The following is a 121,896-nucleotide window of genomic DNA, read 5'->3' as shown; positions in this document are numbered from 1 at the left end:
TGCGGGCTTTGCAGAAGGGGAGGAAGAAGCCAGCGGAGGACCAGGCTGGGGAGGCGTCGCGCGTGTCCAGGACTCACCCCGTGAGCCTTGCAGGAGTGGCCACCCCATTTCACAGATGGGAACGCCGAGGCCCACTCGCGGCTCCCGCGCCCCCTCCCCGGCCTTTCGGCGTCCGGGCGCCGCCTTCTCCCGCCCCAACCGCCTCGGGGGGCCTGGGGAACCCGTTCGCCCAAGGCTCGGGGCTACCAGGCCCCCCGCCCGCGCGCGTGGCCGGCCAGGGGACCCGCGCAGCGTTGAGTGCGCCTCGGCGGCAGGGCGGTGAGCGGCCCCCGCTTCCACCGCTGGGGAAATTCCCGGAAAACACGCGGGAAAGCAAAGCCATCAGCTCCGGCTCGCGGCCCCGCAGTCGCCCCGAACCCACACAGCAAACCCCGGCGCCTACAACGCGCCCGCAGCCCCCGCGCATGTGTCCTGCTCTGGCCACGCCCCCTCCGTCGGCGGGAAAGGGAGGTGGGGCGGAGGACGGTTGGTGCGCAGGCGCGTGCTCGGAGCGCGGCCCGGCCGGGAACGCGATCAGGTGGAGCGCGACTCGGCGCGGGGCTCAACGCGCAGGCGCGAGCTGGCCGCCGCGCACCGAGTCGGCTCGCCGAGTGCGCACGCGCAGGAGTTTCTGGCAGAAAGCTGGCGAGCCCGGGCCGGCGCGGGGCCTTGTGGGAGGGCTTAAGGAAGTAAAATGGCGGACCTGGCGAACGAAGGTAGGGGAGGCGCCGTCGGGGGCCAGCTGGCTGCCGGGGAACGGGCGGCGGGAGGCCCGGGGCCCACAGGCCCGAGGGGTGAGCGCCCCGGAGTGCGGGGGTCCCGTGTGCCCCGCCGTAGCGACCCAGCGGGCCCCGCTGCCGCCCCCCATTGCGTCCCCTCAGGCCGGGCTCCCTGGCTCGGCCCGTCGCTCCCGGCAGCCCCGTCCCCTGGCACCGTCCGGCCGGGAGGGTCGGGGGGCCGCCGGGGCCGCCGCTCCGAGGCCCCTCCGCCTCGCCGGGCCGGCCCGGGGCTGGGGGCGCGGCCTCGGATGTAAATAGACCTCGGGGCCTGGTCGTGGGCCCGAGCGCGCCACGCTCGCCCGCGGCGGCGGCCGGGCGTCCCCCTTCCCCCCGGGTGCGGGGGGGCGTCCCGCGGGGTCCTCGTCCTGCCGGGGCCGCGGACGAAGCCGCGGCTGCTGCTCCCCCCGCCCCCGCCCGGGCCCGGCTCCCCGCTTCCCGCCAGTCGCCCCCGGATCCTCCCCGTCTCCCTCCCGGGGGTCCCGAGCGCAGGGCCTGGGCCGCCGTGCCGTCCTGGTTTGGGTTGCATTTGCTTTCTGGCTGCACCCCCCGGGAGGGCCCGTGCGCGTCCCTGCGCCTGGAGCGCTGACAGCCGCCGGGGCGTCCCCGACCGGGGCGCGCTCGCGGACCCCTCCCCGCCCCCACCCCGGGCCGCGGCGCGAGCCTGGTGCAGGCAGAGCCGCCCGCCCGGCCGGCTTGCAAGTTCCGCGTCCTGCGGGGCCGGGGAGGGGCCGGGGGCACTTTCCACGCCCCGCGCTCACGCCGCGAGACCCACGCGTCCCTCAGCGCGCTGCTTGGTGACTGGCGGGGCGGCCGAATGAGACCTGATCCTCCACCCCCGCCCCAGACCTGGGAGGCGCCCTGACCCCCGCTCCGTTCCCCTCCGTCCCTCTCTGCCCCCCTCTCACTCCACTGCACGTCCCGTCCGTTGTACCTGGGAGCTGTGCCGGGCTGACCGCTTGTCGCCACCGCCGCCGCCCGGGCCCGCTGCCCCCTCGCTCACCCATCGGACCCCCGCTGCCCCCTCGCTCACCCATCGGAACCCCCGCTGCCCCCCACCCCCTCGCTCACCCATCGACCCCCGCTGCACCCCGGCCCCCTCGCTCACCCATCGACCCCCGCTGCCCCCTCGCTCACCCATCGGAACCCCCCGCTGCCCTCCGCCCCCTTGCTCACCCATCGACCCCCCCGCCCCCTCGCTCACCCATCGGACCCCCGCTGCCCCCCGCCCCCCTCGCTCACCCATCGGACCCCCGCTGCCCCCTCGCTCACCCATCGGACCCCCGCTGTCCCCCCGCCCCCTTGCTCACCCATCGACCCCCCCGCCCCCTCGCTCACCCATCGGACCCCCGCTGCCCCCCGCCCCCCTCGCTCACCCATCGGACCCCCGCTGCCCCCCGCCCCCCTCGCTCACCCATCGGACCCCCGCTGCCCCCCGTCCTCCTCGCTCACCCATCGACCCCCGCTGCCTCCCTGTCCCCCTCACTCACCCATCGACCCTCGCTGCACCCCTGCCCCCCTCGATCACCCATCGACCCCCGCTGCCCCCCACCCCCCTCGATCACCCATCGACCCCCACCGCCCCCCTCGCTCACCCATCGACCCCCGCTGCCCCCCAGCCCCCTCGATCACCCATCGACCCCCACCGCCCCCCTTGCTCACCCATCGGACCCCCGCTGTCCCCCCGCCCCCTTGCTCACCCATCGACCCCCCCGCCCCCTCGCTCACCCATCGACCCCCCCCGCCCCCTCGCTCACCCATCGACCCCCCCGCCCCCTCGCTCACCCATCGACCCCCCCCGCCCCCTCGATCACCCATCGACCCCCCCGCCCCCTCGATCACCCATCGGACCCCCCCGCCCCCCTCGCTCACCCATCGGGCCCCGCTGCCCCCCACCCCCTCGCTCACCCATCGGACCCCCGCTGCCCCCTCGCTCACCCATCGACCCCCGCTGCCTCCCTGTCCCCCTCACTCACCCATCGACCCCCGCTGCACCCCTGCCCCCCTTGCTCACCCATCGACCCCCGCTGCCCCCCGACCCCCTCGATCACCCATCGACCCCCGCTGCCCCCCGCCCCCCTCGATCACCCATTGACCCCCACCGCCCCCCTCGCTCACCCATCGACCCCCGCTGTCCCCCGGCCCCCTCGCTCACCCATCGACCCCCGCTGCCCCCCAGCCCCCTCGATCACCCATCGACCCCCACCGCCCCCCTCGCTCACCCATCGGAACCCCGCTGCACCCCTGCCCCCCTCGCTCACCCATCGACCCCCGCTGCCCCCCGCCCCCCTCGCTCACCCATCGACCCCCGCTGCCTCCTCGCTCACCCATCGACCCCTGCTGCCTCCTCGCTCACCCATCGACCCCTGCTGCCCCCCTACCATCTCTTCGCCGCCCTGGCCGCCGCTCCGTGAACGTCCGTCCTCGCCTGTTACTTAGCCTCCTCCTGGTTCCTGCACTGAGACGGCGGCCCCCAGGGAGGCCCCCACGCAGCCCCGGCTGCAGGGTTTTCTCGAGGCGGCCCCTTTGCCCTGCTCGGTCTCCCAGCGCCTGCCCCGTCTAGCACGTTGCATGCTGTCGCTTTGGCCCTGTCGCGGTCACTGACGGACCCCTGGGCCAGACGGCGCCTGGCGCAGGGAGCGGGGAGCCCGCGTGGGGAGCGCCTTGGCACAGACTGGATTCCGGTACATTCAGTGGTACATGGCTGGGCTGCGTGGCAGAGGGGAAGATGAGAGTCCACGGCCCCGGGCCTGCCCGTCCTCTGGCAGCCGCCCATCTGTCCGTCTGTCCGTCTGTCCGTGGCCTTCCCGGCCCGCCGGGACGCTTGCTTCACGCACTGTGGGACGTGGGATCGCCTCCCCGCGCCCTGGGCCACGGAGTCCGCCCATCCTCGGCCCGCCCCCTGCCTGGCAGCGCCCCCAGCGGCTGCAGGTCCCGAGGTGTGGGTGGGCCTGGCTGTCTGCGCAGTTGGAGCGCGCACGGGGCTTCTGCGGGCAGCGGGGGTGGCCCTGCTTGCTGTGCCGGTGTCGAAAGGGGCGGCGCCCACGGCCTTCCTGGGCAGCCCCGAGCCGGGCCTGCGGGAGTCGGGAGTCTGCCTGTGGCGCTGCGCTGAGATGCCGCAGGTGTGTCTGGAGCTGCGCTCTCGGACAAGCAGGAGCACTTACAGGCAGGTCGGAGAGTGGGGACAGGGTGAGCAAGGGCGCTTGAACACTGGGGAGTGGGTTCCCGCCTTGAGACAGCAAGGGACACGGCCTCCTGCTGCGGCGGGGCACAGGGTCCCCGTGTGGGGCTCCCTGGTGCGTGGTGTGGGGCGTGGGTTTGTCCTGGGGGGAGCTTGGTTTGTGTTTTGGCGCTGCCGTGGACTCCGGCCGTTTCGGACAGAGTTCTGACGTCCCCGAGCCGTGGAGTGGGCCTGTCCCGTGGGTGCTCGGAGCCGCGCAGGCGGATTCCGCGGCGCAGCCCGCACACGGCGCCTGTGTCGCTGCGCAGAGCCGCAGCACAGACAGGAAGTAGTGCGGGCGGCCCGAGCCGCGCTGTGCTCAAGGCGGCCGGCATCAGAGGTGCTGGGGAGCCGCTGATGCCGGGTGGGGGCCGCCCCGGGCGTGGGCCGCTGGAGAGCACAGCTGCCCCGCTAATTCAGCCTGAGCAAGCCCGAGTCTGGAGTTCCTTTTTAAAGAGTTCTCGTTTCTTTGCGGGAGTTGGGTAAGGTGTGCTGCATGGGCTTGAGGTGGCACTTGGACTTGAGACAGTGCTGGGGGTGGGTAGGGGAGCACTTTAGGTACAGGTTGAGAGAGAGACGGAGAGGGATGTCCTGGCCATTGGTTCACTCCGCACATGTCCACAGGAGTCGGGCGGGGCCCGTCTGCGTCTCCCGTGTGAGTGGCAGGGACTCTAGTACTCGCTCTGTCCCCTGCGGCCTCCCTGGGTGCGGGGCAGCAGGAAGCTGGGGTCAGAGCCCACCTGAGGTGCTTGAATCCCAGCCTCGAGAGGGAGCTGGGCGAGAGCTGGGGTGCGCCTGGGGACCTGAGAGCGCCAGGTGACGTGGCCACGCCGCGGCCGGCTGTGCGGCCAGGGCAGCTTTCCTGTGCTGCGCTCACCGGGTGGACGGGCCTGCGCCGCCCTGCGCCCAGGGGCCCGCGGTGAGAGCGGCGGCGGCTCTGGGCTGGGTGTGGCCTTAGCAGACGCTGCACTGGGTGCACTGGGTGGCCGAGTGCCTCCATGCAGAGCCCCAGGCCCACCTGTTCCGGCTGCTTCCTTTGGTGGGCGTGGCAGTTGGAGCAGTGCCTCTCAGCCCTGGGTGTGCGTCACCCTTGTTTGAAGGGAGTCGTGGAGGAGAATGAAACCTTCCTGGGCCGCGCTGCCGAGACGAGACGGTGCGGGAGCCCTTGGCTCTGTAGCTTTGACAAGCCCCACAGGCCAGCTGCAGGAGCCGCAGGCGTTGGATTGGGCCCATTTAGGGTTTTGTTGGTTTGTTTTTATTTAGCAGCCTGCACTTTAATTTCAGGGCTGGGGGGCGGTCCAGGTTTCGATTGCTCTTGCAAACCACTCCGGCCTGGGTTCCTGCACAGGAGCGATTTGCTGGCACCCTCAGCGCACCCCCCTCCCCCCGCCGGCCGTGTTGCCTGGCCCCAGCCCACTCCTCGGGTCGTGGTGCCACCTGACCTTGGTCAGCATCTGGGGTTCAGCCCTGTCATGCAGCCTCGCAGCCTTGGCATCCCCTGCCTGCCCTCAGAGTGGCCGCAGAGCAGAGCTGCGTGCCGGCACCCCGTAGTGCTCACCTCAGCCTTTCTCAGAGATGCCCGAGGCCCGGGCAGCCCCGGCACCTGTGTGGGGACGGCAGGTGGGCGCAGCTCTCACGGGAGCTCAGAGACAGTGTCGCCTCTCCTGCTCTTTCCCTTGCCCCGTGGTGGGGTTTTCGGAGAGCTGCGGAGCCGCGGGAGAATTCAGCTGTCTCCTGTCAAAATGGGAAGGAATGCCGTTCTTCTCACGGATTTGTTTTCAAACGAGTTACCTTCTTTTTTTTTTTTTAAGGTTTATTTATTTATTTGAAAGGTGGAGTTACAGAGAGGCAGAGAGAGTGACAGGTCTTGCATCTGCGGGCTCACTCCCCATATGGCTGCAGCGGGTGGAGCTGCGCAGATCTGAAGCCAGGAGCCAGGAGCGTCCTCTGGGTCTCCCACGTGGGTGCAGGGGCCCAAGGACTTGGGCCATCCTCACTGCTTTCCCAGGCCACAGCAGAGAGCTGGATCGGAAGTGAAGCAGCCGGGTCTCGAACTGGCACCCATCTGGGATGCGGGCACTGCAGACGTCGGCTTTACCCATAGTTACTTTCTGCTAGAGTACAGTGTCAGGTAAACTTCCCAGAGTTCATGATTCTAAATAAATAGCAAGTATTTTGGTGTTTTCTCGGCGTTAGTGTCTGCCGTGGTAAATGTCAGTGTTCACCATAACCCGCTTTTTCAGAGGCTCTTGGGGATCCTCAGTCATTCACAAGCCCGGGAAGCGGCCCTGAGACCAGAGCATGAGAACCACCGTGGCCCACGCCAGTGGCGTCTCGGCGCCCGGGGCCTGGCTGGGGCCTGCGGGGAGCTCCCTGCCGCTCTCTCCAGCCGCCGGAGAGTTGAAGCCAGGGCCGATCGGCAGGCTCCAGGGGACACCTTGGGTGCAGTTGCGACCTCTGGATTGACTGCCCTCGGTCGGTGTCGCCTCTGCCGCCTCTTTGCCCTGGAACCCTGAGCAAGTTGCCCGACTTCTGGTTCCTGCAGGTGTGGGATGGGAAGGACCTTGAGTAGATGGAGGATCACAGGGGGCTCGTGCCAGCCCCTCGGCGGGGAGTCTGCTGGCTGGAGGAACAGCTCCAGCGAGCGTTCTCCACGCTGCGGCACTGCAGGGCGTTTCGCAGCAGGAGCGGCTGTGGCCGCCACTCACAGGGCGCCAGCAGCGGCCAGCCGTGACAGGCGGGTCCCAGAGTCCTCCAGGGACTGCTGGCACCCCGCCGGAACTGTCATGCTCCCTAATCGTGTGTCCTAGTGAGGTCCTGGGTGCTGGAGCGGAGAGGGAGAGAGGAGGCCAGTCCCAGAGGCAGAGCGTCCCCTCCCCCAGTCCACGTTCACCTGCCTAGAAGGCAGAGCCAGACAGCTTCCATCCTCTGGTTCACTCCTCAAGTGCCAGAGCCAGGGAGCCAGCACCGTGCCGGGTCCCCACTCTGGTAGCAAGGCCCCACGTCCTTGAGCCATCATCCTCTGCTCCCCAGGTTGCACCAGCAGGAGCTGGTGGGAAGTCGTGAGCCGGCGCTCCTGTGTAGGCAGCGGCGTAACCCCGTGCCACAGCGCCTGCCCGCGGTCGGGGTCGTTTTGTGTGAGATGTGGTTTAAGGCTCTGGCTCGGATGTTTGGTTTTTGTTTCCCCAGATGACACATGCAGGGTTCTTGTGCCTCATTGCAGGTGTCATTGGGCTTAGATCGTGCTTGTGCTGGAGGACTGTCGTGTGTATTATGGGATACTGATCTGCCAATTGAGACAGACGAAAATGTCTCTTCATGCCCATAGGGGGCGCAGTAACTCTTGGGTGGGGACTGTGGGCTCTAGGATTGAAAAAAATTATCCAGGAATAAATCAGTTTGCTTGGGGCTCCTCCTGCGTTTTGCACTGTGGCCTTTTGGCAGACAAGCACACATCATGCACGTCCTGCCCAGAGGAACAGTGTTTTTCTCAACCGTCAGCCCCAGGGCGGGTCCTGGGTGAGAATGCCTGAACCCGTGAGGGCCCCCAGACATGCTCTGAGTCCAGGCCAGGCCGTGTCAGGGGAACTGAAGACCAAGGCCCTGTCAGCAGCGGGGCTGGCTGGGACCGTGTGGTATGCCCGGCCAGTGAGGCTCGGAGCCTGTGCCCATCCTTTCCAGTGGTCAGTAGCGTCAAATTCATGGGCACTTGTTCTCCTGAGAACTGACCTGTGTAGAGTGTTGCCTTCACCTCACTATGGTGCTCGAAGAAAAATAGGAAATTATTTCAGTTACTCCATGCACATGTGTAGATGGCATTTCTTGCCTTTTAGAATAAGTTTTTTTAAAGGATTTATTTATGAGGCCTGTGCTGTGGCATAGTAGGTAAAGCCGCTAGCCATAGTGCCATGTACCACATGGGCGCTGGTTTGAGTCCCAGCTGCTCCGCTTTTGATCCAGCTCTCTGCTGTGGCCTGGGAGAGCAGTGGGAGATGGCCCAAGTCCTTGGGCCCCTGCACCTGCGTGGGAGACCCAGAAGAAGCTCCTGGATTTGGATCAGCCCAGTTCTGTTCATTGTGGCCATTTGGGGAGTGAACCCACAGATGGAAGACCTCTCTCTCTCTCTCTGTGCCTCTCTGTGACTCTGCCTTTCAAATAAATAAATAAATCTTTGAAAAGAAAAAAGATTTATTTATCTATCTGTAAGGCATTGTGACAGAGACAAAGAGATCTTCCGTCTTCTCATTCACTCTCCAAGTGGCTGCAACAGCCAGATCTGGGCCAGACTGAAGCCGGGAACCAGGTACTCCCCCCGGGTCTCCCACGTAGGTGGCAGGGGCCCCAGCACTTGGCCCGTCGTCCACTGCCTTCCCAGGCATATTTGCAGGGAGCTGTGTTGGGAGTGGTGCATCCCGGACTCAGACTGGCACTGCGATACGGGAAGGTGGCAGTGTCACAAGTGGCATTGTGATTCGCTGTGCCACAGCCCCTGTCCCTAGGGTGCACTTTAAATGTCCTGGCTAAATCAAACCCCCCAGGTTTGCCGCACTGCACTTAAGAACACTGTCCACTCAGAATTAGTCCCGCATTTCATCTGTCAGGGCAGAGGGCGGAGCTTGAGTGGGAAGTTGGCCCTGAGCATCTGGCCTTCCTGAGGGGTGAGAGTGAGAGAGCAAGCTGCCCGTAGCTCAGCGGAGGATGGGTGGGGACCTGGAGCCCCGGGCTGGGCCCGGCTCGAGTCACCGGCCGTGAGCACTGTTGAGTGGGTGAGCCCTGCCCGTGGCTTCTTCCTGTTGGAGCAGTGAGACTGGTGTAGCTAACAGCACCGAGCAGGATGGACCCTCAGAGCCACGTGTGGTCATCTCAGGCTTCCCACGACCAGGCCACTGACAGGTTCTGTCTGTCTCTGGGGGACCTGGACCCTGTCCACTGCTCCATCTCCAAGGAGCCACATGGTCACCTCTGTCCTTGCCGGAATGACTCCTGGAGTTTCCTTGCCGAGTCCCTTAAATCTGCTCCCGCCTCCTGAGCCCTGCTGTCCTCGCCGCTCCCAGGTGGTCTTCCTCAACTCTGCAGGCTGAGCATCCCTGGCCCAAAACGGCCAGGGCTGGGCTGGGCCGGGCCAGAGAGGAGGAAAGGAGCCCAGAGCTCAGTACAGATCTCCCCGGGGGGCGGCGACCCAGCTGGGGGAAGCATCCCCTGCTGCCCCCGCACACACGTTAGCAGGAAGCTGGATTCAGAAGCAGAGCCCGGGCTGGATGCCGGTGTCCCAGGTGGCCTAGGAAGATGCTGTGACAGCTGAGATGGGGACCAGATCCCGTCACTCCCCGCCTTGGCCTTCCCCGCGGGCTCCCTCGTGTAACCTGGGTGAATCCTTGCCCACCCACCCTCCCCACAGCCTCCCCTGGAAGCATGCAGCCACGCGGGCTGCACACTGACTCCTTGTGTGCTCAGGCCCTGTTCACTTGGGTTTCCTCTGCCTTCCCCTGGCCTGTCCCTTCTTGTCCCTTGTGTTAAATTCCAGATGACATCTCAGGCCTTCTCGTCCCTCCGTGTTTTTCTGTAGCTCCAGAATTTTCCGGTTCTCTCGGCACGCGCTGGTTGCTGATTTGTTTTCTCCTCTGGAGAGAGCTGTGGCCTCACCTGCCTTTTTACTCTCATCTCCGGGAATGAAGCTGACGTCAGGGCTGGGCCAGTCTCGCCGACGGGAGAAGGCGTTGCTGTCGGCCTGCCTTCCCACCTGCTTCCCAGGCAGCTCCTGGGCCACGCAGGCCGTGGAGGGCACTGGCAGTCCCTCGTCCTTGAATCTAATCTGTGCTTTCAGGTGCCATCAGTGTGCTCCCCGCAGTCCTCTGAGTATAAGCGGCGTGGAATTCGAGCTGGGCACCGGCCACGTCCCACACTGTGTGGACGTCGCTGGCAGACAGACCAGGACATGTCCAGGAAGGTCGGTTAGCGTGCCCAGGGTCCCAGCCTAGAGCAGTTGGGGCTGGTTGGAGCCCACGTGACCCAGAGCCCAGCTCCCCCGTGTTAGCCTGTCTGCCGCCTTGGCAGGGGCCCCGTATTCCCTAGGTTTCCTGGAGAGAGGGGATTTCCATTGCTTTTACTGGAGCTTGTCCCCCAGTGCTCAGCCAGTTTCGCTTCACCTCAGCTGTGTTGGTGTCTCGCCACCTAGCGGCAGGACAGAAAGTCCCAGCAAAGCTGGGTCATCGATCCCACCCTGTAGTTTGAGACAATTGCCAGCTTTGGACGCTTTATTTTAATGCACTTGAAGTTCAAGGCACCGCAGTGCCCAGAGGACAGCTTCTGCCCCCAGGGCCTTACAGTTTGGGTGGAGGGTTTGCCTGCAGGACTGATACCCCGGAAATAGAGAGACAGAGGAAATAAAGAGGCTTCGCCCTCCTGGGGGTCGTGTGGACGGAAGGCATCCAGCTTGGAAGGCAGATCAGGGTCTGGCCTGCCTCTGCCACTTCCCAGCTTGGTGACTGTGGGCAAGGCCCCGCCTCTTCAGGCCTTTCAGCCTTGTTTCATGGTTTTCAAAGCAGAGAGAATAAATAATAGTCCCCTCTGTGACGACGTGGCCCCCTTGGATGAGGCTGGGCGTGTCCGTGCCCTGGGTGCTGGCAGAGGCCACTTAGCAGGCAGGAGTCATTTGTCGCTCCTTCCGTTGGTGTTGGGAGCACAGGAGGCCGACGGTCAGATGGGCCCGTTGGGTCTCAGTAGGCGAAGGTAACAGAAGGTGAGGAGGAGGACAGTCCTGAAGGAAAGACGCCGAACTGTAAGGTGCCACCCCGCGGGCCCCAAAGCCCTGCCCATTGTAACCTCCTTGAGGCCAGTTGAGAATTGTTGGAGGAGAGGGCTGGAATGAGAACTGAGTTACCAGGGCGGTGCTCTGGCGCAGTGGGCAAAGCTGCCGTCTGTGGCTCTGGCATCCCGTGTGGGTGCCGGTTCGAGTCCCAGCTGCTCCACTTCTGAGCCAGCTCCCTGGTCATGTGCCTGGGAAAGCAGCAGAGGAGGACCCAAGTGCCTGGGTCCATTTCTGGGAACCCCACTCCCCTCCAAAAGCTGGGCTGGCGAGCGCAGGGGCCAGACACCAGGACTCAGAGGTGTCCCTGCAGTGGCGTGGCTGAGGTTCCTGTCTCCCCAGAGAACTAGTTGGTGAGTGGAGGGGACGCGTCGGTGACGAATCTGCCGGCGCGTTGCCATGGATCACTGTTGATCCCTCCTGAGAAACGGAGTGGCTTGGGGGGCAAGAGAAGTGTCGTGCTCGTGGTACGTGCCGGTGTTCGTAGCCTCGTTTGTGTTGGCAAGATGCTCTCCATGTTTTTTCCCAGATAAGAAGATTAAGACACATCAGCCAGGATCAAAGCTAATTTTACATAAGTACCTTGCTGACATTCGGTCCAGAATTCTAAGCGGCTTTCCAGATGGGGCCGTTTCCTGGCAGGTGTGGGAGTCGCCAGTTAGGAAGGGAATAAACAAGGCAGAGGCTTCCTGGGGCCGTGCGGCCTTTGCTGTTGAGTTTTGCGGGAGGACCGTCTTAAGGAAGCCTGGAGGCGGCCCCGGGGAGGCGGGGCCGGAGCTGGTTGTGGGGCCCGTGGGACCCCGTGGGTGAAGGAGGCAGTTGGGGGGAGGGTGGGGAGCGCGCGTGTTGTCAGCACAGATTCTGAATGTTAGGCAAAGCATTCCTTGGTTACACATCTGACAGACAAGACAGAGTGCAACTTGTTTCGCCGTTCAGTGTGTTCCTTGGAACGTCTCTGGTGCTTTTCTTGACGACCTGAAAGGATTTTGGTCTCCGCAGGGACGTGCCGTTGGCATAATCGCACAGTGTTCTCAAGGTGAGCAGGAAGCCTCGGGCCAACCCGGAACTCCTCGTCAGCTCCTTGGTCTTGTTTTGAGCGCGTCAGCTGACAGCTGCTTTATTTCTGATGTCATTTCTCAGAAGAAAGGAGTGCCTGTTTCAGTCCTAGGCCCACCTGAGCAGGAAAGGTGGGCAGGAGCATGCGGGGGCTGGGGCCCTTCCCACCTGTGGCAGGGCACTCAGGAGCGTGGGCTGCAGACCCGGCCCCACCTCGGACACGTCCCTTAACCTCTGAGCCCCCGCCTCCTTCCCTGTATAAAAGGGCATCGGTCCACGTACCTCCTAAAGCGGCCGCGGAGAGCCAGTGGAATGGTGCAGTAGAACCCTGGCACCGGAGGACGTGCTCGGTGAGGGAGGCCCTGTGCGGGATGTCTTTGCTGCGCAAGGCTGCCTTAGGCCCGGAGGAACCTGCAGTCTCCTGTTAGCCTGTGAACCCTGGGCGGGGAGGTGCTCCTTACTGTCCCCTCCTTGCTCGCCGTGGGCAGCAGGGACCCCAGCCTTCCTCCTGTTGGGTGGCTGTTGCCGCACACCCTACCCAAGGGGCTCTTCCTCTTCCTCAGGCTGCACGGTCCCCCCCCCCCCCCCCAGCGTCTGGTGCAGATAGATAGAGAAGGCATTTTGTTCTAAGGGTTTGCCGCCATCCGCGCTTGGCTGAGTGGACACAGCCAAGGCCTTTGAGTCCTGACCCCTGGGGGCCTCTCGTCGGGGCGGCACCAGGAAGCCCGTTGTTTTAGTTGAATCGGTTGTGGTTGTTGGAAACTGTCTGCTCTGGGCCTTCTCACTCACGCTGCAGGCGGACTTCAGGAAACCTCAGGGAATGGGGCCGGCGTTGTGATGCACCTGCCATGCCAGCATCACCTATCCGAGTGCCAGGTTGAGTCCCGCTTTGATCCAGCTCCCTGTTAATGTGCCTGGGAGACAGCAGGTGATGACCCAAGTCCTTGGGTCCCTGCTACTGGTCTGGGAGACCCAGGTGGACTTCCTGAGTCCTGGCTTCAGCCTGGACCCCCTGAAGGCCATTTGGAGAGGGCGTGAGCAGACAGATCTGTCCCCGTCTCATCTCCCTTCTGTCACCTGCCTTTCAGGTCAGTCAGTCAGTCAGCCTTTTAGGTTCGTGGAATAAAGGAGTTTATTATTTTGGTGCTGAAAATTCTAAAGTCTATGCATGATATTTTTGTAATACGTGTGCATTTCCCATGAACTTCCTGAAGGCCCTCACATGAGGAAGCAGCTCTGGCCCTCTCCCTACCTTGGCCCCTGCAAAACTGCGACATGGTGGGAGGTTGGAGGTCCACTCTGCTCACCTCCCGTCACCCTGGGCTGCGCGGGGCTGTCCCCCGGGGCCTGGAGTTCATGGTGTGCTCCAGGTGCCAGCAAACGCCCAGGCATACAGCAGGTGCCACCTTGACCTCCTGGTTCTCCCTGTGTCCTGTCACCTGGCCACACGCTGCTCGTCCTCCTGCTCAGACGGGACTTCCTCCCGGAAGCCCCTCTCGATGAGGTGCCCCAGCTCTGCAGTCCCAGGCCGCCTCTGCCTCCCTGGTTACCGTGTTCAAAGTCTGATGTCGGCTCCAGCAGGCAGGAGGTGAGGCATTCCCCAGAGGCCAGCATGGCGTCGGCACACAGCGGGCGTCAGGCGCAGAGCTGCGGAGGGCTGCCAAGTGAGTGCTAGGCGGGATCTTGGGTCCTGCTTGAGGTTTGGGGAGTGGGTCCCAGGCTCCAGTGAGTGGGACGGAGCACCCTGCTAGTCTCTGCCCCATGAGGAAGGTGAGGGGTGCAGAAGGGACCCTGCCACCTGGCAGAGGTTGAGAGCAAGTGTAGAGATCGCGAAGCTTTCCCTAACCTGTCTGGCTCGTGGCCAGGACTATAGAGACGACAGCCAGGACACAGGCCCTGTGCTGAGACTGCAGCCGGGCTGGCCAGCTTTGCATCTGAGCCTCACAGTTGGGTGGAGAGTGGCCGAGGACAGGAGGCAGAGCAGTGCTGTGGGCCGCGTGCCGTCAGGGCTCACTCCGCTCACCTCCTGGAAGGGCTTCGGTGGCTGTTTTCTGGGGAGGCCAGGGACTCTCCTGTGGTCATCACAGGGCATCATCGCAGCCAGGCTTGGCTGGATGCTGGGGGGAGGCGAGGCGGATGGGATTGGGCAGCCACTGTCTGGGCCCTGGCGTGCAGCTCCCTGGGAAGTTGCGCTGAGGCGTGTGTGGGTGGCCTCAACCCTCCCATGTTCTGGATGGTAGAGCCCGTGCCACCCCAAGGTGGGCGTTACTTGAAGTGATGTGGAAGACCGGAGGTCTGCGAGTGCCACCCCACTGCCCACGTCATGCTGACCCCTGGGCGGTCACTCTGGGAAGGGCCCTTCCCAGCGTTGATGAGCTGTCTTGCCATCTGCAGGCAGGCTGCTTTTTACAGACTAACGGGCACAGAGCAGTTCACAGAACCAAAACCGAGGCAAAGCAGAAGCGCTTGGTTGGCAGGACCTGAGTGCAGAGTGCGTGCTGATTCGTGTTTGGGTCTTCATGCTGGCCCAGGTCCCTAGAAGTCTGTGTGGCGGTGGCGTTGGGAAAACTGAGCCTGGCCGTGCCCGCTCTGGGGCCGCAGGCGAGGACGTATGCTGCCACTCCCTCCCCTCCCCACCAGCAGTCTGGGGCTGGGGGCCGTGTGGAGTGGTCCTCCTTGAGCAGAGCTCATGGTGCGGTCATTGGGCAGCGCTGCTGACGTGCAGTCTGTACAGACTGTGGCCTCCGCTGTGCGCAGGGTGTGACTGAAGTCCCTTTCTGTGTCCACAGTTGCTAGACTCCTTGTGAACCTCGCGCCTGCTGCCAGCAGGGGTCCCAGCATGCCCTGGCAGGGGCCCTCACGCCTGGGTTCCCCTGGAGAACCCTAACGGCGCCTCTCCAGGTTCCGCGCTTTGTGGAGTGCAGACACATTTCATAATCACTCCCTAACTGCTCCTGAGCGCCTGTGTGTCTGAGGCTGGGGTGGGGGCTGCCAGCCGCGACGTGCGCACCCGCCCCCAGCCCGTGTCATCCTGCCCCCCGAAGTCTGCCCTTCGCTTCCTGTTCTCTGCTGCCTTGCAGAGACTGTAAGGGCCTAGTAAATGTTTATGGGGCCACATGACAGCTCTCGGGCTGTGAAGAGGTAGAGGGATTTAGGTCCAGCGTTAACTGGATGAATTTTATGTGACCGGCTCCACGTGATGCACTGGGGGACAGGGCTGTTTCGCAGACCATGTGGAGACCATGTCTGGCCTCCAGGCCCCTTAGCATGTGACCTCAGATGACACGTGACAGGGTCTAAACCAAAAGCAGGCTTGAGAGCTCACGGCGCGGCAGGTTTGTGATTTAGACCAGGAACTTCCTGTCCGTGGTGGCCGAGGACAAGAAAGTGATGGTGTTCCAGGCAGAGGCAAAGCCCAGCAGGGGTCGCAGTGAGCCAGCACGCAGGGCACTCTGTGGGAGGACGTTATGGTTTAAGCCCACGTTTCACCTGGTGGTTCTGTCTGCTCATGGAGCCCGACGTGAGGCAGTGAGAGGGAGGCAGAGATGTGGCCGGTGGCAGGAATAGATGCCGGGAAGAGGAACCTGCACCAGCCAGGGCCGAGCTGATTGCCCGTCGCCCGACTTCCTGTGCTCCAAGACGTCGCCTCTGCAGTCTCCCTCCGGCCCCAGCGGAGCTCTGTGCCCAGGCACGGCTCAGGGTGGTGCCGAAAGCTCTGGGCAGGTTCCACCCTGTGTCCGCACCCTCCCTGGGGCTCCTCCTGGGTGCCTGCAGGTCAGCCCTCAGCCCGGAGCCCCTCCCCGCCGCCCTCACCCACCAGCCTGCGCCTCGCGTTCGCTGTCTCTGCTCCTCCTTGCCCACCCCTTCATCAGGTGTTTGTTGAATCCTGTCTGCCGAGGACTGCTCTCAGCCCAGAGCAGAGAGTGCGACCTTGTGGGCTGTTGGTGTCCTCGCGGGCGTGCATCGGGTGGTGAGCACTTGCTCTGGAGGGAAGGCAAGTGTTGGGTTTGCTTTGAGGCAAGTCCAAGTTTCTTCCACAGAGTGCCCGAGGGCAGCGTGTGTTTAATGAAGTCTGCGCTGGCCCCCCGCCCCCCTCCCCCTGGGCTGTCTGTCAGTGATGAGGGGAAGTCAGATTTATTAACTTGCCCGAGAAGTCTGGGGTAGGCGTTTTTATTGGGTCGAACCTGACTTAGGGCCTCCGTCAGGACTCAGTCTGCTCTGCTCTGTTCTGTCTGAGGCCCCTGGTGCATGTGTAGCTGCTGGCAGCCCCCGTGGTCACCTCCCCCAGCTCAGAGAGCACGTCTTCTCCAGTGGCACTGGCACAAGGCCTGGCTTAGTCAGGTGCCACAGCATTCCCAGGGCTGTGGCGTGCAGGGACTGCTCCGGGCAGGCCTGGGGCCGGGGCTGCGTGTGGCTCCACCTGAACCAAGGCAGGGGTGGGAAGCTTGTTCCCTAAGGAGGAGAGGATTCTGAGCTGGCCGAAACCCTGACTCCGTCCTGTGTGTCTTGGAACAGGCAGTCCAGTGCAGAAGTGAAGGGCGGCCCAGACCTCCGGGGCACAGCAGGTGTCTGGGGTCCCTGACCGCAGACAGGAGTGTGGCTGAGCTGTTCGTGTGACCCGAAGGTCCTCCAGGGAGCCTTTGGCGTCACTTAGGTTTGCAGATGGCAACAGTGCACTGTCTGGGGGAAACGGCTGCTGGGATGTGTGACAGCCTGGGTGGGGACCCCTCAGCCCCCGCCTGCGACCCTGAGACGTGGTACTTGCTATGGACTGTCTGTGCCGGGAGCTACAGGGGGTGGGGGTGCCTGCCTGTGGAGCGTTGCCCCAAGATCAAGACTGCTGTCTGTCTAGCTTCTCCAGGAGCGGGTCTGGGGGCTTGGGAGTGAGTGGGGTCCTTTCAGTCACCTTCGTGCCATCCCTTTCTCTCCCTGAACTTATTCGCAGCCCCATATCCTCTGTCATGGGCCCGTGCCCACGCCACCCGCCGGACCTCCCCTGGCCCCCACCTCTTTCGATATCCCCAGACAGAGAGCTCTGTTACCCCACGGCCCGGCCTTTGAGCCTGAAGCTCTCCCTTCCTGCTCTTGGAGACCTCTGTGTGGCTCCCTTCCCCCGGGGGCCTCCCCCAATTCCTGAGCCCACCCAGCCGGAGCCAGCTAAGCCAGCCCCCTCATGAAGTACGCTCATAGTCATGCCGTGCCAGTGCCCGGGTCTTAGTTGGCCTCTAGTGCCCATGGCTGGGCTCCCGGAGAGCGGGGGAGGGGGGGCCAGTTCTGCTTGCAGCAGGCACTCCCCACACTAGCAGCCCCTCCCGCCAGCCCTCCTTTCTTGAATGGAGAAGGAGCCCCCAAGAGCCCTCTGCTGGGCCCACCCAGGGCACCCAGGCCCAAGGCCATGAGGCAGGCACTGGACCTCCTTTGTGAGGTTTGGGCAGTCCCCATCTGCTGTCACCCATGCCAGGGCCAAGTGGCAAAAGGCTGTGGACCCGGCTGGCCCTGCGGGTGAGACAGATGGCTTTGGTGGGAACTACAGGCTGCCTTGCCCTTGTCCCCTAGGGACAGTACTCCCCAGAGGGTTTCTTCCTTCAGCACTGGCTGTCCAGGACTTGCAGCCACTCCACAGGCACTTCTCTACTCACTCAGAGTTGCAATGGGATGGTGATGTTGTCCTCTCGAGAATGTTCCAGAGGGCCTGGGCGGACTGGTCGCCCTCTGGCCTGCAGATTAAAAACAGAAAATGAGAGCTGGAGTAGTCTCCAGCATTGGAATTTAGGAGGTGCGACGTAACGACATGGCATCTGCAAGCCGTGTCAATGCCAGGCCCCAGTGGACGGCGGTGGCCCCCTCCCCTTGGCCAGCGCACCCTCGTGAGTCCCGCAGGCTTCCTGCTGGTTGCACGGTGAGCGCACAGAAAGGAGGGCGGGTCACTGCTGGGTGTGGAGTCTTCCCCACTTGGACCCCCGCATCCACATGGCCTGTTGGGGGCTGCTCCCGGCCGTTTGATATCACTTGTGTTCTGTGTATTTATATCTGTGTATTTTTTCAGCTTATACAGACAAATGTACCTTTGTTTACTATGTGAATATAGTGTTGGGGGGAAAAAAACCAATTTTTCTTTTTGCAGAGAAGCCCGCCCTTGCTCCGCCCGTCTTTGTGTTTCAAAAGGATAAAGGACAAAAGGTAAGGGGCCGGTACGTGGTACGTGCTCTCCTCACATCGTTTCTCCGATCGGTTCTCTCTGGCAGCAGCCTGTCGCCAGGTTGCAGCTGGGGAGACCTGAGCAGGGTCTCCACTTTGAGCCTGGAGGGAAAAGGCCCAGTGGCTTCCGGTTACCACGGAGAGAGGTGAAGGTGGGTCTGCCTCGGCAGGGGCTCAGAGCAGGGCCTGTCGGAGCATCTGTTTCCTGCAGGAAGACGCTGTTCGCTAGGGCAGCCGCGGCAGAATGGGGGCGGGGGTGTGAGCAGAAAGCAGGGCCTTTGAGGGCTCGAGGGGGCTGCTGGCCCTAGCCAGCGTGGCATGGATGCATGTGGAGCGATGACGAGCTGCTGGCACTGTGTTTGCCGTCTGTCCCTGTGAGGCTGCCTCCCTGTCCTGGGCTGTGTGTCTGGACTGCACCGTGCCCACAGACACCTGGTCTCAGATGGGAGCCAGCAGCCTGGGGGCGGCAGCCGCAGGTGCTGCTGTTTACCTGGGGGACATTGCTTGTGTGCCCCCCTGAGCGGGTGGGGTGGATCAGTTGATGCGTTCCTGCTCGCGTGAGGATGCTGTGTGAACACGCCCTGAGAGGCACCTGGCCTTTTTCTTCTGCCAGCAGGTGCAACATGCTGCATGACAAGCCTGTGCAGAATTTGGGACGTTCGGTAGATTTTCCTCTTGTTGGTAGTGACAGCACTTGATGATCTCACTGACTGGGGGATTCCCCGTCCTCGCGCAGGTTGATGGGCACTGGGTCAGGAGCGGCTCGTGTCACCTGGGGCTCGTGGCAGGCCAGCTTCTGCACTGGGATCCTGTGCCTTGCTAGGGGAGAAGTGGGTGCTCTGCTTGTCCGCTGGACTTGTAACTTGGTCTCCTCGTCTCGAGGCAGTGCCTACCAGCCCGGCCTGGTCACATCTGTTCTTGTTTGTCCTTCGGAGATTGGGTCAGCATGGCACAGGTGATGCGTTTCCTCTTCAGAAACAGGACATTAAAGCGCAGGATTTGGATTATTCAGTGTTCAAAATGCTAGGGTGACTTCTCTAGTGTTCAGTAAAATCAGGGTTCGCTAAAAGAATTTCGAATTTTCTTATCATCATTGAGCCACTTTCCGTTTAAGCTGGAGGTCGACACACGGAGGCCCACTGCCGCCACTGCCTGTTTCTGTAATGAAGTTTTATTGGAACGCAGCCACGCTGGCGCCTCGACGGTGGTTGGTGGCTGCTCCAGCTGCAGAGTGTCTGACCCTTCGCCCAGGAAGTTTGCCAGCGCTTGATTTAAAACAAATAACAGGAATGAGCAATTCCTCAAACCTGACCACTCCAGGACCCCAGCGAGAGGAAGCACGCTGACGCTGACGTGGTATTTATGCAGACGAATGTGTGATTTGCATGTATGGCCTTCACGACAGAACCAGGATGGAGCTAGGGTTGAACCTGAACCCAGAGACTAGCTGGGAAGGCCTTCAAGGCCATTTAAGAAATGCGCAAGTATAGTTCTTATCAAACTACTGACTCCAAGCCAGCTCTAAATGGGCTTCTAAAAATAGCTGCCATCCAGCTCCTGGGAGTTAGCGCCCCACTCTGCCGCGCTTCTGAGGCAGGATCGCGACAGGGCACATGGGAAATGTCTCTGCTGAAGGGCAGAAGGCTGTCGGGTGGACAGTGTCCAGATGGGTGCAGAGTCTGTATTTCTGTGCTGCTCATGAGTTACCGGCCAGAGAAGGTGGCAGGGAACAGCAGGGCAGCTGTCTGGCCTTGAGCCCTGCTCAGGGGAGATGGGGAGGTGGGTCTCCCGGGGCGTTCAGAGAGCAGCCTTTGCGGCCCGCTCCGCGTTCGTTCTCACCCCATCCCCGCCTCGGGCTGAGGCACCCGGCTGGGAAAGCGCTATCCAGTCTACCCCTTCTCTTTCTGAAGTCCCCACCCCTGCCCCGAGCAGAGAGAGAACTCTTGTCCACGGGTTCACTCCTTGAACGTCCTCAACGGGCTGAGTCGAGGCTAAAGCCGGGAGCCTGGGACACAATCTCGGTTTCCTGTGTGGGTGGCAAGAGCCAGGACTCGAGCCTTCAGCACTGCCCCTGGAGAGCTAGTTAATGCCGCAAGCTGGAGTCAGGCGCAGTCAGGAGCTGAACCCAGCACTCCGCTGGGATGTGGGTGCCCTGCTGTGTCAAAACCACTGTGCCTGGGGCCTGCCCCTCCCCTCAGCTGTTTGCCTCAGCTTTTTCTTTTCTTTTCTTTTTTTTTTTTTTTTTTTTGACAGGCAGAGTGGACAGTGAGAGAAAGAGAGAGAGAAAGGTCTTCTTTTGCCGTTGGTTCACCCTCCAATGGCTGCCGTGGCCGGCGCACCGCGCTGATCCAAAGCCAGGAGCCAGGTGCTTCTCCTGGTCTCCCATGGGGTGCAGGGTCCAAGCACCTGGACCATCCTCCACTGCACTCCCTGGCCACAGCAGAGAGCTGGCCTGGAAGAGGGGCAACCAGGACAGAATCCGGCGCCCCAACCGGGACTAGAACCTGGTGTGCCTGCGCCACAAGGCGGAGGATTAGCCTAGTGAGCCGCGGCGCCGGCCGCCTCAGCTTTTTATTTTGAACATTTTCAACTCAGAACGGCCCTGTGAGTGCCTGCTCCTCCGTTGCCCCTGCACCGTTAACACTGAAGCACCAGGTTCTGGGCTGTGAGTTGCATCCTTGTGCCACTGCCCACCAGATACTCACACAGAGCCGTTCTCCTCCATGGCCCCAGTGTCGTGCCACTCCTGAGAAAATGACCATTCGTTCCATAATTTCTCGATATTTAGTCCATACTTTAAAAAAAAAAAAAGATTTATTTATTTATTTGAAAGTCAGAGTTAGGCAGAGAGAGAGAGGTCTTCCATCCGCTGGTTCACTTCCCAATTGGCTGCAACGGCCAGAGCTGCGCCGATCCGAAGCCAGGGCCCTTTTTTGGGTCTCCCATGCAGGTGCAGGGGCCCAAGGACCCTGCTTTCCCAGGCCATAACAGAGAGCTGGGTCGGAAGTGGAGCAGCCAGGTCTCGAACCAGTGCCCATATGGGATGCTGGCACCTCAGGCCTGGGCATTAATCCACTGCGCCACAGTGCCAGCCCCTAGTCCATAGTTTTAATTGTCTTCATTGTCCCTCAGATGTCTCTTATAGTGGTGTTGTTGTGTTGTTTTGTTTTTATTTGAGAGGTAGAGTTACAGACAGTGAGAGGGAGAGACAGAGAGAAAGGTCTTCTGCCCGTTGGTTCACTCCCCAAAAGGCCACAACGGCCAGACCTGCACCGATCCAAAGCCAGGAGCCAGGAGCTGCTTCCGGTCTCCCGCAGGGGTGCAGGGGCCTAAGGGCTTCTTTCCCAGGCCATAGCAGAGAGCTGGATTGGAAGAGGAGCAGGCGGGACTAGAATCAGTGCCCATATGGGATGCTGGCGCTGCCGGCGGAGGATTAACCTGTGCTACCGCGCCAGCCCCTTGTTTTGTTGTTAAGATTTACTTATTTACTTGAAACATGGAGTTGCAGAGAGAGAGATCGTCCATCTGCCAGTTTACTCCCTAAATGTCCACAACAGCCATGGTTGGACCAGACGGAAGTCAGGAGCTAGGAACTTCTTCCATGTCTCCCATGTGGGTGCGGGGGCTCACGCACCTAGGCCATCTTCTGCTGCTTTCCCGGGCCTATTAGCAGGGAACTGGTTCGGAAGAGGAGCAGCCAGGACTCGTCCCACATGGGATGCCGGCGTTGCAGCCGGTGGTTGAACCTGCCGTGCTGCAAAGCCGGACCCCTGATGGTGATATTTCTGAACAGCTGCTTCTTTCCCAAAGGTCAGAAAGCCCTGTGGTCCACCCCGTAGTCCCCTCTTTCAAAGGAGAGCAACCTCGTGTGCCTAGGAATTATTGCTGAGTCATGACTGAGTTATTGCTGAGTCTTGGTTACAATAAAGGATTTGATTGGAAAAAAGAAAATCGAAGCTGCCAGCTCGGGAGCTGCTGTTCGGCAGCAGGGGCTGGGCCTTTTCTGTGGCCGGGCTGACCCTGGTGCTGAAGTGCGTGCGCAGCACATCATGGGGTAGTGGCGGCTGCGCCCAGCCTTGGGACGAGTCGCCAAATCCCGCTAGTGGCGTATGTCAGAGAAAGCCATCGGCGTGTCTACCAGTCCGTGACCGCGTCGATGGCACAGGGGTTTTCATGTCCTCCCTCCCTGTGCCTCTGCTACCTGGGGACGGGTCTCTGCAAAACGTGTGTGCTGAGCTGAATTTGTGTCTCGGACAGAATGAAACTTCCCGCCCAGCCTTGAATGGAGACAGAGGTCGTTTGTTTAATGCGCGGAGCGCTGCGCCGTCTGCATGTGGCTGCTCTGTGGTTTCTTGTCCTGTCCCTTCAGAGCGGGCACCAGCGGGACGGTGCTGGTTTGCTAAAAGGTGGAGGCAGTGGGCAAGTGCGGTGCCGCTGACGCGCTGGCAGGGTGTGCTCAGACTCGGCCGGGGAGCCCCTCAGGGCGACAGGCCTACCCCCGTGCCTCAGCCACGTTTGTGAGGGGACTGCACGACGTTTTTGGAAAGATGTAATTAAGAGATCAAGATATGTTTATTTTGGTGCAAAAAGTTTTTTAAAGCATGCACAGGTTTTTCTTAATGCACACTTCCCATGAACTTTATGGAGCCCCGTGTATCTTAGGATGACGTCAGAAGCTGGTTGAAACCTGCTGATGGACTGCAGGCCTTGTCGTGGTCTGCAGAGCTTAACTCCCTTTGTCCAGGGGAGCACCAGGACCCACGTGGAGACTGGGGGATGACATTTGCTGGTGCTCCCAAGGCATTGCCTGGATCTGAGAGGACGGCTGTGCTGTTTCAGCACTTGTGAGAGACACTCATTCTAACCAGCAACGAAGAATTTGGTCTTGTTTTGGGCCCTGGATTTTCATCTTTATGCATTTCTTTGGGGGCCCCTTTGGACTTGCATTTTTGAGTCCCCCCAGAGGGCATTCCAAGGTAGGGGTTAAAGTAACCCAGTGCTTCTGGGTAAGAAGAGCCACAGGGGCTGAGGGGGCAGCAGTGCCATTCGGGTGGGAAGGCCTGGGCGTCGCTGCACGGCCCCCGGACACAAAGAACTCATGGTGTCCCGTTGCTGACTCTTGGGACACATGGATGGGTTAACATGGTTTTGCTTTCCTGAGAACTTTTGATGGGAAGTTCTCTTCACGTAGTGCTTTTGTCCCTCACGATCACACAGTACGAAGCAGCGCTCGGCCCTGTAAGCGCTCAAGGCACTTAACCCAGAGTACACAGCGCCAGCCGTGTCTGCCCGCAGCCTTAGGTCACGGGGTGAGACGTGGCTCTGTGCTGTCGCATGCTGCCACGTGGGAGGCTCCGGGACTCCACGGGTACGACCGTTTCTCAGGAAGGCGGCGTAGAGTGGTGGCCACCGAGCTTCCAGCCCATGGAAGCCCAGGTGGCATCCAGGACACCGGGGACGCCGGGGGGCGAGGTTTCTGGAAGCAGCTTCCACTTGCTGTGACTGACTTCCAAAGAAGCCTTTGGTCTCTTTGGGGTGAGCCTGGGAGAATGCTGGCCGCGCTCCTGCGCAGTGGTAGAGAACCAGCTCTCAGTGCCTCAGCCCACACCTGCACGCACAGAGCAAGGAGCCCTCCCCACCTCGACGCACCTCGAGTCGGCCGCGAGGTAAGAGGTGCTGGAGGACCCCCAGGAGACGCGGAACTGCCCCTGGACTCCCCCTTTTATGCCCGACTGTGGTATTCCAGGCTCACCTCCCGCCTCTCCTGCTGGCTGACAACCTCAGCCCGACGTCTGTGAGGAGCCCGTCAGCCCCTCAGGGCTCAGCAGGTCTGCAGCTCGGTCATCCTGCTCCCAGGCCGAGCCGGGCCTCTCCTCGCTGGACGCTCCCAGCAGAATCGGCCTGTGCCGGGCCTCCCTGTGGTTTCCAGAACTGGGGCTGCTCTCCCACACACGTCCACACTCCTTGCAAAGTCTCACAGCCCAGGTCCATGTTCACGGTCCCTCCTGGACGCCAGGAGGGCCGGGTTTTGTGGGGCAACACACGGTAGCACGCCCTTGCTTTTTGGCCTGTTCCCAGGCAGTGGGGAAGCCCCCTGCCCCTGCCCCTGCCTGCCCCTGTCCCTCGGTGCAGCCTTTATTCACATTGAAGGAAAATTGTCTTTTTTGCTCCCAGTCCTCTGCAGAGCAAAAAGACTTGTCGGATTCGGGAGAGGAGCCTCGGGGGGAGGCTGAGGCCCCCCCCCATGGCACGGGTCACCCCGCGTCAGCTGGTGAGCGTGCCCTAGAGCCTCCTGCCCCCGCTAGCACTTCCGCCAGCACTCCTCCGCCTCCCGCTCCTGAAGCCCGGCTTCCTCCTTTGCCGCGAGAACTGGCAGGGGTAAGTCCACACCACCCAGCACTCCCGCTGCCCAGGGATCCCGCCCAGACGGCCCCTTCCCTTTCGGCCCCTCAGATCCAGACCCCAGACCATCGTAAGCAGCTGATGGTAACTTAAAAGCAGCAGGAATTCCTCCAGCTCCCTTTGAGTCACGCTGCGGCCGCACTGGGAGAGGAGCCCCTCTGTTAGGCGTTTCTCACGGGACTCTGTGCCCCATAGCAAGACGCTGATCTGTTTCCTGAAAGAGACGCGAGGGGCCGCAGGGAAGCTGCGGGGAGTCGGGGAGAACCTTCCACGCCAAATTTGACCCCCGTCTCCCCACTTGCATTTTTCTTTCTCCTTTCCCTGACTTCGGGCATTCGTGTGCAGGGTCCCAGGAACCCGACAGCCCGGGCTCCCCGTGTCCGTGGGAAGAGGAGGTGTCTGGCACAGGTTGCTTGGCCAGACTGATTGTGTGCGGAGCGTGGTTAGGCGGTGAACTGCCTGTCTCCAACCAAAGCAGGAAGAAGAAAAGACTCTCCCTTTGAATCCAGAAGGAGCCCTTGAGCCCTTTCTCTTTGTATTGAGAAGCTTTGGAAGACCCTAGGTGGAGAAGACGGTGAACTTGAAGAACAAGAGATGTCTGGGGTTTTGGAAGTTTGAGGAGTTGGGCCAGGTAAACACCGTCCTGCACTCAGGACTGACCGCTCCGTCCTGTAGGTAGCTGCTGACCGAAGACAGGGAGCAAGGACTTTCCAAGAAGACCCCAGGCCCTGCCCCAGCCAGACCTTAGCGCTTCCTCCTGTCACACACCAGTCCCCCGTTCTTGAGAAAACCATGACAATTCAGTTTCAGCCAGAAAACCCTAGGATACGCAGGAAGAAGTGGTGTTCAGCCCAAGTGCGGTCGGAGCTCTGTTTTCACATCTTGGAGGAAGCAGTGTGAGATGGAAGAAGAAACAGTCCATGTGCCGGGGTTGGGGGCATCCTTCATGGCACACAGGGGTCTGGGCAGTGGGGCAGACTCGGAAGCCACAAGAAAGCTGGCGCCACAGCACGACCCTCACGCGAGCGAGCGCCAGGGCCACAGCACAAGGTTTAGGAGGGGTTTGCGCTTTTTGCTTATTTGTTGGCAGAGCAGCTCCTGGAGACCTCTCGTGAGTTGAGTGTGCACTCTTGGGGGCACAGGAGACGGTTCTGAGCGTGGATGAGCTTCGGTGGGGATTCCGCTCAGGCCCTGCGTCCCTAAAGCCCAGCTCGCCTGGGACCCTCTTCCCAGCAGGGTTCAGAGAGAGAAGCAGATGGGACAGCTGCCCTTCTCCCAGAGGCCCACCAGGAAGCGTCCTGAGAGGGCCTCGGCTTCTTGATCCCCTTGGACTTTGGGTCAGAAGCACTCGTGCTGAGAGATGCGAGCAGAGCCTTGGGCTGAGCCAGGACCGGGACTGGGGGCAGTGCACACGTGTACCAGTGTCATGCTGAGGGCCCGGAGCACCATGGTCACAAGGCTTGGTGACAGCTCTGAGCCAGCTGGGGCTTGCTGCCTGGCTCTCGGCAGAGTAAACCCTGCCAGGTCGCTAGCGGCATCCCTAACCGGCCTTCTCTACTGCTTGGGTTGTTGAAGGCAGGGTAGACTTGACTTAGGTCAGTCAGGCCGTGAGCCAAGCCGGGTGGAGCCTGACGGCGCTGCCTTGTGGCCAAGGCCCTTTTCCTTCAACACCACACGTGTGGGATCTTGCTGTGTCCCACTGTGGGGTCCAGGAAACCAGCCACGCTTACCCCAGGCCTCCCCGTCGTGCTGGCCTGCCCTCTCGACTCCAGGCCCCTGGCGACAAGGTAAAGCGGAGAGCTCCTTGCCCCTGCCATTGTTCCGTCTCATCAGAGCCCTGGCCCCGGAGGAGCGAGTGCCAGGACACCTGCCGGCCTGCAGAGCGCTTGGACAGAGGCCAGACTGCGTGCCGACGAAGCTCTGGGTCCTACGGAATCGCACCGGACTGACGTTCCTGCTGGGGCCCGGCTGAGCTTCACGCGTGGTTCTTAGAGCCCCTGGGGAGTTTCACAGGCGTCTGGTTGGACCCCTGTGGCCAGACAGCTCCCCTTCACCTTGCAGGGGCCTTGACCCTCACCGCCGGCAGCAGCCAAGCCTTTGGAGGTGGCTTCTCACCTGCGACTTCACTGGCCGCCTGCTTGATAAGGATTCTGAGCTGGTGGCCTCTCCCACCGGCCCGTGTCTTGGTCTGCGTCCCACACAGCCGCTTTGGTGCAGTGGGAATGCTTCTTGGGTTGGGGGGGGGTGGGGCCTGGAGCCACCGTGCGTTGTCACTGCTGCGCCCGGGCAGGGATTCCCTGGGGCGACGCAGGCCAGGCGGTGGCCGCTGTCTGGGGAAGCTTGCTCTCCGGTCTGTCCGGGCGTGCATTGCTGCTCATGCGCCGTCTGCCTCTGCAGGGCAGCCTCTGGCGCCGCCCCTCTGCCTGCTCCTTGCGAGCGCACGCCGGGCAGCCTCGCCAGGGCTGTTTGTGAGTGAGTGTCGCGGTTGTGGCATTGCTGTCGTCTTCTGCACCAAGAGCCTTCGGGGGTCTGGTGTGGCACTGGAGTGAGCCCTCGTCAGGCTCCCGTCCTGTCGTGCCCGAGAGAAGCGGGAGGGTTGTGTGCTCTGCCGCCTGCTTCCCTGTGTACTCTGGGCCATCTGCATCCTGCTGCGCCTCGCAGCAGTGGGGTCTGCTGAGGGAAAGTAGAGGACCACACACCCCCACGGGGGTCCCTGGTGCAGTGACTGGGCGTGGGGTCTGCTGAGGGCAAGTAGAGGACCACACACCCTCACGGGGGTCCCTGGTGCAGTGACTGGGCGTGGAGTCTGCTGAGGGCAAGTAGAGGACCACACACCCTCACGGGGGTCCCTGGTGCAGTGACTGGGCGTGGGGTCTGCTGAGGGCAAGTAGAGGACCACACACCCCCACGGGCCCTGGTGCAGTGACTGGGCGTGGGGTCTGCTGAGGGCAAGTAGAGGACCACACACCCTCACGGGGGTCCCTGGTGCAGTGACTGGGCGTGGGGTCTGCTGAGGGCAAGTAGAGGACCACACACCCTCACGGGGGTCCTGGTACAGTGACTGGGCGTGGGGTCTGCTGAGGGAAAGCAGAGGACCACACACCCCCACGGGGGTCCCTGGTGCAGTGACTGGGCGTGGGGTCTGCTGAGGGCAAGTAGAGGACCACACACCCTCACGGGGGTCCCTGGTGCAGTGACTGGGCGTGGGGTCTGCTGAGGGCAAGTAGAGGACCACACACCCTCACGGGGGTCCCTGGTGCAGTGACTGGGCGTGGGGTCTGCTGAGGGCAAGTAGAGGACCACACACCCCCACGGGGGTCCCTGGTGCAGTGACTGGGCGTGGGGTCTGCTGAGGGCAAGTAGAGGACCACACACCCTCACGGGGGTCCCTGGTGCAGTGACTGGGCGTGGGGTCTGCTGAGGGCAAGTAGAGGACCACACACCCTCACGGGGGTCCTGGTGCAGTGACTGGGCGTGGGGTCTGCTGAGGGCAAGTAGAGGACCACACACCCTCACGGGGGTCCCTGGTGCAGTGACTGGGCGTGGGGTCTGCTGAGGGCAAGTAGAGGACCACACACCCTCACGGGCCCTGGTGCAGTGACTGGGCGTGGGGTCTGCTGAGGGCAAGCAGAGGACCACACACCCTCACGGGGGTCCCTGGTGCAGTGACTGGGCGTGGGGTCTGCTGAGGGCAAGTAGAGGACCACACACCCTCACGGGCCCTGGTGCAGTGACTGGGCGTGGGGTCTGCTGAGGGCAAGTAGAGGACCACACACCCTCACGGGGGTCCCTGGTGCAGTGACTGGACGTGGAGTCTGTTGAGGGAAAGCAGAGGACCACACACCCTCACGGGCCCTGGTGCAGTGACTGGGCCTTGGGCTGTCAGCGTGTGTGAGTGCCGCAAGAGCTCGGACCCGGCAGCCGTGGCAGGAATTTGGCAAGTGCTGGTGAAACTCGTGCGGGCCAGCGCGGCCGGAGGGGTCTTCCTGCCCCCAGCTTTCCCCACTGTGGGGTGCGCGGCGGGAGGCAGCCGTCAGCGAGCTCAGCCCTCTCCTGAGAAGGCCTTCCACGTAGCAGGGTGCTGGACAGGGAGGCCCCGCTGGGGGCCCCCGGAGGCAGCTGCTGAGGACGTCTGGGAGAGCCGACGTGTCCACCGAAGGTGACCACGGTGGCGGCCGTTGCAGCCCCACTGGGGGTCCCAGCCGCATTTGCCCCTGTACTGTCCTTACTGGGCCTTGGCTGCGTACCACACAGCAGTTTGAGCCATGGGTTGAGGTTCTCCTGAGGTTAGGGCCCTAGGGGCGTCTGCATGTTGTCTGGCTGAGCTACGTGAGGGACGGGCTCCCTCCGCACAGCATCCTAGGTGTTGCATATGTGCACTGCGTCGCAGCGAGACATGAGAGGCAGTGGCGTGGACGTGTTGACCCTAGAGGTGACGGGGGTGTGCCCAAACGTGATGAGCTTGACGAAAGGGCCTGTGCAGTGAGCAGTGGTGGATGGGGCTGAGTGTGCCGTGGCGGGGGAGCTGCACTGCTGCCCCAGGCATGGGGGAGGGAGAAGGCAGGCTCCAGCGTCACCCAGCGTGGTCGTGTTCTCCGGCCACAGCCAGCACCGCACAGACGGCGAGAGGCCAGGAGGGAGCCCAGCGTCGGGCACCCTACTCAGGGGAGGTGATCTCCAGCACCCACCACGTTCTTACGGAGACCTGAGGCCCTGCGAGGTGTGGCTTGTCGTGAGGAGGCCTCGGATACGCAGAGCTCAGCCCGCAGCACTGGAGCTGGCTGGTCCCGCCCAGCAGTCAGCGGCGTCAGGAAGCAGGAGAACGTCTGAGCAATGAGGCGGGACTCGTGGAGCACGGAGCCCATGGGGACACCGCCGGCAGGGTGTGTCCAGTGCACGCGGCCCGGGCGGCAGAACTCACCTCAGCTGTGAAAGGGTCGAAGTCAGAGTGCCTTCTCCCATCGCACTGGAGCCAGAGTGGAAGTCGGAAACTCCCGTGGGTCACTGCAGGCTAAGGGCGGGTATGGAGGCCTCCTGGGGTCGTGACAGTGGGACGTCTCCACAGAGCCATGGAGCAGGAGGAGACTCAGGGCCCTGGCCGTGGCCACGATTGTATTGGTGCCTCCCACTGTGAGGTTGGCATTGGTGCCTGGCGTGTAGGTCCTGTCACTGACCGCGGGCCCGTGAGCACCTGTGTGCCAAGAACCATTTCTCTCCTGGAACTCGGGGTCTGGTGAGCTTGCCAGCCCAGTCATGGAATCAGAATCAGCGCCACGGAGGAAACGTGTGCGGCACGTGAAGACCCCGCAGCCCAGGGCGTCGCTGGACAAGGTGGCACAGAGGCCTGAGAGAGGATGGCCAGCCTGGGTCCCAGCAGTCAGCCCGGAGGCCCCCGTGGAAGGGCTTTGTACAGTGGGCATGCTTGTTGGGTTAGGAGAGAAGGGCTAGGGCCGCAGGACGTAGCCTGCCCTCAGCATGAGGTGGGAGGAGAGGTGGCACCTACGCAAGGCTGGGGCGCCCCTCTGAGGTGAGGCTGTGAAGAGGGGTGGGCCTGGGGGAGGGCCCAGGATGGGGGGACTGAGGCCCCAGGAGTTCTAGGCCACGGCGTCAGCAGCCGGGTGTGCAGACGCTGCCTCCCTGGGCCGAACGTGAGGTGAACTGGTACCTGGAGCCTGCACCCCACTGGCATCCCCCAAGGAGAGAGGGCATTCCCGGAGAGGGGGCTGAGGCCGGCCTGGTGACTCCTCCCTGGGCTTTCAGATGCGGGTCTGGGCGCAGCAGGAGGGGTCTCTCAGCCCTGCTCTGGTCCTGGTCTTGGGACCCCTCTTCGTAACTCTTTGAGGAGAGGCTCATGTCACAGCCTCGTCTGTCCTGTCACGTCTGTCCCAGCATCTAGTGGAAGCCAGCTTGCCTTGAGAGCATGGCCACAGCCAGCGTGAGGCGTGAGCGGTCAGAAGGTACCAGGAGCTTGGCCTGGCTGTTGGCAGGGCCCTGGGCATGGGCACACGTGCTGCCTGTGTTAGCCCAGGGAACCTCAGCACCGTCCCTGGAGAGGAGGCACTAGGCTCGACCAGCCGAGGCCTGCCTGGGCGCAGTAAGCTTCCCCGCTGGCCCGGTGGGCTGCAGGTCTCGAGAAACGGGGGGTGGTTTTCTTTCCATGCTCATGGCCCGGCCCTGAAGCGGTGAACGTGGTGCTAGCCTGCGGGCTTGCCTGTGACCAGGTGGTTTGTTCAGCCTGGGACTCTGGTGTTTGCAGTTGCCCAGGGACTGATGGCACCCCTGTGTGTCCTCAGGCTCACGGTCCCCCTGCCTGGCGGTCACCCAGGTTGGGGTCCAGTCCTCGTGTCGTGAACTGACTGTGCAGCTGCCCTCTGGACAGTCACTGCTGCACGTTCCAGTCCACAGCCTGCGAGCGCAGACGGTGTTTACATTCTTAAAGGATTATAAAAACAAAAGCAAGGAGTATACGGCAGAGAGCAAATGTGGCCCTTACAAAGCCAAAAGTACAGGCTGCCTGTCCCTTTATGGGAAGACGGGCCGCCCCCGCCCCGAGGGAGGAGCTTTTGGCTCCTGGCGGCTCCTGCTTTATTTATTGCAGTTGGCAGAGCGCGTCCAGCACATCAGCTCTTAATCTCTCGCAGCTCGCAGCTCTGGGGGCAGGCAGTCCTCATCTGGCTCGACTTGACCCCTGGGGAGCCTTCTGGAAAATAAGAAACTTGACTCTTCTGCTTGCTCTTAAACCGAGTGTTGGGTGGGCCAGGAGGTGGCCCGGCCCGGCCCTGGAGAGCGACACGTCCCGAATCCAGCACGTGCGGGGCGGGCGGGGGCGGGGGGGGGCTTTCTGTAACCAAGTCTGTTTGCCAGTTACTCACGTCCTGCAGTGAGAGCTTGGTACTGGAGGGCGCTCTCCCGCGCCTCCCTCCTAGCCTGTGGCTGTCCTGTGAGCTGTAGGATTGCATCTGGGGATTGTGGGCTTTGGCCCGGAGCATTCCAGCTCTGCCCGCCTTTCCCTGCTCTGTAAATGAAAGCCTGTGGAGGCAGGAGTGCGTGCCCTAGAACGTTCCAGAAACTGCCCGGAGGGGTGTTCCGTGTCCACTGTCAACAGCCCGCCGCCCTCGTGGTAAAGAGGCTGGCCTGGGCACTGGGCAGGTGGAGTCTGGCAGCGCTGGCGCGGGGCCCTGGTACTGTCAGTGCTTTCCCGCCTGCTGGGCAGGTTCCTTGGCACGTGTTTCTGTGGGCCAGGCGCAGAGTTTCTTCAGCGGCTGGTTGAGGTTCTGTGGACGCGTGGCAGGCCCAGCTCGGGGACTTGGCCCTCGGCTCTGGGTCGCCAGGCGCCGTCTCACCGCCCTCCTGTGTGCTCTCGTTTCAGAGGTCAGCTGGCGGCTCCAGTCCCGAAGGGGGAGAAGGTAAGGACGTCTCCGGAGCCCTTGGCCCTTCCGTGGTTGGGAAGGAAGCAGCCTGACGGTCCTCGTCCCCTTTGTTTTCTGTAGATTCTGACCGGGAAGATGGCAACTACTGCCCTCCTGTCAAGCGAGAACGAACGTCCTCACTGACCCAGCTCCCCCTCTCACAGCCAGGTGAGCTCACCTCGCGTGCCGGGCAGCCCACCTTCTCCGGCACTTCCGTCCGTCGTCTGTCCCCTGCCCGGCTCCTGGAGAGTGCGTCCGAGTCTCGGCCTCCGTCAGGAGGAGGGCTCGCGTCTCGTGAAGCCGTCTGTCGGGGTGGAGGCAGGCCGGGCTGTGGAGCCTGGCGGAGGCTCTGGCTGCTGTAGTCCTCTGTGCAAGCTGCTCCACCGCTGTGGACGGAAGGGGGAAGGGGCACAGGGACCTTGCTGCATGCCAGTGGAGGAGCCACACCCACAGTCACGCGTGCACACGCATGTGCACACAGGAACCAAGCCCAGAGGCCCCAGCAGACGCACAGTCAGCATGCACACACACACAGTAACCGTGTACACACATGTGTGCACACAGAGTAACCAGCAGGGCCTGGGGAGGCCAGGAAGGAGGGGCTGGCTGGGCTCAGACAGGTGGGCTGAGGGTGAGGAGGCCCTGGGTGGGTGGTGCACTCTGAGCACCTGCGGGCTCAAAGGCTAGTGCAGGAGAGGGGCAGGCTCCAGGCACCAGACGGGTCTTGTGGCTGCTACCTGGGCGGCGTGGAGAACCTGAGCTTCAGCCCCCAGCCACGGGGACGGCCCGGCAGCGACGGCTGCATCACGGTGTGTTGTCTCACGGTCTCGGTCTCGGACGTCTGCAGTGCCGACTTGGAGACGTGTGTCTCGGGACAGGTTCTCCAGCTGCGCAGTCCAAGTCATTGTTCCTGCAGTTGAGCCTTAAGGAAGCCCCCGTAAGGGGGAACATTCGGCAGTTGTCTGTGTGTGCAGAAGTAGTGCAGGTGTTACCGGAGGGTGTGACATAGGTGACGACCCTGCAGGTCATTCCTGTGGCACAGTGGACCCTGATCGGGACGTGCCCACCTGCCCTCCGCCACTGCCTGTGGTCCCTCGGGCACCGGTGCTGAGGGGCTCTGCAGACGGTCTGCACGCCAGGATGCGGAGTGCTGTGCGCTTGCCTGGTGTTCCCACAGGACTGGCAGCGTCTGCTTCCTCCCCCTTACGGCTGCTGCTGGCACCACGCAGGAGAGCGAGGCGCCGTGTGTTGTGGCCGTGGGCTGACGGCAGAGGAGCACTGCAGTGTCCCTCTTCCCCTCTGGCCCACGTAAAACCCCCTCTCCCCCAGCGCACCGGCCCTTAGGAGGGCCTCGGCTCTCGCTGAGCAGGGACGTGGACAACAGACGTGGTACCAGCAAGTTGGGAGTCTGCCCTGCCTGCGCTCTGTGCGGCCGCCTGTCCTCACGGCACTGTTAGATCCTCAGTGAATTCCGCTTCACCTGTGGCAGCCTGTAGGCTGGCCGGCAGCTCAGGAAGCAGGCAGTCATGTAAACCAAGAGCTTAGACACTGACAAGTGAGGGTGGAGCCTCCGATGCCCTCCACTCCCATAGCTGCTGCCCCTGCCGGGCCTGCGGCAAGGTGGGCAGCCAGGAGTCGGCCAGGACACAGTGAGCCCTCAGGTCGAGGGGGCCTGGCCGGAGTCGGCCAGGACGCAGTGAGCCCTCGGGTCGAGGGGGCCTGGTTGGAGTGGGCCAGGACACGGTGAGCCCTCGGGTCAAGGGGGCCTGGCCGGAGTGGGCCAGGACGCAGTGAGCCCTCTGGTCGAGGGGGCCTGGCCGGAGTGGGCCAGGACGCGGTGAGCCCTCAGGTCGAGGGGGCCTGGCCGGAGTGGGCCAGGACGCGGTGAGCCCTCAGGTCGAGGGTCCTGGCCGGAGTGGGCCAGGACGCGGTGAGCCCTCAGGTTGAGGGGGCCTGGCCGGAGTGGGCCAGGACGCGGTGAGCCCTCGGGTCGAGGGGGCCTGGCCGGAGGCGCCTGTTGGCTGCCAGAAGAGGCAAATTTCCTCCCCCCTGTTGGTACGCGGACCCTCAAGCCATGGGCTCGACACCCGGCCTCCGGGGCAGGCTGCCCGCATGTGCACCCTGCCTGTTGGCTCTTTGTCCTCTTGTTCTCTCTCCTGCCTGCGCCTCCTTGCCAACAGCATAAAGCACAATGGCTGTCTTCCTGCCATCAGCCGTCAGTCCTCCGCGGGCACCTGGGCCTCAGCCCTTGCCCCCGCCAGTCCCGGGGCGCACTGAAAGGCAGGTGGTTGCTCTTGGGTGAGGGTAGGCATGTGGGCCAGGTCCCGGGCCGCTCCTGGGAGGGGGTGGGGCTTGTTCATCTTTCTAAGGTTCACACAAGCCGTGTAACCACATTGATTTTCAAAGATCAAATCAAACAATCCAGTGAAAAGACCCCCCGGCACCCGCCTCCTCCCTGTCCCGGCACACAGGGCACTGCCGGGCAGGGTGTGCTGTCCTGGGCCCTGGCTCTGTGTGTAAAGTTCTCGCATTCATTAACACCGCCTTGATCTGCTCAGATAAATAGATTTTAATCACGGCTTCAGCTTGATCCCTCGACGGGAAGACAGAGCCTGCCTTTTTTGGGCTTTCACTAGAGAACTTCAGGATTTCCTGAAAGTTTCTCCCACATGACTGAAATTCCCCATAAAAGATTTAATGAGCGAGGTTAACAACGCGAGTCCTGTTACTCGACCTGCCTGACGTAGATTTATGGCTGACTTCAAAGGCAGGCTGTCGGCGGCCCGGGCAGGAGGCAGCCGGCAGGGCCCAGGTAAACCGGCAGGGCCTACGGCAGGAGCATTTATGACTGTGGATTGACTGATGGCACCGTTCCAGCCATCAGACTCCTGCTGAGTCTCGATGCGGACCATTGGAGCTGAGCCCCTGCCCGCACCCTGAAGCAGGCCCCGAGGCCCATGTGGCCTGTAGGTGATGCCAGGTGGTCCCCCACCACCGCTACCACCGGTGGCCTGCCTTCCGGCCGAGGCCGTCAGGAGCACTGCCGTGCTGGGTTACACATCCCTCGTGGCCTCGGGTTCTGGAGTCACAGATCACCTGCCCTCTCCCCCAAACCCTTGTCCGCAGGAAGCGGCTCAGCCGTCTTGTGGGCTTGAACACAGCCGTGGCCTCTAGTCCCCGCTGCCCGGATCCACGTCCCTTCCACACAGCAAATTCCTGTCCTTTGCTGCCTGCCCACCGCCTCGCCATCTTCTGCTCCTTAGCTCTGAGACTTGGAGGGGTGCTCGCACCTCCCCTACCTCGAGGCCCCGCCCCTGGGCCACAGCCGTCCCTCACAGCAGGGTCGAGTCCCTGTCTCCCTGCGTCTGGAGTACTTCCTCAGTCTGCTTACCCTCATGACCTTGGAGTTCACCCACTGCGTCCCTGGATGCTCTGAAGCCATGCGGGGGCTTCCCCTTGCACATCCCCGCCTCGCCTGTCTGGTGGGGCGGGGTGGGAACCTGATCTGCCCTCTGGGTTTCCTCGTTCTCCGTCCTCAGCCGGGCCGAGCGCCCGTCCTGCCAGGCTGCCTGCTCTTGGGTCCTCTCCAACATCTGCTGCACACCAGGTCTAACTCCTGGATGTTTTCCTGCTGCCCCTCAGACGTCGCACGGGCCTGTCTCAGCGTGCAGGAGGCACCCTTGGACGGCAGCCTGCTGGGAGGATGTAGGCTGCCCACGGAGGACTTTGTCCACCGCGGTGCTGGCCTGCGGGCTGGGGCCTGGGCTGTGTGCTGAGCCTCAGGCACCCGCGCGGGAAGCACTGCTTCGCCTGCATCGCACCCTGGCCGTGCTGCCAGGAAAGCACGTTTCTGGAAGGAGGGGAAAGATCACCTCCGATTCCGTGGCTTGAGACCTGCGGGGTTGGCCACCCTCTGAACGCTGCCCTGGGCCCCTGTGTCCCCCGAGTCCGCAGTGCCAGGACAAGGGCGGCCTGGGGTGTAGGCGTGGAGCAGCAGGTGCCAGCATCCCGTGTTGGAGTGCCAGTTCAAATCCTTGCTGCTCCAGTTCCCAAGTACTTGGGGGAGACCTGGGTGGACGTCACGGCTCCTGGGTATGGCCTCTCCCAGCCCTGGCATTTGGGGAATGAGCCAGCAGGGGAAAACCATTTCTGTCCATCTTTCCCGCTCTGCCTTCCAAGTGGGTGAAAATGAATCAGTGAACCTCAGAATGAGAATAGTGGGAGCTCGGAGGGAAGGAGGGGAGGTGTGAGGTGTGCGGCACCTGCGTGCCCAGGTGCTGCTGTGTTGGCGCGGGTTTCCTGCGTATGTGCACAGGGCCAGGCTCTGGGCTCAACCTCGTGTCTGGCCTGTGGCGGCAGTGGCCAGGCCTGCCACCCGCACTGTGCAGCCTGGCCTGGGCTCAAGGCTCAGTCATGGACGCCAGCACCAGGAGCTTCCTGTGCATTCTCCGAATCAGGAGCTGGGAACACAACTCCATACTCGGCTCCTGAAAAAGACCACGGGGCCACCATTCCTCCCACCCAGGGTGCCCGCTTCTCGGGTAGCTTATGTGACCGCTCTGTCGGGGCGGACACCGCGGCCACAGCTGTGGACGCCTTCAGGCTTGGCTCCTTCACTCTGGCTGGTGTTGCTGCCCAGGGAGGGAAGTTGGGGTAAGCACACAGCCGGCAGGAAGTGGGCCTTCTAGTTCTGGTTTGTTTTCAAGATCTCATTTGAGGGGCTGACGCCGTGGCGCAGCAGGTTAATCCTCCGCCTGCGGCGCCAGCATCCCACGTGGGTGCCGGTTCGAGCCCCGTTTGCTCCTTTTCCAATCCAGCTCTCTGCTATGGCCTGGGAGAGCAGTAGAAGATGGCCCAAGTCCTTGGGCCCCTGCACCCACGTGGGAGTGCAGGAAGAAGCGCCTGGCTCCTGGCTTCAGATTGGCACATTCCGGCTGTTGCGGCCATTTGGAGAGTGAACCAACGAAAAGAAGACCTTTCTCTGTCTTTCCCTCTCACTGTCTGTAATTCTACCTCTCAAATAAAATAAATAAAATCTTTAAAAACACTTTAAAAAAATAAGATATCCTTATTTGAAAGGTGGAGTTGTATAGAGAGGGAGAGACAGATTTCCGCTGCTGGTTTATTCTCTGAATGGTTGCAACAGCTAGGACTGGTCCAGGTTGAAGCTGGAGCCTGGACCTCCATCCAGGCTTCCCACGTGGCCATCATCTGCTGCCTCCCCAGGCCTGTTAGCAGGGAACTGGGTCAGAAGTTAATACAGGCTGTGGCATGTCAGCCTGCCGCACAGTAGTGCCAGTCCCCACGCCGCGCTGTTCCCCAGCACCGCAGCAAGGCCAGCTCTGGTGACCTGTGACTCCCTGCCCTGGGCACACCTGGCTGTTAGGATGACCCGCACCCCAGGTGGGCGCAGTTGCTGGGACACCCGAGAGAAGCCCCTGGGGTCTGACCCCCTCGGGCTCTGGGTGTTGGTCGTAGGCCTGGCAGCGCGCCATGAGCACATCTGGAATGAGAGCAGGCCCCTCAGATGTCGCCTGTGCTGTCCTGCGGGACACATCCTCCCTCCCAGACATCTGCTCGTGGGGCCACAGCCAGCCTCTGGTGGGTGAGAGCCCTGGGAGAGGATCTTGGCTCTGTGGCTCCGCGACACCGCAGGCCTGCAGACCTGCACTTTGCGAGCGGCTCAGCTCCTGGGCAGGCAGCAGAGGGCAGCCTTGCTTCCCCGCCCAGCCCTGGAGAGCTCCAGTCCTCCCTGAGGTCACCGTCCTGGCCTGCAGTCTCTCAGAGCCAGCACTTCCTGTCCTCCCTGAGCTCTCTTACCACCCAGCTCCTGCGTTTCTGTTGTGATTCAGAACCGTGTGCCTCGGGCCGCCTGGGCCGCGGGAGCCCTCTTGTCCTGCCCTTGCTCCCTCCCGGCCTGGCGCCCCAGGGACGCTTGCCGACCTTACCTTGTGGCTTGTCTTGCAGAGGAAAAGACCAGCGGGTTCCGGTTGAAGCCACCGACGCTGATCCACGGCCAGGCGCCCAGTGCAGGTGGGTGGCCACTGTGGAGGACGAGGGGACGGCTTTCCCACACCTTTCAGGCCGCCCTGGGAGCCCTGGAGAGCTGCTCTGCAGGGAGCCTGTTTGGCCAGGGAGGCCCGGGCCAGCCAGTGGGAACCCTGTGCCCAGGAGAGGCAGGCCATCTTGGCATGAGCTGTTGGCCCCCCTGCCCAGCTCTCTACCCGCCGACCCCTGCTGAGCAGTGCGGTCATGCCCAGGGGCACTGCTTACCAGGGCAGCCACGGTGGTCTCTGAGCAGACACAGTCCGCAGTTACTGGGGAGTCACCCGTGAGCTTGCCGCCTCCCCCTCTGTCTCCTTGGCTCAGGAGTCCAGCACCAGGACAGCCGCTGTGCCTTGCTCCCCCTGTGGCTCCCCTGTCCCTGCAGTAGCCCACAGACCTGGCCCGTGTCACCTGGTCAGTCACACGTGAAAGCGGCAGTAGCCGCACTCGGCCAGTGTGGCCGTGGAGATGAGGTCGCCTGCCCCCTGCCCCCCTGCCCCGTCCTGCCTGCAGGGGCGTGGAACGGGCCCCTGGGCGGGGCTACTGTGCCTCCTGCAGGGGTGCAGGCCCTGGGAAAGCCACTTGTGTTGCAGGTCTTCCCAGCCAGAAGCCCAAGGAGCAGCAGCGGAGCGTGCTGCGCCCGGCAGTCCTCCAGGCCCCACAGCCGAAGGCCCTGCCGCAGACTGGTAAGAAGCCGCCGCCCGGGCACCCCACTTGGCACTGGGGACGAGGGATGAGGGACGGTTCTCCTTCAGCCCCGCCCCCACCCCAGCATGTTCCGCGGTGAGCCACTGCATGGCCTCCTGGAGCCCTCGGCTGAGAGCGGTGCTGGGGGCAGAAGCGCTTTGTTCATTCACCGCCTTCCTAACAGCCGGGCTGCCCCTGTGACAGTGGCGTGAGGCTTCTCCCTCTGAGACCCGCGGGGCCTTTGGATCAGCCGCCCGTACCCATGGCGAGGTTGGGGCCGCTCCTCCACCGTGGCTGCCAGGTCTCCGTGAATTCGCTCCCCCTCTCCGGGCGCCTGCCTGTGGCTGAAGGAGGGAGGCAGCACGAGGAAAGGGGGAAGCCCCGGGCGGCTTGAGCACGGGGAGACGGCTGGACTCTGCAGCGCCCTGCTCCGGAGGGGCTGTGCCCTCGCGTGCTCCCTTGTTCCTTTCCCTCAATTAGCAGTAATGCTTTCAAGCACGCTGAAAATACACGCAGCTCTTTCTGGAATAAAGATAGGCTATCCCTGCCTCCCTGAGGTTTTAGTTTCAGGGTTTTTTCCTAACAATCTGTGACTTGTCAAGATACCGCCTCCTTTCCTAAAAAAGGAGACAGCAGGGCAGCGTTCGGCCTAGCGCCTGAGATAGTGGTGAAGCACCCGGGTCCCAAGTCCGAGTGCCTGGGTTTGAGTCTCAGCCCCCCTCCCGATTCCGGTCGCCGCCTCCTGCAGACCCTGGGAGGCAGCACGTGGTGCCTGAAGTGTTTGGGTCCCTGCCACCCTCGTGGGAGACCTGGATGGCGCTCCTGTTTCCCAACTTCAGCCTGGCCCAGTCCCTGCTGCTGGAAACATCTGGGAGCGAACAAGCAGATAGAAGATGTCCCTGTGTGTGTGGGCAGGGGTGGGGGTCGGGGCCCTCAGTGGGCGCCCTCACTGCCCTGCTCTGCTTTTGCCCCGCAGTCCCAAGTAGCGGCACCAACGGGGTCAGCATCCTAGCAGACTGCGCCGGAGCGGCAGCAGCCTCCCCCGACAGCCCCGCCCGGAGGAGCCCCTCGGAACGTGCTGAGGAGGCACGCGCACTGGAGGTCGGTGGGAGCTGGGGCGGGGAGCCCTGCGTGGGGGCCGCGGGGGGAGTGGGGGGTTCTGCCACGTCACAGGCTGCCCCGAGCCTCAAGCGGGGGCCTGCCGCGAGGCTTCCTGCATCAGCGCAGTGGTCTCCGTGAACAGCCGAGCCGGGCTGGCCTGGTCCCGTTCCCACTGGCGTAACCGTACCCGAGGCTGCGTGCAGGCTGAGCACTCAGCCCCGCTGAGGCCCTCGGCAGCCACGGTCAGGGCACGTGCAAGGGGGAGAGGGCGTGGGGAGGCGGCCGGCGGAGGGACTTGCAGCCAGGTTTGCTCTCACTCCCTGAGACCTGTGTTCAGCCCTCTGAGGGCCAGTGCCCCCAGGAACCTGCTGGCCCCATAGTCCCCACCCCCTAGAGGGTCCCCTCCCCCTCAGTTCACCACCCGGAAGGAAGCTTCTAGCCTGGAAAGCCGGGAGGCCCTGGTGCCACGGCAGAGCCGTAGCGGTGCCGGTCACCAGCCTGCCCTCCGCTGGGTGCCCGAGCTCCACGCGTCCAGGGGAGCATCCTTGGCCCTGGCCCAGAGGCACAGCCTTTGCCTGGGAGATGTCTGGTTTCCGCCCCCAGATGCCCCTGGGGAGTCCAGTCTACACTGGCGAGTGAGCCAGCTGCGGTTCATTTAAGGAGCCTGGGACCCAAAGGGGTGTGCTTCAGTAGCTGCAGAGCCCGACGCCGGTCAAGAGCCGGTGACTGAGGCTGGCAGGAGTAGGGGGGAGGCAGCGGCACCGCAGTGTGGCGTCCCCCATTTGGAAAGCCCAGTGGTTGGGGCAGTTCTGGACCCCACCCATCCCCAGGGACGAGCTGCTGCCTGTGTTCCGTGCCCTCCGCCTCCTGGTAGGTAGGTGCCCAGGCTGCAGTAGTGCCAGTGTTGTCTCCAGTTAAGTGTGGCACGTCCCCGAGCCCCCCACCCTCGAGCTGCCGTTTGCTCAGCTGGGAAGATGGGAACGTGAGTGTGAGGGGTACGGCTTGCAGTCGGGGGAGCCCAGCATGTGACTCCTCCAGGGTCCTGACGGGCACCGAGAGCTCACAGCTCTCTGGAGAGGTCCTGCTCCGTCCTGTCCCTGGGGTCTGCCAGCATCCCGTGTCCTTCCTGGGCCTCGCAAACAAGGACACTAGGGCAGCTGGGGTAGGGCAGGTGCAGGTCTGTTCCCTGGGCCTCCCTGGTGACTGAGGGCGGCTCTCAGGCAGCGTCTCCCAGGCCCTACTCCCTTCTTGGCCTCATGGCTCTCTGGCCCGTCCCACTTGGTGCCCCGTGCCTGACTGGCTGTGGGCCTGGGGGGAGCCACAAGGGCCACAGCATCTTGCCCCATCCCTGGCGGTGCCAGACACATTGTCCTTGCCTCTCGTGGTCAGGGGGCCGGAGCGTGGCGAGTGAGGCTTGGGCGGCCCTCGGGGGAGCTCCTGAGGCGGGGCTTCGCTGGGTCCTGTGTGCCGAGGTTAGACACTGGGGGGTGGGGAAGCGGTTCCTGGACCATCTGAGGTTGTGGTTGGGGCCTCAGGGTTCTCGTTGGTCTGATTGCAGCCCTGCCTGCTGTGTGTCCACTCAAGCACCGTGACCCTGCAGGCTCTGCCCGCCTGGGACGAGCACGTCGGGTGGGCAGACGGTGCCCAGAAGCCCACCCTGGAAGTGCATTCCCTGAGGCCTGCAGCCGGGCTGCGCAGAGCTTCCTGGCCGGCCAGGGCCCCTGAGCCCCCCCACCCCCCGGGAAAGCGGTGTGTGCTCTAGGCGGTGCGAGGTGTGGGGCTGCCGCAGTCAGCGGGAGCGCAGTGGCCAGCGCGGGAACTCTGGCGAGCAGTGCAGGTGTTGTCGCGGCTGTGTGGCCGGCCGGCCCCTGGGTATGGGTGACCCCAGCCACCGGCCTTTCTCCCCTGATCCACTCTTCTCTGTCCTGGGCAAACCCTGCCTCACGTTTGTGTCGTGTACGCGGCCCCAGTTGTACAGCGAGCTGTGTCCTGTGGCATGTGGCGTGTGTGGCCAGCAGCTCAGATAGGCGAGCAAGCTCTGGGGACGTTTAGAGAAGTCTTCCTGTGTGGCCAGCGTTGCAGCAGCTTGGAGACGTAGAAGTAAAACGTGGCGGGCGCCCTCCGGCCGACCTCGGTGCCTGCAGCAGGCTATTCCCAGGCATTTCTAAGCTCCCGCACTGGAGGACTGCATTCGCGGGTCCCTGTGGCGGGCGGCGTGGTGTCCCCAGGGAGCGTGCTGTGGCTCTCACCGTGCGGTCCGGCCGGCCTTCGGACCCCCGAGGAGACCCAAATCTGCGGGTGATCCAGTCCCTCAGTAAGGCCTCCACGCGACCTCACACAGACAGGGCCTCGCGTGACGTAGGCGCGGTGCTGCCGGGGGGGGGGGGGGGGTGGCGCCAGCCTGCGTGGTCAGTACCGCTGCGGCACCGCAGGCCTACCCTTACGAGCGAGTTGCAGCCTTCCCGCAGTGAGGCGCACAGCGGGTGCAGGGCGCTGGTTCAAGTTGTGCTTTTTGGAACTTTCTGGAATTCTCTCTTTCCTAAATATTTTCATTCCATAGTCAGATGCTGAGGCACGAAGAGCCCGCTGTACTTCCTCCGTCGTGTCTTCTGTCTTAAATTGCTGAGTGCCGCAGCCAACAGTGCGCGGCCCCCGGCCCCCGGCCCCCAGCTCCCGGTTCTCACACGCGCTCTGCATTGTCTGTGTCCCAGGGCAGGTGTTTCTCGGGAGTACAGTTGGACAGTGATGTGCCCTTTGACAGCGTGTCCACCTTGACACAGACACGTGCTCTCTGGGGGCTGAACAGACCTGACACCCGGACAGGCTGGCAGCCACTAGGAGGCCTGCTGCCACCGGAGAACCCAGGGTGCCGTTGCTCCCCACCCTCTCCTGGTATTGCCTGCCCAGGCTGCCCCATAGTGCTCCCTACTGAGAAGCCACCCCAGCTGAAGACAGGAAGGAAGGCGGCTGGCCCACCGCGCCACCAGTGCCCGCCCCTGCTGGCCCCTGGTCAGGATCAGGGCCACATATCTGGTCAGGAGCCAGTGACATCAGGGCCTTCCTCCCGCAGCCCCCGGGAGGCTTGCCGCGCCGGCTGCAGGCTGCGCAGTGCCCCAAGGACTCGTGCTCCTTGGCCAGGAACCCGCACGAGGGAGCGGCGTGGCGTGAGCAGCGTGGCGTGGGTCGCTCCTGTTTCTCAGATTTGCTGGTTCCCTAGGAGAAGGAGTGCCAGAGAAATGAGGCCGGCAGGACTCTGGACGAGGAGGGCTGTGAGAAGCGAGAGCAGGCCGCTCAGCAAGCGTTCGTGTTTGGGCAGAACCTAAGGGACAGAGTGAAGGTGCGTGGCAGGGCGGGGCGCACTGCGGGGCGCAGGCGCGGGCCGGGCCCCGCTCCGGGTGACGGCTTCCTGTCTTCCCCAGCTGGTGAACGAGAGCATCGACATAGCCGACGTGGACAGTGCCGGGCAGCCCAGCGCAGACACGCCGGCCGCAACCAACTACTTCCTTCAGTACATCAGCTCCAGGTGCGCCCCGTGCCGCGGGCCGGCAGGAGTCAGGTGGTGGGAAGAGCTTCAGGCCCGGGGGGCCACTGTCTCTGTCTGCGTCCCTGTCGGGCCCGGGGAAGTCACAGCTGTCGGATCCAGGTCTCCTCAAGCCTCTCGTCCTGCGTTCTGGGCACAGCTGTGTGTGGGGCTGTCCCTACGGTGACCTGTGTGTGGCCCTCACCCCTAAGCAGAGTGGGATGCAGCTGCATCCTGTTAGCTGCGAGTTTCCGACCCCTGGGTGAAGCCCTGGCTGGCCCTGAGTTGGTGCTGCAGGTGGTGGCACTGGGCAGCAGCCAGCCGCGGAGCTGGTGGAATGTGCCTTTCCCGTCCGTAGGACAGGCGAAGGGTCTTTGTGTCTGACTGCTCGTGCGTGCACGCGTGTGCTCCGTGCATCCGTGCACGTGTGCCTGGCCCCACGCTCACTGCACGTCTTCTTTTCAGTGTAGAGAACTCGACCAACAGTGCCGACTGCTCCAGCAACAAATTTGTGTTTGGCCAGAACATGAGCGAACGTGTCTTGGTGAGTGGCCGCACTTGGAGGCCGGGAGGCTTTTAGCCGCAGGCCCAGGTTGAGGGGTGCGCGGGGCGGCCACCATGCCCCTGGGAGGTGACAGTGCTGTCGGTCGTTGGAGATTCAGCCTAAAGGTAGGGCAGCGCTGTGTTGCTGAGCCGGGCTGGTGGTCAGGGTTCTGCATGCTCCCGAGAGGCCAGCCGAGGTGCTCGTCCTCGGCCGTGTGCTGCTGGGCCACCAGAGTCCAGGGTGCTCCCTGCCCAAGTCTGGGAACGCGGCTGCCAGCACCAGCGATGACTGCCGGCCCCCAGCCCCCCAGGGGACAGGACCTGGGTGCTCCCTGCCCAAGTCTGGGAACGCAGCTGCCAGCACCAGCGACGACTGCCGGCCCCCAGCCCCCCAAGCACGCTGCGGGCAGAGCCCACCCAACCCAGGAGAGGGTTCTGGGCGCGGCCTGCTCCCTGTGTCCCTGTCCCTTCCCCGGGCGAGCGCACAGCCCCGCAGTGCACATGGGATTGCGCCGAGGCTGCGTCCCTGGCCCTCCGAGTGTTCCCGTCGTCGTCTGGGTTCACGTGAAGCGCGTGCGCCTCCTGCTTCTCTCCCACAGCAGCGCGCTCTCTCCTTTTTTTTATTTTCTCTGAGGTTTTTGTTTGTTTGAAAGAGTTACAGAGAGAGAGAGACATTTTCCATCCTCTGGTTCACTTCCCAAAAGACTGAAAGGACCAGGGCTGAACAGGCCAAAGCCAGGAGCGAGGAGCTTCCTCCAGGCCTCCCACGTGGGTGCAGGGCCATCACCTGGGCCGTCTCCCACTGCTTTCCCAGGCCATTACAAGGAGCTGGATCAGAAGTGGAGCAGCCGGGACTCGAACCCGCACTTAACCCGCTGCGCCACACCACCAGCTCCGCTCGTTCTCCTCTTTCTGTCACGAGGACGTGTTCAGGGAGTTGCCTCACGCAGGCCGCCACACAGGTGGCTCCAGATGACAAGGCCCAGCAGAGCCAGGAGGGGGCGTGTTTGGGGCTCCAAGCGCACTGCGGCGTGCTCCCCTGGAACGTGGAGGAGCCCTGTAGGGATGGGGCTCGTGAGGCACAGGGACCAGGCGGACGGCTGCTGAGGGCCGCTGCCGCGGGCCGGGGCCAGGCGTTGGCAGCAGTAGCACACAGCACGCCCTCCCCCGCCTGCTTTGCTTCCCCGCAGAGTCCCCCAAAACTCAGCGAGGGCAGCTCCGAGGCCAGCAGGGAGCACGCTGCTGCCGAGTCTGGGTCCGAGCCCTCGTCCCAGGAGGCCACCCCCGAGAAAGGTGCGTGGGGGCCCTGGCTGCCCACGGGGGTCGGGTTGGTGTGGGCTGATGTGTGACCGGGGCACAGGGCTCTGGGGCTCAGCACAGACAGGAGCTGTCCCTTCAGTGCCAGGGAGGGCTGTGCAGCAGCCAGCACCCTCCTCCTGCCTGTCCCTCGGGAGAGTCTCCCGCTGTCCTCTCCCAGCGGGGACCTGGAGACACAGCGCCGCCCTGCAGAGGCTCCGGCTGGGTGGCGGGGGTGTGGGGGCCTGTCCAGACAGCTCGTCCGGTGTCCTCAGGCCAGAGCCAGCCTCCTGGCCCCTGCGTGGCCTGCCCTCACGAATAAGGAGTGGCTCTTGTTTAGTCGGTAACGTTTCAGAGTCCCTGGCCGAGTCAGCGGCGGCCTACACCAAGGCCACGGCGCGCAAGTGTTTGTTGGAAAAAGTGGAAGTCATCACCGGGGAGGAGGCGGAGAGCAACGTGCTACAGGTGAGGGCTGCGCGGGCCGGCCCCTGGCCCCCAGCCGTGGCCCGGGACGGGAGCTGTGTTCTGAGGCCTGCTCGGGGCAGGGCGGGGATAACACTGCCATAGGAACAGGACCAGCACTTCCGCTTGCCCCAGCATTCACAGCTGTCCCCGGGAAGGGTCCTGCCGCCCGCCCCCATCTCCCCTCTGCATGCACATGTCTGTGTTTTAAAGTATCCATTTCTGTGGAAGGTTGTATTCTGGAGATTCGTGTGTGTGTGTGTGTGTGTGTGTGTGTGACAGAGAGCTCCCACCCACTGGTTACTCCCCAAATGCCCACACGGCCAGGGCTGGGCCAGGCCTGGTCTCCCACGTGGGTGCAGGGGCCCATCCCCTCTGCCCCGCAGGGTACACCCAGCAGGAAGTCAGCTCAGAAGCGGAGACTTGGCCCGCCGTGCACGCCTTCCGCCCCATCCGCCCCAGTGCAGTGGGTCCCACTGTGCTCACGGATTGTGCGGCCCTCGGCACATTCTCGTCACCCAGAAGCCCCAGCAGTCCCCGTAGCAGTCACTCCTCAGCCCCTGCTCACCACAAACCCTCCTGTCGGTGCCTGGCCCTACTGTGACGTTCCTCCAGTGGAGCCCCGCACCGTCTCCCCGAGACGTCCTCCGGTGTCTGCACGGTGCTCCGCGTGGCCGAGCGGGGTCTGCCACGCGGGCGGACCACTGCCGCTTTGCCCTCAGCAGCCGGTGCCTGCCTCGTGTGTGCTGTCTGCTGTTTCGAATGCTGTGGCTGTGCCCGTGGCGTCTGCCTCTTCTGCGGAAGTGCTTTTCGTGTCTGTGGGGTGGGCTTTCTGAGCCGGGCGGTGACTCCCTGTCCCCTTGCTGTGCCCCGTGGCCCCCAGCCCTTCCTCCCTCAGTGTCCGGTGGCTGTGATGTGGTCTTGCTGTGATTGTACCTTGTGTCTCTTTCGTGGCTGTCGTTTACCGTGGCAGGATAGAGAAACCAGCCCAGAGCGAGGGGCTGCCCCTGGTGGTGCAGGTGGCTTAGGAGGAGAGCCGCCGGGCCCCTCCTCAGCAGGGCCCCACCGGGGCCCCCGCTCACCCCGAGGGCCCCGTGTGTGTTGCAGATCCAGTGTAAGCTGTTTGTCTTCGACAAGACCTCGCAGTCGTGGGTGGAGAGAGGCCGGGGACTGCTCAGGCTCAACGACATGGCGTCGGCTGATGACGGGACGCTCCAGTCCCGACTGGGTGAGCTGCGGCGGCTGGGCTGCTCCCGCCTCCTGGAGGTGGGCAGCAGGGTTGGGGGGGCTTGGGGGAGGCGTGCTGCCCCCGCCCTTCCAGGACTCTCCGTGCCGAGGGAAGTCTGTCAACTTGGAGGCTCACTTTGCTGAGACGAGTGGCAGCTCCGCGGTGGAAGGAAGAGGCAGCAGTCCCTGGTCCAGGGCGGCCCCTTCACAGGAGACCTCGCTCGCGCAGGGGGGCGTCCTTTCACTGAGGCCAGAGAGCAACTGTGCGTCCCACTGTGTGTCTCACGCTGGCTGGCCGTGAGCCTGGCCTCGTGCCCTAAGGTTTTCCTTTACAGTGAGGGCTGTTTTTCTAGAGCTTCTGCCCGAGTACTGCGCTGCAGCTGGTGCACGCACCCTCCTCCCTGTGCGGGCGTTGAGGCCGGTCCCGGTGCCTTCGTTACCGCTGTGGGGCACGCTCCTGGGGCCGCGGGAGCGAGCCTTGCGGCGCCCGGCAGGAGGAAACAGGCGAGGGGCCTGCGCCCGGCGGGTGCCCACACTCGTCTTTGTCTCCGTCCGAGTCAAGGCGTCCTCAGGCCTTCAAGGCAGCAGGGGGTTTGCCCGGCCGCGGCAGCGGCTCGCCCCGACCCGACCCCCGCTGGCATGCTGTTCTTACACACTCAGGCCCTGCGGTGCCCGAGACCGGAGCAGGGCTGGGGACCGTCCCTCCACGCTGTCCACAGTCGCCCCACCCAGGACATCCTCTCCCTTTGTTTCTCCTCTTTTCAGAAAAAAATTGTACTGATTTTTAAATATTTTTTGAAAGAGTTCAGAGAGGGAAAAGGAGGGAGGGAAGGAGGGCGTGAGACAGAGCTGCTGTCCCCTGCTCCGCTCCCCGAATGGCCACGATCGCTGGAGCTAGCCCAGTCTGAGGCCAGGAGCCACGAGCTTCCTCTGGGTCTCCCACGGAGTGCAGGGGCCCCAGCGCTTGGGCACATTAGCAGGGAGCTGGATCTGAAGTGGAGCAGCCAGGACTCGAACCAGCGCCGTATGCAATGCTGGCATCTCAGGCAGCGGCTTGTGTGCTGCGCCACCGTGCTGACCCGTGTTTCTCCTTCCTGCGTGTGAAGGGAGGGTGTGGGGAGCCTCGAGCCTCCAGCCTAGCCCTGCCCTCGCGGGCCCTCACAGGCCTTGGAGGTGGGCATCAGGAGCCGTGGCCGTTAGGCCCGGCCAGGCCGGCAGGAAGCTGCACTGAGCCAGCTCCAGAGAGGCAGCTGCTCCAAGCTGCGGGAGCCCCCTGGAGCTTTCCTGTCTTTTCCCAAGAAAACCGGAAAGCAGGGCGGGGCTTGGCTCACAGTGGGGCAGTCAGGAGGCGGTCCGCTGCCATGGTGGCATTCTTGTCACACACCCAGAGTGCTGTGTCCACATCGAGTGTCCGCCTGCCTGTGGGGACCGGAGGGCCTGTGCAGCTTCGGGGCCGCCAGGGACCTCGGGGAGAAAGGCCTTGCCCGGCCGAGCTCTGCCCGGAGGCCGCGGCGGCCCGCGCTGAGCAGCCCGTCCATTGCAGTGATGCGGACCCAGGGCAGCCTGCGGCTGATCCTCAACACCAAGCTGTGGGCGCAGATGCAGATCGACAAGGCCAGCGAGAAGAGCATCCGCATCACGGCCATGGACACCGAGGACCAGGGCGTCAAGGTCTTCCTGATCTCGGTGCGCCTGGGGCCCTGGGCCGGGGGGCGGGACCCAGTCCTTCGGCTCTTCCCCGGGGCCGGGGCCCTCACCAGGGCACACAGACCTGTCGTCAGTGGCCCTCGCTGACCCAGAGACGTGGCTGGGACCCGGCGCTGTGTCTCGTGTCCCTCGGTCGTGTGAGCTGTGTGGACCCCTCTTCCTAAGCCCTGGCCCCGGCTGCAGCCCCAGGACCCTCCCAGCTGCCTGGGGTGGGCGGCGTCCATTCGCGGAGACAGCAGCCGCTCGTGCTGAGGAGCGCGCGCGGGCCGCGGGGGCTCACGGCGCCCTGCCTCCCCAGGCCAGCTCCAAGGACACAGGCCAGCTGTACGCGGCCCTGCACCACCGCATCCTGGCCCTGCGCAGCCGAGTGGAGCAGGAGCAGGAGGCCAAGACGCCTGCCCCCGAGCCTGGGGCCGCCCCGTCCCACGAGGAGGACGACAGTGATGACGACGTGCTGGCTCCCTCGGGAGCCGCCGCGGCTGGTGAGCCGGGCGGGCGGGGCTGTGGGGCGCGGGCGGCCTGGGCGTGGGCTCCGTGCCGGGGCCCTGAGCTGAGGACGCTGCCTCCACAGGCGCCGGAGACGAAGGCGAGGGGCAGACGACCGGGAGCACATAGCGGCCGGGATGCTCCGCGCGCGAGGCTGCTGCTTTGTCCGTCTGTCCGCCGCCCGCCCTCCCCGCAAGCAGCACCCAGGCGGGCCGGGCGCACACCTGGCGGGCGGCCTCGGCGGAGCTGCGCGTCCCGGTCCAAGCAGACTCGGGAGCTGCCTGACTGTGGTTGGGGACATGAGCCCTCATCATATTGATGAGCAAACAAAAGAGCCTCCCTGAATTGAAACGGCACATTAGACTCGTACGGCTTCTCTCTGGGCGGGGCCGCCTCCTTTCTCCCCCGCCGCCGCCGGGGGCCGGGCCTGGGGAGCGGCCGCGCGCCCTGTGCACAGGCGCGTCCACACTGGGCCTGGCGGACGTTTCGTTACTACTATCTTTATTTCCCGTTCCCATCTTCTGATTTGGGGTTTATATTTTACAGATCTTACGTTTTTTTATTTTCAAAGGCTTTGTTTTTGGTGTTTTGGATGAAGATGTTCTCGTGCGTGGGGCACACCCAGCTCCCTGACGACCCTGTCCTCCATGTGGGCGGGGCTCTGTGGGGCTCACGCGGGCCCCACCCCAGGCTTCTCCAGGCTGCGTCACGGGGTGCTGAGGGCTTGGGCGCGCATCTGGCCTTGGCCTAGACAGTGCCCACGGGGCCCCGCCCCCTCCCCCACCCCCGGTGTCAGGCAGCGGGGCCCTGCCCGGCCCTGGACGTCACGGCTCCCAAGCCTTTCTGGTGCTGGGGGCCTCTCGAGAGGCAGAGGACCCCAGCCAGGCCTTCCGGGGGGGGGGGGGCCTGGCCGCAGACAACAGGCCACCCCACGGACACAGCACACTGTGGGGGCAGGAAATCTCCCACCCTCACTGCTGGGGCCCGCCCTGCCCAGCCCCCAGCAAGCCTGAGCCAGGGCCACGGCAGCCGCCCCTCCCCCCCACCGAAATCAGCCCCGTTTCTCTGCTAGTGACAAAAGCAGACGGTGCCCATGTTTCTGAAACATTTATGTAAGGTTGCAGGTGCGATGTGTTTGGGAACTGCATTCAACTCGGCACTGCACCCTGCCCTCCTGGGTGCCCCAGGGGCCCCCAGGCTGCCTCCAGGCAGAGGGCACGCAGGGGCGCCCCTCCCCCTGGGGTCCTGTTCCAGCTCCCCTAGTGGCCCAGCAGGAGGCCTGGTCCTGCCGGTTCTGCAGCCTCAGCACCCCCACCCCACCCCACCCCCCGTGTCGGGCCCTGCCTCGGCCCAGTGAGGCATGGGGACGGGAGGCCCTGGGCTGGCAACAGCCAAGCCAGCGCGCTGCTCACAGCTGCCAGGCGCTGCTCATCATGGCCACGAACTCCTCGTCTGTGTCCACGGACGCGCTCAGGCCGCTGTAGTAATCCTGGAACTCGGCCAGCGTGACCTGGTGGCAGACAGGCTGTGAGGGGCACCCGAGCCCCGGCGACTGCCTGGGGGAAGGGGCCCCTGCGGCTGCCCACCTGCCCGTCCTTCTCCGAGGAGTCAAAGTTGTCCAGGAAGCGGCGGAGCACCTCGTCCTCTGTCCACTCCCCGCTGCGCACCTTGGGGTGGTTGCGGCCACTGTACACCCCGCGGAGGTCACCCAAGGTCACCACGCCGTCCCCACTGCGGTCCAGCTTGGCAAAGGCGGCGGCAATGACTGCCTCCCGGGCCTGGGACATGGGCGGCTGGGGGGTGGGAAAGGCAGTGAGCTGGTCAGGAGGTGGCGGAGTCCCCGCCCCTCCAGCCTGTGCGGGGGCCCTTGGGGACAGGAGGTGTGCTCACCCGCAGCGCCCGCAAGAACTCCTCCAGGTCCAGCGTCCCGCTGCCGTTGCGGTCCCAGCGTCTGCACACACTCTGGGCCTCAGCCTCGTCCAGGGCCAGCCCCAGCTTGGCCAGGCCCTGCCGGAGCTCCCCAGCGTCCAGGGATCGGCTCCCATCCCGGTCCAGGCGGCGGAAAAACCTGGGGGTCAGGAGACATGGTCGGACGGTGGTCACTGGGGTGGGGGCGGGGGCTGGGGGGTGCGACAGGGCCGCTCACCTGGCCAGGCCCTGGATGCCTGCTGCCCCTCGGGCCAGGCACTGTGCCCGGAGCTTCTCCACAATGGCGTCCGCAGTGTCCATGCCGGGTCAGGGCTTTGTGGGCAGCTGGAGGGGGAGGGGTCTGGTTGGGGCCAGGCCAGGGGCTGGGTGCCTCCCCACCCCCAGCTGACCAGCCGCTGCCTGCTCACCTGGCCTGTGTGTGTCCCGCAGTCCTGCCTGCTCTGCCCGGCGCTCACTGCGTCCTCTGTCTGCTGTGACCGTTGCTAAGGGATGTTGCTCTGGGGACAGGGTGGGGCCCCGGCTGTAAGTCTGTGCCTGAGCGGAGGGCGGGGCCGAGAGCAACAGGGCTGTGCTGTCCCCTGGGCTCCTGCCCACTCGGCGCTGCGGCGCCTACGCCTGGGCCAGAGCTGGGCACAGGCAGTGGGGCACCCCTTCTCAGCCACGGCCCTGCGGGGACTCGGGAGGCTCAAGACCTGATTCCTGCGTGACCCAGAGCAAGCTGAGGGCTGGGGATGGCCCAGGCCCGGGGCCCTGCTCTGGTTTGAATGTGGTTTGTCCCCTGGGGAACAGGCTGCGCTGGCAGCCCGTTAGGACCAGAGGCCTCCGGGGTGCTGTCCTGGCGTGTACTCAGTGCATCCGGTCTTGCGGCCCGTGGGCCTGTAGATTGTCTGAAGTGGGGTCTCTTGCACGCTCCCCGCCTATGGCCGTGGATGCCCGGCACCGCCTCTCCGCCGCCAGCAAGAAGCCTTGGCCAGAGGCAGCCCTGCGACCTTGGACCAGAACGTGAGCGAAAATAAAGGTTTCTCTGGAAGCCCTCCAGCCGCAGTCCTGTGTTCCTAGCAGCAGACCAGGCCCAGGCAGGGTCCTCACCTGGCCCCTGACACAAGCTGAGAGGGACCGAGGCCACCAGCGGCTGTGACCAGTGGGTGCCCGCACTGTGGGACCCTGCGCCTTGGACATGGTGCGGCCACATTGCCAGAAATGACCGTTGGCCAGTACAGACCGACCCGTAGCAGCCACAGGGCCCGGTGCGCCGCCAAAGCACAGCTGACGTAGCCGCACTGACTTTCCCCCTGGAGACACCTGACCGACGGCGGCCTCAGAGAAGCGCTGAGTGTGTGCGGGGTGGGCTTATCCGCACGGTGCACCCTGGTCCCACGGCGCGAGGTGTGGTGTTCTAGACCGCTCTGTGGGCCGCAGCCTTGGTGACTGCCGTTTGAATTGTTGGTTTGAGAGCCAGGCCGCACGTGGGTCTGTGCTGCAGTCCGGAGCCAAGGCCAGGTGCTCCGACCTGGTACGTGGGTGGCGAAAGCCCCACCCCACTGTGGTCTCTGTCACCAGCATGGGGGCGGGGCGGGGTAGGAATTGCCCCAGGAACCCCCCCAGAGTGGGAGGTGGCCGCACGCCTGGGCCTCCCCTTTCGTCGCTGTGACGCTGTGTCCGCAGTGTGCCTGGCCACCTCCCCAGCCCCCGGGCAGGGAAGAAAGGCCGAGGACCCAGGCTGAGAAGGCATCGGTTTATTTCTGAGCACGGACAGGCGCCAGCCGGCCTGGCCTTCGCACGCACAGCCCCCGCCGCATTCATCACGAGGGGAGAACGGGCCATTGTTCCTGCACTGAGGGTTGGCTGCCGGATGCCAGGCGCGAGGCCGGGGGTGGCCACTGCCCTTCCCTGGGGCAGTTCCTGGTGTGACTTCTCCCTGAGTGACAAGGCCTTCCCCCAGGGGGACACAGAGCAAGGCCAGGAGGGACGGTTGTAGAAACAGGAATGAAAAAATAGACTCTCCAGGGGATACCCGAGGGGGCTGGGTGCTGGCTGCAACGCTAGGCTGGCCCAGGGCGCCTCGTGGGATGTCCTGGGGGGCTCTGGCTCCCTCCAGGGACCCCCACCCCCGGGCCTGCCCGGGTTCCCGGGCTGTGACAGGCACTGGTGACGAGCAGGACGAGACAAAAACTGTCCATGTGGAGCTCACGCTCCGACCCTGAAAGAGGCCCACAGGGAATGCAGCGGGGAGTGCAACGGGCTCCAGGTGAGGCGCGGGAGAAGGCAGCAGCCAGCGAGGCTTCAGGGACAAGGCCCCGTGCAAAAGCCCTGGGGCCGGCACCAGCGGGGAGAGGTAACGCGTGGCTGCCCGCTCTTCCGTCGGGGTTGGAGACGGGAGGAAAAGGAACCAGTCAAACGGCAGAGCTTTGAGGCTCCCAGTTCCGGTCTGGGATGAAGAGGTAAGATCAAACCTGGCGGTGAGCCCCTGCGCCCCGCTTGGAAGCCGCCTGTCAGCCGTCGGCCCTGGCGCGCGCCTGGGCTCCTCCCCGCGCTCCGGAACCTGCGCCCGCCCGGAGCTCACACCGTGGTCCCTAACGCCGCAGGCTGCAGGTGCCCGCCGGCCGGCTCCTCCCCGGCGCTGTTGGCAAGGGGCGGGCCGGGCCCAGCAGGGCCGCCGGCCGGCAGGGGCCCCAGGCGCTCGGCCTCAGCCAGGGCGGCCAGCAGCGCGGCCAGCGGCGGCCGGCGCCGACAGATGTCCTGCAGCAGCTCGGCCCGGGGCTGCAGCTGGCCGATGAGCTCGTCTCTCCGGCGCACGGCGGCCTGCAGGCTGTGCACGGCGGCCTCGGCGGTCAGCAGCTGCTCCCGCAGAGCGGCGATCTCGCTGGCGGGCAGACCAGAGGGCGGGGTCAGGGGGCCTGCCCAGCCCTGCAGCGGCGTCAGGGACTGCACGTTGAGCCCCTGACCGCGTACCCCAACCCCGGACTTCAGCCTCCAGAGCCACGAGTCAATCTCATCGGTTCAGCCGCCCAGGTGCTCTGTCGGGGCTGCCCAGGCTGAGCGGCCCTCAGCACTGCCCCCTCTTCTCTGGTTGCCCGGAGCCGCCGCCTCCAGGAAGCCTTCCCGGTGCACCCCTACCACAGCCTGCTTCCCAGCTGGAGGGCGGAGCGCTCTGCGCCCCGTGCTGCCCCGTACCGGTTCCAGGACGGCCTTGTCTGCAGTTAGCCACACACACCTGTGCACGTCCACCTTCCACAGCGGTGGCTGACCCGAGGCTCCTGGTGCGGGCATGCGACCCCACCGGCAGTCGGGCCGCCACGAAAATGCGCACGGTTGCCCCTGTCCTTCCTCCCTTCCCAGCCTCCGCCCACCTCCTCCAAGAAGTCCACCTGGCCGCGCCCGGGCCTCACCGGTCTTTGGCGCTGCCCAGTTCCTCCAGGGCGGCGCGCAGCTGCTGGTCGTGGCGGGCCAGGCGCTCGGCCTGGGCGCGCACCGTGCGCTCCGCCGCGTCCAGCCGCGCCTCCAGCTCCGCCGCGCGCCGGTGCACGGCCGCCAGGTGCGCGTTCGCCTCGCGGATCTGCAGCGCGGGCGGCGCCGACATGGTCCCGGCCGCGGTCCGGGCCCGGCCACGCCCCCGGGCGTCCCGGAACCGGCACAAGGCCCGCCCGCTCGAGAGCTACGCCCCTCGGGGTCGCGGCGCTATTGGCTGCGGCCCCCGCCAGGGCCGGTCCTCGAGACCGCCCTTGAAACCCCGCCCCCGAGGCCGCTCGGGCCCTGATTGGTCAAGGCCCTGAAGGGCAACGCCTCCTCGTGGGCCTCGTCCTCCCATTGCTCGCTCAGCTCAGGCTCCGACGATCGGATAGGTCCGCCCCTTCGCGCCGGGCCCCGCCCTACTACGCCCGGATTGGTCTGACCGCGCTCACTTTCCATGCTCGGCCACGCCTCCTACGACCCGTACTGGATTGACCTAGGCCCTATCGGGTTACCCCTCCAGTTCTGACCACGCCCCAGGGCCTGCGCAAACTTCATCCAGCCCAGAGCTGACACAGGCAACAGGTTGGGCACAGGCCACGTCCTGCTCACATCCTCGCTCTGGGATTGGTCAGTTTCCCATTAAGCCCCACCTCTGATGCTGGCCCCGCCCCCAAATAGTGGCACGCGGTTGATTTCGGCGTAGGGGCAGGCTAAGCGGTGTGACCACGCCCCATGCAGGTTCTGGCGCTGCGATTGGACACATCGCCGCCGTGCCCCACCCCTTGATTACGTCTCCAGCCTATCAGGAGGAAGCGGGCCTCGTCGGCGCACGGGGATAGGCGTACAGCTGTCTCAGTTCCGCCCCCAGCTTAGGCCCCGCCTCTGTTAGTACCTAGGATCCGCTGAAGAGCGACGGCGAAACCTGTCTTCACTAAACCTGTCTTCACTAATCGCCGTCCACCTTGGGGCATCAGTCCGGCGGTGCGCGCGCAGCTCCCTCACGCCCAGCCTCTGCCGCGTGGGCGCGCGACTTGTGTTGGTGTCCACGGCTCTCAATAAAGTTGCGCGCTTGTTGCCGTGCCAGCCTCCCGGAAGCCTGCGCGCGCCGCCCAGGAAGTCTCGCGAGAGCCGGCGGCCGCTGTCCTTGGGCGTGCGGGGAGCCCTGGGAGTCCGCTGTGCGGGGCAGGCAGCGCGCGGGACCATGGCGCGGAGGCTCCTGAGTCAGTACACGGACATCCCCGATGGCACCGACTGCCACCGCAAGGCCTACGCCAGCACCAGCATCGGCGGCGCCGCGGGTGAGCGCGGGCGGGGGCTGTGGACGGGGTCCCGGCCGGGGGGGGGCGGGGGTCCTGCACGGAGACACGTGGTCGTCTGGGGGGCTCCTGGGCGGCCGTGGGGGCTCCCGAGGGAGAGACGCGGGGGTCCTGGCGGGGTCGGAGGGCGCAGGCTGGTCACTGGGCGGTGAGTGCGGCCGCTGGGGCCGGGGCCTGGGGGAGGCCTGAAGGGGTCGTGGCGCGGGTGTGGGGTCGTCCCCCGTGAGGCTGTGAAGGTCGCGGGTGGCTGAGGGCTTTGAGGGACAGAGGCGTTGCGTGCTTTCCGTGAGACCTCCAGGGAGGGCCTGAGCAAGCCGGAGGGGACCCACGACCCTGCCTCGGGGGTCCGGTCCGTGGGTTGGGGTCCGCCGTCTCCTGTGCGCCTTGAAGACTGGCCCCGTTCTCCGTGGAAACTCGAGGCCCCGGAAAACCTTGAACTTGCCCCAGGGGTCTCCCGGGGGAGGGCTGAGGCGGGGGAGGGGGCCTCAGCGCGGGGGTCATTGCTGAGGGCTCTGGTGGGGGAGGGACCCCGGAGGTCTCCCCCGTGGCTGCAGGGGCCTCAGCAGGGAGCCGGACCGGAAGTGGAGCAGCGGGGTGGGGGGCAGACTTGGGGGTGGTCCCTGGCTTCCCTGAATCCTGCCAGGGCAAAGCCTGGGTCTGTGCCGCTCGCTTTCCCCGGATCCCTCGGGGGTCCTCCCTGACCACCGCCCACCCCCCACACTCGGGGTCCTCCCCTGACCACCCCCCCACCCCTCGGGGTCCTCCCTGACCACTGCCCACCCCCCCACACTCGGGGTTCTCCCCTGACCACCCCCCACACACAGGGTCCTCCCCTGACCACCGCATACCCCCCACACTCGGGGTCCTCCCCTGACCACCCCCCCACACTCGGGGTCCTCCCCTGACCACCGCAAACTCCCCATACAGGGGTCCTCCCCTGACCACCACCCACCCACCCCCCACACAGGGGTCCTCCCCCGACCACCACCCACCCACCCCCACTCAGGGTCCTCCCCCGACCACTGCCCACCCCCCACACAGGGGTCCTCCCCTGACCACCGCAAACTCCCCACACAGGGGTCCTCCCCTGACCACCACCCACCCACCCCCCACACAGGGGTCCTCCCCTGACCACCGCAAACTCCCCACACAGGGGTCCTCCCCCGACCACTGCCCACCCCCCACTCAGGGTCCTCCCCTGACCACCGCCCACCCCCCACATTCTCCTGGGGGCAGTGATTTGGTTCCTGTCGGGCTTCCCCAAGCTCGGGGGCCCCTGGGTGGCAGGGAGCCTGAGCCGCCAGCTTTCCAGGATCTGAGGGCGCAGGGCCTGCGAGGGGGTGGGTGAGTGGACGGGTGGACGGGCAGCTGTGGGTGCGGAGGGGGTGGGTGAGTGGACGGGTGGACGGGGCAGCTGTGGGTGCGGAGGGCCTGGGAGGGGGTGGGTGGGTGGGTGGACGGGCAGCTGTGGGTGCACAGGGCCTGGGAGGGGGTAGGTGGGTGGACGGGCAGCTGTGGGTGCACAGGGCCTGCGAGGGGGTGGGTGGGTGGACGGGCAACTGTGTATGCACAGGGCCTGGGAGGGGGTGGGTGGGTGGACGGGCAGCTGTGGGTGCACAGGGCCTGGGAGGGGGTGGGTGGGTGGACGGGCAGCTGTGGGTGCACAGGGCCTGGGAGGGGGTGGGTGGGTGGACGGGCAGCTGTGGGTGCACAGGGCCTGGGAGGGGGTGGGTGGGTGGACGGGCAGCTGTGGGTGCACAGGGCCTGGGAGGGGGTGGGTGGGTGGACGGGCAGCTGTGGGTGCACAGGGCCTGGGAGGGGGTGGGTGGGTGGACGGGCAGCTGTGGGTGCACAGGGCCTGGGAGGGGGTGGGTGAGTGGACGGGCAGCTGTGGGTGCACAGGGCCTGGGAGGGGGTGGGTGGGTGGACGGGTGGACGGGGCAGCTGTGGGTGCACAGGGCCTGGGAGGGGGTGGGTGAGTGGACGGGTGGACGGGGCAGCTGTGGGTGCACAGGGCCTGGGAGGGGGTGGGTGGGTGGACGGGCAGCTGTGGGTGCACAGGGCCTGGGAGGGGGTGGGTGAGTGGACGGGCAGCTGTGGGTGCACAGGGCCTGGGAGGGGGTGGGTGGGTGGACGGGCAGCTGTGGGTGCACAGGGCCTGGGAGGGGGTGGGTGGGTGGACGGGCAGCTGTGGGTGCACAGGGCCTGGGAGGGGGTGGGTGGGTGGACGGGCAGCTGTGGGTGCACAGGGCCTGGGAGGGGGTGGGTGGGTGGACGGGCAGCTGTGGGTGCACAGGGCCTGGGAGGGGGTGGGTGAGTGGACGGGCAGCTGTGGGTGCACAGGGCCTGGGAGGGGGTGGGTGGGTGGACGGGTGGACGGGGCAGCTGTGGGTGCACAGGGCCTGGGAGGGGGTGGGTGAGTGGACGGGTGGACGGGGCAGCTGTGGGTGCACAGGGCCTGGGAGGGGGTGGGTGGGTGGACGGGCAGCTGTGGGTGCACAGGGCCTGGGAGGGGGTGGGTGGGTGGACGGGCAGCTGTGGGTGCACAGGGCCTGCGAGGGGGTGGGTGGGTGGACGGGCAGCTGTGGGTGCACAGGGCCTGGGAGGGGGTGGGTGGGTGGGTGGACGGGCAGCTGTGGGTGCACAGGGCCTGGGAGGGGGTGGGTGGGTGGGTGGACGGGCAGCTGTGGGTGCACAGGGCCTGGGAGGGGGTGGGTGGGTGGGTGGACGGGCAGCTGTGGGTGCACAGGGCCTGGGAGGGGGTGGGTGGGTGGACGGGCAGCTGTGGGTGCACAGGGCCTGCGAGGGGGTGGGTGGGTGGACGGGCAGCTGTGGGTGCACAGGGCCTGGGAGGGGGTGGGTGGGTGGACGGGCAGCTGTGGGTGCACAGGGCCTGCGAGGGGGTGGGTGGGTGGACGGGCAGCTGTGGGTGCACAGGGCCTGGGAGGGGGTGGGTGGGTGGACGGGCAGCTGTGGGTGCACAGGGCCTGCGAGGGGGTGGATGGGTGGACAGGGCAGCTGTGGGTGCACAGGGCCTGGGAGGGGGTGGGTGGGTGGACGGGCAGCTGTGGACGTGCAGGACCTGTGACAGGTGGACAAATGAAGGGGGCCCCTCTGGGCACACAGTGGCTTTCTGAATGAATGAATGAATGAATGGGCAGCTGTGGGCCCGCAGGGCCTGACCCCCAGGGGGTGAGTGAGTGGGTGAGTGGATGTGTCGAGGTCCTGTGCTGGAGGCAGCAGGAGAGGGGGCGGGGCCGCGAAAGCTCTGACCAGTGGAGACCTGGTGGTGTGGGGACTCCTGGGCAGGCCTGGGGTCTCCGTGGGGGCGATGCCAGGTCGTCCGTTCCCAGTCCAGGGCTTTGGAGGTGAGCGGGGGTGTGGTCGGTAAGGGCCCCCACTCAGGATCCTTCCAGGCTGGGGCATGTGCGTGTGTGCATGTGTGCCCACATGTGTGTGAGCTGGGGTGGGACTGAGCTTGGGGTGGGACTGAGCTTGGGGAGCCCTGGGTGGGACTGAGGGTGGAGAGGGCCTGGGTGGGACTGAGGGTGGAGAGGGCCTGGGGGAGCCCTGGGTGGGACTTGGGGCAGAGGCCTGGGGGAGCCCTGGGTGGGACTGAGGGCGGGGGGGCCTGGGGGAGCCCTGGGTGGAACTGAGGGCGGGGGGGCCTGGGGGAGCCCTGGGTGGGACTGAGGGCGGGGGGGCCTGGGGGAGCCCTGGGTGGGACTGAGGGCGGGGGGGCCTGGGGGAGCCCTGGGTGGGACTGAGGGTGGAGAGGGCCTGGGAGAGCCCTGGGTGGGACTGGGGGCAGAGGCCTGGGGGAGCCCTGGGTGGGACTGAGGGTGGGGGGGAGGCCTGGGGAGCCCTGGGGTGGGACTGGGGGGGGACCTGGGGGAGTCCTGGGTGGGACTGAGGACGGGGGGGGGCCTGGGGGAGTCCTGGGTGGGACTGAGGGGGGGGCCTGGGGGAGCCCTGGGTGGGACTGAGGGCAGGGGGGCCTGGGGGAGCCCTGGGTGGGACTGAGGGCAGGGGGGGGTCTGGGGGAGCCCTGGGGTAGGACTGAGGATGGGGGGGGGCCTGGGGGAGCCCTGGGTGGGACTGAGGGTGGGGGGGGCCTGGGGGAGCCCTGGGTGGGACTGAGGGCGGGGGGGGGGTCTGGGGGAGCCCTGGGGTAGGACTGAGGGCGGGGGGGGTCTGGGGGAGCCCTGGACACGCAGGCCTGGCTCTGTCCACCTCCCTGAGGTCAGCAAGCTGCGGAGCACTGTCCCCGTGGCTCCCGCGTCCCCTCTGGGCAGTGGGGAGCAGTCCAGCCCTCTGCGGGGTCTGAAGCTGCTTGCCCTCCTGATGAGTGGACGTCGGACCCAGCGGTGAGGCCGCCGTTTGGAGAGCCGCGCCTGAGTGCCCGGTTTCAAGTCTCAGCTCCAGTTCTGACCCCGCCTCCTGCTAGTGCCCAGCTTGGGGGGCCACAGGGGGCAGCTGGGAACCTGGAGCGCCCCCCGCCACCCTCAGGAGACCCTCCTGATGGCTTATGACCCCGCCCTGACTGTGGCCTGAGGGCATTTGTGGAGCGACCCAGCAGGTGGCAGATTCTCTCTGTCTCTCTCTCTTTCTGCTTCTTAAATAAATAAAGATTTGTATTAAATCTTCCATCAGCTGGGTCACTCCCCAGATGGCCCGAGGCTGGGCCAGGCCGAAGCCAGGAGCTCCATCCGGGTCTCCCACGTGGGTGCCGGGGCCACTGCTCTCCCAGGCCATACCGGGAGCTGGATCGAAGTGGAGCAGCTGGGACTCGAACCGGCGCCCAAATGGGATGCCAACATTGCAGGCAGCGGCTTTACCCACTACACCACGGCACCGGCCCCCTATTTGTTTTTAAATAAAAATTAATCTCCCGGCACCGACGGCCCCCCCAGTCCTGTGTGTTCCGGGAAGCGGGGTGGCGCCGGCGCTGAGTCAGACCCTCCTGGCTTCCAGGGCGCCCACCGGGCGACCTCGGGCAGCTCCGGGGGCCCTGGGGAGGATGAGGGGACGACGGCCACCCCGTCGCGCAGTGGCGCCTGGGATGTGCGGGTCTGCCCGACGGGTCCCCAGCAGTGGGGGCTGCACCAGGGCTGGGACATGGCCCTCACCGCCCACCCCCGCTGGGTGCCGCACACGCGCAGGGCACGGCAGGGGCAGGTGGCACGCTGGCCGGGCGGCAAGGCCAGGCGGGCATGGGCTGCAGCCAAGGCAGCCAGGTGCGAGGGACGGGCCCAGGCCCGAGCCGCCAGCGGGGAGGGGGCCGGGAGGGGCAGGAGGAGGCGTTGGCAGCCCCAGGAATGCCGCCGGGGAAGGGCAGGGGAGCGCTGCCAAGCAGGATTAGGCCGGGAGCCCTGGGCCCACGGGAGAATGCAGCCTTTGATGGGAGCCGGGAGCCTGCGTGGAGCTGCCTCCCCGTGTCCAGCGCCCTGCTTGGGCCGGGCTGGGCCCCCAGGGGAGCCGCGGGCCTGTGGGTGAGAGGAGTCCAGCTCACGGATGCCGCCTGGGCAGGGGACGGGTGAGGACCCAGGGAGGGAGGCGCCGGGCCCCCACCCGGCCACTCCGCAGCACTGGGCCCAGGGCTGAGCAGCTTCCGTCCGTCTCCATCTCCCCGCAGGCCTGACCTTCTCCGCCTATAGCCTCGCGCTCAAGCCCCCAGGCTCCATCCTCGAGGGCGTGGCCAGGGCCGGACGCCACACGTTCACTGCAGGTGCGCGGGTGGGCGGGGCTCCTCCGGGGGCACTTCCGGCCCAGTCCCTCCGTCCCCCTCAGCACACAACCAGGGCCTGCGCTGTGTCCCGCAGCTGGGGCGGGGGTGCTCAGGAGGACGGGGGTGGGTGGTGGGGCGTCCGGGCCCCTGACCCAGTGCCCGCCCTCTGCTCCCCCCAGCGGCCATCGGAGCCGTGTTCAGCCTCGCCTCCTGCGTCAGCGCCCAAGTCCGCGAGAAGCCCGACGACCCCCTGAACTACTTCATCGGAGGCTGCGCCGGAGGCCTGACCCTGGGAGCACGCAGTGAGTGCCTGTCCATCCCCCAGCCCGGCGGGAGGACCCCTGACCCTGCTGACCCCGCCTCTGTCCCAGCTGCGACAGCTCTGCTGCCAGAGCACCCACCGCCAGCCAGGGCCCAGCACGGCCCACCCGCTCCCCTCCCTCGCTCGCCCCGCGCCAGCCCCACAGGCCTCTCCCCGCCCTCGGTTCTGCCTCAGGGCCTTTGCGCCTGCTCTGCTTCTGCCTGGAATGCGCCCCCCACCCCACCATGTCCGCTGTCCCCTCGCTGTTCCAGCCCCCTTGTGCACAGTGTGGCTCCCGCCGTCTGCCGGCCACAGGCCCCTGGTTGGTAAACAGACAGGAAGTGGAGGTCCTGGCACTCCCTCCCTCTCCCCGCACCCACGACGGGGCCAGGAACGTGGCTCGAAGTCACCCATGGACAGTAGCCCTGGGGAGGCAAGAGGTGACCGGAGGAGCAGGGCCCGCCGCTGTCCTGCCGGGGCCTGTCGGGGACAGACGGGCACAGAGGGAACACCTGGCCGAGCCTGGCCCCTGTGCCACCCCGTCAGGCTGTGCGCCGGCGTGTGTCCCTGCAAGCCCCGGCCTTCACAGCAGGAGAGCTCGTGGGCACAGACCCCGGGGACGCTGTGGCGCTGCCTGGCTCCCTGCCTTTCCCCAGCCCTGGCTGGTGTGGGTGGGACGAGGCAGCCCAGGTTCCTGCCGCAGGATGGGGCCCCGTGCATGCCCCGCCCCCCGCCCCGGGACTCTCCCGCACCTGCTGGAAGATTGATTGAATCCCCAAGCCTGCCACACCTTGGGCGAGGGTCCTCCCGTGGCTGGGAGAGGCCTGACCTCGCCCCCCTCTCGCAGCTCACAGCTATGGGGTTGGCGCCGCCGGCTGCGTGTACCTGGGCACCATGGCCGCCCTGGTCAAGATGGGCCAGCTGGAGGGCTGGGAGCTGTTGGCAAGACCCAAGGTGTGAACCCTCTGCCGCGGCGCTTCTAGAAATAAACCTGCGTGTACCTGCGTGCGCCTGCGTGTGCGTGTCCGTCCATGGGGAGGCAGGCACACACCGCGGCCGCCGCCCCGGCGCTGGATCAGGAGGAACCAAAGGAGAAAGCCCCGTGCACGCGGCCGCCAGCCCAGCCCTGGATCTGCTCCCAGCAAGGCCAAGGGCGCCGCCGTGGCCCTGCAGAAGTGGGAGGGCGCCAGGAGGGGAGGCCTGGCCCTGGGGCGGTGCACAGCCGGCTCGCGGGCAGGGCGGGAGCGTGCGCTGGCCCACCCGTGCATGGAAGCGGCCTGCCTGCAGTCACGGGCATTGCCCACTCCAGGCCTGTCCCCAAAGCCAACAGCGTGCAGGAAACAGCCAGGCCCCACGCACGGCCCCAGCTCCAGATGCCTGGGCGTTGGAGCGGAGAGCCCGGATGGCCTGGCTCGGAGCCTCGTCCTCTGCTGGACTGGGGGGGAGGGGGGTCACAGGGTTGGCCAGGTGAGGGGAGCGCCCCGCCGTCCTCGCCCGCTGCCTGTCAGCCGAGTGATTTAGGTGGCCCCGGAATGCTGGCGCGGCCCCGGGCTGCTTCTCTGCTTTCTCCAGAACTGGTGCGGCGCTGCTGGCAGCCGGGAAGGGGAGCCAGCAGGCTGCGGCACGCCCCGTGGGCTGTAAATTAGGGCTGTCCGGGCCCTGCCCCGCCCGGCGGCCTGGTCAGCAGGAGCGGGCGGCCCTGCTCCGTGCGCCCGGGGCCCAGGCACTACTGCAGGGCACAGCCTGCTGTCTGCGGAGCAGCTGGACTCTCGGCCCCTGTGTCGGCTGAGGACGCCAGCACCGCGCCTCAGCTTTTCCACCTGTGGAGTGGGTAGCTTGTTCCACGAAGGGGATTCCCTGGGGAGAGGCACGCACCGGCCCAGGCCCCCCACGCCCCCCACAGCTCCTGCACAGCCCAGTCTGTGTCCCCGACAGCCAGCAGGGGGCAGCAGCAGGAGCGGCCCCATCCCTCCTCACTCCCACCTCCTCTCACCTGTCCTGCCCGAGGCCGCCAGGGACGCCAGGGTCGCGGTCCCCAGGCCAGGGCACTGAGCTGCCCCTCCTCCCTGCCTGGGCCTGGGTCTGCCTCCTACAGACCCTGTCCCGGGCGCAGGGGAGCCAGCGGTCCCGCCCCTCTTGCCAGCCCCTGCGTCCACGGAAGCCGGCGGCCCAGATCGGCCTGCACTCACCGCCCACCCAGTCCTTTCTGGGCTGGCCGCCAGCACCGAGCAGGCGGCCGCGGCTCCTCGTCGGGCCCCAGGGAGCCCCAAACCCAGGCCTCCTCTCCCATAAACATTGACGGGATATGAGGGGCTGCCTCGGGGAGGGCTGTTCCTGGAGCCCCCACCCCCAGCAGCCCAGTGGAGGACCCGCCGGGATCGGCTCTGAGGAAGACTTAGCCCTTCCCGGCCCACGCTGTGCAGAGGCCCGGGGGCCTCCCTGGAGGAGGAGGGGAGTGGAAGAAAGGGCCCCAAGGGTGAGGAGCTTTCTCCAGGTGTGCAGACCTGGGGGGCCTGTCTCCGTGGGGCGCACGTCTGTCTGGGCCCCTCTGGGGTCTCCGGCGTCTGATGGTTCATTCGTCAGAAACTGCGGGGGGGGGGGTGCCCATCTGGTCTTGCATCAGCCCCACGTGAGGTCCCAGGGCCCAACCACGTGTGACCGCAGAGTTCAGTCGTGTCCCCACCTTGTCCAGAGAGGTGTGGCCTGGGGTACCTGCGGCCAGGGTAGGACCCACCAGGCCCCAGGGGGCTGATGCCGGGCGAATTCCAAGTGGCGAGGGGCGGGCGTTGGCGCAGCGGGTAAGCCGCCGCCCGCCGTGCTGGCATCTCGCGTTGGAGTGCGGTTCCGGTCCAGCTCCCTGCTGAACTCCTGGGCAGGCAGGGAGGATGGCCCCAGCGCTCGGGGCCCCAGGCCCAGCGGTGGCAGGCATCCGGCGAGGGACCCAGCCGGTAGATGGTGGCTTCAGACAAGTCAGTCAAGCTGTAAAGAGGAGAAAGTTGTGGGGAATGGGGTTAAAGAGTTGATTTTTGGTCCAGAGAAAACTGGAATCCATGCACTTTTTTCGTCCTACGCACATTCATGAATGACTGCAAGGCACCCCCCCCCCGTGTGCACTGAAGGGAAATTATCTTTCAGTCCCCTTTCCCGTGCACAAGTTGCCGTGGCCTCGGGGCTGCCGACCGGGGCCCCTGACGTCTCACCCCGGCAGGCCCTGACCGGCCCCATGCGTCCTGGCTCACGGTGCCTGCATCCCCCTGCCGGCAGGGCCCCCCGCCCCGGGTCCTCTCTGGACCTGCCCAGCACCCAGCCTGGGGACGCACGCGGCAGCTCCGTCTGGGGGGCATGAATGGAGGAGCAAAGGACGAGAGGCGGTGAGGTGAGGGCCCCGGCCTGCCCAGCCCAGCCCCGTGTCCTCGGGGAGCTGTGGGCGGAGTCTGGGGTCCCATCACAGCATGGCGACAGCGGGGGTGGGGGCTGGGGGGCATCTCAGAGCCAAGGCCCCGGCGACCGTAACTAGCACGGCCTGAGGCTGTCTGGGCCGGGGGTCTCCGCAGAGGCCCCCTTCTGCCCAGTGAATCAAGACCTAAGCCACAAAAACTGGGAAGTGATTAGAGTAGTGGGTGGGAGCAGGCACTGGCCTGTGTCATGCAGAAGCCAGAGAAAAAGGGGGAGGGGGACCCCAGAGGCCAGCCCCAGGGCGCTGCAACTGGCAGGCCAGTGGGGTGGGGCGGGCGCTGGGGGGGGCGCCAGCCCCCAGGGCATGCTCACAGCGCTGGGGGGGGCAGCCCCTCACTCACCACCAGGCCATCCTGTTTCCACCATGGTGAGCACACCTTGTCCTGGCTGAGACCCCCCCAGAGGGTGCCTGTGGCTGGGGGGGCGTCCCTGCACCCCAGAGCCACCCCTGGAGCAGAGGGGCGCGTCCAGGAAGCGGGCTGGAGGGCGAGGCTCCCAGGGGAGCGCCTGAAGTGGTTCCCTGTTCCTTGTTCCCCGCCAGGGTCAGAGCCCAAAGCTGGGGTCTGGCCTGATACCCAAGAGTCAGAACAGAGCAAAGCCCCCAGCCCCTCACTCAGGTCAAGGCCATGCAGCCAGAGGGGGGCATCACCCCTGGGGAAATCGAGGCACAGGGCCCCCCCCACGCCCGCTCACTGCGGCCTCCTCCAGGTCTGGGACCCCCCAGGCCCACTGTCCGCACAGAGCCAGCCACGACCCTCCAGGGGCCTCCCAGGGTGCTGGGTGGTCCCGGCAGCCAGGGGCGGGCCCCAGCTCCGGAGAGGTCCGGTCACCAGGCTGTCCACAGTTGCAGACGAGGTGCGAACCAGGTCAAGGGCCAGGCGGGGGGGGGGCGGGGCCGCCGGCCTGGCTGAGAGCCCGCTCCCCTCCCCCCTTGCAAAACCCACCCAGACTTCTGCCCTTCTGGTTTGGGTTTGTTTTTCTTTCTTTTTTTTTCTTTTCTTCACAGCCGTCTTTGTAAAACGGAGTTCACAGTTTGTTATTTTTCAATAGGTAAAACAGACTTGGGGGGGCGGCCTTCAGTAGATCCCAAAGTCCAGAGGAAGGACCAGGACCCTGTCCCCGACGTCTCATTTCCCCTTCCAGAGTCGTGTCTGGTTTCCTGCCCTCGCCGTCTCCGGCTCAGGCCCTCCCGCCGCCTGGGTCTCCCAGCCAGCACAGAACCCACCACCTCCCTCCCGCCTTGTTCCGGGCAGCGTACTCTGCCCTCCGTGGCGCTGGGCCGGCCGCACGCCGCCCGTGCCCTGGCTCCTGTGCCGTGAGCAGCAGCGGCGTGGCAGCCAGCGTGGCCCTCCCGCTGGCAGGAACCGAGACGGTGCCCACCACCCACACGCTTGCCAGCACGCAGCCTTGGCGCCGTCTCTGAGACGCGTGTGGTGGTATCTTGCTTTAAGTGGCACAAAAGTCGAAGTCGTCACCTGTGGGGCCGCCTCCTGGTTGCCCAGCAAGGGTTCCAGAATGTTCTGCCGTCTCAGGGTGATCAGGGCTGGGGAGAGCGGGGTTACATGGCTGAGTGGAGAGAGGACAGGCCAGGCCAGGCGGGCGGCTCGGCAGAGGGCTGAGGGCTGAGCGTGCTGTCCCGGTGAACCCCGGGGGTTTTAAGGGGATGGGTCCTGTCTTCCCCTGGAACAAAGGACTTTTTGGATGTAAATAGGAAAAATTCCTATCTGAGTTTCCCCCTGAAGTTATCAGACAGGGAAGCCTCGCTGGCATTCCCCCCCCCCCCCCCCCCCGCCCTTAGAGGAAGGATGGTTATGGGGTAGAGGGGCAGGCCTTTGAGCGCAGGTACTGGGCTGCACCTGCAAGGTTATCTGATGACTGAGATGCAGAGCTGGACCTGGGTGTCAGTGCCTCAGGCCTTTGTCACACACACAAGCTCATTTCTGACTTCCTACCTAACACTGGGATCCCATTTTACAGATGGGAAAAGAGAGAGGGCCACTTGCCCGGGGCTGCACAGCCAAGGGGTCAGGGGCCAGATGTCTGTTGACCCAGATGGCACCAGTCCCTCCTCCCCAGAGGGTTCCAGGCTGGGCAGCGCAGAGCTGAGAGACACAGGGGCAGAGGGGCCCAGAGGAAGCACCCGGCCTGGGCACCAGGGGCGCGTCCGTCCCAGGAAGGGGTGCGGAAGCAGGAGGACCTTGAGGAGGGGCAGGGAGTGGCTGGGCTGCAGGGACAGTGTGGATGCGCAGGGCTCAGAGCAGAGAGGGGCGTGTGCCTGGACGCCTGCACACACAGCGCAGGTCCCTCAAGTCCCCGCTGCTCCCACCCAGCCCCGGCTAAACACAGCCCTGGGGGCAGCACTGTTGGGTAGGAAGTCAGGAATTGAGCCCCTGCGTGAGAAAGGCCTGAAGCCCAGCATCTGCACTTCCAAGTCCTGCCGGCCCTGAGACCTCCCAGGGGGTCCCAGCCCTCCCCGCCCGCCCCCAAGCTCCCAGGAGAATTCTCTGTCCTCGGGACCAAAGGGGCTACCTGACAACGGGGAGTAACACCTTCTCAGACACGCGCTAAGGGAAGCCCCTCTGTGCTGCCCCCTGTGCCAGCAGATTTTCACCCAACAAACCCTTCCCCCAGGACTCCCCACGCTTTGTCCTGGAGGAGAGGGGGAGGGGTAAACAGACTCTCTCACTAACTCTGCCTGTCAAATAAATAAATAAATAAATAAAGATTAATTGATTTGAAAGGCAGAGTGACAATGCCACAACGCTGACCCCGAGTAAATAATACAATAAAACAAAATAAACAAGTGAATTTCTAAAAAGGAAGTGGAGTGGCTGGGGAGTGGGGGGGGGAGTCCTGGGTTGCCGTCCTGGCTCTGCCCCGGGAGCCAGGCAGCCCAGGGTCTGGGCCTCAGTCCCCCACCCCCCACCCCGCCACGGCGCAGATTCCAGAACCCACGTGTGTCACCCACTGGGCCAGGCCTGGGGGCAGTGCCAGAACAGCCCCCCCCCCCAGCCACACACACCTGGGCTCCAGGGCCTGGGGGCCCCCAGCCAGCCTGCGGTGGGGGTGGGGGTGGGGGTGGTCTCTCACCTCATTATGCTAGGAAATGGCTGGTGAGGTGGGGACGTTGGCCCCCAGTTGGACGCTTCCTGCCCCAGGGCAGCCCTCCCCCCCACCTCTCCCCGTGGACCCCCATTAGCGTGGCCGCCTGCTGCCTGCGCCCCAGGTGTCCCGGCCTGCTCTGCCTGGCCGCCTCCCTTACAGATAAATAATGAGCCGAGCTGGCAGGGGCGGGACCTCGTGGGGGCGGGCAGGGGCAGGGGTCAGGGAGGCCTGGCGGCCCCCAGGGCACCTGCGAAGTCCATCAGGAGGCACAGGGTGGGGGAGGTCACGCGAGAGTGCCCCCACCCCGCATTTGCTCCCAGCACCTGCACCCCCAGGGTCCCCGGGCTGAGGTCATCAGATGTAGTGAGGACCGGGCCGGGAGGCCGGGGGCGGCTGGGTGGCGGGAAACCTGGGGTGGGCTCTCGCTGTAGCCAGCGCTGTGGGCTACTTGTCTGAAGTTCAGGGTCACCCCTCCCTGATCCCACCTGGCTAGCTGCCAGGCCTCAGTGCCCCTCACTGTGTTGTGGGGGAAGCCAGGACAGGGAACCCTCGGGGCCGGGCAGGAACCCAGTGTGACAGAGGGAGGTTGAGGCTGGGGGCGGGGCACAGGGCGCCTGCATTCAAGTCCCAGCTCCTCCGACCCCCACCCAGCTCCCTGCTACAGTGTGCGCCCTGCCCGGGAGGTGGCAGTGGTGGCCCCGGTGCTGGGGTCCCGGCCACTCCCAGGGCAGAGACCCCGATGGAGCTCCCGGCCCTGCTCCTCTGGGCGTTTGCAGAGGGAGCCAGGAAACAGACGATCTCTTTCCCTCTGCCTTCCAAATCAAAATGAAGTTTTGGGGGGCTGGCTGGCGCTGTGGCATAGCAAGTTGAACCTCCGCCTGCAATGCCATCATCCCCTGTGGGCACCGGTTCAAGACCCGGCTGCTCCAGTTCCCTGCTAGTGGCCTGGGAAAGCAGCAGAAGATGGCTGAAGGGCTTGGGTCTCTGCACCCTCGTGGCAGACCCGGAAGAAGCTCCAGGCTCCAGGCCTGGCCATTGCGGCCATTTAGGGAGTGAACCAGTGGATGGAAGACCTCTCTCTCTCCCTCTCTCTCTCCCTCCCTCTCTCTCTCCCTCCCTCTCTCTCTCTCTCTCTCCCTCTCTCTCTCCTCTCTCTGTAACTCTGCCTTTCAAGTAAATAAAAAATAAATCTTAAAAAAGGGAAAGGAAAAAACCTTCCAGAGTTCCTTTTAAATTAAAAAAAAGTTTTAAATTTATGGAAAATGGAATTATAAATTTATTTTGGCCCAAAAAATGTTGAAATCCAGACACAGTTGTCTTTTTCAGAACACACATTTTCCATGGCTTGCGGAGGCCCCCAGCGTTCCCGGGGACGTCCATTCTGTCCCTGTGTCACCTTGACCCGGCCGTGGCACAGAGGAAGGAGCTGGGGTCTCAGGGCGGTCACAGGAGCAGCAGGGACCCGGCCCAGAGAAGCCCCAAGCTGCCCGGGCTCGGGACGGGCTCAGGGCCCCCAAGGACGCATCCCCCGGGCGTGCGCACACACACACACGCACAGCCCCGAGTCCCAGCCCCGTCATTCCTGTCAGGTGCGATGCTGAGCCCATTGCGATCTGCACCTCGGTTTCCTAATCTGTGAAATGGGGGCGACAGTGCAGCCATAGTAATAATAACGCGGCCGTCGGGGTTGTTGAGAGGATTAATGCGTGCACCTACCTAAGACGCTCGTGGTTAACGCTCACTGCAGGGAGGGCCAGCGGCAGCCTCCCCGCAGGCCCAGAGGGAGGGGCTGAGCGGGAAACACAGGCTAATTTTAGCCCGATGACACCCCCTGGCCGCCTGCCTTGTCCAAACATCCCCAGCCAAGTGTGAGGTTCAGCCCCCCCCCCACCATCACCGACATCCAAGGGGCCTGTTTATCCGTCCTCCCCGGCCCGGCCAGAGCATTCCACGCCTGCCTGCGTCCGCCCGCCCGCCACCGGCTCCCCCAGCACTGCACAGCGCCCTGGGCAGGGGCCGCCTCACCTGCGGCGCCCGAGACGAGACGGGCAGCGGCTGGGGGCAGGACAGCGGAGGGCCAGGCAGGGGCCACTGCTGCCTCGGAGCCCAGCGTCTTTGCCGCCCAGCATCTGCTGGGGGCCAGGCCGCGTGGGGACCCCTGGGCCCTGCCCCCTCCCTCCCAGGGCTCCAGACCTTGAAGGAAACGAACGGGAGAGCTTTGAAGCGTGCCCAGAACTGTCCGTCCGTCCATCCATCCAAGCTGTGTTTACTGAGCCGTGTGCGCTCCGGGCTCAGCATGAGCTGACAGGGGGTGGGGGTGAGAGACCCAGCTAAATGGTAGGAACTGCCATGGGGAGGGGCATCTGAGGGAGCCGCGAGGGTTCCAGGTGGAGGGGGGGCAGTGTGTGCAAAGGTCCTGGGGTGCCCAGCCTGGAGGCTGCTGGGGCAAGGCCCCGTGGCCCTGGGAGAGTGTCGAGCGGGGAGGCTGTGTGAGACGGGCCGAAAGGCACACATCTGAAGCCAAGTCCCGAGCACCATCATGGAGGGGGGGTGGGGGGCTGCAGCTGGGCCGGCAGCTCGAGTGGCTGCAGGTGGACCTTGAACTGAGCCTGAGGGCTCCCGGAACACTGTGCGAGGGCGGGGCGGGAAATTGCCACTCTCCCAGGAACGCTGATGGGGACCGGGCAGGGGCGAGTCGGAGTGGGGCAGCCCCGTTCCTGGCTGCAGGGACGGGGTCCTGGCATGGAAGCGCACACAAACCGGCAGCCTGTGTGTGGTTCCCCGCCTTGCCCCGACACATCTCCTGACTCCTCTCTCTTGCAAAACCCCTCGAGCGGCTCCCGGCTCCGGGACTCCGGACGGCCACCCGCACGCGCCCCCAGCCCGCTCCGCTCCCGACCCAGAGAAAGGCCCTTTGTTCGCGCACCTACACGCCATTGTCTTCTTTCAGGCGGCTTTGGCAATGGCTTCTTTCTCCATCCACAATAGGTGGCCCTGGAGCTGTTGTTGCCAGAAATCGGAAAATGAAGCGTGGCCAGCCCCCGCCTCCTCACCCACCGCGGGCTGAAACCGAAGCCGCCTGCCCCTGGCTGGGCCGCGGAGCCGGGGCCGGGCAGACCCCGACGTGCCAGGGGGCCCAGGTGAGGAAAGGGGCGGCGGGTGCCCCCACCCCCTCGCCCTCGCCCTCGCCCTCAGGCGGCAGCAGGGAGAGGCTGGGTCCTTTGGGGTATTACAGGAGGGGGAACGGAGGCCCCGCCCCCAGGTATGGCCAGCAGAGGGGACGGACAGACACCCAGAGGCCTATGGAAGGACACTGAGGGTCCCCTCGGCCTCCTCCGGCGCTGGCTCCATTTCACAGACAGGATGACTGAGGCCCTGAGAAACCGTGTCACTCGCACAGCTGCTGGGGGGCGGATCTGATCCCCAGAGCGCCGAGGCCCCAGCGGCCCAGGCTCCAGCCCAGCTCTGCCCCCTGGCCCATGCAGGTGCCTCTGGACTGTAGTGGAGGGCTTCTGGAACATTCTGGAATATTCCGGGCTATCTAGAGAATGCCCAGGGAGACTGGGTTGGTGAATTCCAGGCCTGTTTCCCACTCAAGGATGCCTGGGGCTGGGCCCAGGGTGGGCAGATGGAGGGCACCCCCAGTGGGTGAGGGCGTGGGGGGCCCAGGCCTGTGCCTGCCTCCCAGCGCCCATCACTCAGCCGCCACCCACACCATGCACCTGGGCCCCGCACCCCCCACCTGGCTGTGAGGACGGGGGAGGCACCCAGACGCCAGGCCAGGCTCGCCCCAGTCCCGCCTCAGCCACCGGTGTCCCAGCCCTGCCCCCTCTCTCTCCGCCTTCCCCACCTCTGCCTGGGCCTGGAGGGGGCTGGGGGGCCTGAACCTGAACCCTGGGGCCCCCAGGAACGCCAGCCCGGGACAGGCGCTCAGCCTGGGCTGACTCGGCCTAGGATTAGGGCCCAGCCCAGCCAGCACAGCTGACCCCAGGGTCACCCTCCCTGCGCCCGCTGCCCTGGGGGGCCGAGCCTGGGTCTCTGCGGGCCCGCGGGAGGCTCGGGCATGGCTGGGGGGTTGCTGTGTGGAAAATCTCCCTCCGCCCCAGCCCACAGCCCACAGCCCACCTGGAAGCCGGTGACAGATGCTGTTGCTCTGGGACCCCGGGGGTCTTGGTGTTGACATGTGGGGGGGGGGGCGGGGGTGGTACCACCCCCACACCTGTCTGGCCACCCAGTGAGAGGAGGTGGGGGCTCCCTGGGGCTCTACTCCCTGCCCCCATCAGGGGCTGCTGGGCAGAGCCCCTCCTGGCTCCCTGGGCCCGCTGGGGGTGGCGTCGGGCAGAGGCTCCTCCCACAGCACGGCCGCCCTGCTTGGATCCGGCCTCTGATGGGGAGCTCATCCCCAGTGGCGGCCGCCCAAGCGCTTGGTGAGGAAGCAGCGGGCAGGGCGGGGGTCCCACCCCGCACACTTGCGCACGCAGACCCTGTCAGCACCGTGGGTGGACAGAGCCCGGGGCCCCACGAAGAGAGCTCCCTCCGCTCGGCTGTGGCTGTGCGGGGGTCTCTGTTCCCACGGAGGGTGGCGGAGGGCCCCAGGGGGGTCTGCACTGGGCACTGAAGGGCGGGCCGGGGGCCACTGTGTCCGACCTGCAGGGAAGACCGCGCCCTGGGCCCGGACACAGCGTCGCCAGGCCGGCCGGGCTGCGGGTGTGGAGCTGTGATCAGTCACTGGGTGACCGGGTAACCTCCCCGGCGCAGGAGCCGGTGACCTGTGTGCACACTGCAGCCCTGCCCGAGGCCCTGCGGTGCTGTCCTGGAACAGGAAGTGGACGGCACCGCCCGTGCCCACGGTGGCCTCGGCAGAGGGGAGGCCCTCTCAGAACCTTCCCCGTGTCCTTATCAGGACACCGTGAGGGTGGAAAGATGGAGGTCCTGCTTGCTGGCCCCTTAGGGACTTAGGGTTCCACCTCCCCACCCTGTGAACTCTGATGTCAATTACACATGAATTACCAGGAGCCGCACCCAGGCGGCCTCAGTTCCCACTTCCCTGGACACCAACGGCTGGGTTTGGAGGTGCCCCACGGTCCACTACGGCATCATGACGCCCGCCCAAACAGGACATCCCGGGTCAGCCGCCAGCAGGTGTGAGAGGCCGAATTGAGTCGGTTTGGCTATAGATCCACTTCCTTCTTCCTTCTTGGAGAACCATCGCCGAGGAATCCACCTGTGCCTGGTCCTCAGGCTCCCAGGGAGCCGCTCAGCGCCCCCCACCCCCCAGGTAAGGGCTCTGGGGGCGCGGGGCTCCGCACCCGGCCACTGCTTTGCCCCAAGTGGCAGCCGGGGCCGGCCCAGAGCCCACGGAGGAGAAGCAGCCGAGACTTGGCCATTGGCCCCAACGGGCGTCTTCCTGGGTGCTGGGGAGGGCGGGAGTGCTGGGGGGGGGGTGTTCCGGGAGGGGATGGAGGGTTCTGGTGGCTTTGCCTCGCCGGGAGGCGCTGGGCGTGGGTCTGTGTCCTGGGTGGGTGGTGGTGAGACCCTCCTTCCCTGTGGCGAGGGGACTTGAATGCTCTTGTGTTGTGGCTGCAGACCTGGGACCTCACCCCGCACCGGGCGGTTGTTTTTTGTTGTTGTTTTTTTTTCTTTTTGTCTTTTTTTCCCCTGGGGCAAAGCCTCTGGGGTGATCTCAGCCCTGGTGCCCTGTCCCCCTTGTCACAGGCTTGGGGATGTCCTGGGAGGTGGGACCATAAACCGGGCCCTAATGCCTGCCAGATGGCTGTTAACAATATTTGGAGACATTGGCCTCCCGCACGCGGCCCCGCGGTGGGTGGGGGGCGGGCATGGGCATAGTTCACCGCGCCCCCCAGCCCTGGCCCGCCTCCCTCAAGGCCTCATTTGGGGCTCTGTGCAGAACCCTTCTCCCAGCATGGAAAAGCCACCAGGCAGGAGGACCCGCAGCCAGCCCGAGCCCAGGGCGAGCGCGCAGTTCAAGTGCACACCGCTCTCCCCACCCCACCCCGCCATGGCCGTCAGATCTGAACGTGGCCTTCTCTGGGGCAAAGCATACTCAAACCTCAGTCACCTTATTTCTGTTGGCTTGGAGGAAAGACACACACAGAGAAGCAGATCTTCCATCCGCTGGTTCCCAGATGCCCTGAACAGCCAGAGCGGAGCCAGGGCCCAGAGCCGGGGCCCCATCCGGGTCTCCCGCCTTCCCTAGAATGCACCTTAGCAGGGAGTGGATCGGAAGCAGAGCCGGGACTTGAACCCTGGCACTCCGTCCGATATAGGACGCAGCTGTCCCAACTGGCGTTTAAACAATTTTTTTTCTGGGGCTGGCACTATGGCATAGTGGGTAAAACTGCCACCTGCAGTGGCGGCATCCCATACGGTGCCGGTTCTAGTCCTGGCTGCTCCACTTCCCATCCAGCTCCCTGCTGTAGCCTGGGGAAGCAGCAGGAGATGGGCCAAGTCCTTGGGCCCCTGCACGCACGGGGGAGAGCCAGTAATGAACCATCAGTGAGCGTTTTACATTCTTGCCATCACGCCGGGGGTTGGCCGCTGCTTCCTCCCCGAACAGCTCAGTTGGGTTTAATGGAAAAGAAAAACTGTCCTGGAAGAAGAGAGGGGCGGGAGAGGCCCCTCCCACCCGCTGGTTTGGTCCCCAGAAGCCTGGGAGCCGGGAGCTGCACCCGGGTCTCCCAGGTGGGCGGCAGGGACCCAGGCACTGGAGCCGTCGCCGCCACCTCCCGGGCGGCGCGTGACCAGGGAGCCGCGGCCAGGTGCTGGGCTGTGGGCACAGACGCCTTCAGCCCAGGCCACACTGCCCGTCGCCCGGCCTTCAGAAGCGGCCTCGGGTCGTGTTCCTGGTGACTCTGGATCGGATCGCCCGCCTTCCAGCTCCTGGCTCACAGCGCGGTGTTAAAGGGTCGCAGTCCACAGCGCCTGGCGGACAGGCGGGAGGCGCACCTGCATCCCGCATCCGGGGGCCTGGGTTCCAGTCCAGCTCTGCCTCCAACCCCAGCTCCCTGCACACCCCGGGAAGTGGCAGCGAGGGCTCCAGTGCCTGGGCCCCTGCCGCCCCCGTGGGAGCCCCAGATGGAGCTCCCGGCTCCCTAGGCAACCTGGCCCAGCCCCGGCTGTGTGGGCATTTGGGACCTGACCCAGCAGAAGGGATCCCCCCCTCCCCCTCCCCCTCTCCCTCCCCATATACATTTGAACCTGCAAGGGCGAGAGGTTGGGGTGACTCCAGCTGTGTGTTCTGCACGGCTCCTGGCTCGGGGGCCGCGGGGAGCTCGGAGGTGCAGCACTGGGATCCAGGAGGAGCTGGGCACGGAGGGAAACTGAGGCCAGACTGCCTCAGGGTCCTGGCCACGGGTGGCTGACCGGCAGGGCTCGGGGCAGCGTGCCCCCTAGTGGCTGGGTTGTGCAGTGCTACCTGCACCCTGCCAGAGGCTCCCAGCAGGCATCTGTGTCATGACCCCGCTGTCCCCCCAGCCTCTGTCCTGGGCTCCCAGATGGCCCAGCATGGGACCAGGGGACCCCAGTGCCTGCTGAGTGCGCCACCAAGTGAATGAGTTCAGTGGGCAGCACCTGGCCTCTGCTGTGCTGTCCCTTGGCCCCTGGCTTCCCTTCTGTAAAACTGGAATGGTAACCGTTAGGACGTGGCCTCCGCAGATGAGCTCCGGTCGCTCGTGACTGTCCAGTGCCTGGGTCCCAGTCATCGACGACACCGAGGCCACCCCCCTTCCTCCCGGCTACACCGACCCATGGAGCCACTCCGCCAGACCCAGCGGCCGCGTCCCTGGCGCCAGTGTGTCGCTGGGCTGCTGTTCCAGCTGCTGCTGGCCCTGTGTGTCTTCTCCTACCTACGAGTGTCTCGCGACAACCCCAGCGGCTCCTGGCTCTCAGGCCCCAACACCACGGTGGCACGTGCCGCCGCAGCTCCCGCCTGCCAGGCCACGCCTGGGCCCCCGGCCCGCCGGCCCCTGGTGGTCCTGCTGTGGACCTGGCCCTTCCACGTGCCCGTGGAGCTGCGCCGCTGCTCAGACCTGCGGCCCGGCACGGCCGACTGCGAGCTAACCGCCGACCGCAGCAAGTACCCCTGGGCGGATGCGGTCATTGTGCACCACCAGGAGGTGAGTGCGCAGCCGCGGACACAGCTTCCCCAGGCCCCGCGGCCGCCCGGGCAGCGCTGGGTGTGGTTCAGCCTGGAGTCCCCCAGCTACTGCCGGCAACTGCGCGCGCTGGACGGCTACTTCAACCTCACCATGTCCTACCGCAGCGACTCGGACATCTTCACGCCCTACGGCTGGCTCGAGCCCTGGTCCGGGGGGCCCACCGCCGCGCAGCTCAACCTCTCGGCCAAGACCGAGCTGGTGGCCTGGGTGGTGTCCAACTGGCAGACCGCGTCGGCGAGGGTGCAGTATTACCATCAGCTGCGGGGGCACCTGCCGGTCCACGTGTTCGGGGCCTCGCACCAGCCGCTGCCCCGCGCCTCCATGATGGAGGTTCTGAGCCGCTACAAGTTCTACCTGGCCTTCGAGAACTCCCAGCACCCCGACTACATCACGGAGAAGCTGTGGAGGAACGCGCTGGGGGCCTGGGCCGTGCCCGTGGTGCTGGGCCCCCCCAGGAGCAGCTACGAGCGCTTCCTGCCGCCCGACGCCTTCATCCACGTGGACGACTTCCCGAGCCCCCGGGCGCTGGCCCAGCACCTGCAGGCGCTGGCCCGAGACCCCGCCCGCTACCTGGGCTACTTCCGCTGGCGGGAGACGCTGCGGCCCCGCAGCTGGAGCTGGGCCCTGGACTACTGCAAGGCCTGCTGGCACCTGCAGGAGGAGCACCGGTACCAGGTGGTGCCCAGCATTGCCTCTTGGTTCACGTGAGGTGGCCGCGTGGGGCCCCGGGCAGTGTCTGGGCCCTGGGAGGTGCCACCCCGGCGTGCCTGTGGGGGGCTGGTGGTGCACCCTGTTCTCTCCATGGAAACGCTACAAAGCAAAACCGGCCCGAAGATGTGGTTCCGGGGCCTGCGCTGTGGCCCAGCGGATAAAGCCGCCGCCTGCAGTGCCGGCATCCCACTGGGTGCCAGTTCGAGCCCCGGCTGCTCCACTTCCCATCCGGCTCTCTGCTATGGCCTGGGAGAGCAGTGGAGGACGGCCCAAGTCCTTGGGCCCCTGCACCCACGTGGGAGACCCGGAAGAAGCTCCAGGCTCCTGGCACAGCTCTGTCCGTTGAGGCCATGTGGGGAGAGAACCCGCAGATGCAAGACCTCTCTCTCTAACTTTCAAATAAATAAATCTTCAAATAAAAAATAATAAAATACGGCTCCTACCCCCAGGGTGGTGCTGCACCCCAGGGGCTGTCACAGCTGGGGGAGGGGTGGCCGTCCCCAGCCGGCGGGGGAGGACCCACGCAGAGCAGCCCCAGTCAAGAGGGTGGAAAACTGCTCCGGGCGTTGTGGCTTGCTTTTATTTTTATGTATTTTTAATGATTTTATTTATTTGAGAGGCGGAAAGAAAGGTCTTCCATCGCTGGTTCACTCCCCAAATGGCCACAGAGGCCGGAGCTGGGCTGATCCCAAGCCAGGAGCTCCTTCCAGGTCTCCCACGCGGGTGCAGGGGCCCAAGCACTTGGGCCATCTCCCACTGCTCTCCCAGGCCACAGCAGAGAGCCGGATGGGAAGTGGAGCAGCTGGGACTCGAACCGCGGCCCATACAGGATGCCGGCGCTGCAGAGACTTTGCCCACAGCACCGGCCCCCCATCCTGTAGCTTTCCTGAGGAGGCCCCCCGGGAGTGTCTGGAGCCCCGCAGAGCTCCCAGGGTGGTGGGAGGGGCAGAGCTGGGACAAGGGGCACCTTCTCCGCCCCCCCCCCCCAACACACAGGGCAAGGCCGAGGCGTCCCCTCCCCCGGTGTGTGTGGTGGGGAGGGCGTGGCCTCGGCCTGTGGGTGGCTGTGATGGTCAGGCCGCCGGTGGATCCTTGCCACGCACACTCATCGAGTGACCACGTGTGGCCCCGCGCGGGTGCATGTGCGGGCTGTGAGGTCCTCGGTGCGCGCGCATGGACCCTGAGCGCGCATGGGCCCTCGCTGTCGCCGCAGGACGCAGCGTCTGAGCCCCTGTTGGGTGTGGCTACTGCACCCGAAGGCGGGGCCCTGGTGCCGGGTGCCGTGGGGTGTGGGTGGTCTCACCCGAGGGGGTGGTATCGGGAACTGTGGGTTTGCACGTGCACCTGTCTGCCGAGCCCCTGCAGGGGTGGGGGGCAGCCCCAGCCCCCTCCCCTCCCCACCCCGCCCTCCTGAGAAGCCAGCCTGCCTGTAGTCCTGGGTCTGGGGTGGGGAGCCAGGGACCCTGGGGACGGCGTGCGCTCTCAGTAGCTCTCCGGGGAGTGCAGGGGCCATGTCTCCTGAGGCTCCCGCACCCACCAGGCCCAGGTGCACATGACCCTCTGAGCCCGAGGGAGGAGCCCCCAGGCCCCCGCTATGGGCTCAGGACCTAACCCTGTTCCAGGAAGCCCCTCCTGCGAGGCTTGCCCAGAGAGGGTCAGGCAGGGGCTCTGGTCACACAGCAAGTTCCGGTGAGTACCCACTGCCAAGGGGTCGTCCCCAGACCTCAGGGGCCCCCAGCTCCCCTGCCCAGCTGGGAATGGTGGGCGGGGCAGCACCACAGCTCCGTGGGGAGGCCGGGAATAGGAGGAGCTCAAAGGAGCAGAACCTGCCAGGGGGAGGGCAGAGGAGGCGGGGGCCAGGGTGACACCTGGGCCAGCAGCCTGGGAGCTCCAGGAAGGCACCCTGGAGGAGGAAGCCTGCCCTGGAAACTCCTGTCCTGCCCTGCCGCAGGCGTGCCTGTAGCCCCTGTCCTAGCAGGGACGCCAGGCACAGGGAGACAGGAGGGGTGCATAGCTGAGGCCAGGAACGCCAGCCCGGGACAGGCGCTCGGCCCCGGGCAGGTTTAGGTGGGACAGAGGCTCAGCCTGGGCTGACTCGGCCTACGACTGGGGCCCAGCCCAGCTGACCCCAGGGTCACCCTCCCTGCGCCTGCTGCCCTGGGGGGCCGAGCCTGCGTCTCTGCGGGCCTGCGGGAGGCTCGGGCATGGCTGGGGGGTTGCTGTGTGGAAAATCTCCCTCCGCCCCAGCCCACAGCCCACAGCCCACCTGGAAGCCGGTGACAGATGCTGTTGCTCTCTGGGACCCCGGGGGGTCTTGGTGTTGACATGTGGCGGGGGGGGGGCATGGGTGGTACCACCCCCACACCTGTCTGGCCACCCAGTGAGAGGAGGTGGGGGCTCCCTGGGGCTCTACTCCCTGCCCCCATCAGGGGCTGCTGGGCAGAGCCCCTCCTGGCTCCCTGGGCCCGCTGGGGGTGGCGTCGGGCAGAGGCTCCTCCCACAGCACGGCCGCCCTGCTTGGATCCGGCCTCTGATGGGGAGCTCATCCCCAGTGGCGGCCGCCCAAGCGCTTGGTGAGGAAGCAGCGGGCAGGGCGGGGGTCCCACCCCGCACACTTGCGCACGCAGACCCTGTCAGCACCGTGGGTGGACAGAGCCCGGGGCCCCACGAAGAGAGCTCCCTCCGCTCGGCTGTGGCTGTGCGGGGGTCTCTGTTCCCACGGAGGGTGGCGGAGGGCCCCAGGGGGGTCTGCACTGGGCACTGAAGGGCGGGCCGGGGGCCGCTGTGTCCGACCTGCAGGGAAGACCGCGCCCTGGGCCCGGACACAGCGTCGCCAGGCCGGCCGGGCTGCGGATGTGGAGCTGTGATCAGTCACTGGGTGACCGGGTAACCTCCCCGGCGCGGGAGCCGGCGACCTGTGTGCACACTGCAGCCCTGCCCGAGGCCCTGCGGTGCTGTCCTGGAACAGGAAGTGGACGGCACCGCCCGTGCCCACGGTGGCCTCGGCAGAGGGGAGGCCCTCTCAGAACCTTCCCCGTGTCCTTTTCAGGACACCATGAGGGTGGAAAGATGGAGGTCCTGCTTGCTGGCCCCTTAGGGACTTAGGGTTCCACCCTCCCCACCCTGTGAACTCTGATGTCAATTACACATGAATTACCAGGAGCCGCACCCAGGCGGCCTCAGTTCCCACTTCCCTGGCCGCCAAGGCTGGGTTTGGAGGAGCCCCACGGTCCACTCCTGCATCATGACACCTGCCCAAACAGGACGTCCCAGGTCAGCTGCCAGCAGGTGTGAGAGGCCGAATTGAGTCGGTTTGGCTATAGATCCACTTCCTTCTTCCTTCTTGGAGAACCATCGCCGAGGAATCCACCTGTGCCTGGTCCTCAGCCTCCCAGGGAGCCGCTCAGCGCCCCCCAGCCCCCAGGTAAGGGCTCTGGGGGCGCGGGGCTCCGCACCCGTCCACTGCTTTGCCCCAAGTGGCAGCCGGGGCCAGCCCAGAGCCCACGGAGGAGAAGCAGCCGAGACTTGGCCATTGGCCCCGACGGGCGTCTTCCTGGGTGCTGGGGAGGGCGGGAGTGCTGGGGGGGGGGTGCCGGGAGGGGATGGAGGGTTCCGGTGGCTTTGCCTCGCCGGGAGGGGCAGGGCGTGGGTCTGTGTCCTGGGCGGGTGGTGGTGAGACCCTCCTTCCCTGTGGCGAGGGGACTGGATGCAGACCTGGGACCTCACCCCGCACCGGGCGGTTGTTTTTTTTTTTTTTTTCTTTTTTTTTTCTTTTTGTCTTTTTTTCCCCTGGGGCAAAGCCTCGGGGGTGATCTCAGCCCTGGTGCCCTGTCCCCCTTGTCACACAGGCTTGGGGATGTCCTGGGAGGCGCGACCATAAACCGGGCCCTAATGCCTGCCAGATGGCTGTTAACGATATTTGGAGACGTTGGCCTCCCGCACGCGGCCCCGCGGTGGGTGGGGGGCGGGCATGGGCATAGTTCACCGCGCCCCCCAGCCTTGGCCCGCCTCCCTCAAGGCCTCGCTTTGGGGCTCTGTGCAGAACCCTTCTCCCAGCATGGAAAAGCCACCAGGCAGGAGGACCCGCAGCCAGCCCGAGCGCAGGGCGAGTGCACAGTTCAAGTGCACACCGCTCTCCCCACCCCACCCCGCCATGGCCGTCAGATCTGAACGTGGCCTTCTCTGGGGCAAAGCATACTCAAACCTCAGTCACCTTATTTCTGTTGGCTTGGAGGAAAGACACACACAGAGAAGCAGATCTTCCATCTGCTGGTTCCCAGATGCCCTGAACAGCCAGAGCGGAGCCAGGGCCCCATCTGGGTCTCCCGCCTTCCCTAGAATGCACCTTAGCAGGGAGGGAGTGGATCGGAAGCAGAGCCGGGACTTGAACCCTGGCACTCCGTCCGATATAGGACGCAGCTGTCCCAACTGGTGTTTAAACAGTTTTTTTTCTGGGGCTGGCACTATGGCATAGTGGGTAAAACTGCCACCTGCAGTGGCGGCATCCCATACGGTGCCGGTTCTAGTCCTGGCTGCTCCACTTCCCATCCAGCTCCCTGCTGTAGCCTGGGGAAGCAGCAGGAGATGGGCCAAGTCCTTGGGCCCCTGCACGCACGGGGGAGAGCCAGTAATGAACCATCAGTGAGCGTTTTACATTCTTGCCATCACGCCGGGGGTTGGCCGCTGCTTCCTCCCCGAACAGCTCTGTTGGGTTTAATGGAAAAGAAAAACTGTCCAGGAAGAAGAGAGGGGCGGGAGAGGCCCCTCCCACCCACTGGTTTGGTCCCCAGATGCCTGGGAGCCGGGAGCTGCACCCGGGTCTCCCAGGTGGGCGGCAGGGACCCAGGCACTGGAGCCGTCGCCGCCACCTCCCGGGCGGCGCGTGACCAGGGAGCCGCGGCCAGGTGCTGGGCTGTGGGCACAGACGCCTTCAGCCCGGGCCACACTGCCCGTCGCCCGGCCTTCAGAAGCGGCCTCGGGTCGTGTTCCTGGTGACTCTGGATCGCCCGCCTTCCGGATCCTGGCTCACAGCGCGGTGTTAAAGGGTCGCAGCCCACAGCGCCTGGCGGACAGGCGGGAGGCGCACCTGCATCCCGCATCCGGGGGCCTGGGTTCCAGTCCAGCTCTGCCTCCAACCCCAGCTCCCTGCACACCCCGGGAAGTGGCAGCGAGGGCTCCAGTGCCTGGGCCCCTGCCGCCCCCGTGGGAGCCCCGGATGGAGCTCCCGGCTCCCTAGGCAACCTGGCCCAGCCCCGGCTGTGTGGGCATTTGGGACCTGACCCAGCAGAAGGGATCTCCCCCCCTTCCCCCTCCCCCTCCGTCTCTCTCCCTCCCCATATACATTTGAACCTGCAAGGGCGAGAGGTTGGGGTGACTCCAGCTGTGTGTTCTGCACGGCTGCTGGCTCGGGGGCCGCGGGGAGCTCGGAGGTGCAGCACTGGGATCCAGGAGGAGCTGGGCACGGAGGGAAACTGAGGCCAGACTGCCTCAGGGTCCTGGCCACGGGTGGCTGACCGGCAGGGCTCGGGGCAGCGTGCCCCCTAGTGGCTGGGTTCTGCAGTGCTACCCGCACCCTGCCAGAGGCTCCCAGCAGGCATCTGTGTCATGACCCCGCTGTCCCCCCAGCCTCTGTCCTGGGCTCCCAGATGGCCCAGCATGGGACCAGGGGACCCCAGTGCCTGCTGAGTGCGACACCAAGTGAATGAGTTCAGTGGGCAGCACCTAGCCTCTGCTGTGCTGTCCCTTGGCCCCTGGCTTCCCTTCTGTAAAACTGGAATGGTAACCGTTAGGACGTGGCCTCCGCAGATGAGCTCCGGTCGCTCGTGACTGTCCAGTGCCTGGGTCCCAGTCATCGACGACACCGAGGCCACCCCCCTACCTCCCAGCTACACCGACCCATGGAGCCACTCCGCCAGACCCAGCGGCCGCGTCCCTGGCGCCAGTGTGTCGCTGGGCTACTGTTCCAGCTGCTGCTGGCCCTGTGTGTCTTCTCCTACCTACGAGTGTCTCGCGACAACCCCAGCGGCTCCTGGCTCTCAGGCCCCAACACCACGGTGGCACGTGCCGCCGCAGCTCCCGCCTGCCAGGCCACGCCTGGGCCCCCGGCCCGCCGGCCCCTGGTGGTCCTGCTGTGGACCTGGCCCTTCCACGTGCCTGTGGAGCTGCGCCGCTGCTCAGACCTGCGGCCCGGCACGGCCGACTGCCAGCTGACCGCCAACCGCAGCATGTACCCCTGGGCGGATGCGGTCATTGTGCACCACCGGGAGGTGAGTGCGCAGCCGCGGACACAGCTTCCCCAGGCCCCGCGGCCGCCCGGGCAGCGCTGGGTGTGGTTCAGCCTGGAGTCCCCCAGCCACTGCCGGCAGCTGCGCGCGCTGGACGGCTACTTCAACCTCACCATGTCCTACCGCAGCGACTCGGACATCTTCACGCCCTACGGCTGGCTCGAGCCCTGGTCCGGGGGGCCCACCGCCGCGCAGCTCAACCTCTCGGCCAAGACCGAGCTGGTGGCCTGGGTGGTGTCCAACTGGCGGAACGCGTCAGCGAGGGTGCAGTATTACCATCAGCTGCGCGGGCACCTGCCGGTCCACGTGTTCGGGGCCTCGCACCAGCCGCTGCCCCGCGCCTCCATGATGGAGGTTCTGAGCCGCTACAAGTTCTACCTGGCCTTCGAGAACTCCCAGCACCCCGACTACATCACGGAGAAGCTGTGGAGGAACGCGCTGGAGGCCTGGGCCGTGCCCGTGGTGCTGGGCCCCCCCAGGAGCAGCTACGAGCGCTTCCTGCCACCCGACGCCTTCATCCACGTGGACGACTTCCCGAGCCCCCGGGCGCTGGCCCGGCACCTGCAGGCGCTGGCCGGCGACCCCGCCCGCTACCTGGGCTACTTCCGCTGGCGGGAGACGCTGCGGCCCTGCACCAGGAACTGGGCCCTGGACTACTGCAAGGCCTGCTGGCACCTGCAGGAGGAGCACCGGTACCAGGTGGTGCCCAGCATTGCCTCTTGGTTCACGTGAGGCGGCCGGCGTGGGGCCCCGGGCAGTGTCTGGGCCCTGGGAGGTGCCACCCCGGGGTGCCTGCGGGGGGCTGGTGGTGCACCCTGTTCTCTCCATGAAAACACTACAAAGCAAAACCGGCCCGAAGATGTGGTTCCGGGGCCTGCGCTGTGGCCCAGCGGGTAAAGCCGCCGCCTGCAGTGCCGGCATCCCACATGGGTGCCAGTTCGAGCCCCGGCTGCTCCACTTCCCATCCGGCTCTCTGCTATGGCCTGGAAGAGCAGTGGAGGACGGCCCAAGTCCTTGGGCCCCTGCACCCACGTGGGAGACCCGGAAGAAGCTCCAGGCTCCTGGCACAGCTCTGTCCGTTGAGGCCATGTGGGGAGAGAACCCGCAGATGCAAGACCTCTCTCTCTAACTTTCAAATAAATAAATCTTCAAATAAAAAATAATAAAATACGGCTCCTACCCCCAGGGTGGTGCTGCACCCCAGGGGCTGTCACAGCTGGGGGAGGGGTGGCCGTCCCCAGCCGGCGGGGGAGGACCCACGCAGAGCAGCCCCAGTCAAGAGGGTGGAAAACTGCTCTGGGAGTTGTGGCTTGCTTTTATTTTTATGTATATTTAACGATTTTATTTATTTATTTGAGAGGTGGAAAGAAAGGTCTTCCATTGCTGGTTCACTCCCCAAATGGCCACAGAGGCCGGAGCTGGGCTGATCCCAAGCCAGGAGCTTCTTCCAGGTCTCCCACGCGGGTGCAGGGGCCCAAGCACTTGGGCCACCTCCCACTGCTCTCCCAGGCCACAGCAGAGAGCCGGATGGGAAGTGGAGCAGCTGGGACTCGAACCGCGGCCCATACAGGATGCCGGCGCTGCAGAGACTTTGCCCACAGCACCGGCCCCCCATCCTGTAGCTTTCCTGAGGAGGCCCCCGGGAGTGTCTGGAGCCCCGCAGAGAGCCCAGGGAGGTGGGAGGGGCAGAGCTGGGACAAGGGGCACCTTCTCCGCCCCCCTCCCCACACACAGGGCAAGGCCGAGGCGTCCCCTCCCCCGGTGTGTGTGGTGGGGAGGGCGTGGCCTCGGCGTGTGGGTGGCTGTGATGGTCAGGCCGCCGGTGGATCCTTGCCACGCACACTCATCGAGTGACCACATGTGGCTCCGCGCGGGTGCATGTGCGGGCTGTGAGGTCCTCCGTGCGCGCGCAGGGGCCCTGGCTGTCGCCGCAGGACGCAGGGTCTGAGCGCCTGTTGGGTGTGGCTACTGCGCCCGAAGGCGGGGCCCTGGTGCCGTGGGGTGTGGGTGGTCTCACCCGAGGGGGTGGTATCGGAACTGTGGGTTAGCACGTGCACCTGTCTGGTGCACCTGTCTGCCGAGCTCCTGCAGGGGTGGGGGGCAGCCCCAGCCCCCTCCCCGCCCCGCCCCCCTGTAGTCCTGGGTCTGGGGTGGGGAGCCAGGGACCCTGGGGACGGCGCGCGCTCTCACGAGCTCTCCGGGGAGCGCAGGGGCCATGTCTCCCGCTCTGGGCCCCACCAGGATGGGGGACCTGAGGCCCTGGGCGTCCGCAGCGGGGCTGACTCAGCCGTCAGCGCAGGACTCCCGCAAACCTCAGCCAAGGCCGCGGGGGCGGCAGGAACCCAGCCCGGCCGCCGCCTTCCAGCAGACCACCCACGGCTCCCTGAAGTCATGCTGGTCAGCTGCCTCGAGTGCATCTCCGGCCCGAGGGCAGCTCTGGCCCGCGGCCTTCTGCCCGGGGGCGGGGGTCCGAGCTGGGCGGAAAGGAGACGGAGGGGCTGCACCGCCCCAGGCCTGGAGAATGAGGGGAGGCGACGATGCTCCTAGGAGATCCTTTTAGGGGGCAAAGGGAGACTTGGGGGAGCCCCGGTGTGCGGCGGGGTGCAGGGGCTGTCCCCTCGGGGCCACGCCCCCCAGTGCCACCGCAGGGCGTTAGGGTTCCCCCTGCCCGGCCCGCGCGCGCTCCCCTCCCCTCCCCGCGCCGCCGCCTGGGGCCTGCGGAGCGTCACGGTGACACCGCGGGCAAATCCAAACAGCGCGCGGCCGCGCCGTAAATCCCGGCTCGAGGCCCGGCCAAGCTCCCAGGGCCCAGGACGCGGGTCCCCGGCTGCGCCCGCCCCGGGGCCGTCCATCCCGCCGGCCGCTCGGCAGCGCCTGGCTGTTTTCAGCCGCGCCACTGGACCTCCGTCCGTCCCGTCGGGGCGTCCGCTCCGGCCCCCAGCAGCACGCACGGCGGACCCGGCCGGGCGGGCCCTGCACCCCGCTCCCCTGGTGCGCACCCCGCAAAGGGGGCTCCGCGCGCCCCGCCTCGCCCAGTGGGCACGGCGCCCTCCACCGCTCCGTCTCCCCAGTGGGCACGGCGCCCTCCACCGCTCCGTCTCCCCAGTGGGCACGGCGCCCCCTCCGTCTCCCCAGTGGGCACGGCGCCCCCCGCCCCTCCGTCTCCCCAGTGGGCACGGCGCCCCCCGCCCCTCCGTCTCCCCAGTGGGCACGGCGCCCCCCACCGCTCCAATCTCCCCAGTGGGCACGGCGCCCCCCGCCCCTCCGTCTCCCCAGTGGGCACGGCGCCCCCCGCGCGCTCCCTCGCGCCCGCTCCGGCAGTGAGTGACAGCCCAGCCGAGTTCCCACGCTTTATCTCGAGGCAGTTATCGCGAGAGTCCCCCGGCCGCGAGGCCGTCCTCTGCGCACGCGCAGTCCGTCGCGGCGTGCCGTCGGGGCCCGGTGAGGTAGGGTCACACGCAGGCGCACTCGCGCGCCGACAGCTCGCGCACCGTGTGGTAGCGGCTGTGCACGTCCAGGAAGGACACCTCGTCCTCGTAGGCCGTCGGGCGGCAGCAGGGCTGCGCGCGCACGCGCTCCCGCCGCACGCGCCGCCGCTGGCGCAGGCGCCGCAGCCCGAGGTCGTAGACGCGCGTGGCCGCCTCGCACGCGCCTGCGCAGTAGCGGAACAGCACCGTCTCGTCCGACGCGTAGCCCAGGCCCAGCTCGCTCACGCGCACCTCGAGCTCGCGCAGCCCGCACGGCCGCGCGCCGGGGCGCGGGCGCGCGCGCCGCCGCCGAGGCCCTGCCCGACGGCGCGGACCTGGGGACCGGCCCGCCCAGGGCGTCAGCTCGCGCAGCTCCACGGCGTCCGGCGCGCCCTGCAGCAGTGCCCGGTCTGGAGGTGAGAGAGAGAGAGAGAGAGAGAGAGAGAGAGAGGGAGGGGTCAGCGCGGGAGCCCCGCCCACCCGGCCCCGCCCTCGCCTGTCAATCAGCAGAGCCGTCGCGGCTCCGTGGGACCCCCGCCCCGGGACCCCCCACATCTCTGCGCCCCTGGGCGAACGCCCCCACCCGTCCAGGAAACCGGACCGGGCCGTCCGTCGGGGCTTCTCCGCGTGCGAGGTCGTGCAGGCTGGGGGGCCCCCGCCGGTCCCCCCAGCCGCGGTCCGGTCGCCATCCCCTGCTCACCCGCGGTCCCGGGAGGTCCTGCAGCTCCGTCCCTGGGCCTCGGAGCCTACACGGGGCCCCCACGCCGCAGGCCCTGCCCCAGACGCGGGCGGGGGCCACGCAGCAGGTGGCGGGGAACGACGCCCCCACCCCCCCAGGCGGGTGCACCTGGCCACAAGCAAAGGCGCCTCTCGGGGGGCCCGAGGGGAGGGGCGTCTGTCCCCCCACTCCCCTCCCCAGGGCCCGTCTGTGCCCCCCCCACCCCAGAGGCAGGGGCCGCTGAGCCCCGGGGCCCGGACTGGGGCGGCCAGGACGGCTCCGGCACACGCGGGGGTCACTGTTTCGCCCTGCTGGACAGAGCTGCGGGTTCACGCGGGCGAGCTGAGGTCGGGGCAGCTGGCACGGCCGCCACTCGGACCCTGACCCTTTCTTCGTGTGGGCAACCCCCTCCCCTGTGCCGTAGACCACCAGAAGTGGCGGCTCCTGTCTGGCTGCGCCCCCCCCTACCCCTCACCACCCGCCCTGCCCCGGGGGGGGGGGCAGCAGGTAAAATGCAGAGGGGCCCCGCCCCCCCTCCGCCGCTCCAGCCTCCTCAGGGAGGGCCCAGGACGTGGTGGGGGTTGGGGGGCCCGGCCGTCGCCCCCTCTTCCGGTGAGGGCCGCCCCGTGCATGCAGCCCCACCACTGGGGCCGTCGTGGGGTGCGGGGGCGTCTCGGAAGGCCTCGCGGGGGGGGGGACAGGAAGCGGAGCTGGCACCCGAGGGTGCCCTTGTCCATTGTGAGGACAAGAAGGGGATTGTGTGGGCCGGCAGGGCAGGCAGGGACCCGCACGCTCGCAGGCCCGGGCACACGCGTCCCCCACGTGCGGCCTCGCCCCCGCGGCCCGCACGCACAGGAGGTCAGGGCCCACGCAGCGCCCTGGGCTGGGAGCCTGCTGCAGGGCGCACGCCACTTCCCACGCCCCGGGTCTCCTCCGCGCAGCCTCTGGGTCTCCCTTCCCTTCCCCTCGGTCCCTGGGGGCCTCCCGCTCAGCCTGGCCCCCCCCGCCACCCCCCGCCGGGCTGTGGGCGCAGCGCCCAGGCCTAATCTCCATCCATCTGGCCCCCGCGGCCCCTCAGGGCCAAAGCCTAATTCCCCGTGACAGCTGAGCCCGACGACCCGGGTTCCCAGCAGCCTGGGGGGGGATTTGCACCCTCCCTCCACCCCACCCCCAAATAAAGAAAAACACCCTCCGAGAGCCCCCCTGCACTGGGGTGGGCGGGGCTTACACTGGGCCAGGCGGGCAATCCGGGCGTCCAGGGTCCGAGGCGGGCGGCGCAGCGGGGCCAGCGCGGGTCCGAGGCCCTCTCGGCACATCCAGACGGTCAGCAGAGAACTGCACAGCGCCCAGGCCAAGGCCGCCGCCTTCCAGCGCTGCATGCTGGGCCTGCGGGCAGGGGAGGGTCAGCCGCGCGCCGCGGACACAGCCGGGCCCCCTGGCTTCGGACGGCTCCTGCTTCCTGATGGATAGGCGCCCCCGGAGATGCAGGAAGGAACCACCGAGCCAGGTTGCGGGGTGCCGGGCTGTGTGCCAGGGTGCAGGGGAGCCACCCCGTGGGGGGAGGGGGTGGCCCCAGGGTGCTTCCCCCAGGAGCTGATGAGAGAGTCCAGGCATGATCGGAAGGTAGGCGCTGGCCCAGCACCAGTGCAAGGCCCGAGGCTGGACCAAGCTCCGGTCTCCTAGCAACAGCGCGGCTGCGGCCTGCGGCCCGGTGGCAGGGGCGTCCCCAGCAGGTGGCGCTGTGGGGCCGGGGTGCCAGGGGCGCCGCGGGAGGCAGGGCTCTGTCCCCTGCCCAGAGGGTCCCGGGGGGCCCTCCCGCCCCTTCCCCTGCCTCAGAGCGCGGCGAGCGCCCCCGCCGGGCGTCTCCACCGGCCTTGCCTTCCCTCCCTCCCCATTCCCATTCCCCGCGCGCAGCGCCTCCTCCGGGAAGCCGCCCCTGACCGCCGCCCCTCCCCCAGCCGCAGGCCGGCGCGGGGGCCCGCACTCTGCGCGGGGAGCGCACCGATCCCCGCGCGCGGCCGTCGGCCCGCCCGCCCGCGTTTACATTCCCCGCCTGGCCGCCTGGTGTCGGCCGCGGAGCCTGGCGGCAGGCCCGGCGTAAACATTTACACGCGGCGCTGCAAGCCCGGGCGGACGCTGGGGCGCCCCGAGGCGCGCACCGCGGGCACGCGCTTATCTGCGCGCGCCAGCTGAATTTCGTTTGCATACATTTGCGTCTCACTTGCGCACGATTTGCATGGGCAGGGACTGGAGTCGCCGCTCCCCCCTCCCCTTGCTGCAGCTCCCCACCTGCTGGGTCACTCCCCAAATGCGCCCAACGACCAGGGCTGGAGCCAGGAGTCAGGAGCTCCATCCGCGGCTCCCATGGGCGCCAGGGACCCCAGCTCCTGGCCCATCACCGCTGCCCCCCGGGCGTGCGTTCGCAGGGAGCTGGGATGAGGGGCAGAGCTGGGGCTGGAGCTGTGGGGTGCAGGGGCTGGAGCTGTGGGGTGCAGGGGCCTCAGCCGCCGTGCCAACGCCCACCCCACACCAGGGTCCCTGTCCCTGGGGCAGCAGACCGGGCCGTGCAGAGGCCCTGGGGCAGCAGGCGTAGGCTCTGGAAGGGGGCGTCTCCTCCCCGAGCCAGGGGCCGACCCCGCACCCTGTGCCCAACCCCAGTCCACAATGCGCGCAGAGGGACCCGGCAACCCCACGGGAGCCCGCAGGTGCCGCTGACGCCGGGTCCGCACTGAACGGACGGACCGAGAGGCCCAGGCCCAGGCCTGTGGAGTTGGCCCAGGACCGGAGCGGGAAGCGCGCTCGGGTCCCCCGGCAGGGGCAGGGCGCCTCGGGCCGCGGCTGCCCACCATTGCCAGGGCCTGAGAGTGACCGAGGGACCCCCCAGCTCCGGCGGGGGCGCTGACAAGCCTGCTAGCAAAGGCCTCTCCGTGTGGGGGCCCCGGGGAGCCAGGGCGCGGCCACGCCCACCTGGGCGATGCGCACGGGAGGCGTCTGGGCCACACCTCCGCTTCTGGCTGGAGCCCGCGGCATCCCGAGCGCTGGGGCGGAGCGGGAGGGGAGACTGAGGCTGGGCAGGTCCATCCGGTCCGCGGTTTCCTCGCTGGTGTGGGCGGACCTTGCTCGCCTTCCCCACGCCGGGGCGACGCCCTGGAGCCCTTCCCCAGGGAACACCCCCAGGCAGACCGGCCTCCGTGACTGCTCCCAGGGAGAGAACTCCTACGTGTCCCGCAGCGCCCCGCCTCCCGAGCCCCTCCCCCAGGAAGCTCCCCCGCTCCCCTGTCTGCTGGGCCGGGGCATCGGGGGCTCAGGGGACGCCCTCCCTTCCCGCAGCCACGCAGCGGCCGCCACTACACGGACGCGCGCGCACGGCCTCGGTTTCCCCCATCAGCGTGCAGCCCTTGGGGGTTCCCCGGGGTTCCCCTGATGGGGAAACCTAGGGCCCTTGAGGGACGGGCCCTGCCCACGGCGAGACTCCGCGGCTCCGTGGAACGAGGCAGATTCCGCAGCCACTAGACGCTGCCCCTCCCCCGCGGGCGGGCGGGGGAGGGGGCCCGGGGCAGCCGCCGCACATCTGGGGCAAACCAGGAACATGTGGCGGCGCAGCTGTTCCCGGGGCCGGGGGCCAGCCTGGGGGTCGCCTCGCGTGGGAGGGGGCGGCAGACGCAGCACCCCCGGCCGCCCCCTCCCCGCTCGGCCAGGAGAGGGGCGGGGCCTCCCCGCAGCTCCGAGCGCCAGGCTGCAGCCCCGCGCCGGGTGTCTCCGGGTGAAGCGAGGTGGCACCGGCGTCCCCGTGACCCCGGGGGACGGACGTTCCGGGACAAGAGGGCGGCTCGGGGGCCAGCGCGGTAGAGGCGGCCGCCTGGGGCTTACGTACAGGTGGCCAGGGAAGCTCCTGCTCACCCCTCAAAGCCCCAGGCCCAGCGCCCCCTCCTCCACGGCCGGGATGGGGCCTAGTGGAGCCGCCCCCTGCTGCCTCCCCAGGGGCGCATTAGCAGGACCTGGGCGGGGGGCGTGGAGGAGCCCGGATGGAAGCTGCACCCCGGTTCGGGGTGTGGGGGTCCCAAGCGGGGCTTGGCCGCCGTGGCCACAGCTCCACCCTCTCGGCCTCTCTCAGCCCAGGACTCCGCCCAGCCTCCTCGGCCCCGCCCCAGCCCCCTCAGCTCCGCCCCCGGCCTCCTTGGCCCCGCCCCCAGTCTGCTCGGGTTCAGAGACACTGAGTCTCGCCCAAGGCCACACAGCACAGCGGGGGGGCTGCACCCCCACCCTCTGGAGCCCCAGGCAGCGCTGGGGGGGGGGCGGAGAGGCCCAGGGCCGGAGTCCGGTCCGGTTTGAGGAGGGGGGCAAGGGAGAGGCCCACAGGGCAGGGCCCGGGCTGGGGGTCAGGGCTCGGTGGCCACCGCCCCGTGGGGGTCAGGAACTAAGTGACGGGTGAGGCCGTGCGAGAACCAGGACCCAGACGAGGCCGCCGCGCCGGGGTGCGTGTGCGTGTGTGTGCAGGCCGGAGGGCTGCTCGGAGGAGGAGGCGCGCAGGTGAGCCAGGAGGGCGGGAAAGAGGCCGTCCGGGAAGGTCTGGGCGGCGGGTGGGGGCTGCAGCCCTGTCGCTGCGGTGCGTGCGTGGGCGTGCGCGTGCGTGGCGGAGCGGCGGTGCTCTCTTGGCTCCTAGTTCCACGCCGGGCGAGTCGGGCTGGCCCTGGGCCCCGCAGGTGTGGGGTGGGGGCGGGGCGTGACGGGATCAGCCTAATGAGGCCTGGCACGGCTGAGCCGCTGGCGCTCGGCCCCCGGGAGCGTGGCCGGCAGGGCGGGGCCTAACCCCGCCCGGCTTCCCGGGAACCCAGGCCACCCAGGCGCCACGGCCGGCCCGGGCATCGCGTGGCTGGGGCCGCTGGAACAATCCCTCCCTCCCACACTCGCAGGACACCTCCCCTGTGCCGTACCCAGCCGTGCCGTCGGCCCTCTTCGGACCTCTGCGTGTGCCATCGCTGTCCCCTCTTCCCCAACCCAGAAAACTCCTATTCACCCCTCAGAGCCCCAGCGTCAAGGGCCCACCCCTGGGAGTCCGCCCTGACCCTGGCACCCTGAGAGGTCCTCTCTCTGGGCCCTGTGTCCTTGAGGGCCGGGGCGCAGGAGCGCTGACTCCACGCCGCTCTGGCGCCCGCCTCTTCCCCAGACGTCTGGAGCCGCCCGGTGCCTGGCTCCCGGCCGCAGCCCTGCAGGTCCCTGGGGCCTGGCAGGACCACCGGGTGGTGGAATCTCACACACGGAGCCGGCGGCCAGGGGAGGCCTGGGATTCTCCGCCGCACCCGGCGGCTCTGTGCGGGGGGCCCCTGGGCAGGGAGCTGGGGTGGGGGGTGGGCGAGGCTGGGGGACAGCCGCCCAGCCGGTCTCGCCCACTGGGGCTCTGGGCCTGGGGGCCGGGACACAGAGTCTGGGAGGGCGGGGGCTGGAGGGGCAGGGGTCCGACCCGCGGTGCCAGCCGCGCGGCGCCCCAGCAGAGGCCGTTTCTCGGTGGCCCCAGCTCTGCGCACTGGCTGCAGCCCCCCGCGCCCCCCATCCGGGGCACAGGGGGTCCCGCCCCGCACGGAGTCGCCTCGGACGGCCGCACAGCCTCGCCCCCGCCGGATCCCGCCTTCGCCCTTAAGGGACCCCCCACCCGCTCCACGCCCTCTTGCGGCCGAGCGGGCACTCGGAGCCCAGGGCCCGGCGCTCACCGGAGGACACCGTGTCCCCGGCGGCGGCGGCGGCGCGCAGGGAGCGCGCCCCTGACAGATGTTTAGCTCTGCGCGCAGCTGGGCGGCGCCGGCAGCCGCCGGCCGGGGTCCGCGGGGTCTGGGTGCCCCCGCGCACGCAGCCCCCGGGGCGGGAGGGGCGTCTGGGTCGCGGCGCCTTAGCGGCTGGGGAGGGGGCCCCCGGCTGTCCCTGCTCCCACCCTCCAGGGCGGCGCACGTGGGGGGTCCGAAGCGGCAGAGGCGCGCGCGCCCCGTCGGATCGGGGCCACCCCCGCCGGACCCCGGCGCCGGACAGGGGCCTGCGCGCACGGCGGACCTGTCGCCCCCCGACCCCACCCTCATTCGCCCGCCCGCCCCAGACCGGGAGCCGAGCCACGGGGCCCCCGCAGCCCGCACCCCCACCCCCAGCCCCGCGTGCGGGCCGGGCCGTGCGCTCGCGCCGCTCCCCTGCGCGCCCCCCTGCTTACCTGCTCCGGGCGCGGGGCTACCCGTCAGTGGCGGCCGCGCCGGCCCCAGCCCCTGCCCCTGCCGCCGCGACCGCCATCCGGGCCGCCTGGGCCCGCGGCGCCCGGGGGGGACCCGGGCCGGAGGAGGCGGCCGCGGGGGGTGCGCGGCGCGGCCCGGCCCATGGGGCCCCCCCGGGCTCGCTCAGCCGCGGGCTGCGGCCATCCCGGCCCGGCTGGGGCGCGGGCGGGGGCGGGGGCTGGGGCTCGGGGTGCCCTGGACGGCCGGCGGCTCCGGGGGCGCAGGGGCGCACGGACGGCGCGGGCGGCCTGGGCGCGCGGCGCGGGGCTCCGGGGCGGCGGCGCGAGGGGCCCGAGCGATCCCAGCGGCTCCACGGCGCGCGCTCTCCCGCCGCGGACGGCTCGGCCGGCGCGGGGCCGGGGGCGGGGCTGGGGGCGGGGCCGGGGGCGGTGGCTCGGGTTTCCCGGGCCCGGGAGCCGCCCCCGCCCCTCCCCGCCCGCGCTCGAGGGGCGCCGGAGGAGTGCAGGTGGCAAAGAGGCGGGGGCCCCAGCGCCCCCAGACGGCGATCTGCCCCCCCGGGGCCCCGGGGACCCCGACGGCGCCCCTTCGGGAAAGCCGGGGCCGCAGAACGCCTCCGCCGCGAGGGTCCTCCCCTGGACCCCCGACAGCTGCCCCCAGCGCCCCCGCCCCACTGAGGATCCCGACTCACTGCCAGGCCCCCTCCGGAAAGCGAGGCGCCCAGGGCTCCCCCATCGTAAATGCCTCCCCCCAGGACACCCCTACTCCGGAGACCCCGACGGCGCCTCGTGCCCAGCTCCGAGCCCCGAGGACGCCCGCACGTCCCCCTCCGGCTGAGCCAGGTCCACGGCACCCACCCGCCCCCCGCGAGTGAGACCAGAGCCCCGCCGTGCGCGGCGCCCCCTCCCCGGGCACCGGCCGCGGAGACCCCGCTCCCATCCCTGGCTCCCACGGGCGCCCCCTTCTGGGCCCGAGACGCGCTGCGCGAGCGCCCGATCCCACCCGGCGGGTCCGCGTGCCCTGAGCGCCCCCTGGTGGCGCCCGGTGACCGAGAAACACGCGGCCTGGGACCTCGCGCCCTCCGCCCGGTTTCTGTCTCCTCCCCGCCCGATTTCTTTCTTATCCTGGACACCTGCGCTCCTGCAACCCGGCGATCGGGGGGTTAGGACCCCTGCCCCAAGGGGCCTGTGGGACGTATTCGCGGCACGTGCGGTGCACCTGCGTGGGGGACATGGGGCGCAGACACGCGGCCGCTGGGGTCGCCTGTTCCCGGCTCAGGGTGGAGACCGGCAGGGACCTAAATCCCGTGTGGCTGCGGGCTGTACCATCCCTGCCTGCTGCCTCAGTTTCCCTGCCTGTGGCGAGCGCACCTGCGCGATTCTCCGTGGTACGTGACAGCCGTGCACACACCTGCGCCTCCCGTGCCGGCGCGTGCGCGCGTGTGTACCTCCAGCCACGCCCCCACAGGATGCGCGGCCCGGCCCTAAGCCCACCCGCACCCCAGCCAGGGCCATGGAGCTGCCACCCGCGGCTTCTCGGCGGCCCCTGCGCTCCCCGACCCGCCCGGCCGCCCTGGCAATGCGACTTGAAAGACGGTTCTCCCTCTGGGGCGGGGGTTGGGGGGGCAGGACCCTGGGACAGGAGGGAGACCCGCAGACCCCCCGCACCCCTGTGGCCCTGGAGACGCCGCCTTTCCCGCCAGGATCAGCCTCGTGCTGTCACCCACACTCCCTGTGCCAGCCCCCAGGCAGGGGGTGACGGGGCACACCCGCCCTGCACCGTGCATCAGGCACGGGGGCGCTGCGCTGAGCCGCCGGGGTCTCCTTACGCTTGCGGGAAACTGAGGCTTTTACCAGGCCTCCCCCCACCACCACTCCTTCCAGGCTGGGGGGGGCAGCCTCTGCCCTTGAACCCAGCTCACTGCAAGTGCAGTCCATAGGTGCTCCCAGAGACACGGGGAGAGGTGGGGGGGCACCCCGGGCTCGGGACACACTTGGCCACTCCGGGAGTGGGCGGGGCCGGGGCCCTGACACCTGCCCGACCTCCTGCTGTTTGCCTGGAAATTAGTTCTGGTGCTCAGGGCCTCCTCAGACACCCGCCCCCTCCTGGTTGCTGTCTGTGAAACCCAAGGACCAGAGAGGCTGAGACGCTGGGCCCGGGCCACCCAGCACGGAGGGGGCTGGGCCCGCGCCGCCTGCCCCCAGGCCACGGCTCCCACGGTGTGGGGGGTGCTGTGTCCCCACACCACGGAGGTCCTGGGCAGCCGGCGGCCAAGCTGCGGCGGACTTGGCCCGCACAGAAGTTTCCATCTTAGCGCCAGGAGCCGGTCCAGGCAAGGGCTGCGCCTCGGGACCCCCAGGGACCAGGCCTGCGGAGGCGGAGGTGGCCGCGGGCCTCAGTACGCACCGGGGCCCGGCTCGCAGGGCCCGGCCTGTGCGTCTGCGGAGCTGGGCGCGAAAGCGGGGCGCCGCGGACTGCACGGCCACTCTCGGAGCTGGCGGGGGCCCCCCGCTGCTGGCCGGCCCGGGGAGGGGGCCCCTGAGGGCTGTGGGCGCCGGGAAGGAGGCAGCCGCTCCCGGCCAGGATGGTAAAAACAGCCCCGCGGCCGTCCCCAGGGGGCCATCAACACCCGCGGGTCGCAGGTCAAGGCGCCGCCCGGGGAGGGGGGTCTGGGGACAGCAAGGTGGGAAAACCATCAGGCGGCGGCTGTGTGGGCACCCCCCGCCCCCCGCTGCGGCTTCCTCCAGGGGCTCGCAGGCGCGCGCCCGTGCGCACGCACGCACGCACCCCCCCGCCCGGCCCGCCGCCCCGCGTCCTTGGCCCCGGCCGCCCTAATCCCGGTCTCGTGTCCCGACGCCGGCAGATAAGGGGCAGCTGCAGCCGCGGATCCGGGCCGGCCGGGCGCTGGCAGAGGCGGGCACCGAGCCCAGGCTGCACCTGGCGGCCCCCGCCGGGGAGTGCGGACGCTCGAGGGAGGGCGCCAAGGACAAACGCGTTTCCAGACGGAAACAGCAGGAATAAAAGAGAGCCCGGGCCGAGGGGGAGCAGGTGGGTGGCCGCCGCCTCCCTCCCTCCCCGTTCCGGGGCTCCGTCCTGGCCCGGTCCAGGGGAGGGGACAGCTCGCGTCCCCACGCACCCCAGAGAGGCGCCTGGAGCTGACTCCGGGCTCCTGGGGGCCCTGCGGCCTCAGGGTCGGTGAGCCCCCCTCCCCACTGCGCGCCACGTTTCCCCGCCCTGAGAAGTGCCCAGTGCTGGCTGCTGGGGACCCCAGCGACCAAGGCGCACCTGACTCCCCCCGCCCTTGGGCTACAGGGGCGCTGGGTTCGTGTCCAGGAGAGGCACACAGCGTGCACCGAGCGAGGGGCAGGGAACAGTGTTCTTGGAGGGGGAACAGTGTGGGCGAGGGCTGGGAGGTAAGAGGTTCTGGGCAGGCGTGAAGTGACCTTGGGAAGGAGGGGGAGGCGGCCGGGCGGGGAGCCGTGGTCAGCTGTGTTTTAGGGCAGGATGGGAAACAGGCAGGACGCGGGACCAGGAGGCTGGTGGGGGAGATTGTATTACTGAATGAACCGCCTTGGTGTGCTGTATAGAATGATTGATATCACTACCATGGTTGCCTCCCTGGGTTGCCTCACACAGAAGGGCCCGGGTCATAGGTGGTCAAAGCCAGGCAGCCCTGAGGGGTCAGAGGGAGGCGGCCACCTTCCTGAGGTCACCGTGTGCACGGCCGGGTCCCCTCGGAGTGGCCAGGGCTGCCTGTGAGGCGCACTAGGGGCAGGGGCACCCCCGGGCCTGCGTGCCCTCCCTGGTCGTCACCCCCAGGCTGTCCACCAGGGAGCAGTGGAGGCCACTGGGGAGCCGGCTCGGGTCTCTGGGGGCGCAGGGAGCCCCTCAATGTTTTTAATTAATTTATTTATTTGAATTTATTTATCTGAAGAAGTTAGAGAGGCCGAACGGGCCTCCCACCGCGCAGGCCAGGGCTTTAACCCGGGGTCCAGTTACCGAGGGGACGCTGCACCTGCCCGGCCCGGCTCTCGGAGCCGGTGAGACCAGGGTCCCTGCCCGCGGGCCGCGGCTGGGGCTTCACCCTGGCCGAGCCCAGAGCTTCGTCTTAAGGTGGATTTATTTGCAAGGCAGAGCTTGGGAGAGGGGTCTTCCATCCGCCGGGCCACCTCCCGGGGGCTGCAGCGGCCAGGGCTGGCACAGGAGCCACGCGCTCCATCCGGGCTCCCAGGCGGGTGCAGGGGTCCCAGCACCTGGGCCGTCTACACTGCGTTCCCAGGCCACAGCAGGGAGCTGGGTCGGAAGTGGCGCACCCGGGACTCGAACCTGAGTCCAGGTGGAGGCTGCACCGGCCTTGGCCCAGTGCCCGGCCCAGCCCAAGGCCGCGGGCGGGGTCTTCCAGGTGCGGGGGCCGCCGGCCTGCAGCCCGCGGCCGGACCCCGCGACTTCCCCCGCACTCTCCCCCAGGGCCGCCGCGCCTGAACTGCTGCGGCGGTCATCGGCCGAGCTCTGCTCTGACCGCCCGTGTCCAGTGTCCACCTGGGCCGGCACAAGGCCCGCGTCAGAGCGGCGAGATTCGCATCCGTGACCGCCCAGCAGCCGCACACCGCGTGCCCCCGGCCGCGGCCCGCAGCCGCTCCCAGAACCCGCAAAGCTCGGACAAGGAGTGGACCCGGGGCCCCGCCCACGGGAGGGCCCGCCCCGTGACGCCACACGCACGCCGTAGCGTCATCAGAGCGCCCGCGCATGCGCACTCCGCCAGTACGGCAAGGTGGCTGGACCCACGCGGGGCGCGGCAGGGCTTTCCGCCACACTTCAGGGCGGACGTGAGGAGCGCGGATGGCGGAGGGAGCTGCAGAGACGTCAGCAGAGGGCGGCGGTGGTGAGGACGGAGATTCGGGCATCGGCGCTTCGGAACGCGGAGTGGTGCCCATTAAGTCTCAGTGAGTTGCCATGGTGTGTGCGGGGGACTCGCAGGGACCCTCCCGGCACCCGTAGCGCGGCCTGAGCGGTGCATGCTGGGAGACGAGGCGGGGGACGCAGAGAAGGGAGCTCGCTGGCCCTTCATGCTGGGCTGTCCCTAGGCCCGCAGGCTGGTCAGCGACGGCACGTTTAAGTGCACGTTGAAGGCTGTCGGAAGCGCGGAGAACGCCACGTGCATGCTGGGCGGGACGCTGTGCATGCTGGGAACTGTAGTCCCCAATAGGACGCATGCGCGTGGGAGCCCGTACCGCGCGGCTCGCTGGGGGATGTGGTAGCTGAGCATCTCGGCGCGCGGCATGCTGGGACTTGTAGTTTTTTGCCGGCTAGGGCAAGGCAGCGCGCATTCACGGGCGGGATCTAAGCAGCGCTCACAGAGCTCGCGGGGAATGCGCCTCGCGAGAAACCAACGCGTGGGTTTCCGAAGGCTTTTGCATCCGCGCAACCGTGACTTTTAAGTCGGCTTCCCCGTGGTCCGTGCGGCCGAGCCTGCCTCCCTCCGCCTTCCCACGCGCAGGTTCCTCACCACCAAGGAGCGCTTCCACGAGTTCTTGGAAGCCCACCGGCAGGAGAAGCCCCGCGGGGAAACTGAGGCAGAGGCCCGCGATGACGGCGGGCTGGCCGAGCCTGCGGCCAAGCGGCCCCGCCTGGAGGCCGGGCGGCCCGAGAACGAGGCCGCCGAGGACCCGCCGGCGCCCAAGAGAGCGCGCGGCCAGAACAAGAGCCGGCCCCACGTGAAGCCCACGCGCTACGAGCAGAGCCGGCTGTGCCCCTCCGTGATCCAGGTGGGCGCGGGGCGGAGGGTGCGGGGTCGCCCGCGGGGCTGGGGTGGGCGTGGGGCGGAGGGCGCGGGGTCGCCCGCGGGGCTGGGGTGGGCGCGGAGACCAGGGTGCGGGGTCGCCCGCGGGGCTGGGGTGGGCGCGGGGCCCAGGGCGCGGGGCTGGCCGGAGTGCTGGGGTGGGCGCGGAGCCCAGGACGCGGGGCTGGCCGGAGTGCTGGGGTGGGCGCGGAGCCCAGGGCGCGGGGCTGGCCGGAGTGCTGGGGTGGGCGCGGAGCCCAGGATGCGGGGTCGCCCGCGGGGCTGGGGTGGGCGCGGAGCCCAGGACGCGGGGCTGGCCGGAGTGCTGGGGTGGGCGCGGAGCCCAGGGCGCGGGGCTGGCCGGAGTGCTGGGGTGGGCGCGGAGCCCAGGACGCGGGGCTGGCCGGAGTGCTGGGGTGGGCGCGGGGCCGCTGTGGGTGCCCCCCGGGCGCTGGGGCGGGAGAGAGCCGCTGCCCGCCCTCCCGCAGGGGCCCCCGGCCACGTGTGTCTTCGGGGACCAGTGCCGCTTCCTGCACGACGTGCGCCGCTACCTGGAGACCAAGCCGGCCGACCTGGGCCCCCAGTGCGTGCTCTTCGACACCTTCGGCCGCTGCCCCTACGGCGTGACCTGCCGCTTCGCTGGCGCCCACCTGGGGCCCGAGGGCCAGAACCTGGTGCGGGAGGAGCTGGCGGCCCGCTGGGCGCGGGGCCCGCCCGTCCGCAACGGCCTGGACAAGGCCCTGCAGCAGCAGCTGCGCAAGCGCCAGGTCCGCTTCGAGGCGGCCGAGCGGGCCCTGCGGGGGCTGAGCCAGGCCCGCGCCGCCCCCGCGCAGGGCCCCGCCACCCCCGCATGCCCTGTGCAGGAGCCCGCGCCCCACGCGCAGGCGCCCGCGTCCCCGGCCGAGGCTCCGGCCGCCCCCGTGTCCCCGGCTCAGGCCCCCGCGTCCCCCGCCGAGGCTCCGGCCGCCCCCGCGGCCCCCGCGCAGGACCCCGGTGGCCCTGGGCCGGACCCGGCTGGCAGCCCTGTGCACACCTGCGGGCCGCTGACGGACGAGGACGTGGTCAGGCTGCGGCCCTGTGAGAAGAAGCGGGTGCGTGCGGCCTGCCCGGGGCGGCGGGGCTGGGGTTTGGGCGGTCGGGTAGGAGCCCTCCGTGGGGAGGGGGCCTCACGGCGCAGTCTTCCCCGCAGCTGGACATCCGCGGCAAGCTGTACCTGGCGCCCCTCACCACGGTGAGCCCCGCCCGCCCACGCGCCCTCGCATGCGCGCTCCTGTGAGCGTGTCCCCGCGTGTGCGAGCGCCCCGCGTGGCCCTGCGTGGCCCTGTCCGCAGTGCGGGAACCTGCCCTTCCGGCGGATCTGCAAGCGCTTCGGTGCCGACGTGACGTGCGGGGAGATGGCCGTGTGCACCAACCTCCTGCAGGGCCAGACGGCCGAGTGGGCGCTGCTGAAACGCCACGAGTGCGAGGACGTCTTCGGGGTCCAGGTCCGGCGGGGCGGGGCCGGGGGCGGGGCCTTGGGCGGGGCAGAGCCCGGGAGGCGGGGCCCCGGAGGCGGGATGGGGCGGGGGAGGCGGGGCCAGGGCAGAGCCTCGGCCCCACGCCCTGCCCCCGCCCCGCAGCTCGAGGGAGCGTTCCCAGACACCATGACCAAGTGCGCCGAGCTGCTGAACCGCACGCTCGACGTGGACTTCGTGGACATCAACGTCGGCTGCCCCATCGACCTCGTGTACAAGAAGGTGGCGGCCGCGGGGCGCCGCGGGGCGGGGCTGGGGCGCCCGGGGTCCGCGCTCACCCCGGTCTCTCCCAGGGCGGCGGCTGCGCGCTCATGAACCGCACGGCCAAGTTCCAGCAGATCGTGCGGGGCATGGACCAGGTAGGCCGGCCACTCCATCCCCTCGGGCCACCCTTGGGCCTCGGCACTCCCGCCCGTTGGCCACGCCCACTCCCGGCCCCTCCCACCTGCCAGGCTCGGCCCCGCCCTCCGGCCACTCCCGCCTCCCGCCGCCCGCAGGTGCTGGACGTGCCGGTGACCGTGAAGATCCGCACGGGCGTCCAGGAGCGCGTGAACCTGGCACACCGCCTGCTGCCCGAGCTGCGCTCCTGGGGCGCGGCGCTTGTCACGGTGGGTCCGGGCTGGACGCGGGCGCCCCTCCTCTCCGCCCCTCCCCGGCCCTGCCGCTGACTCCGCCCCCTGCCGCTGACTCCGCCCCCTCCCCCCAGCTCCACGGGCGCTCGCGGGAGCAGCGCTACACCCGGCGGGCCGACTGGGACTACATCGCGCAGTGCGCCAGGGCCGCCAGCCCCATGCCGCTGTTCGGTGGGTGCGGGGCGGGGGGGACGGGAGGGGGGAAGGGAGGAGGGCCCGCCGCCCCGTGCCGCTGTTCGGTGGTGGGGGGAGGGCCCGCCGCCCTGTGCCGCTGTTCGGTGGGTGCGGGGCGGGGGGACGGGAGGGGGGAAGGGAGGAGGGCCCGCCGCCCTGTGCCGCTGCTCCGTGGGTGGGGGGAGCCGGGAGGGGGGTCCACCCCGGGAGGAGGGGCCGCCAGCCCCGTGCCGCTGTGCGGTGGGTGCGGTGGGGGAGGATGCGCCAGCCCCGTGCTGGTGTTCTGTGGGTGTGTGGGGTCCGCCCGGTGCCGCTGCTCCGTGGGCACCCCCGCGCCGACACCCGTCCCTCCCCCAGGCAACGGCGACATCCTGTCGTACGAGGACGCCAACCGCGCCATGCAGACCGGGGTGGCCGGCGTCATGGTGGCCCGGTGAGCGGGCGGGGGCGGGTCCGCGGGCTGGGGGGGGGCGGCCTGGCCCGCTGACCACGCCCCCCCCCCCTCCCCGCCCGCAGCGGCGCCCTGCTGAAGCCCTGGCTGTTCACGGAGATCAAGGAGCAGCGGCACTGGGACATCTCGGCCTCCGAGCGCCTGGACATCCTGCGCGACTTCACGCGCTACGGCCTGGAGCACTGGGGCTCGGACACGCAGGGCGTGGAGAAGACGCGCCGCTTCCTGCTCGAGTGGCTGTCCTTCCTGTGCAGGTGGGGCGGGCCGGGGCGGGGCTCCTAACTGTGCAGGGGGGGGCTCCTCCCTGTGTGGGCGGGGCGGGCCGGGGCAGGGCGGGGCGGGCCCGGGGCTCCTCCCTGTGCGGGTGGGGGTGGGGCGGGCCCGGGGCTCCTCCTTGTGTGGGTGGGGCGGGGCTCCTCCCTGTGCAGGTGGGACGGGCCCGGGGCTCCTAACTGTGCGGGCGGGGGCGGGGCTCCTCCCTGTGTGGGCGGGGCGGGCCGGGGCTCCTCCCTGTGCAGGTGGGGCGGGGCGGGGCTCCTCCCTGTGTGGGTGGGGCGGGGGCGGGGCTCCTCCCTGTGCGGGGGGGGGGCGGGGTGGGGCGGGCCCGGGGCTCCTAACTGTGGGGGCGAGGGGCTCTTCCCTGTGGGCGGGCCGGGCCGGGGCTCCTCCCTGTGCGGGGGCGGGGCGGGGCCTGAGTGGTCCCGTCCCGCAGGTACGTGCCCGTGGGGCTGCTGGAGCGACTCCCCCAGAGGATCAACGAGTGGCCGCCCTACTACCTGGGCCGGGACCACCTGGAGACGCTCATGGCCAGCCAGCGGGCGGCCGACTGGATCCGCATCAGGTGCTGCGCGGCCGGGGTGGGGGTGGGGGTGGGGGGGCGCCGAGGGCCCAGGCTGACCCTGCCGCCCGCCCCCACAGCGAGATGCTCCTGGGGCCGGTGCCGCCCAACTTCGTCTTCCTCCCGAAGCACAAGGCCAACGCCTACAAGTAGCCGCCAGGAACAATAAAGTTTATTCTTCCAGAGCCGGGCTCGGCCTTCCTGTGACCCCCGCGCGCGCGCCCACCAGCGCCCCCCCCCCGGAGGGCAGCAGGCGCGGGGCCGCCGTGGACCAGCGGCCTGGTCTGGGGCGGGGGGTGTCGCCGGCCGCAGCCCAGCCCCCTCCGCCCGCCGGGGTCCCCCGGCCCCGGGCCCAGAACCCTGAGGGTGGAACCCGCTGCCCGGCAACCGGGCAACAGAAGCTGGCGCGGAGCCCCCGGCTGGGCCGCCCTGCTCCCCATGCAGCACCCCCAGCCCTTCTACGACGCCGCCGCCGCGCCCCCGGACAGCTTCGGGCCCCGCGGCCTGGAGCCCAGCGAGGGGCCCGGCGGCCAGCCCGCTGCCTCCGCCCCGGAGCCGCCTCCGGCCGTGGGTACGCAGGGTGGGCTCGGGCCGGGGCCCCTGCCCACCTGCCCACCCGCCCAGGGCCCCGCCAACCCGGGCGCCTCGTCTGCAGGTTCCTCGGGCCTGTACCTCGCCCCGAACCCGGAGAAGGAGGCGTGCCCCGCCCCGCCCGCAGGTACTGCTGCCCCCAGCCCCAGCCCGGGGCCCAGCGGGCGGGCCCTCTCCCCCAGCGCCACCCTCGGCCCCCTCGACCGCCCCACGCGCGCTCCGGGCTCCCCGCGCCCAGCCCCAGCCCCCTGCTTCCAAGGGAGCCCGGGAGACAGCGCCTGTGCCCCCCGCCCCACATGAGGCCCCCGGGCCCCTCCCCGCCCTGCAGGCTTCCAGATGGCGCCGTGCGGCTGCTTCTTTGACCCCCGCATCTACCGCATCGAGTGGGCCGCCACCGACTTCGGCCAGACGGCCCTGTACAAGCTGGTGGCGGCGGGCGGCGTGGCCCCGGCGGGCGCGCCGGCCGGGGGTCCCGCGGCCTCGGGCGGCTTCCTCCTGGAGCCCCGGCCCTACCTGAGGGCCCCCGGCCCGCCGCCCCCCCCGCCGCCGCCGCCGCCGCCGCCGCCGTACCCCCACTTCCCGCCGGCGCCCGCGGGCCCCCCATATCTCATGCCCTACTACGCGCCCGAAGGGCCCGACCCGGACTCCCTGGGCTTCGTGGGGGACGCGGGGGCCCCCGGCCTCGCGGAGCTGCCCCCGGCCCCGCCGCCGGCCCCGCCGGAGGCCACGCTGCCCCCGCTGGTCATCACGCTGCCCGCCGAGCCCGCGCTGCCGCCCGGCGCCTTCGGCCACCTGCAGGGCCGCCTCAGCCAGCTCCGCGCGCCCGCGCCCGCCGAGGCCGCCGCCGCCGCCGCCGCACCGGGCGCGGGCGCGGCGCTGCCGGACAAGGTGCTGCTGGAGGACGCCATGCGGCTCTTCGACTGCCTGCCCGGCGGCGCCGCGCCCGAGGCGGCCGCGAGCCCCGCGCCCCCGCGGGACGGCGGCGGCGGCGGCAGCGACTCGGGCGCCGGCATCCGCTCGCTGCACCTGCCCGCCGACCTGCTGTCCTTCGACTACAGCGTGCCCGAGCTGCTGGACGCCGTGGCCAACGTGGACTGCCTGTTCAACTTCAAGGCGCTGGACGAGGAGCCGCCGCCGCCGCGCGCGCCCGCCGCCCCCGGCCCGCGCCCCGAGCCCGCGGGCAGGAAGAAGGCGGGGGGCGCCTCGGCCGCCAAGAAGGCCAAGCCGGGAGGCAGGGGCAAGCAGGCGGCGGCGGCGGCGGCGGGGCCCCGAGCGGACCTGGGGGCCGCCCCCCATTAAAGCGAGTTTGCGCGCTCAGCTCCGTGTCGGCTCCGCGGTGGGCGCTGCACGGGCGGCGGCGGCGGCGGCCGGCAGGGGGCGCTCTGGGGCCGCCGGGCTGGACCCGCAGGTGCGGCCGGCGCATTCCCGCCTCGTGGGCTGTGGGGGGAGGGGGCGGTGCTGTGCGCAGGTGGAGCCACTTCAGGGGTCTGGGGGCCGCGGCTGTGGCGGGGCGCGGAGATGCCCAGCCCAGGTGAGGGGCGGGGGACACAGACGCCCTGAGCGACAGGTGCTTCTGCGGACACTCTCCGAGGTGGGGGTGGGGGTGGGGGTGGGGTCGGGGTCCCTCCCCGGGTGGGGTCCCGGTGGGCTCCCTCCCCTACAGGGGCCAGCTCTGCTCAGCCTTCACTTTGGGAACCAAAGGAGAGTTGTGCCCTGGAAGTCCCCAGCCGGTTTGCAGGACAATGAGGTTGGCAGCTGAGGCCGGGATGCCTCTTCCAGGCAGGCCACCGTGCTTTGTGCTCCCCTCCCCGGAGTCCTCATTCCGGAGCTCAGGGATGAGGAGCCAGGGTCTCCAGGCCACCGGCCGCCCCCAGGGACGAGCTGACCCCTCCACGTGCACTGGTTCCGTGGCCACTGTACCCAGCTCCCCTCTGGGCCTCACATGAATGCCAGGGGGTGGGCTGGCCCCGAGACCAGTGCAGGCAGGGGTGGGAGGTGCAGAGCCCTCGCGGGCGTGAGGAGAAGCAGCTCGCTGGGGGGAGATTAAGTGGACAAAAACCACAGCAAGGGCTGGAGGCCGCCCGTTGGCAGGCGGGAGGGGGCTCGGGGCCCCACTTCTGCCTTGGGCAGGCACTGGGAAGGAGAGAGGACGGGCAGAGCCCGTCGGTGGTCACAGCCGCCCCGGGAGCGGGGCCAGCCTGCAGCTGAACTCAAGCTGGGTGGTGCCGGCTCCAAGGACCGTGGGAGGTGAAGTTAAACATCTATTCACGGGGCCGGCGCCTGCAGGGCCGGCATCCCATACGGGTGCTGGTTCAAGTCCCGGCTGCTCCACTTCTGATCCCGCTCCCTGCTGTGGCCTGGGAGAGCAGTGGACGATGGCCCCTGCACCCGTGTGGGAGACCAGGAAGAAGCTCCTGGCTCCTGGCTTCGCATCAGCCCAGCTCCTGCCGTTGTGGCCATCTGGGGAGTGACCCAGCGGATGGAAGACACACACCACCCCCCCACCACCTCTGTGTAACTTTGCCTTTCAAATAAATACATCTTTAAAAAAAAAAAAAATCTAAGACAGACGGAGAGATCTGCCGTCTGCTGGCTCCCTCCCCAAAGGCCCACCCTGGTCTCCCGCCTGGGTGACAGGGACCCACGTGCCATCGCCGCTGTCTCCCAGGGTGCGCATTAGCAGGGAGCTGGAGTCGGAGCCGGAGGTGAGACGCAGGTGTCTCCGCGGCTTTTGTGAGGAAAGGGAAGAGAGAAGGGCGAGCGGTTCCGCGGGGGGAGGGGGGGCTCAGGGCTGTGGAGCCCCCAGGCCGGAGGGCAGAGGACCGGCTCACAGGTGCGCGGTCCTGGCCCGAGACCCCGAGGTCTGGAGGACTAGAGACACAGGTGCGGGGAGCCTGCTCTCTGACGCTCAAGTTTATTATAAGACAACAGCGCGGCCCCAGGGGTCCTGGCCACGCCCCCTGCCCCTCCTCCGGCGCCTGCTCAGCGCTGGCCCCTGAGGCACCCGAGCGGGTGCTGGCAGCGGTGCCACAGCTGGGCCCAGAACGCCTTGACCCGGAGGCCCGCCTCGCTGTGCGCCTGCTGGGGGACCCAGTAGGCCAGCCACACGGCCAGCAGGATGGCCGCCAGGAGCAGGGCGATGGCCACGTCGGAGGGCACGGCGGGCAGCGGGTAGGCCCCGTAGACGTAGACGCTGAAGGTGGTCTCCAGGTGACAGTAGCTGGGCGGGGACAGAGGCCGGTGATGGGCGGGGACGCCCCGCCCCCAGCCCGGGCAGGTGCACGCTGCAGGCCTGGCTCTGCCGGCCTCGCGTGACGAGGGGCTCTCGGGGGGGCTGGGTTTTGCCAACTGCAGATTCCCGAGGTGTCAGTGTTCCCACTGTGGCTGCTTCCAGCGTCGGGAAGACCCCGGATGGAAGGGTCTGGGCCCCTGTGCACCCCGCCCCTCATCCCCACGTCAGCAGGGGGAGGGGGGGCCCTGGTCGGCGGCGTCGCCCCAGCACCCCCGACATGTCCTGCGTGTGCAGATGGCGCCTGCGCTGTAGAGCGGAGAACGAGGCCCCGCCCCGCCCCCCGGGTTCGGCACAGGTGCAGGGCCCTGTTTCCCACAACGCTCTCGTCCCGGGGATGCGGGGCAGGGGTGATCTCAGCGGCAGGTGAACGTCCCTGGGCCGGGGGGCCCGCTCACCTGTAGTAGGGGTCCACGATGGCGATGTGGAAGACGTAGATTCCGTTCCGCTGCTCGAAGATGATCTGGTTGTCCGTGCGGCCGCCCAGGACCTCGTATGGGGCCTGCGGCCACCTCAGGGGCTCCTTGTTGTTGGGGTCGTGGCAGCTGACGTAGTTCTGGGGAGGGCAGGGGGCACCTGCTGTCTCGGGCTGCCCCGCCCCCCAGGGCCCCCGGCTGAGTCGGGGGCTGCCGCGTGCCCCCTCCGCCGTCACCCAGCAGTGCAGACCCCGGGCCCTCGGGAGCCGGGGCCGTGCGGAAGTGGGGGCTCCGGAGGTTAACCCGCGGGGGCCCAGGGGCGCCTGCTCTGCGCATCCATGGCGCTGCGGGGCGCGCACCAGCGGATGGGAGGAGCCGTGAGGACAGAAAGGGGGGGGGACCTGTTCCAGGGCCCCTTGCTGAAGATGGAGCACCCAGCCCCTGCTCTACAGGTGGTACTCAGCACCCAGCACCCGTCCTAGCCCACCACAGCACTGGCCGGCGTGGGTGGGGGGTGGAAGTCGGCGAATTCGCGTGGCTGCGGTTCCTAAAGAAGCACTCGCCATCGCGGGTGACTCTGTGGCCGTGGGGCCCGTGGACGCGCGAGGGTCGGCTGCACCCGGTCTTTGGGCGGCTCCGGAGTTGTCATCGGAGGCCCTGGGTGTCTCCGCGTGGGACGGCTCGGTCAGCTTCCTGTCGCTCGGTCAATCTGTGATCGCTCGGTCGGTCTGCGGTCGCTCAGCTGCTCTGTGGCCCCTTGGTCGGTGTGCGGTCCCCCGTCCATCTGTGGCCACCTGGCCCATCTGTGAGCTAGCGCTTGGTCGACTGGTGATGGCTCGGTCTGTTCCAGCCGTCTTGGGGACGTTGCAGGCCCCGCAGGCGTCCCCCGCCCCGCACTGCCCCCCTGGGGCCCCAGCACGGTCCCCCGCCTGCCCCAGGCCCCGCCCGCCGCCCCGCCGCCCACTGGCGCGAGGGCCCCGCTACCTGTCTGTTCCAGGCGGCCGGCCCGCGGCCGGGGCTGGCGGCCAGGACGCTGCTCCAGTTCTGCGGCTGCGCCGTGCACAGCGCCGCCCTGGCGGTCAGCGAGTAGGAGTAGGAGAACAGCCCGTTCACTTCCAGCAGCACGTGCTCCGCCTTCACCACCTCCCGGAACTGCTCCCCGCGCCACCTGCGCAGGGCGTGGCCGGCCCGGGGCCAATGAGGCTGCGGCAGGGGTGTGGCTTGCGGGGCGGCGCCAATGAGGATGTTAGGGGCGTGGCCAAGGAGGAGGGCGTGGATGGGCGTAGGCATGGTGAGGCCAAAGAGGATACCGCAGGGGCGTGGCATGGAGGGCGTGGCCAGGTCGGGGTCAATGAGGCTGCGGCAGGGGTGTGGCAGAGGAGGGTGTGGTAGGGGCGTGGCTGGGGCTTGGCCAGGGGCAAGGTCAGCCCTCCGCCACCCCCACTGACCCCATGGGAGCCCCTATGGGGGCGGCAGGCGGGGACTGAGGAGCGGCCGCACGAGGAGACAGGAGGAAGCGGGAGCGACGCGGTGCACCGCACAAATACAAACGCCAAGACAGAAAACCCCACAGATCCACCCCATGGGGGCCGCAGACCCCCGCCGGCCCGACCCGTCTCCCGGGCCCCGCATCCAGCCCGTGGGGACGCGGGAGGACAGCAAAGAGCCTGCGCGACTGCTCCACAGGGGGACACAGGGGGGATGACGAAGGATGCTCTCCTCAAAGGTTGTAACTGGGGTGATAAGTACTTATTTATTTGAAGGGCAGAGAGAGGGGGAGACACAGAGATCTTCCGTATCTATGTATCTAGGAGGTCTTCCTTCCGCTGGTCCCTCCCCAGATGCCTGCGACAGCCGGGGCTGGCCAGGCTGCAGCCAGGAGCCGGGCGCTCCACCCGGGGCTCCCACGCGGGCGCAGGGGCCCCGGGACTCGGGCATCACTGCTTTCCCAGGCCACAGCAGGGAGCTGGCCCGCAGCGGAGAGGCTGGGACAGGAAGCAGCGTCCACGCGGGGCTTTTCACTCGCGCTGGCTTGGATGCCCGCGTTAGCTCCGCTGCGGCGCCTCACGTGTACAGCGGCACGTTGTGTGCGTGCACGCGTGTGCTGTGTGTGTAGCTGGGGAGGGAGCAGCTTCGAGAGAAACGGCCTTAGCTGCTCGGCCTGGCTGTGCTGCTGGTCAGGACGCCCATGTCCCGGGAGGTCCTGGGTTCAAGTCCCGGCTCCGGCTCCTGGCTCCAGCTCCCTGCTGCCCACGTGGGCGACCTGGACGGAGCTCCTGGCTCCCTGATTGTTGCTGACGTCTGGGGAGTGGCCCAGCAGAGGGGAGCTCTCTCTGTCCATCTCTCTGCTTCAGAAATATTTTTAGAAGTTAAAAAAAAAAGGCCGGCGCCGCGGCTCACTAGGCTAATCCTCCACCTTGCGGCGCCGGCACACCGGGTTCTAGTGCCGGTTGGGGCGCCGGATTCTGTCCCGGTTGCCCCTCTTCCAGGCCAGCTCTCTGCTGTGGCCAGGGAGTGCAGTGGAGGATGGCCCAAGTGCTTGGGCCCTGCACCCCATGGGAGACCAGGAGAAGCACCTGGATCCTGGCTCCTGCCATCGGATCAGCGCGGTGCGCCGGCTGCGGCGGCGGCCATTGGAGGGTGAACCAACGGCAAAAGGAAGACCTTTCTCTCTGTCTCTCTCTCTCACTGTCCACTCTGCCTGTCAAAAAAAAAAAAAAAAAAAAAAAAAAAAAAAAAAAAAAAGGAGCACTCCTGTTCTGAGAGGAAGCCATGGTTCCTGGGGCTGTGGCAGCCCCAGACGACGGGAACAGAGACGTCTCCTGGCAGGCCTACCAGCCTGGCCTGCCCTCCACACGGGGGTCCCGCCAGGGCTCGCTTCCAGAACCTTCTCCTAGCCCGGCCAATCCTGGCCGCCTTGCCCCTGTCCATCCAGCTCACACCCACCCCCTCCCATGGGGGCCCCCCTGGCAGACCTCTGCGATGTTAGGAAGGCGGAGCCTGGATCCTCCCCCAGCCTCCAGGAGGGCCCGGCCCACCCATGGCCCCGCCCACACTGTCCTGTCCGCATTGCTAGGACCCTGCATGGCTGTGGCCGGCTGCTCACGGGCACCACCGCCACCCCCCCCCCACCCCGCACTGGGCCAAGCGGCCTGGGAGGTGTTTTTGGGGTTGGATGGCGCTCTGATGTCCACCCCGAATCGCGCTTCTGTGTTCCTGTGGGTGTTGGAGGGAGCTTTGTTCCCTCCCCGGCTTCAGCCTGGGGGACGTGGCTGGGGTAGGCCCTGAAACGTTTGCTGAGCGACTATTGGAACACAAGTCCCCATAAGCCGTCCTCCCTGTGTGTCACCCTCGCTGTCACGTCGGCCTGACGGACAGACAGACGGACGGAGCCCCTCACCAGGCACCTGCTGGGGCGGGGGGCGGGACATGGGATGAAGGCAGCAGAGCCCACGGAGGGGGCAGGGAGCGGTACGGACGGAGCTGTGCTCCCCAAAACCTCGGATTCGTGAATTTGCAACTGCCGGGTCCCCGTGTGACTGCACGTGGGGACATCAAAAAGTTCACGGAAAAATGGAACCGGGAGAGAAACTTGGGCGCCAAACCCTTAAAAGCCCACGCGTGCTTTGTGACATGCACCTCCCATGAATTTCTGGAGACCCCGTGTCTGCGGACGTGGGGCCTTAGACAGGGCAAGGCCAGGGGCCGGTGCAGGGGTGCAGCCCGCGGCGTCGGCGACCCGTCTGGGTGCCACTTCCAGTCCCGGCCGCCCTACTTCCCATCCGGCTCCCTGCCGAGGCGCTGGGAGAGCAGCGGAGGACCGCGAGGGTGGGAGACCAGGGGGGGCTGTGGCCTCCCGGCCCAGGCCCTGCTGCTGGGCCTCCCCTCCCCCCACCCTGCCTCTCAAAGAAATCCAAGGACAGTGGGAGTTAAAGCGGACCAGGACCGCAGCGGCCGGCACAGGAAGAGGCCAGGAGAGGAGCCGGCAGAAGGCGGCGCCCGCGGGCGGCAGACCCCGCCCCCAGCAGCAGGTGTCCGCGGGGCGGGAGGAGGGAGCCTGAGGGCGGGCCCCGGGACCCGAGGTGGGGTTCTTACAGCTCCACCACGGGGCTCCAGGGCATGTCGTAGTAGACGAGGCGAGGGCAGCCCAGGTCCTTGTAGGGGTACGCCACCGTCAGGTCCTTGGCGGCCTTGCGCCCGCGGAAGCTGGGGTCATAGAACTCCCTGCAGGAGAGCGCAGGCAGCCGGCTGGGGGCCTCTGCGAGCCGCACCCTTGCTGGCGGCTGGGGTGGGGTGGGGGTAGGGGTGGGCTCAGGTGCAGGGTCCCCGCGCACCGCGGCCCCCTGTCGGAGGGAACCCGGCTGCCCCCCGCAGGACTCTGGGTGAAGCCACAGACCCTCCGGGCGTGGTGGGCCGCACCCAATCAGGCGAAAGCCTCGCGGGCACAAAATGTGATTGAACATTTTAAAAAAGGGAAAAATACTTTAAATTATTAATTTTTACCTGCTTGAAAGGTAGAATGACAGAGATGGGGAGACAGAGAGAGAGAGAGAGAGAGAGAGATTTTCCACCTGCTGATTCCCTCCCCAGACGCCAGCAACACCCAGGGCTGGGCCGGGCTGAACCCAGGAGCCAGGAGCTTCACCCGGGGCGCCCACGTGGGTGCAGGGACCCGGGCGCCCGAGCCCTCACTGCCGCCTCCCAGGGGTGCACCTGCGCAGGGAGCTGGGCCTGGGAGCGGAGCCGGGACTCGAACCCAGGCGCTCTGGGGTGGGACGCAGGAGGAGGATTAACCAAGTGAGCCACGGCGCCGGCCCCACCAGTGAGTTTTCAAAGAACCTTCGTGTCCACTGATTTAAAAATTACACCCAAATGAACTCCTGTGTGCACTCACAGATGGCCTGACGTCTCCTCGTGGGAGCACACAACGGACCAGGCGTGGGGGCGAGAGGCCCCGCAGAGCTGGGTGGGAAGGGGTCTCGGGCCCCACCCCGGGGCCCACGGGTGGGCACAGGCTCCCAGCGTGGCCGCAGGTGGGACCAGCCGTGCGTGCTGTGTGTGTCCTGCCTGGCCCCCGTCTGGCTGGGCGTCCGGCTACAGCCTGGGGAGCCGGCGGGCGGGGGTGGTCCCGCTGGCCCACTCTGCCCCCTCCCCGTCTCCCCCTCCCCCAGGGCGGTGCTGCCGTGGGGGCGGGGCGCCCTGCTCACTTCTCGATGACATAGGTGTAGTTCCCCTGCAGCTCCACGGGGTCCAGGATGCCCTTGGAGCAGGCGGTTATCTTGCTGTGGACAAGAGGGGGGGGAGGGGTTGTCTGGCGGCACAGGGACCCGGAGCTGGGCGCGGGGTCAGGCTGACGCCCGTGGCCCGTGTGGATGCCGGTTCCGGTCCCAGCTGCTCCAGTTCGGATCCAGCTCCCTGGGAGGCGGCAGTGACGGCCCGAGCGCCTGGGCCCCTGCACCCACGTGGGAGCCCCGGATGGAGCTCCTGGCTCCTGGCTTTGGCCTGGCCCAGCCTCAGCTCTGAAGGGTATCTGGGAAGGGAGCCAGCGGCCGGAAGATCTTTCTCCCTTTCTCTCTGCCTTTTGAATAATAATTAAAAAGGCTTAAAGAAAATGATAAAGACAGGTAGGAAAACCGAATGTCCCCACACTCGCTTCCACAGCCTCACCCCGTGTCCCGTGTCCCCACGCTCACTTCCACAGCCTCACCCCGTGTCCCGTGTCCCCAGGGGCCCCCCACTCACTTCTGCACAAGGATCCTCTTCTGTAGGTCGCAGCCCAGGGAAATGCGCGTGGACTGTGGGGAGAAAGACACGGGTCAGCGCGGGCCACCCAGAGCCCCAGGGCCACAACCCTGGGCAGGGTTTGGGAGCGGGCAGCCTGAGACACTGTCTGGTTTTGGGGCCCGGCCGAGTCCCCCTGTGTCGCCTGCCAACCTCCTCGTGGCTCTCTGGGGACCAGACCCGATTTATAAAGATCCAGTCCGATACGTGGCACGCACGCCCTCAGGAAAGAGAATGAATGGGTGAACTGGAACGAATGAGCAGAAGGCGGAGGGAAGGCAATTTGAGATCTGCCGAGGACCTGTGGGATCCTGGTTCTGGATCGGGAGAGAGATCTTCCAGCTGCTGGTCTGAGCTCTGTGCGCTCAGCCGCGTGGACGTCTCCCACCCACGAGGCCCACGCCGGGTGGCCTTCTGTGTGATGTCCGCGGGGTGCCTCGCGCGCAGCGAGAGCCAGAGTCGCCCGGTGCCGGTGGCTGTGTGATCTCTCGGGGCGGGGGCGGAGGGGGGGGGACCGTGCCGCCTTTGTCCATTCACTGACGTCTGGGCGTATGGGAGGCACCCGCGTTTGTTTTGGCTGCTGTGACGAACACTGCTCCCACTGGGAGTTCCCCCGGAGCAGCCACACCAGCCGCCAGCTGGGCCCACCAGATGCGGTCCTGGGACGGGGGATGAGGACCAGGCACCTGGGAGAGGGCAGTCCTGGAGGAGTGACCCCAGTGCCAGGACGGGGTTTCTGGGCTGGTCCCCCACGGCCCGCTTCTGAGACTCGGCACTGAGGCCTCGGAACCCGACACGAAGCGGGTGTGGACCCTACCAGCGGCTTCATGTCCACGCAGGAGATTTCCTTGTTGGCCACGTCCACGGTCAAGGCAGACATGGTCGGGCGCTTTATGCTGCAAGACAATGGTGGCCTGCGTTGTCAGAGACGGGTGTGGCTGCGGACACGTCAGCAAGCCCCGCCCCCATCCATTCATCCACCCAGCCACTCATCCATCCTTCATCCATCTACCCACCAGCCAACCCCCCATCTATCCATCTTCCCACTCACGAATGGATCCATCCATCCACCCACCCATCTACCCGCCCACCCATCCACCCACCCATCTACCCATCCACCCATCTACCCAGCCATCCATCTACCCACCTACAACCCACTCATGAACCCACTCATCTACATCCCCCACCCACCCACCTGCCCATCCATCCGTTCATCCATGTACCCACCACCCATCCACCTATCCATACACCCGGCCATCTACTCAAACACCCATACATCTACCTAAGCAGCCAGCCAGCCATCACCCACTCACCCCTCCATCCATCATCCATCTACCCACTCCCATCTACCCCTCCCCACTGATCCCCCAATCCACCCACCGGCCCACCCATTAAACCCTCCCTCCCTCCCTTACTCCCTCCCTCCTGTCCTCCATTCCTGGGTATTGACAGAGAACCTCTGCCCGCCTAGGGCGGCCCGCACTTCGCATAGTCTGCACTTGCTGAGTCCACTTCGTTAGCCTGTCTAGAGTGACCGGCTTAAGGCACCCCTGGACCCTGACAGCATCGCCACTAAGAGGCCAGGAATGGTCTCTCACTGCCCCGTGAACTTTGCTCTCTGCTTTTCCTTCCTGGTTTCCTCTCATTCCCTCTTTCATTCGCACCCGGGGGAGACAGGGTGTTAGCTGTGATGCTGCGTGTGCGGGTTTTTATTTTTGCCCTCCCTTCTCCTTCACACACGTCAGCTCATATCATCAAGTCTCATCTCATAATTTCCATTTGCGATTCCTCTAATTCCTTCAGGGGAATGTCAGCTCATTTCTCCAGTCGATTTCCCCCTAATAATACAAAAGCACAGATACAGATCTTTCTCTGAGGACACCTGCGCAGGGGCTCCAAGAATTCTGTGGAAACGTGGAATAGAAAAGCAGGTTCACTGGGACTGGTGCTGTGGCTAGTGGGTAAAACTGCTGCCTGCAGTGCCAGCATCCCTTCTGGGCACCAGTTCAAGTCCCGGATGCTCCACTTCTGATCCAGCTCCCTGCTATGGTCTGGGAAAGCAGTGGGAGATGGCCCAAGTGCTGGGGCCCCTGCACCCATGTGGGAGACCCGGATGGAGCTCCTGGCTCCTGGCTTTGGATCAGCACAGCTCTGGCCATTGTGACCACTTGCGGAGTGAACCAGCAGATAGAAGATGTGTGTGTGTGTGTGTGTGTATGTGTGTGTGTCTGTAACTCTACCTTTCAAATAAGAATTTTTCATAAAAAATTCATTATGATGCAAAAAAATTTTGAAATCCATCCATAGTTTTAAAAATATTTATTTATTTGAAAGGGGGAGTTAGAAGGAGAGAGAAAGAGAATCTTCCATCCGCTGGTTCACCCCCAAGATGGCTGCAACAGCCGGGGCTGAAGCCAGGAGCCAGAAGCTTCTTCCAGATCTCCCACGCAGGTGCAGAGACCCAAGTACTTGGGCCATCTCCCACTGCTCTCCCAGGCCACAGCAGGGAGCTGGACCGGAAGTGGAGCAGCTGGGACACACACCGGTGCCTGTATGGGATGCTGGCACTCAGGTGGCGGCTTAGCCTGCTGCGCCCCGGAAGACCCCTCGTATGCACGGGTTTCGGGTTTTTTTTCTTCTTCTTCCTCAGAATAAACTTTTAATTCGATTTCCCGCCAACACTGGGAGTGCTTGGACTCTGGTCCGTGAGCTCCCTGGCTTGAGGGCTGGTTTTCAGGTCGTCTCTTGGCTCCGAGCGCAGGCGATTTCGTTACTGGCGTGTGTTTTGCTTTGTTTTGCCTGCTGTGCTCTGGTTTTACTGGGTTAAGGTCTGCTGGGAGATCTCATTGTGCTACGGCCAAGTGCATGAGCGGTGGTTAGATCTCCCATCTGCTGGGTGGCTCCCGCTGTGCCAGGACAGCCAGGGCTGGGCCAGGCCGGAGCAGGAGCAGGAGCCAGGAGCTCCATCCGGGTCTTCCGTGTGGGTGGCGGGGGCCCACGTACGCGAGCGCTCACTGCCACCTCTCAGGGTGCGCACCAGCAGGAAGAGGAGCTGGGATTCGAACCGGGCACTCTGATACGGGATTCGTGTGTCCCAGGTGGTGACCCAATCAATCACTGTGCCAGATGCCTGGCCCTGGCCGTGTCCCCGCCATCCTGGTCTAGGTGTGGAGGTGCACGCCCGCCTTGGCCCTGCGTCTCCCAGCTCCTGGGCGGCCTGGGCCCAGGGCCCGCGTGTACCTGGAGGTGAAGTTGGGGTCGGTCCTGCCCCAGTGCTGCTGCTGCTTCAGGTGAATGTCCTGGGGGGGCCGAGAGAGACAGGGGTCCCCCAGTACCGAGACGGGAGGGGAGAGATGGGGTGGGGGCAGTGGTGTGAGGAGGCCTGGAGCCGTCCAGCCCTGCTCTGTCGAATGCCACTGCCCACGGCTGGCTCCTGGAAGCTCCCAGACACCCCTACCCTGGACTCGGACCTCCCTCCCTCCCTCCCTCCCTCCCAGGGTGAGGCTGGCTCCGTTTTCCCACTGGCTGGGTGTGATGTGTGGTGGGGGCGCCGGGGTCAAGTTCAGACGCCAGGGCCTGACCCGTGCCATCCGGCAGGTTTCCCTCCTGTGGGGCACTCCGACGATGTCACCTGGAGGGCTGTGGGGGCAGGGGCCACTCCCCTACCCCGACTGGGGACGTGCAGACACACCCATTCGGTGCCTGGACCTGACCAGGTTCGGTCAAGGCCGCCTGGTTTTTGGGGGGGGGGGCGGGGCCTGTCTCACCAGCTTGTACTTGGTGTTGCCATTGAAAGTGCTGCCAAACTCGTAGATGGAGGCCTGCAGCCCCAGTGAGTAGGGGTTGCTCACCACGGCCTGGAGGGGAGGGGGGCACGGCTGGGTGACAGACACCCCCAGGGGACCCCGGGCCACCTTCAGAGGCACAACCAGGCTGGTTCTCCCATGGAGCTGCCGGCCTAACCCCGCACGTGCCCCCTGCCTCACCCACCCACCTGCCCGCCACTGTGGCCAAGGAGCCGCGCTCCGCGGGAGGAGGTGGGCAGGTGGGACCCCGGGGGCAGAGCTGGGGCAGCCTGGCGTGTCCCACGCTGACCCTGCTCCTGGACTGGGGGCCTAGCTCGAGGGCCCTGGCACGAGGGAAGCTGCAGAAGCTTACGGGATGATGGGATGAAGAGAGGCTTATTTCTGCCTAAACCCAGAGACGCTCCGAGACTTCAGCTGCGGCAGGCGCTGAGCTGCTACAGAAGTGGTGGGGCGTCCTGGGCCCAAACTTCAAGCCTCAGTTCATTCTCTCTCACGTATTTTATTTATTTGGGAGGCAGAGCGACAGAAGGAGAGACAGAGAGAACCGGTTCACTCCACAAACGCCTGCAACAGCCAGGAGCCAGGAGCTTCATCCGGGTCTCCCACGTGGGTGCAGGGGCCATCTCCTGTTGCTTTCCCAGGCACCTTAGCAGGGAGCTGGATCAGAAGTGGAGCAGCTGGACTCAGAGCTGCACCAGGGGTGGGGGAGCTGGCGTGGTGGTTCAGTAGGTTAATCTTCTGCCTGTGGCACCAGCATCCCACATGGGCGCCGGTTCTAGTCCTGGGTGCTCCATTTCCAATCCAGCTCCCTGCTGTGGCCTGGGAAAGCAGTGGAAGATGGCCCAAGTGCTGGGGCCCCTGCACCCGCGTGGGAGACTGGAAGAAGCTCCTGGCTTTGGATCGGCGCAGGTCTGGCGGCTGTGGCCCTTTGGGGACTGAACCAGCGGATGGAAGACCTTTCTCTGTCTCTCCCTCTCAGTCCGTAACTCTACCTCTCAAATAAATAAAATCTTAAAAAAAAAAAAAAAAAGAAAAAGGCTGCACGCATATGGGATGCCGGGGGCTACATAAGCAGATGCTGAGAGAGCGGCCAGGGAGCGTACCAGTGGGATGGGAGACGTGCCCAGCCGGGGAATCAGGATGGCCTCCAGCTCCAGCTCGCTGTTCATGTCGACGGTATACACTTCCTGTCTGAACAACCCGTCCAGGAGTTCAATCTGGCTTGGACACAGGAGGTGGGGGTGAGGGAGGAAGGAGAAGAAAAAACAAAACCCAAGCCTGAGTGAAAAAGATAAGCCCCCCGGAAGGCGTCCACTGGCTGCTGAGGGTGGAACCTCCTGGACTTTCGGGTGCTACTGCCTTCACCCCTGCTCTGCAGCCCCGGGGCTCCTCTCCTCCCTCGGGGTGACCCCACTCGCCTTGACCTTGGCAGTCACTTAGAGCACACCTCCCCTCCCCCAACGCGCACTGCCCGCCGTCCAGGCCAGCCATTGTTGCTAAGTCCTCTGAGCCCCCCTTGATCCTGGAAGACCCTGGGTTTGGGGTCCAAGCCTGGATTTCCCGGGTGTGGCGGGGGAAGCCCCCGTGCCGGCTGCACGTCGGGCAAGTGGGCAGCTGGAGGAGCTGCCTGTGGGACGTGGGTGTGATGCCATGGGGTGACGCGGCGGCTCACGGGTGGCTGTTGTGGGGTTGCCGGGGGTTGGAGCTCTGTGCTGTGCGTTCCCGCGTTTTCTGGGCCAGTCGCACAGTTTGAAGGACAGGTTGGGTGACGGCCTGGAATCTGTCCTTTGATACCAGACTCCACAAAGGTCGCGGGCGGGCAGGAGGGATGGTGCAGCGGGCTAAGCCGCCATTTGCAACGCCTGCACCCAGCGTGGGAGTGCCTGGCTCCAGTCCTGGCCCCTGTGCTTCCGATCCAGCTCCGTGCTGATGCACCTGGGAGGCAGCAGTGCCAGTGCAGGGCTTGGGCCCCTGCACCCACACAGTTCCCGGCTCCCAGCTTCCGTCTCTCCTAGTCCTGGCCACTGTGACCACTTGGGGAGTGAACCGGTGGATACGAGATATCCCCTTCACCCCCGACCTCCCACAACTCTGCCTTTCAAAAGAAATCAAACTTGGGCCTTTGCTGTGGCTTAGCAGGTAAAGCTGCTGCCTGCAGCGCCGGCATCCCCTATGGGCGCCGGTTCAAATCCCAGCTGCTCCACTTCCCATCCAGCTCTCTGCTGTGGCCTGGGAAAGCAGTGGAAGATGGCCCGAGTCCTTGGGCCCCTGCACCCACGTAGGAGACCTGGAGGAAGCTCCTGGCTCCTGGTTTCAGAGCCATTTGGGGAGTGAACCAGCGTATGGAAGACCTCTCCTCTTTCTCTCTCTACCTCTCAGACTGTGCCTCTCTGTAACTCGGCCTTTCAAATAAATATTTAAAAAAAAAAGGAGAATAAAAGAACAACAGGATGCAAGGAGTAAGACGATGAGGGGAGAAGTGACGAGAGCTGGAGACAGGCAAAGACGACACAGCGGAGGCGGGGGACACAGCTGCAGCCTCCCTACCTAAGGCAGCCCGTTGCAAGCTGAAAACCTCTGGAGCCAAAACGGCACCGAGGGGTGGGCGTTGGGCCTAGCGGTGGAACCTGGTGGGGACGCCCACACCCCACCCCAGAGGGCCTGGGTTTGAGTCCCTGCGTCAGCTCCTGACCCCAGCTCCCTGCTAGTGCAGACCTCAGGGGGCAGCAGGGATGGCCCACGTGCCTGGGCCCCTGCCTCCCAGTGGGGTACCCGGATGGAGTTCAGGGCTCCCAGCTTCAGCCTGGCCCAGCGTTGGCGGTGGTGGGCATTTTGAGGGGGCAAACCAGAAGATGCGAGGCAGCTCTTTCAACCCTTCTGTCTGTCTGTCTGTCTGTCCTTCCCTCCTTCCTTCCCTCTGCTTTTCAAGTGCGTGATATAAGCGAAAATTTAAGTCTTCAAAAAAGGCGGGGAAGACGCCCACCTCCGTGAGCATCCCGGCTCTGCGACCCCCGCGCCGGGTCCATGCTTGCTCGCTCCCGCGGCCGCGGGGTGGGCTGGGGTCTGCACTCGCTGCCCCCGCCCAGGACTGGAGGGGGGGTGGCGTGGCGTGTCCCCGCTGCGGGAGCAGACAGGCCGGTTTCGGTGGCGGGTGCCCTGGCTCCGAGGTTGACCCATTGTGGGCTGGCGGCCGCCCGCGGGTTTATTTTACGTTGAGCTGATGGGGGGGGGGGGGAAGAGACGCTGCTCGCTCGGGCCCACTCCTCATCCCTGGGTTTTTGGCTGCACTTGAGGGTGCTTCAAAACGTTCGTGGAAAAATGCAAAACGTTTGCGCGTGGTGGTTGTGCCGCGGGGTGGGGGGGTGGGGAGCCGCTGCTGGGGACACCCACACCCCCTCGCAGGGTTTCTGAGTCCCGGGGTCTGCTCTGACTCCAGCCCCTCCAGTGCTGCCGCCCCTGCCGCCTGCCTGCGTGGGAGACCGGGGGTGGGGCGTGGGGAGCTCCTGGCTTTGTCCCTGCCCAGCCCTGGCTGCTGTGGGCATTTGGGGCGTGAGCCCGCAGGTGGACGGCCTCCCCGGCCCGCCCTAGTGGCCGGCAGCCCTAGGCGCACGTACTTTGCACTTCCCGACCTGGAGCTTGGGGTCCATGAGGACGGCCTGCACGTTCACGGAGCACTTCCGGAAGTCGAAGGCCGGGAACGCCGCGTCGGCCAGCGGCGTGAGGACTTGCAGCATCCCGGTGCCGGTGAACATCAGGGCGGCCTCCGGGGACCAGACCGACTGTTCTGAAATCTGACAACACGACCTCTCGGGCTGGGGAAGCCGCCACCGCGACGCCCGCACCCCCATCAAAGCGCAGGTCCCGTCCGGCTGCGCAAAGCAGCGGAAGGTCGCCCTGCACCCACACGGGAGACCCTGATGGAGCTCCGGGGTCCCGCCTTCAGCCTGGCCCGGCCCTGGAGGCATGACTCAGTGGATCCAAGATCTCTCTCTCTTTCTCTCCTTCTCTGTAACTCTGCCCTCCAAATCAATAAATGGATCTTTTACAAAGAATGAGCAGAGTGCACCAGGTCACTGCCACTTCCTACCTGTGTGACCTCCAACTAACGACACACCTGTCTACTGGAGGCTCCCGGGCCCACTTCTTCCAGTGGCTGGGGTTACAATGGCGCACCGCACAGGGGGCACCCCGGCCAGTCCACTGCCTGCTGTATTTTTTTTTTTTTTTGACAGGCAGAGTGGACAGTGAGAGAGAGAGAAAGACAGAGAGAAAGGTCTTCCTTTGCCATTGGTTCACCCTCCAATGGCTGCTGCGGCCGGCACGCTGAGACCGGTGCACCGCGCTGATCCGATGGCAGGAGCCAGGTGCTTCTCCTGGTCTCCCATGGGGTGCAGGGCCCAAGCACTTGGGCCATCCTCCACTGCACTCCCTGGCCACAGCAGAGAGCTGGCTTGGAAGAGGGGCAACCGGGACAGAATCCGGCGCCCCGACCGGGACTAGAACCCAGTGTGCCGGGGCCGCAAGGCGGAGGATTAGCCTAGTGAGCTGTGGTGCCAGCCTACTGTTATCTTAATAACCAGAGTGGGGGCCGGGGTGCAGGGCAGCAAAGGTAGCCACCAGCATCCCGTCTGGGGGCGCCGCTTCAAGTCCTGGCTGCTCGCGCTGCCTCCACGTGCGCCTGGGAGGCAGCAGTGAGGGTTCGAGGGCTTGGGTCCCTGCACCCACGTGGGAGAGCCGGTTGGAGGTCCAGGCCCCTGGTTTTGGCCTGGCCCAGCTGTGGTCATTGTAGCCA

At 66.9% G+C, this 121,896-nt stretch overlaps 10 protein-coding genes across 27 annotated transcripts in view; 6 read left to right on the top strand and 4 right to left on the bottom strand.

Annotated features, from left to right (window-relative positions):
* Positions 1-449: 449 nt before the first annotated feature.
* On the top strand, positions 450-49,549 carry RANBP3 (RAN binding protein 3). Of its 8 annotated transcripts, none has more exons than XM_070058723.2 (17): positions 703-755; positions 18,021-18,076; positions 24,269-24,472; positions 31,866-31,902; positions 31,987-32,073; positions 37,873-37,938; positions 38,544-38,636; positions 39,614-39,738; positions 42,956-43,075; positions 43,158-43,261; positions 43,724-43,802; positions 44,992-45,094; positions 45,453-45,562; positions 46,667-46,787; positions 48,330-48,472; positions 48,792-48,975; positions 49,065-49,549. In XM_070058723.2, the coding sequence occupies exons 1-17, from the start codon at positions 734-736 to the stop codon at positions 49,106-49,108; spliced, it is 1,698 nt and encodes a 565-aa protein (XP_069914824.2). In that variant the 5' UTR covers positions 703-733; the 3' UTR covers positions 49,109-49,549. The 8 variants fall into 8 exon arrangements, with proteins under 8 accessions (XP_069914820.2, XP_069914823.2, XP_069914821.2 ...); XM_070058721.2 differs by having other exon boundaries at positions 45,438-45,562; XM_070058719.2 differs by lacking the exon at positions 18,021-18,076 and having other exon boundaries at positions 450-755.
* Positions 49,550-50,070: 521 nt separating this feature from the next.
* Positions 50,071-51,340, bottom strand: CAPS (calcyphosine). 2 transcript variants are annotated; one of them, NM_001082644.1, is given in 5 exon segments: positions 50,071-50,489; positions 50,566-50,772; positions 50,870-51,047; positions 51,126-51,232; positions 51,316-51,340. In NM_001082644.1, coding segments are annotated over 4 exon segments (570 nt in total). In that variant the 5' UTR covers positions 51,209-51,232; positions 51,316-51,340; the 3' UTR covers positions 50,071-50,387.
* Positions 51,341-52,629: 1,289 nt separating this feature from the next.
* Positions 52,630-55,564, bottom strand: VMAC (vimentin type intermediate filament associated coiled-coil protein). 2 transcript variants are annotated; one of them, XM_089316197.1, is made up of 2 exons: positions 55,254-55,564; positions 52,630-53,771 (listed from the first exon to the last, which is right to left on the bottom strand). In XM_089316197.1, the coding sequence occupies exons 1-2, from the start codon at positions 55,562-55,564 to the stop codon at positions 53,468-53,470; spliced, it is 615 nt and encodes a 204-aa protein (XP_089172323.1). In that variant the 3' UTR covers positions 52,630-53,467. The 2 variants fall into 2 exon arrangements, with proteins under 2 accessions (XP_089172323.1, XP_051685161.3); XM_051829201.3 differs by lacking the exon at positions 55,254-55,564 and adding an exon at positions 54,298-54,566.
* On the top strand, positions 55,485-62,714 carry NDUFA11 (NADH:ubiquinone oxidoreductase subunit A11). Of its 2 annotated transcripts, XM_070058726.2 has the most exons (4): positions 55,485-55,659; positions 61,313-61,405; positions 61,585-61,707; positions 62,554-62,714. In XM_070058726.2, exons 1-4 carry the CDS (start codon positions 55,563-55,565, stop codon positions 62,664-62,666), a joined length of 426 nt encoding a protein of 141 aa, XP_069914827.1. In that variant the 5' UTR covers positions 55,485-55,562; the 3' UTR covers positions 62,667-62,714. The 2 variants fall into 2 exon arrangements, with proteins under 2 accessions (XP_069914827.1, XP_089172324.1); XM_089316198.1 differs by lacking the exon at positions 61,313-61,405.
* Positions 62,715-70,960: 8,246 nt separating this feature from the next.
* On the top strand, positions 70,961-78,551 carry LOC138845612 (3-galactosyl-N-acetylglucosaminide 4-alpha-L-fucosyltransferase FUT3). Of its 3 annotated transcripts, none has more exons than XM_089316195.1 (2): positions 70,961-71,407; positions 75,942-78,551. In XM_089316195.1, the coding sequence occupies exon 2, from the start codon at positions 76,034-76,036 to the stop codon at positions 77,150-77,152; it is 1,119 nt and encodes a 372-aa protein (XP_089172321.1). In that variant the 5' UTR covers positions 70,961-71,407; positions 75,942-76,033; the 3' UTR covers positions 77,153-78,551. The 3 variants fall into 3 exon arrangements, with proteins under 3 accessions (XP_089172321.1, XP_069914816.2, XP_089172322.1); XM_070058715.2 differs by lacking the exon at positions 70,961-71,407 and adding an exon at positions 72,467-73,545; XM_089316196.1 differs by lacking the exon at positions 70,961-71,407 and having other exon boundaries at positions 76,237-76,402; positions 76,549-78,551.
* Positions 78,552-80,439: 1,888 nt separating this feature from the next.
* On the top strand, positions 80,440-84,287 carry LOC138845614 (3-galactosyl-N-acetylglucosaminide 4-alpha-L-fucosyltransferase FUT3). Its single transcript, XM_070058716.2, has 2 exons — positions 80,440-80,579; positions 82,961-84,287. Exon 2 carries the CDS (start codon positions 83,053-83,055, stop codon positions 84,169-84,171), a length of 1,119 nt encoding a protein of 372 aa, XP_069914817.2. The 5' UTR covers positions 80,440-80,579; positions 82,961-83,052; the 3' UTR covers positions 84,172-84,287.
* A 2,487-nt stretch (positions 84,288-86,774) lies between these two features.
* Positions 86,775-93,955, bottom strand: NRTN (neurturin). Its single transcript, XM_070058714.2, has 3 exons — positions 93,818-93,955; positions 88,853-89,010; positions 86,775-87,316 (listed from the first exon to the last, which is right to left on the bottom strand). The coding sequence occupies exons 2-3, from the start codon at positions 89,001-89,003 to the stop codon at positions 86,892-86,894; spliced, it is 576 nt and encodes a 191-aa protein (XP_069914815.2). The 5' UTR covers positions 89,004-89,010; positions 93,818-93,955; the 3' UTR covers positions 86,775-86,891.
* A 4,606-nt stretch (positions 93,956-98,561) lies between these two features.
* DUS3L (dihydrouridine synthase 3 like) lies at positions 98,562-103,406 on the top strand. Its single transcript, XM_070058712.2, has 13 exons — positions 98,562-98,776; positions 99,331-99,598; positions 100,101-100,703; positions 100,802-100,843; positions 100,944-101,096; positions 101,232-101,348; positions 101,420-101,485; positions 101,624-101,734; positions 101,833-101,929; positions 102,290-102,365; positions 102,449-102,637; positions 103,096-103,224; positions 103,302-103,406. Exons 1-13 carry the CDS (start codon positions 98,673-98,675, stop codon positions 103,372-103,374), a joined length of 2,028 nt encoding a protein of 675 aa, XP_069914813.2. The 5' UTR covers positions 98,562-98,672; the 3' UTR covers positions 103,375-103,406.
* A 127-nt stretch (positions 103,407-103,533) lies between these two features.
* PRR22 (proline rich 22) lies at positions 103,534-105,249 on the top strand. Its single transcript, XM_070058713.2, has 3 exons — positions 103,534-103,792; positions 103,877-103,939; positions 104,141-105,249. Exons 1-3 carry the CDS (start codon positions 103,660-103,662, stop codon positions 105,109-105,111), a joined length of 1,167 nt encoding a protein of 388 aa, XP_069914814.2. The 5' UTR covers positions 103,534-103,659; the 3' UTR covers positions 105,112-105,249.
* A 1,461-nt stretch (positions 105,250-106,710) lies between these two features.
* Positions 106,711-121,896, bottom strand: part of CATSPERD (catsper channel auxiliary subunit delta) — a 30,661-nt gene continuing 15,475 nt past the window's right edge. For 3 of the 6 annotated variants that reach the window (XM_089316188.1, XM_089316186.1, XM_070058697.2), the window contains 11 exons: positions 120,719-120,895; positions 118,208-118,321; positions 117,066-117,155; positions 116,539-116,597; positions 114,116-114,194; positions 113,260-113,312; positions 112,725-112,799; positions 111,613-111,741; positions 108,502-108,685; positions 107,500-107,657; positions 106,711-107,032 (listed from right to left, as the gene is read on the bottom strand). In XM_089316188.1, the coding sequence (XP_089172314.1) occupies positions 106,795-107,032; positions 107,500-107,657; positions 108,502-108,685; positions 111,613-111,741; positions 112,725-112,799; positions 113,260-113,312; positions 114,116-114,194; positions 116,539-116,597; positions 117,066-117,155; positions 118,208-118,321; positions 120,719-120,895 (1,356 nt within the window). In that variant the 3' untranslated portion in view covers positions 106,711-106,794. Of the gene's footprint in view, positions 107,033-107,499; positions 107,658-108,501; positions 108,686-109,632; positions 109,866-111,612; positions 111,742-112,724; positions 112,800-113,259; positions 113,313-114,115; positions 114,195-115,602; positions 116,598-117,065; positions 117,156-118,207; positions 118,322-120,718; positions 120,896-121,896 lie in introns of those variants that run through there. The other 3 variants (XM_089316187.1, XM_089316189.1, XM_089316190.1) reach the window with 3 other exon arrangements.

This window comes from Oryctolagus cuniculus, chromosome 16 (assembly GCF_051225735.1).
Source record: "Oryctolagus cuniculus isolate XC-2025 breed Fujian yellow rabbit chromosome 16, ASM5122573v1, whole genome shotgun sequence".
Taxonomy (NCBI): domain Eukaryota; kingdom Metazoa; phylum Chordata; class Mammalia; order Lagomorpha; family Leporidae; genus Oryctolagus; species Oryctolagus cuniculus.
Note: the sequence above shows the minus strand (reverse complement) of the source record. Positions and strands in the feature narration are given on the sequence as shown.

Excerpts from the sequence above, each read along its gene's own strand:
- RANBP3 (XM_070058719.2), top strand. The coding sequence starts at position 465 with ATGTGTCCTGCTCTGGCCACGCCCCCTCCGTCGGCGGGAAAGGGAGGT. Across the intron at positions 31,903-31,986 it reads CAGTCCCGAAGGGGGAGAAG|ATTCTGACCGGGAAGATGGC; the intron begins GTAAGGACGTCT and ends TGTTTTCTGTAG. Across the intron at positions 43,803-44,991 it reads ACATGAGCGAACGTGTCTTG|AGTCCCCCAAAACTCAGCGA; the intron begins GTGAGTGGCCGC and ends GCTTCCCCGCAG.
- CAPS (XM_089315023.1), bottom strand. The coding sequence starts at position 51,208 with ATGGACACTGCGGACGCCATTGTGGAGAAGCTCCGGGCACAGTGCCTG. Across the intron at positions 51,048-51,125 it reads GGCATCCAGGGCCTGGCCAG|GTTTTTCCGCCGCCTGGACC; the intron begins GTGAGCGGCCCT and ends CCTGACCCCCAG. Across the intron at positions 50,773-50,869 it reads AGTTCTTGCGGGCGCTGCGG|CCGCCCATGTCCCAGGCCCG; the intron begins GTGAGCACACCT and ends CCCACCCCCCAG.
- NDUFA11 (XM_070058726.2), top strand. The coding sequence starts at position 55,563 with ATGGCGCGGAGGCTCCTGAGTCAGTACACGGACATCCCCGATGGCACC. Across the intron at positions 55,660-61,312 it reads CAGCATCGGCGGCGCCGCGG|GCCTGACCTTCTCCGCCTAT; the intron begins GTGAGCGCGGGC and ends ATCTCCCCGCAG. Across the intron at positions 61,708-62,553 it reads CCTGACCCTGGGAGCACGCA|CTCACAGCTATGGGGTTGGC; the intron begins GTGAGTGCCTGT and ends CCCCTCTCGCAG.
- VMAC (XM_089316197.1), bottom strand. The coding sequence starts at position 55,564 with ATGGTCCCGCGCGCTGCCTGCCCCGCACAGCGGACTCCCAGGGCTCCC. Across the intron at positions 53,772-55,253 it reads CGCTCTTCAGCGGATCCTAG|CGAGATCGCCGCTCTGCGGG; the intron begins GTACTAACAGAG and ends TCTGCCCGCCAG.
- LOC138845612 (XM_089316195.1), top strand. The coding sequence starts at position 76,034 with ATGGAGCCACTCCGCCAGACCCAGCGGCCGCGTCCCTGGCGCCAGTGT.
- LOC138845614 (XM_070058716.2), top strand. The coding sequence starts at position 83,053 with ATGGAGCCACTCCGCCAGACCCAGCGGCCGCGTCCCTGGCGCCAGTGT.
- NRTN (XM_070058714.2), bottom strand. The coding sequence starts at position 89,003 with ATGCAGCGCTGGAAGGCGGCGGCCTTGGCCTGGGCGCTGTGCAGTTCT. Across the intron at positions 87,317-88,852 it reads GATTGCCCGCCTGGCCCAGT|ACCGGGCACTGCTGCAGGGC; the intron begins GTAAGCCCCGCC and ends TCTCACCTCCAG.
- DUS3L (XM_070058712.2), top strand. The coding sequence starts at position 98,673 with ATGGCGGAGGGAGCTGCAGAGACGTCAGCAGAGGGCGGCGGTGGTGAG. Across the intron at positions 98,777-99,330 it reads GTGGTGCCCATTAAGTCTCA|GTTCCTCACCACCAAGGAGC; the intron begins GTGAGTTGCCAT and ends TCCCACGCGCAG. Across the intron at positions 99,599-100,100 it reads TGTGCCCCTCCGTGATCCAG|GGGCCCCCGGCCACGTGTGT; the intron begins GTGGGCGCGGGG and ends GCCCTCCCGCAG.
- PRR22 (XM_070058713.2), top strand. The coding sequence starts at position 103,660 with ATGCAGCACCCCCAGCCCTTCTACGACGCCGCCGCCGCGCCCCCGGAC. Across the intron at positions 103,793-103,876 it reads GGAGCCGCCTCCGGCCGTGG|GTTCCTCGGGCCTGTACCTC; the intron begins GTACGCAGGGTG and ends CCTCGTCTGCAG. Across the intron at positions 103,940-104,140 it reads GTGCCCCGCCCCGCCCGCAG|GCTTCCAGATGGCGCCGTGC; the intron begins GTACTGCTGCCC and ends CCCGCCCTGCAG.